Source organism: Bos indicus x Bos taurus, chromosome 13 (assembly GCF_003369695.1).
Source record: "Bos indicus x Bos taurus breed Angus x Brahman F1 hybrid chromosome 13, Bos_hybrid_MaternalHap_v2.0, whole genome shotgun sequence".
NCBI lineage: Eukaryota > Metazoa > Chordata > Mammalia > Artiodactyla > Bovidae > Bos > Bos indicus x Bos taurus.
Window position 1 is genome coordinate 72,286,584 of NC_040088.1, and position 144,179 is coordinate 72,430,762.

Below are 144,179 nucleotides of genomic sequence, written 5' to 3' on the forward strand. Positions count from 1 at the left end.
GGTACCTTTAAGATTCTTAGAAGTTTTCTTGTTTAGCTGAGAGGATCACTGAGATACTCTTTAAATCTTGTTCATGTTTTAACAGAGACGTTGACCCTGAGGTCATGCTTTACTAACAGCACTCTGGATTTCATCTTCAAACCAAGGCCATTTTTCACGTTGAGAAATTTTCCTTGGAGAGATGAAAGCAATTTTATTATCAAACCAGCAAGTTCTAGTGCCTTTTTAGTTCTTCTAAATTTGCTTGAAATCTAAACATTTCCTTCTTTAGCTCAAGTAGCTCCTCCTGGACTTTACCACAGGTGTCTAAACGGAGGCAGATGACACTTTCAACATCCTGTCCAGGAATCTCCTTAGCCAGACCCCAAGTTCATGAGGCACTTCTTCTAGTTCCATTTCCACCGGCAGAGTTCTGGTAACTGTTCTGTGGCTATAGAACTCAAGTTCTCTTTCCTGCAGCTTCCAGTAGGATAGCCTCCACTGCGTTTCAGCCTGCACCAAACAGTCTCTTCGTCATTCCTCCAGACTTCTCCACTCTTCCAGCAGACACAAAACCAGTGCCACCTGTGGTGGCAGGACTCCACACGGCTCTGTTTTAGCTATCGACTGCTGCAGAACACATCACCCCAAATCTAATGGCTTCTCACAATTTCTTATTCCTTCTTACAGCTCTGGGGGTTGACCACAAGGTTACTAGGCTTTAAGAATGTTGCTGGCTTTGAGTTGGATGTCTAGAAGGTCTAAAATGGACTCATACAGATGGATGGAAATCAGTACTGGCTGCAGGCTGGGAGCCCAGTTGGGAGTTGGCTTAAGGCCTCCATTCTCCTCCAACTGGGCTTCTCCACATGGCTGCTTATGCTTCTTCACAGCATGGCAGATGGATTCCAAGAAAACAGAGCCCAATGTGCAAGGACTTACCAGGCTTTCACTTGCATCACTCTTGCTAACGCTCCTCTGGTCAAGGCTCATCACATGGCCAAGTCCAGAATCAGGGTGTGGGGGGACGCCCGGGGTATAAGTTAAAAGCAAGCCAGAATACTGAAGTGGGTAGCCTTTTCCTTCTCCAGGGGATCTTCCCAACCCAGGGAGTGAAGCCAGGTCTCCCACTTTGCAGGCAGATTATTTACCACCTAAGCCACAAGGGAAGCCCACAGTGTATATGAACCCTCTACCACGGACTTTATCATTTAACCATTGCAGCACTACAAGGTAAATATTATTAGCCTCATCTATTGATAATGAACTAAAGCAATAATTTAGAGAGGTTTATATTAACTTGCTTAAGTTCTCAGGGTCGTACTGCTAGTAACTGCTGGAGCCAGCATTTAAACCTTCTATTCTATCTTCTCAATTAGTGGTGGAAATCAAGGTTAATATTCCTCTTAGGGAGATACCATGATTCTGCAGTGGAATGCTGACCACATTTTTTATCAGGACCCCCCTGGTTTACAAAGGCCAGGTCAACATAACACATGGGGTCTCAGCATCGGTAGTCAATGGAATATCTCAGAACAGAATTGGGGACACATGTGACCCAGACATCCGAACAACCTCACTGGGATTTCTAATTTATTTGTCAACGTTTTTCTAATTCACAGTTCCTAGAGCACTCCCAGATGACAGAGCAGTACCAAAATTTGAGGGATTTAGTGGATTATGCTACTTCACCCACCAAAAAAAAAGGGTATTGGAGCCAACTTGTGGGCTACTGCTGGTTTCTTAGACTACTACACAACTGGTCTGAGCTGGAGTCCTAGGAGGACAAACTGACGAAAAACACAAATACAGAAGTAAAGGGTACGATCTCTTTTTCTGACAATCAAATCTACCAAAACCAGGTTCCTGCCTCTTTATACATGAGGTTACTTCAGACGTTGCGCGACTATAAATGCCACAACGACAGGAAGCACGGTGTCTCCGTCCCTGCTGCATCGCTGCACCTGAAACGTGGTGGCCACACTGTCCGCGCTCAGCAGACAGTGAAGGGTCGTTGTGTGATCTAACCATGCATGGAATTTCCTGCTGATTTAGAGTAACCTGTTCTAAACAAGGGGTGTGGTGTGTGAGCAAGGATGAGAGTGGAGGCGTGTAAGCCTCTCCCCCGGCCTCCTGCTGTGGGCTCTGACACCACTGCCCCCACTGGGGATCCACTTCCAAGTCTCCAACTTCTGGAAATTTTTGTGACATGAGGAAAGCTGCTTTGATACTGCCTGAGGAACTAGTTTCATTCTGTACATTTGAGTTACAAACAGAAGAGACTGAAGGACATCTCTGTAACACGCAGCTCTGGGATTATTTCAGGATGCCCAAGTAGAGCGCCCCATGGCTCTCTCTGTTTCTGGGTGGCAATCTTGCATGCGGGGACTTCACTAGGTGGAAGTGGCCTCTGCAAGCTTCAGTGCTTTTTGCTCCTGTTTTGCTCCAGCATGTCTTACATTAATTTTCTACTAGCTTCCTGAAAGTCAGATAAAAGAAACTTGCACCTTTGGGCATGACACTATGATGGGTTTTATAGCACAGCAGCTAAACAATAGATATTAGGCACCAAAAAAAAAAGAGAGAGAGAGAGAGAAAGTAAACGAATACCACCAAAACTTAATGGATGGAGCAAAAGAAGTTCTCAGAGGAACATTTATAACAGTAAATGTGTATATTAAGAAAAAAGAACACTCTCAGATAAGCAACCTAATAAGGAACCAGAAAAATAAGAACATACCAAGCCCAAAATTAATATAAGGAAGGCAAAGAACAGAATGTAAATAAATGAAATAGAAACTAAAAAAATAACATAATATCAATGAAACTAATAAGCTCTGTTTTTTAAAAATATAAACAAATCTTTAGCTAGACTCATCAAGAAAAAGAAAAGACCGAAATAAAATTCTAAATGAAGGAGAAGACATACCAATAATAAGACACAAGAACAGAGGATCATTAGAGACTTCGATGAACAATTATATACCAAAAAATCTGATAACCTAGCAGATACAGACAAATTCCTATTTGTTCTCAAATATCTAAAAGTTCCTCAAATACCTAATACACTCTTTCTTACTGTAGGCTTCTTTGAGACACTATGTAAGGTTATTATTATGTGACTTAGGTCTCTTTTACATTTCTTTCACATTAGAACATTCCCCCTCCTTTCCCATGTCATTGAGTAGCTTGAAAAAACTGGGCTCAGAATCCTGAAGGACTTGCCACACTCTGAACATGTTGCAAAGCCATTTCTTAAACTGTGAACCACCCCCTGGCCAGCTATGATTTCCAGAGGCGTATCGTTTGATATTGAAGACAGTCTGCATTGTCTCAATGAAACTGGTGCATGTATCATCTGTGCCCACACCACCCTCCTCCTCCCCGGGATCCACTTAGAACCCCAAGCAATAGCTTTCCTCTCTAGGAGGTCCCTAACAGTTTTCCAAAGAGAGCTGAAAAGGAGAGCAGTGTTTCCACAGTCCAGAGAAACAGAAGCCTAGGGCTGTGTAGGCGCTCTGCTGGGAAAGAACAAAAGTTGATTGTCTCAGCAAAACAAACAGCCAACAGTATCTGTTCTGGAAGAGGAAGCTCCTATCACAAACACATGTAGAGGACTTGCCGAGGTTCAGCAGCAAAGCCGCCGCATCTCTTCTTGGAAGGCAGCAGCAGGCTGGGGCGCTCAGGAGGATTTGCATGGGAACCCAAGTCGCTCCTCTCCTTGTACTTACACGCAGCCTGCACTAGCAGGTTAGAAACAATAATACGAATAAAGCGCCCGCAGCTTGGAGCACCTGAGATCCAGCACCTTGCTCTGGATGCTAAGTCTCCTGGGAAGGAGGGATTTATGAGCTTCCCAGGGGCCTCTTCTACACACCAGCCCAGCAGCACTGGCAGCTCGTCCTGGCCACATCTTGCATGGCTGCTTCAAGCTTCTGAACTTCAAGGCAAGAACTCATGCCTTCTGAGTTCCCACTCACCTGGGCTACTTTCAGGGTCCAGTTTCCTCCTAATAATCCAGGGGAGCCTGATAGGAACCCCTGGAGGAACTAGAAATAAAAAACTCTAAGATACTCCTTGGATGAACTAAGAGAGCAGCTTACATGCAAACATGCACGTGCTTCAGTCTGGATGAACACACGCTGGCTGGTTGTCAGCTTTGAGCCAGGCTTGGTGCTCGGCACTGGGACGTATGGAGAATATTCCAGACTACTCCAGACTGGAATATCCCACTCCTCCCAAAGCTGTCATTCTGGGCACAGTAGTGTTCTATCCATCCCTGATCTTTTTTTTTTTTTTTTTCAAATATTTTCAGAATGGATTTGAATTTAAATTTTTCTTCTATAGTTTATATTCTGTTGCTACTGCCTTACACTATAAACAGATACCAAATCATACTAATAAAATACCATTAGCATCTTTGAAGCCTTTTCAGGTGGCAGAGTGGTAAAGAATCTGCCTGCCAATGCAGGAGATGCAGGAGAGCTTGGGATAATGCCCTAGAGGAGATAATGGCAACCCAATATTCCAGTATATTGCCTGGAAATTCGCATGGGCAGAGGAACCTGGTGGTCTACAGTCCATGGGGTCACAGAGAGTTGGACAAAGCTTAGCAACTGAGTACACACAAGTACCTTTTGCACAGGACATTACAACACTTCACAAACACTGGCCATGGGTAGTAAATTAATCTGTAAATTGATTCCAAATTCACAGATGGATAGTAGTAGGCAGGTGTGTAGAGTCGAGAGATATCAGAAAAAATTCTGACTTACCATTAATAACTTGCATTATGATCTCAGGCAAGCCCCTCCACCTCCCTGGAGCCCTGTGTCCTCTCTATATGCAGCACTGGCAGCTGAAAACAAAATGATCCTTGGTATTTGAAACTCTGGGAGAGGTGACTTTTATTCATCCTAATAGTAGCAGAAGCATTATTGATATGTAGACACCAGGGGTCTGGATGCTGTTTCTCCTGTACAGCTAAGTTTCACAGAAATAGATTTGCCTGCCCCAAATGCCAGGGGAGGTCATTTACACTGGTCTCTTTCACCCTTCCCTGCTGGCCAATCTACGCACATCGGTCACTGACAGTGAGCCTGACTAGTCAGCCAAGTTGAGCTATGCTCAGAAGGAAACCGGAGAAGGCAATGGCACCCCACTCCAGTACTCTTGCCTGAAAAATCCCATGGACAGAGGAGCCTGGTAGGCTGCAGTCCATGGGGTCGCTAGGAGTAGGACACGACTGAGCGACTTCACTTTCATTTTTCACTTTCATGTATTGGAGAGTGAAATGGCAACCCACTCCAGTATTCTTGCCCGGAGAGTCCCAGGGATGGGGGAGCCTGGTGGGCTGCCATCTATGGGGTCGCACAGAGTTGGACACGACTGAAGTGACTTAGCAGCAGCAGCAGCAGCAGAAGGAAACAGCTGGAGCCAATCCACAAGGACAGGTAGAATAAGTCCGGTTGCTGAACTCCTGGCCATCTGCACACTTGAACTTCCAGGTAGTCTTGGAGAGCAACCTTCAGCTGTTTATAATGCCACAGTCCTTTCTCTAGTAAATTATGTCCTGTGTGTGCTAAGTGAACTAAAATTATTCACTGTGTATCTGACTTTCAGACCGACTCCTTTAAGTTCTAAGGAATCACTCACTCTGTTGTTCAATTGTTGTTTAGTCCCTAAGTTGCGTCTGAAATTTTGTGACCCAAAATTCCAACTAAATTTACAACGTTCTTGAGGGCTGTCTCAAATGAAATACCGCACATTAAAGAATAAAATATAAAGCTCCAAAGTCAGAATTATTATTTTTTTAAACTGTATGTCTGAATGCACTTAAAAAAAAAGTATCCTCAAAAGTTTTCCAAAAAATAACATAAAAGCAGAGGTGAAGTCAACTTAGCCAGAAATAACTATAATTTGGGCACTTTGAGGTAAGTTGAAACAGGTTTAGTATTTCTCTTGGTTTCTAAAAGTCAGTGTCTTTAATTAAAAATAAAGCTGAAGTTAGATGACTGGTGTTTTGACATCTACCCAAGTTTTATTTCTGGTACAGCTATCCAGACTAAAACACCACTCATGGCAAAACTTGCCCACTTTTATGTGAATGTTTGTTTATACTCAGCTCTCTTAGCTCCACACCATCACGTCCTGTTCTGAGTTAAGTAATCTTGTCCAACGGTACGTGGAAGTACACTTATGTGTTCATTTCGCCTTGCTGCAAGTCCTTTCCAAATGTCTGGCAGAGAACCTGGATGAAGTGTGAAGGCCCCAGACAGTAGCCATCAGACAAGGACCACATGCTAACACCCACCACACTCTCCAGGGTTATATGATCAGTAAGGTTTCTAAGTGGGCCACCCCAGATTCAAAAGATTCCAGTTGGTTTTCTTTGACCTTGGACTTGCCTGTGATGTCGTGCATAAGGCAAAGAGTTTGAAGCCAGGTGCTGCTGCTGCTAAGTCGCTTCAGTCGTGTCCGACTCTGTGCGACCCCACAGACGGCAGCCCTCCAGGCTCCCCCATCCCTGCGATTCTCCAGGCAAGAACACTGGAGTGGGTTGCCATTTCCTTCTCCAATGCATGAAAGTGAAAAGTGAAAGTGAAGTCGCTCAGTCGTGTCCAATTCTTAGCGACCCCATGGACTGCAGCCCACCAGGCTCCTCCGTCCATGGGATTTTCCAGGCAAGAGTAAGACAGGTGACCTGCTTCTAAATACTAACTCCACCATTTCTTGCTGTGTCATTACAGGTAAACCATTTAAATCCTCTGAGCCCCAGTTTCTTCTTTCTACCTACCTACCTATCCATCCATCCATCTTCTACCTTCATCTATCACAGCAGGTTGTGGTAAAGAGGAAAAGAGGAAGTATAAAGAGGGAGGCACTTTGAAAACTGCAAATGCACAAATTAATAGCAATCGTTCAGATGATGATAGATGGACAAGGGCTTAGGGCCTGGCCTAAACTTGGGCTTTCTATTGTCTGAGGGTTTCTGCGATTTGAGGCAAGAGTGAGGCAGGGAGCGTGGGCCAGGGGACGATGACGGCCTGGATAGTTCCATGAGGTGGTCCCAGGGCCAAGTCAACATGATTGTCATTAAGTGTGAAAGAAATGAGTGCCGCACGTGGGAGGAGGAGAGCAGTGGTAACGTGGGACGTTAAGCTGGGAGCTGAGGACCTGTTAGCCCTGGATCCTGCACTAGAGGGAGGGCAGGGGGAGGAAGTGTGGAAAGAGCCTGAACCAGACCAAATGGAGCCATTTCTGGACCCCTGGTTTTTCATTCTCCTTATGTGCTGTTGGATATAGAGAACTTCAATTTCCTGCTTGGTTACCCCTTAAAATAATTCTTTAAACTGTATGTCTTTTCAAATTATTCATTTGTGCATATTTCAAAATGCATATTAATACTATCTTTTAACAACAAAAAAACCCACTATATGACATTTCACACCTGTTTAAGTTAACATCTAAAACATTTCTTCATCAATCTAAATAGTTGCAGAGGATATAATCTCCGGTGAAACAGAAGTAGGAAACATTTAAAAGTAAAATCCTAATATGACATCTTCACTGTTTCCAGGACAATCCAATGCCACAGCAATTTGAGATCCACCTTAATTCATTTTAATATACACCTACAAGCTCATCTTTAGTAGGCAAAAGATATTTCATTTACTCCTTAAAGTTGTATTTCCACTCTACTTTCTTCACATAATTTTATGTTAATGTGATACATTTTATGCCTAAAATCCTTTCATTGGTCATCCATAATTATCTGCAGCAAAAATATGTATATAACTTGAATTCAATTTTGTACATTTTAATTTGAAGGTAATGTTTAAATCCTGTAGCCAAATAGCTCTAGATATTAAAGAAATAATTCTAAACCGAATTATCACTATAGATACTATTAATATGTGATTTACACACAGGATTTTATTAATATTAAATATAAAAAGTAAAATTTTATTGGAGAAAACAGTTTGCATCAGACTTACTAAATTAAGATGCATCTATTTCCTAAAATAGATAGCAATCCTCACCAACATTAATCTCATTTTACAATTATTGTTGTTATGGTTGTTGTACACACTATGAAACATTTTTCATGAAAATGAACAAGAAAATGAAAGGAACTTTATCATAGCAATGTCCATTACCGAGCTCCCTCTGATAGGGTGATCTATCATCAAAATGATTTTTAATGACCTAATTTCTGATGGCTCAGTTAGGTCTTCCCTCAATTTTCATGAAAGCAAAGTATTAGAAATCATCTGAGTTGCAAAAAGATTTAATACTAAATCAACAGACTCTTTCACTTTCTCAAAAAAAACCATTTTATCTGGCACCCGAGAGATTTGTGGGCCCTGGAGAAACTCATCATAGTAAGCAGAGGGAGAGAGTCAGGTCTCACCTTTATGGAGAGGTCTTTGTAGAGAGCAAGACCCTCCACCCGCCTGGGACCACTCACTGCCACTCAGCTCTTGGCAGAGCAACCTTTGGAAAGGGTGCACAGGCAGGCTGTGGATCTTCAGGTTTTTTTAATCCATGCACTGATGTAACCTTAGTAAGCATTCACATACCACCAAGCATGTGGGGGTCCAATTGTGAAGGCCCCCCCACCACCAGACTGTCTGGGAGCTGATTCCCACTGACCTAGGAGCTGAGTCTCCGCAGAGCTGGCAACCCTGGACAGCGGGAGATTCCCTGACCTCTCCAGCTGGCATTCTCCAAACTGGGTTGCGGCGGGGGTGGGGAGGCATTTGTGTGCATTGAAATGTGAGTGATTCTCAGTGGAGACGGAATCCCAGTTGAAAAACTTTTGGGAAAAGCTTCCTTTTATTTCCTCCCTTAGAGATTTGCCACCAAACCAGAATATTAAAGGCTAAAGAAAGCTGTTTAACTTTCTTTAGTGCAGAATTCTGAAATCAGTTTGCTCCCCCACCCCAATCTTTTCTCCCAAAGAACACATAGTTATATAGAAAGAGACTTTAAATCATCTGCTCTGATCCCCAGAGCGCCAGACTGAGTCTCCTGTGAGTTCATACATCGTCTGACCTGTTCATGACAGCTACAGACCTCTCTAGTTTCCAGGGGACCTGAGATTGGTTGGTTTTCAAGGGCTGTTAACCTGCTAGGGCAGTGTTACCCTCTGCCCCAGCCTTCCTACTGATGTTACCCATTTTTAGATGGACGTTCTGGTACAACAGGAAGGTTTCTGTGCTACTGATGTGGGGGCAGCACCCACTGCAGCCATGAACTTGAAGCCTTATGATCAGCTCTCAAATAATGCCCAGTGGAGGGTCAGTTTGGTGCCTGCCTAGCTGTCTTTCTGGGCCCCACAGTCCATGACGATGTGGGACTAGCTAAGAAAGGACTATAATTAGATGCAGAGTACAATTAAAATCAAACATATATGAGTGGAATGTGTGCGTAAGAAATAGACTGTGTCTCATCATATGACTGTCTTTATTACATCCAGAGCCACGTGGATTATAATCATCTGGTTTGAATTGTCCATCTTTTCAGTGCCAAGCATGAAGAGTTTGCTACACTATCATGATGAAGATGAGAATACACAGCTCAAGTACCACCGCTGGGGAGAGACATCCCTGACGCTGTTCACTACATGGGAAGGAGGGCTGGGTCACCTGACTTGGGTCACATTTTGGGACTTCGCAGGCATTCGATCTAAGACACCACCACTGGCAATACACAAGAGCAAGTCCCTGCTGTCCTTTCCTCCAGGAAGACCCCAGGACTTCAAGTTAGAAATCAGTCAATATGCAATGCACCAGTGCTGAACATTTTGGTTAGCATGGAGATCCAATCAGACTCTCCACTCTGACAGCAGCTCAGAACTCAAACAAATCCGTCATACCTGCTGGGAACAAGGTTGAAGAGTGAGCTGGCGGAGCATCTCTGTTCTTGGAATACACGAACTGTGAAGCGTTTCTGCCTGTACCTTCACTCTGCACACCGTCTTCACTCTGCACAGAACAAGACAGCTGATGAGAACCAGAGGCCAACCACATGGATGACTGGTCCAGCCTCAAATGGAACTGGATTGGCCCTTGGGAAGCCTCTGCTCTCACCTGTGAAGCTGCAAAATAACCAATGCATTTTTATAAGCCTCTCATTGGAGAAGGAAATGGCACCCCACTCCAGTACTCTTGCCTAGAGAATCCCAAGGACAGAGGAGCCTGGTGGGCTGCCGTCTATGGGGTCACACAGAGTTGGACACGACTGAGAGACTTCACTTTCACTTTTCACTTTCATGCATTGGAGAAGGAAATGGTAAGCCACTCCAGTGTTCTTGCCTGGAGAATCCCAAGGATGGGGGAGCCTGGTGGGCTGACGTCTATGGGGTCGCACAGAGTCGGACATGACTGAAGTGACTTAGCAGCAGCAGCAGCAATCCAAAAACAGAACTCAAAACAGCTGGAAGAAACGAGATACGGCATCAAAACTAGTTTTTGATCTTAAAACCACTAGAAATTTCCTGGGAAATCACCCTCCCAAACTCCCTTTTATGGGAAGACAATGGGAGCAGAAATCAAACGGTTTACCTACAGGTGAAGGGGGAGAGCTCTCAGCACTTCAGGTCATGGGTTCTAGATGTTAAGGTTCAGAGAAACCTGCCAGAGAAGTGCCAGGGAATAAACACCACACAGCAAGTCTGTGAGCAGGATACTTTACATACTCAGTGAAACCTCCTGGACAAATTCGGCTTAAATATTTTCATTTTAATGCTTTGTACGAAGGCTGGTAAGAAGAGCTGGGTGAGGAAAACAAAGTAACGAGATTAAAATTTCTTCCATGTAATGAGATAGGCAAAATACAACCTCAAATAATAATATGTCTAAGCATAAGTCTTAAGGAATACAGCTTTCTTTATTAAACAAGAAGTAACTTTTAATTACACTAATCTTCCTCCTTTGGTTTCAAATTGTTCTGATCCTCTTCTTAAGATGATCATTGTCTATGCCCTTCACGTATCTTATGATCATAATTTTAACTCTTTAAAGCAGCTGGATGATATAAATATGGATCTGTGAAAAGCATACAATAAATATGTCATGTCAAGCTTTCCTACCATTTACCAACTTATTAAATTAAAAAAAAAATGGTACAATTGATGCAAGAACACTGAAAAAACAAGGACATGATGTTGCTGAATTAGGAACTTCTGGCTTCTCATCCTTTATAACTCCTCTGAAGGTTGTTAACAAGATTATTCTTTTAATCCCTTTGCCACTCTGCCATCTTTACTGTAGGTTTATGGATGTTCATAACATCCTTGCTTAACAACTATTCTAGGAAGCGAATTCTGTTCATTCATCTCAAATATCCTGTTCGTTCCCCATCAATCAGGGCCTAGGCCATGTCCCAGCCCTCCCGAGCTAGTCTTCTCTCCTGACCACACTAGCTTACTTCCACACAACTTGCTCCTAAATTCCTGCCACACTCTCTTTGGTATCACTGAAAATTCAAAACTTACCACCTGACATTGTCATTCATATATAAATATATATTTTATATATTAATATAAACATATAATATGTAAAATATAGTATGTAAGATATATGTAAAATATAGAGAAATTATAAAGAGTCCTTGAAATAAAGAATTCCACTGAATTGGTTCCAGATGACTTGGTGTGTTTTTTCTTGTCCTCTACTTGTATGACAGTCATCTGAAATTCAACTATTATTAGAACTGCAGGAAAGAGAGGACTAGGATCTTGCCTCCTGGAGCTCCCGTGTCAGTACTTTCATCCACCTTCCCTGGTCTCATGCCCCCTTGAGCTCTCCTTTCTCTCTTTCTCTCTCTTTCATGACGCACTTTTTTATTCTTTTTATAGGTTTTTCTCCAATATTTTCTCTTCACCTTTTTTTTTTTGAAGTATCTTTCATCACTTCCATTCTTTACTGTTTAATCTTTCTCAGAAGCATAAGTACATACACACACAGACACACACACAAGTTCCCATACAAGCTCTGTGTTCAGGTGCTGTTTGACGGGGCTGTCTCTGTGTTTGACTCACATTTCCATATTCCACAATGTTACCACATGCCAGGAGAGGCAACCCTTTTCCTGTCTGTTTCTCATTTTGATCCACGTCACGCTAAAATGAAGCAAAAGCAAGGGTCCCAGACAGACCACTGAATGCTTTAAGATGCTGGCCTTTTAGAATTACATTTCACGTTTTCCAAAGCATCAGAGCTCTGGCCAGTCATTTGGCGCCTTCTGCAGGACACAAAGAGCCATAGGCTGGGAAAATCAGATCTGATCTAATGAATCTGATTGAATCTGATTTAATTCAAGGCGGCCACCACATACCTAGAACCACTCTGAATAAACCATTTCCTGCTGTCAAAATAACTGTACTAACCAAAGCAATCTACTGATCCAGTGCAATTTGTATCAAATTACCAATGATGTTTTTCACAGAACTAGAACAAAAATTTTTACAGTGTGCATGGAAATAGAAAAGACACTGAATAGTCAAAGCAATCTTAAGAAAGAAGAGCACGAGCTGACAGTATCAGGCTCCCTGACTTCAGACTACACCACAAGCTACAGTAATCAAAACCCTGGTGCTGGCACAAAAAGAGAAATATACTGCACAGATCAACGGGACAGGATAGGAAGTCCAGAGAAACCCACGCACCTGTGGTCAATTAATCTAGGACAAAGGAGGCAAGACTAGCAATGGAGAAAAGACAGCCTCCTCAATAAGCAGTGCTGAGAAAACTGGACAGCTACATGTATAAGAATCATGTATCAGAACACTCCCTAACACCATCCACAAAAATAAACTCAAAATGGATTAAAGACCTAAACATAAGGACAGGCATTATACAACTCTTAGAGGAGAACACAGGCACAACACTCTGCCACAAATCACATTAATGTATCTTTTTTGACCCACCCCTTAGAGTAATGAAACTAAAATCAAAAGTAAGCAAATGGGACCTAATTAAACTTAAAAGCCTTTGCACAGCACAAGAGATCATAAACAAGACAGAAGAAAACCCACAGAATGGGGGACAATATTTGCAAAGGAGGCAACTGACAGATTAATCTCCAAAACATTCAAACAGCTCAAAGAGCTCAATATCAAAAAACAAACAACCCAATCAAAAAATTAGTGTAAGATCTAAATAGACATTTCTCTAAAGAACACTTACAGATGACTAAAAACACATGAAACGATGCTCAGAAAGGATGCTCAACATCCCTAATTATTAGAGAAGTGCAGAAATACTACAATGGGGTATCATTTCACACCGGTCAGAATAGGCGGCATAAAAAAATCTACAAACAATACATGCTGCAGAGGGTGTGGAGAAAAGGGAGCTCTCCTACAGTGTTCACAGGAATGTAACTAGGTACACCCACTGTGGAAAACAGTATGGAGGTTTCTTGAAAAACTAAATATAGAGTTGCCATATGAGTCAGCAATCCCACTCCTGGTCAATTATCCAGAGGAAACCATAATTTAAAAAGATGTATGCACCCCAATGTTCACTGCAGCAATATTTACAATAGCCAATACATGGAAGCAACCGAAATATCCATCAACAGATGAATGGATAAAGAAGATGTGGTACACACACACATACACACGATGGAGTATTACTCCGTGATAAAAAGAACGAAATAATGCCATTTGCAGCAACATGGATGCACCTAGAAATTTTCATACTAAATGAGGTAACTCAGAGAGAGAAAAACAAACACCATAAGATATCACTTAATGGTGGAATCTAATAAAAATAAGCTTATTTACAAAATAGGAACCAACTCCCAGATCTCAAAATCAAACTTACAGTTACCAAAGGGGAAACATGGGGGAGGGATAAATTAGGAGATTGGAATTAATATATATATACTACTATGCATAAAATAGAAATAGATAACTAATGAGGACCACCAATATATTACAGGGAATTTACTCAATAACCCATATGGGAAAAGAATCTGAAAAGAAGGGATATACATGTGTGGATCACATATATCAGTTACATATATATGATTATATATAATCATATATAATCAGTTATATATATATATGATTCACTTTGCTGTATACCTGAAACTAGCGCAACACTATAAGTCATACATACTCCAATAAAAATTTTTTAACAATTATTTCCTGCTGGGACAAGGCTTCATATCCCTTCAGAACAAATCTCTCCAACTCCCAATAAATATCTCAGAAGCTAAGGGGTCTTTCCAATGACTTCCTTCCATTTTCTTTGCAGTTTCATAAAGTACCTTTATTCAGTCCAAAGAGTCATGAGTGTTGAGGGGCCCAGTGGCAACCAGTAACAACCAACGTGAGAGAAGAAGCCACATTTTGTTTGTTTTTTTTTCCATCTCTAGCATCCAGCGCAGAGACTGGACTCTGGAATTGGTTGGTTTTGGGTGTGCGGCTTTTGAAGGGCATGATGTGTATTTAATATATGAGGTGGAGGAATATGACACACAGATTATTTTAAGAAGAGAGGTTTTTCTAGATGTTCCAGCCTAGGTGGGTTATGAATGCAAAACTCCTAACTCGGAACCCTCTCTCCGCCTCTTAAATCTATTAAAAATAAAGGAGGACACACTAAAAAGAAAAACCGATGGAAATGGAATAGGACCCTGTGAGGATCTGCCCACAGACCCTGCCTTTTGTTTGTAGAAAAGCTTTAGCCTCTGAGGCTTTGACCCAAGAGCAAATGAAATCAGAGAAGTGAGAAAATGTTGCAACAAAAACATTTGAGCAAGACAAAATAACTATAGTTAAAACTTCAAAGTCAAGGACCTTTAATTCCTCCTCAAGGGCTGTAGATAACATTCTGAGCCATATCCTTGAATTCTTCTGCAGATACTGAAACACCCCACCAGCTGGAAGAAGTTAACTGCATGTTGACTAAACCTATGTACACCCCAGACCAGTTGAAACCTGATGGTCGATGATACTGACTCCTAAAGTCACCCAGTTACCTCACCACCAATCAGCCCAAAAGGATGTACACAAGCTATCATGCATCTCACACTCTCACCCCTAACCTAAAGTCACCCAGTTACCTCACCACCAATCAGCCCAAAAGGATGTACACAAGCTATCATGCATCTCACACTCTCACCCCTAACTCTGCCATCAAAAGCCCTTCCCTGAATTTGGGGGAGAATGGATACACGTGTGTGTCTGGGCTGCACAGTCCATGGGGTCGCGAAGAGTCGGACACGACTGAGCAACTTCACTTTCACTTTTCACTTTCATTCATTGGAGAAGGAAATGGCAACCCACTCCAGTGTTCTTGCCTGGAGAATCCCAGGGACGGGGGAGCCTGGTGGGCTGCCGTCTATGGGGTTGCACAGAGTCGGACACGACTGAAGCGACTTAGTAGCAGCAGCAGCAGCCTGTGTGTGGCGGAGTCACTCGCTGTGCTCCTGAAACTGTCACCACATTGTTCGCTGGCTGTACTCCAATATAAAATAAGTATTTTTAAAAAATTGTTTTCATCCTTAGGAAACCTAAGCCACATATATTTCTTTATTCTAGTTTACCAAAAGGTGCGTTCATTTTTTCCCAAGTATTCTAACTATTGGGAAATGTTTAAAATTTTGTTAATTCTCTCATAAACTAGCCTGTCCTCCTTGTTTAATACAAATATATGTCCTCCAGTTTAATACAAAACTTGGAGACATATATTTCTATACCGCTATCTCTGTATCTACTCCTGTGTGTGTGTTTTTGTGTGTCTATATCTAGCTATTTCTCCCTACTGGAAATACGCTGTGTAGTATTTTGTAGCTTGCCTTGCTTAACAAAAAATCACTGACATTAAAAAAAACAAAAACAAAAAAACACCAACAACAATAAAACCCTTCCCTGGAAGCCATCAGAGACTTTGGGTCTTTTGAGAAGGAACCCTCTGTTCTCCTTGCCTGGCCCCACATTGGGCACCTTGCAAGAAACACCAGTTTCCTTCATCACGACCTGGTGTCAGAAGATTGGTTTGACTGTGTATTGGGCAAGTGGACCCAAGACTGGCTGGGTAACAAAATCAATAACCAACTCCTGCAGGAGGACAGGAAGGCATAAATAGATTGTGGTATAGGTTCTCCATAAAACCTAGCCTAGAATTGGAGAAATACTAGACAATTTCAATATTCTCCTTAAAATTGATAGCTTAAATATCTGCCCAGTGTGATGGTTAATTAATCTGTCGACTTGGCTAGAATATGATCCCAGCCGTTTGGTCAAACCTCAGTTTAGATGTTTCTGTGAAGGTATATTTTAGATGTGATTAGTATTTAAATCAATAACTTTGACCTTTTGAGATTTTTTTTTAAAGCTATGCAACATGATGAATAAATGAGGAAGAAGGATATTTTTCATAATGACTGCTCATGCGTTCACATTTTTCATTAGCTATGTATAAGAAAAATCATTTAACATAGCATCTGTTATCCAAACAATGGCAAAAGATGCCATTTACTGTTTTCAGTGTATTTCAGAAATCAATGAATAAATTTAATTCATAAGTTTTGGCAACATACCTTTTGTTAGTTCTCTAGTTATACTCCTGGCCAATTCCTGCTGCATCTGAAATAAGTCAAATATTATTTATGTTTAAGTTAAGCAAGAGATACTGTCATAGGAATGACACAGAACTAACTAAATGTGACATTTAAATAATACTTTTAGAGACTAGACCTAACTTGAAGATTACTTAAGTAGAAAAATAATCACATAAATAAAAGAAAATGAATTCCCACTTATTCTGCTTTTAGATAACAGAGAACATATATATGGAATGCTATTTAATCTGATAAAATGTACAATAAATACCAGTCTATCGAGAACACACAATTTCAAAGAATTAGGGAATCATGCATAGTCCTAGAAATGACCCACGAGATTACTATCTTCTCCCGTAAAAGCTCCTGCCCTAAATACATACTTCCGAGACCTTTATTTTGATTTCTATGTGAGGATCGAGTTCGAATGGAGGAAGTGGTTTGAAATCAAACTGTTAATAAGGAGAACGCATCTGTGATTTTCTTTAAACTTTTCCATTTAACGAAAACACAGAAAGGTGAGAAAATTATACACAAGAAAACAAGATACCAGCAAGTTTTAATTCTAAAGATGTTTAATGAGAAGGATTCTCTCGTAACTGTTAGTTTCCAAACTATGTCCCATAAAAGTGGAAGGCCCCACAGGGGTCACTGCAGAGTTGAAGAACAGAGAAATCACAGCTGCAGGCTCTCTGGTCGCTCCTTTAGCTAAAGGGCTCTATACTTGTCCCTATTTTATATAATATGGTTCCGTGGAAAAGTGTTTTGTTTTTTTTTGAAAGAAAGGTTGTTTTCTTTGGGGGAAAAAAAAACTTTTTGTAAGGTATGAGACTCATTGATTTAGTCAAATTTCCTAATTCTACAAAAGAAGTAACAAAGCCAATGGCCTTCTTACTGAGTCCTATGCCAGCTACTTCCTCAGATTAAGAAAAATACATAGATTTTTAACTATAACATAGAGAAAATGATATGTAAAACCTTGTTCGTAGTTCAATAACGCTTGTGGCATGACATGATGTAGTAGCTTTCTAACTAAATCATATGCTTTAAAGGCATGAATAAGAATAATTAATATCGAACTCCTATTTGGAGAAGATATATTTAATTTATAAAGCATTAATTTTTTTAAATACAGGAAAGGGAACTTGAAGGAGAAAATCTTTATTTGAATCAAGCAGGCCAAAACTGAAGAGATTCGTCCTTAAAAGGATGTTTGCTTCCTCCAGATAAAACCTGGTTTATTAAAATGAGTCAACAAATGAATTATCTACATTTTGGGTTGTTTAGGACAAAATTGAAAACACACAACAGATCTCTCTTTACTGTCTAGCATACTTCTATCCAAAGCTCTCATCATTAGCTGGTATATACAAAAAGCATGAGTGTAATCTCAATTATAATCTACATCTGGTCAGAAATTACAGTTGAACTTCATTTCCTCAGCCTGAAGTTTCAAGGGGAGGACTTATACTCCTACCCTCCTGTATGAGAAGAGAGGAGATTTATCTAACGGGTGAGTCTGGGAGAAGGAACGAAGAAGTGCTTGCTTGGTTCCAAATCTCTTCTTTGAAAAGATGGATGTGCCCCCAGCACCATGAACGTGGGTCTGCAGTAGGCAGCCTGCCCCTGGGACAGGGGTCAAGCATTTGCTTCCTCCCCTTAGGCCAGCGTGGGGAAGTGTCTGACTTGGGATGAAGTGTTCAGAGGCCCGCTGTGACCGCATAGCTAAAGCACGTCCTCCAGTTTCACGGCTCTCAAGTACTAAGACCCAACATAGCCACAGTGCTATCGAAGTAACCTTAGACTGCTCTTCTGTGATGGCAAGAGGTCAAATGAGAAAACTGGTTGAGACTGCATTTAACAAGGGCTACTTTTATCTGCGCCATAAACATCATGAAAACACTATCAAGACGATACACCTGTGTGCACTGACAGAAATGGATATTTTAATCACAATGACTACACAATGAAATCTAGTTAAAATTTAAAGACTCCCCATCATTGCTATCTCAGTCATCATTCATCCAGGTGATGTCAAGACAGAGACAAAAGTGAGCTTCATTTACAATTTTTAAATATTTGATTTATCTACAAATTTAGAAACATTCTACAACTGCTCAGCAAGATATTGTTTAGAAATTTAAATTAAAAAAAAAAGAGAGAAAGAAAACAAACACCACCAAAACTTAACGGATGGAGCAAAAGAAGTTCTCAGAGGAAAGTTTATAACAATAAATGTGTACATTAAGAAAAAAGAATGCTCTCAGATAAGCAACCTAATAAGGAACCAGAAGAATAAGAACATACCAAGCCCAAAGTTAATATAAGGAAGGCAAAGAACAGAATGTAAATAAATGAAATAGAAACTAAAAAAATAACAAAATCAATGAAAGTAATAAGCTCTGTTTTTTAAAAATATAAACAAATCTTTAGCTAGACTCATCAAGAAAAAGAAAGGACTGAAATAAAATTGTAAATGAAGGAGAAGACATTACAAATGATAAGATACAAGAACAGAAGATCATTAGAGACTTCAATGAACAATTATATACCAAAAAATCTGATTGCAGATATGGACAAATTATTATTTGTCCTCAAATATCCAAAAGTTCCTCAAATACCTAAAAAACTCTTTCGTATCATAGGCTTGAAACACTATGTAAGGTTATTATTATGTGACTTAGGTCTCTTTTACATTTCTTTCACATTAGAACATTTCTAACCCCTTTCCCATGTCATTGAGTAGCTAGAAAATACTGGGCACAGAGTCCTGAAGGACTTGCCACACTCTGAACATGTTGCAAAGCCATTTCTTAAACTGTGGAATCCCGTGGCCAGCTATGATTTCCAGAGGCGTATCGTTTGATATTGTGGACACTCTGCATTGTCTCATTTGGTGAAACTGGTGCATGTAACATCTGTGCCCACACTACCCTCCTCCTCTCCTGGATCCACTTAGAACCCCAAGCTATAGCTGTCCTCTCTAGGAGGTCCCTAACAGTTTTCCAAGGAGAGCTGAAAAGGAGACCAGTGTTTCCACAGTCCAGAGAAACAGAAGCCTAGGGCTGTGTAGGCGCTCTGCTGGGAATGAACAAAAGTTGATTGCCTCAGCAAAACAGCCAACAGTATCTGTGTTCTGGAAGAGGAAGCTCCTATCACAAACACATGTAGAGGACTTGCTGAGGTTCAGCTGCAGAGCTGCCGCATCTCTTCTTGGAAGGCAGCAGCAGGCTGGGGAGCTCAGGTGGATTTGCATGTGAACCCAACTCACTCCTCTCCTTGTACTTACACGCAGCCTGCATCAGCAGGTTAGAAACAATAATACGAATGAAGCTCCCGCAGCTCGGAGCACCTGGGAGCCAGCACCTTGCTCTGGATGCTAGAGCTCCTGGGCATGACGACTGATGAGCTGGCCAGGGGGCCTCTTCTACACACCAGCCCAGCAGCACTGGCAGCTCGTCCTGGCCACATCTTGCATGGCTGCTTCAAGCTTCTGAACTTCAAGGCAAGAACTCATGCCTTCTGAGTTCCCACTCACCTGGGCTACTTTCAGGGTCCAGTTTCCTCCCAATAATCCAGGGGAGCCTGATAGGAACCCCTGGAGGAATCAGAAATGAAAAACTCTAAGATACTCCTTTTGATGAGCTAAGAGAGCAGCTCAAATGCAAACATGCACGTGCTTCAGTCTGGATGAACACACGCTGGCTGGCTGTCAGCTTTGAGCCAGGCTTGGTGCTCGGCACTGGGGCACATGGAGAATATTCCAGACTACTCCAGACTGGAATATCCCACTCCTCCCAAAGCTGTCAGTCTGGGCACAGTTGTGTTCTAACCATCCCTGATCTTTTTTTTCTTTTTTTTTCAAGTACTTTCAGAACGGATTCCAACTTAAATTTTTCTTCTATAGCTTATATTCTGTTGCTACGGCCTTAGACTATAAACAGATATCAAATCATACTAATAAAATACCATTAGCATCTTTGAAGCCCTTTCAGGTGGCAGAGTGGTAAAGAATCTGCCTGCCAATGCAGGAGATGCAGGAGAGCCCATGAAGATGCCCTGGAGGAGGGAATGGCAACCCACTCCAGTATTATTGCCTGGTAAATCCCATGGACAGAGGAACCTGGCAGGCCAGTGTCCATGGGGTCGCAGAGAATGGGACAAACTTAGCAACTGAGCATGCACACAAGTATCTTTGGCATAGGACATTACAACACTTCACAACACTGGCACAAATAGTAAATTAATCTGTAAATTGATTCCAAATTCACAGGTGGATAGTAGTAGGCGGGTGTTTAGAGTCAAGAGATATCAGAAAAAATTCTGACTTACCATTAATAACTTGCATTATGATCTCAGGCAAGCCCCTCCACCTCCCTGGAGCCCTGTGTCCTCTCTGCATGCAGCACTGGCAGCTGAAAGTAAAATGATCCTCGATATTTGAAACTCTGGGAGAGGTGACTTTTATTCATCCTAATCGTAGCAGAAGCATTATTGATGTGTAGACACCAGGGGTCTGGATGCTGTTTCTCCTGTACAGCAAAGTTTCACAGGAATAGATTTGCCTGCCCCAAATGCCAGGGGAGGTCACTTACACTGGTGTCTTTCACCCTTCCCTGCTGGACAGTCTACGCATGTCGGTCACTGACAGTGAGCCTGACTACTCAGCAAGTTGGCTGTGCTCAGAAGGAAACAGCTGGGGCCCATCCACGAGGACAGGTAGGGTAAGTCCAGGTTGCTGAACTCCTGGCCATCTGCACACCTGAACTTCCAGGTGGTCTTGGAGAGAAACCTTCGGCTGGTTATAAAGCCATGGTCCTTTCTCTAGTAAACTATGCCCCGTGCGTGCTAAGTGAACTAAAATTATTCACTGTGTATCTGACTTACAGATCGACTCCTTTAAGTTCTAGGGAACCAATCACTCTGTCGTTCAGTTGCTGTTTAGTTGCTAAAGTTGTGTCGGAATTTTTTGTGACCCTGAATCCCAACTAACTTCTAAACGTTTTAAGGGCTCAGCCTCAGATGAAATACCTCACAATGAAGAATAAAAATATCAAGCTCCATAGTAGGAGTAATTATTTTTTAAACTATATGTCTGAATGCATTAAAAAAAAAAGTATCCTCAAAAGTTTTTCAAAAAATGACACAAAAGCATAGGTGAAGTCAGCTCAGCCAGAAATAACTATTAATTTGGGCACCTCTGAGGTAAGTTGAAACAGGGTTAGTATTCTCTTGGTTTCTAAAAGTCAGTGTCTTTAACTAAAAATAAAGCTGAAGTTAGATGACTGGTGTTTTGACATCTACCCAAGTTTTATTTCCGGTACAGCTATCCAGACTAAAACACCACTCATGGCAAAACTTGCCCATGTTTATGTGAATGTTTGCTTGTACTCAGCTCTCTTAGCTGCACACCATCATGTCCTGTTCTAAGGAATCTTGTCCCACGGTACGTGGAAGTACACAAATGTGTTCATTTCCCCGGCTGTAAGTCCTTTCCAAATGTCTGGCAGAGAACCTGGATGAAGTGTGAAGGCCCCAGACAGTAGCCATCGGACAAGGACCACATGCTAACACCCACCACTATCTCCAGGGTTACATGATCAGTAAGGTTTGAGTGGGCCACCCCAGGCTCGAAAGATTCCAATTGGTTTTCTTTGACCCTGGACTTGGGTTCAGTGATGTTGTGCATAAGGCGAAGAGTCTGAAAACAGGTGACCTGGTTCCAAATACTAACTCTATCATTTCTTGCTGTGTCATCACAGGCAAACCATTTAAATCCTCTGAGCCCCAGTTTCTTCTTTCTACCTACCTACCTATCCATCCATCCATCTTCTACCTTCCTCTATCACAGCAGGTTGTGGTATACAGGAAAAGAGGGAGGCACTTTGAGAACTGCAAATGCGCAAATTAATAGCAATCGTTCAGATGATGATAGATGGACAAGGGCTTAGGGCCTAGGCCTAAACTTGGGCTTTCTATTGTCTGAGGGTTTCTGCGATTTGAGGCAAGAGTGAGGCAGGGAGCATGGGCCAGGGGATGATGACTCCCTGGATAGTTCCATGAGGTGGTCCCGGGGCCAAGTCAACATGATTGTCATTAAGTGTGAAAGAAATGAGTGCCACACGTGGGAGGAGGAGAGCAGTGGTAACGTGGGACGTTAAGCTGGGAGCTGAGGACCTGTTAGCCCTGGATCCTGCACTAGAGGGAGGGCAGGGGGAGGAAGTGTGGAAAGAGCCTGAACCAGACCAAATGGAGCCATTTCTGGACCCCTGTTTTTTCATTTTTATTATGTGTTGTTGGATATAGAGACTTTCAATTTCCTGCTTGGTTACCCCTTAAAATAATTCTTTAAACTATATCTCTTTTCTAATTATTCATTTGTGCATATTTCAAAATGCATATTAATACTATCTTTTAACAACAAAAAACCCCACTATATGACATTTCATACCTGTTTAAGTTAACATCTAAAACATTTCTTCATCAATCTAAATAGTTGCAAAGGATATAATCTCCGGTGAAACAGAAATAGGAAACATTTAAAAGTAAAATCCTAATATGACTTCTTTACTGTTTCCAGGACAATCCAATGCCACAGCAATTTGAGATCCACCTTAATTCATTTTAATATACACCTACAAGCTCATCTTTGGTAGGCAAAAGTTATTTCATTTACTCCTTAGTTGTATTTCCACTCTACTTTTCTCACATAATTTTATATTAATGTGATACATTTTATGCCTAAAATCCTTTCATTGATCACTTATACTTATCCACAGCAAAAGTGTGTATATAACTTGAATTTAATTTTGTACATTTTAATTTGAAGGTAATGTTTAAATTCTGTGGACAAGTAGCTCTAGATATTAAAGAAATAATTCTAGACTGAACTATCATGATAGGTACTATTAATATGTGATTTATCACAACAGGATTTCATAAATAATTATTACATATAAAAAGTACAATGTTATTGGAAAAACCAGTTTGCATCAGACTTGCTAAATTAAGATGCATCTATTCCCTAAAATAGATAGCAATCCTCACCAACATTAATCTCACTTTACAATTATTGTTGTTACAGTTATTGTACAAACTATGCAACATTTTTCATGAAAATGAAAGGAACTTTATCATAGTAATGTCCATTACAGAGCTCCCTCTGATAGGGTGATCTATCATCAAAATGATTTTTAATGATCTAACTTTTGACAGAGCTCAACTCGGTCTTCTCTCAAATTTCATGAAAGCAAAGTATTAGAAATCATCTGAGTTGGAAAAAGATTTAATACTAAATCGACAGACTTTCACTTTCTCAAAAAACACTACTTTGTCTGGCACTCAAAAGATTTGTGGGTCCTGGAGAAACTCATCATAGTAAGCAGAGGGAGAGAGGCAGGTCTCACCTTTATGGAGAGATCTTTGTAGGAAGCAAGCCCCTCTGCCCACCTGGGACCGCTCACTGCTGCTCAGCTCTCGGCAGAGTAACCTTTGGAAAGGGTGCACAGGCAGGCTATGGATTGACAATTTTTTTTTAAATCCACGTATTGATGTAACTTTAGCAAGCATTCACATACCACCAAGCATGTGGGGGTCCAATTGTGAAGGCTACCCCTTTGGACTGCTAAAGCACCGACCTGGGAGCTGAGTCGCAGCAGAACTGGCAACCCTGGACAGCGGGAGATTCCCTGATCTCTCCAGCTGGCATTCTCCAAACTGGGTTGGGGTGGGGGTTGGGGGGGGGGCATTTGTGCATATTGAAATCTGAGTGATTCCCAGTGAAGATGGAATCACAGTTGAAAAACATTTGGGAAAAGCTCCCTTTTATTTCCCCCTCTTAGAGATTTGCAATCAAACCAGAATATTAAAGGCTAAAGAAAGCTGTTTAATTTTCTTTAGCGTAGAATTTTTGATCAGTTTGCTTCTCCACCCCAATCTTTTCTCTCAAAGAACACACAGATATATAGAGACTTTAAATCATCTGCTCTGATCCCCAGAACGCCAGACTGAGTCTCCTGTGAGTTCATACATGGTCTGACCTGTTCATGACAGCTACAGGCCTCTCTAGTTTCCAGGGGACCTGAGATTGGTTGGTTTTCAAGGGCTGTTAACCTGCTAGGGCAGTGTTACCCTCTGCCCCAGCCTTCCTACTGATGTTACCCATTTTTAGATGGACGTTCTGGTACAACAGGAAGGTTTCTGTGCTACTGATGTAGGGGCAGCACCCACTGCAGCCATGAACTTGAAGCCTTATGATCAGCTCTCAAATAACGCCCAGTGGAGGGTCAGTTTGGTGCCTGCCTAGCTGTCTTTCTGGGCCCCACGGTCCATGACGATGTGGGACTAGTCAAGAAAGGACTATAATTAGATGCAGAGTACAATTAAAATCAAACATATATGAGTGGAATGTGTGTGTAAGAAATAGACTGTGTCTCATCATATGACTGTTTTTTATTACATCCAGAGCCACGTGGATTATAATCATCTGGTTTGAATTGTCCATCTTTCATTGCCAAGCACAAAAAGTTCGCTACACTATCATGATGAAGATGAGAATACACAGTTCAAGTACCACCGCTGGGGAGAGACATCCCCGACGCTGTTCACTACATGGGAAGGAGGGCTGGGTCACCTGACTTGGGTCACATTTTGGAACTTTGCAGGCATTCGATCTAAGACACCACCACTGGCAATACACAAGAGCAAGTCCCTGCTGTCCTTTCCTCCAGGAAGACCCCAGGACTTCAAGTTAGAAATCAGTCAATATGCGATGCACCAGTGCTGAACATTTTGGTTAGCATGGAGATCCAATCAGACTCTCCACTCTGACAGCAGCTCAGAACTCAAACAAATCCGTCATACCTGCTGGGAACAAGGTTGAAGAGTGAGCTGGCGGAGCATCTCTGTTCTTGGAACACAGGAACTGTGAAGCATTCTGCCTGTACCTTCACTCTACACACCATCTTCACTTTACACAGAACAAGACAGCTGATGAGAACCAGAGGCCAACCACATGGATGACTGGTCCAGCCTCAAATGGAACTGGATTGGCCCTTGGGAAGCCTCTGCTGTCTTACCTGTGAAGCTGCAAAATAACCAATGCATTTTTATAAGCCTCTGTTAACCAAGGAGAACAGAACTCAAAACAGCTGGAAGGAATGAGACAAAGCATCAAAACCAGTCTTTGGTCTTAAAACCACTGGAGATTTCCTGGGAAATTATCATCCAAAACTCCCTTTTATGGGAAGACAAGGGGAGCAGAAATCAAATGTTTTGCCTACAGGGAAAGGAGTACGTTAAGGCTGTATACTGTCACCCTGATTATTTAACTTACATGAAGAGTACATCAGGAGAAATGTTGGGTTGGATGAAGCACAAGTGGGAATCAAGATTGCTGGGAGAAATATGAATAACCTCATTTACGCAGATGACACCACCCTTATGGCAGAAAGAGAAGAAGAACTAAAGAGCCTCTTGAGGAAACTGAAAAGAGGAGAGTAAAAAAGTTGGCTTAAACTCAACATTCAGAAAACTAAGATCATGGCATCCGGTCCCATCACTTCATGGCAAATAGATGGGGAAACATGGAAACAGTGGCTGACTTTATTTTTTGGGGCCCCATAATCACTGCAGATGGTGACTGCATCCATGAAATCAAAAGACACTTGCTCCTTGGAAGAAAAGTTATGACCAACCTAGAGAGCCTATTAAAAAGCAGAGACATTACTTTGCCAAAAAGGTCCGTCTAGTCAAAGCTATGTATTTCCAGTAGTCATGTGTGGATGTGAGAGTTGGACTATAAAGAAAGCTGAGCACTGAAGAATTGATGCTTTTGAACTGTGGTGTTGAAGACTCTTGAGAGTCCCTTGGACTGCAAGGAGATCAAACCAGTCTGTCCTAAGGGAAATCAGTCCTGAATATTCATTGGAAGGACTGATAGTGAAGCTGAAACTCCAATACTTTGGCCACCTGATGTGAAGTAGTGACTCATTGGAAAAGACCCTGATGCTGAGAAAGATTGAAGGAGAGAGGAGAAGGGGACGACAGAGGATGAGATGGTTGGATGGCATGACCGACTCAATGGACATGAGTTTGAGTAAACTCCAGGAGTTGGTGATGGACAGGGAGGCCTGGCGTGCTGCAGTCCATGGGGTCGCAAACAGCTGGACACAGCTGAGGAACTGAACTGAAGGGGGAGATCTCTCAGCACTTCAGGTCATGGGTTCTAGACGTTAAGGTTCAGAGAAACCTGCCAGTAAAGTACCAGGGAATAAACACCACACAGGGAGGCCACGAGCAGGATACTTTACATGCATGGTGAAAATTCCTGGACAAAATCAGCTTAAGTATTTTGCTTTTAATGCTTTGAAAGAGGGATGGGGAAGAAGAGCTGGGTAAAGAAAACAAAGTATCTAGATTAAAATTTCTTTCATGTAATGAGATAGGCAAAATATAGCTGCTGCTGCTGCTGCTGCTGCTAAGTCGCTTCAGTCGTGTCCGACTCTGTGCAACCCCATAGACGGCAGCCCACCAGCCTCCCCCATCCCTGGGATTCTCCAGGCAAGGACACTGGAGTGGGTTGCCATTTCCTTCTCCAATGCATGAAAGTGAAAAGTGAAAGTGAAGTCGCTCAGTCGTGTCCGACTCTTGGTGACTCCATGGAATGCAGCCTACCAGGCCCCTCCGTCCATGGGATTTTCCAGGCAGAAGTACTGGAGTGGGGTGCCATTGCCTTCTCCGAAAACATAGCTAAAAATAATCAATATGTCTAAGTGTAAGTCTTGAGGAATATAGCTCTCTTTATTAAATAAGAATTAACTTTTAATGAGGCTAATCTTCCTCCTCTGGTTTCAAATAGTCCTGATACTGGTCTTAAGATGCTAATTGTCTATACCCTTCATGTATCTTATGATCATAATTTTAACTTTTTAAAGCATCAAGCAGGATATATATACAATATGATACATATATTATATATATAATAAATGTCATGTCAAGCTTTCCCATCATTTGTTAACTTATTAAACTTTTTTTAAAAATGGTGCTATTGGCACCAGAACACTGAAAAAGCACTGAGATGATGTTGCTGAACCAGGAACTTGTGGCTTCTCGTCCACTATAACCCCTCTGAAGGTAGTTCGCAAGATTATTCTTTTAATCTCTGGCCATGTTTTTCCACTCTTTAGATTTATGGATGTTCATAATGCCCTTGCTTAACAACTGGCATAGGAAGCGAGTTCTGTTCATTCATCTCAAATATCCTGTTCACTTCCCATCAGTCAGGGCCCAGGCCATGTCCCAGCCCCTCCCAGAGCTGCTGTCCTTCTCTCCCGACCACAGAAGTGCATAGCCATGCAACTTCCTCCTAAATTCCTGCAACACTCTTTGGTATCACTGAAAATTTGAAACTTAGCACCTGACATTGTCATATATATATATAGAGAGAGAGAGACATAGATATATGGAGAAGGCGATGGCACCCCACTCCAGTACTCTTGCCTGGAAAATCCCTTGGATGGAGGAGCCTGGTAGGCTGCAGTCCATGGGGTCACCAAGAGTCGGACACGACTGAACGACTTCACTTTCACTCTTCACTTTCATGCTTTGGGGAAGGAAATGGCAACCCACTCCAGTGTTCTTGCCTGGAGAATCCCAGGGATGGGGGAGGCTGGTGGGCTGCCGTCTATGGGGTCGCACAGAGTCAGACACGACTGAAGCGACTTAGCAGCAGCAGCAGCAGATATATACACACACACACACACACACACACACACACACACAATGCAGTCTGTAAGATATATGTAAAATATATAAAAATTATATAGAGTCCCTTGAAATAAAGAATTCCATTGGTTTCAGATGACCTGGCGTATTTTCTCTTGTCCACTACTATGATATTCATCTGAAATTCACTTATTGTGATTATAACTGCAAGAAATAGAGGACTAGGATCTTGCCTCCGGGAGCTCCCATGTCAGTACTTTCATCTACCTTCCCTGGTCTCATGCTCCCTTGAGCTCTCCTCTCTCTTTCATCTACAAGTTTTTATTCTTTTTATAGGTTTTTTCTAAAATGTTTTCTCTTTACCTTGTTTCTGAAGCATGTTTCATCACTTCCATTCTTTACTGTATAATCTTTTCAGAAGACCAAGGACACACTCCCGTCCTCTGTGTTTAGGTGCTGTTTGACGGGGCTGTGTCTGTGTTTGACTCACATTTCCATATTCCACAATGTTACCACATGCCAGGAGAGGCAACCCTTTTCCTGTCTGCTTCTCATTTTGACCCACGCCACACTAAAATGAAGCAAAGGGAAGGGTCGCAGACAGATCACTGAATGCTTTAAGATGCTGGCCTTTTAAAATTACATTTCACGTTTTCCAAAGCATCAGAGCTCTGGCCAGTCATTTGGTGCCTTCTGCAGGACACAAAGAGCCATAGGCTGGGAAAATCAGATCTGATTTAATGAATCTGATTGAATCTGATTTAATTCAAGGCGGCCACCACATACCTAGAACCACTCTGAATAAACCGTTTCCTGCTGTCGAAATAACTATACTACCCAAAGCAATCTACTGACTCAATGCAATTTGTATCAAATTACCAATGGTGTTTCTCATAGAACTAGAACAAAACATTTTACAGTGTGTGTGGAAATACAAAACACCCTGAAGAGCCAAAACAATCTTGAGAAAGAAGAGCAGGAGCTGACAGGATCAGGCTCCCTGACTTCAGAGTATACTACAAGCTATAGCAATCAAAGGGAGCAGGACTATACAGTGGAGAAAAGACAGCCTCCTCAATAAGCAGTGCTGAGAAAACTGGACAGCTACACGTATAAGAATGAAATCAGAACACTCCCTAACACCATCCACAGAAACAAACTCAAAATGGATTAAAGACCAAAATGTAAGGATAGACATTATAAAACTCTTAAACGAGAACATAGGCAGAACACTCTCTGCCACAAATTATAGCAATATCTTTTTTGACCCACCTCTAAGAGTAATGAAAATAAAAACAAAAATAAGCACATGGGACCTCATTAAACTTACAAGCTTTTGTACAGCACAGGATATCGTAAACAAGAGAGAAGAAAACCCACAGAATGGGGGACAATATTTGCAAATGATGCAACTGACAGGAGATTTAATCTCCAAAAGATTCAAGCTTTCCAGGAGTCATGTACACATGTGTGAGTTGGACCATAAAGAAGGCTGAGCGCTGAAGAACTGATGCTTTCAAACTGTGGTGCTGGAGAAGACTCTTGAGAGTCCCTTAGACAACAAGGAAAACAAGCCAGTCAATCTTAAAAGAAATCAACCCTGAATATTCATTGGAAAGACTGATGCTGAAGCTCCAATACTTTGGCCACTTGATGCGAAGAATCAACTTATTGTAAAAGACCCTGATGCTGCGAAAGACTGAGAGCTGGAGAGAAGGGGGTGACAGAAGATGAGATGATTAGATGGCATGTTTGATTCGATGGACGTGAGTTTAAGCAAACTCTGGGAGATGGTGAAGGACAGGGAAGCAAGGCATGTTGCAGTCCATGGGGTCATAAAGAATTGGACACGACTGAGCAACAAAACAATAACATGCAGAGGTTCACAAAGAAATGTGACTGTAAGGGGTGACTACAACTGGGGGTTGGTAGCAGTCAGTTCAGTTCAGTAGCTCAGCCGTGTCTGACTCTTTGCGACCCCACGGACTGCGGCACGCCAGGCTTCGCTGTCCATCACCAACTCCCGGAACTTATTCAAACTCATGTGCATCGAGTCAGTGATGCCATCTAACCATCTCATCTCTCATCCCCTTTTCCTCCCACCTTCAATCTTTCCCAGCATCAGGATCTTTTCCAGTTAGTCAGTTCCTCAAATCAGATGGCCAAAGTATTGGAGTTTCAGCTTCACTATCAGTCCTTCCAATGAATATTCAGGACTGATTTCCTTTAGGACTGATTTGTTGGATCTCCTTGCAGTCCAAGGAACTCTCAAGAGTCTTCTCCAACACCACAGGTCAAAACATCAATACTTTGGTGCTCAGCTTTCTTTTCAGTCCAACTCTCACATACATACATCACCACTGGAAAAACCATAGCTTTGACCAGATGGACCTTTGTTGGCAAAGTAATGTCTCTGCTTTTTAATATGCTGTCGAGGTTGGTCATATATTTTCTTCCAAGGAGCAAGCATCTTTTAATTTCATGGCTGCAGTCACCATCTGCAGAGATTTTGGAGCCCAAAAAGATAAAGTCTTTTACTGTTTCCATTGTTTCTCCATCTATTTGCAGTGAAGTGACGGGACCAAATGCTATCTTAGTTTACTGAATGTTGAGTTTTTTGTGTTTTTTAGTTTTTATTTTATTTTTTTATTTGTAATTATTTTATTTTTAAACTTTAAAATATTGTATTAGTTTTGCCAAATATCGAAATGAATCCACCACAGGTATACATGTGTTCCCCATCCTGAACCCTCCTCCCTCCTCCCTCCCCATACCATCCCTCTGGGTCGTCCCAGTGCACCAGCCCCAAGCATCCAGTATCGTGCATCGAACCTGGACTGGCGACTCGTTTCCTACATGATATTATACATGTTTCAATGCCATTCTCCCAAATCTTCCCACCCTCTCCCTCTCCCACAGAGTGCATAAGACTGTTCTATACATCAGTGTCTCTTTTGCTGTCTCGTACACAGGGTTATTGTTACCATCTTTCTAAATTCCATATATATGCATTAGTATACTGTATTGGTGTTTTTATTTCTGGCTTACTTCACTCTGTATAATAGGCTCCAGTTTCATCCACCTCATTAGAACTGATTCAAATGTATTCTTTTTAATGGCTGAGTAATACTCCATTGTGTATATGTACCACAGCTTTCTTATCCATTCATCTGCTGATGGACATCTAGGTACACGTGTCTCTTTCCCCTCTGGTTTCCTCAGTGTGTATGCCCAGCAGTGGGATTGCTGGATCATACAGCAGTTCTATTTCCAGTTTTTTAAGGAATCTCCACACTGTATGGGACCTAATTAAACTTAAAAGCTTTTGCACAACAAAGGAAACTATAAGCAAGGTGAAAAGACAGCCTTCAGAATGGGAGAAAATAATAGCAAATGAAGCAACTGACGAACAACTAATCTCAAAAATATACAAGCAACTCCTACAGCTCAACTCCAGAAAAATAAATGACCCAATCAAAAAATGGGCCAAAGAACTAAATAGACATTTCTCCAAAGAAGACATACAGATGGCTAACAAACACATGAAAAGATGCTCAACATCACTCATTATCAGAGAAATGCAAATCAAAACCACTTTGAGGTACCATTTCATGCCAGTCAGAATGGCTGCTATCCAAAAGTCTACAAGCAATAAATGCTGGAGAGGGTGTGGAGAAAAGGGAACCCTCTTACACTGCTGGTGGGAATGCAAACTGAATGTTGAGTTTTAAGCCAACTTTTTCACTCTTCTCTTTCACTTTCATCAAGATGCTCTTTAGTTTTTCTTCACTTTCTGCCATAAGGGCAGTGTCATATGCATATCTGAGATTATTGATATTTTCCCAGCAATCTTGATTTCAGCTTGTGCTTCATCCAGCCCAGCATTTAGTATGATGTACTCTGCATATAAGTTAAATAAGCAGGGTGACAATAAACAGCCTTGACGTACTCCTTTCCTGATTTGGAACTAGTCTGTTGTTCCATGTCCAGTTATTGTTTCTTGACCTGCATACAGATTTCTTAGATGCAGGTCAGGTGATCGGGTATTCCCATCTCTTTAAGAATTTTCCAGAGTTTTTTTTTGATCTACACAGTCAAATGCTTTGGTGTAGTCAATAAAGCAGAAGTAGATGTTTTTTTGGAACTCTCTTGTTTTTTTGATGATCCACTGAATGTTGGCAATTTGATCTCTAGTTCCTCTGCTTTTTCTAAATCCAGCTTGAACATCTGGAAGTTCAAGGTTCACATACTGTTGAAACCTGGCCTGGAGAATTTTGAGGATTACTTTGCTAGCGCGTGAGATGAGTGCAATTGTGCGGTAGTTCGAACTTTGGGACTGGAATGAAAACGGACCTTTTTCCAGTCCTGTGGCCACTGCTGAGTTTTCCAAATTTGCTGACATATTGAGTGCAGCACTGTAATAGCATCATCTTTTAGGATTTGAAATAGCTCAACCGGAATTTCATCGCCTCCACTAGCTTTGTTCATAGTGATGCTTCCTAAGGCCATGACTTCACATTCCAGGATGTCCGGCTCTAGATGAGTGATCACACCTTTGTGGTTATCTGGGTCATGAAGATCTTTTTTTGTACAGTTCTTCTGTGCATTTTTGCCACCTCTTCTTAATACCTTCTGCTTCTGTTAGGTCCATACCATTTCTGTCCTTTATTGCACCCATCTTTGCATGAAATGTTTCTTTGGTATCTCTAATTTTCTTGAAGAAATCTCTAGTCTTTCCTATTCTATTGTTTTCCTCTATTTCTTTGCACTGATCACTGAGGAAGACTTTCCTATCTCTCCTTGCTATTCTTTGGAACTTGGTATTGAGGAGGGTATATCTTTCCTTTTTTCCTTTGCCTTTAGCTTCTCTTCTTTTCTCAGCTATTTGTAAGCCCTCCTCAGACAACCATTTTGCCTTTTGGCATTTCTTTCTCTTGGGGATGGTCTTGATCACTGCCTCCTGTACAATGTCATGAACCTCTGTCCATAGTTCTTCAGGCACTCTATCGGATCTAATCACTTAAATCTATTTGTCACTTCTACTGTATAATCATAAGGGATTTGATTTAGGTCATACCTGAATGGCTGCAAAGAATGTAATCAACCTGATTTCAGTATTGACCATCCGGTGATGTCCATGTGTAGAGTCTTGTCTTGTGTAGGTGGAAGAGGGTGTTTGCTATGACCAGTGCGCTCCCTTGGCAAAACTCTGTTAGCCTTTGCCTGGCTTCATTTTGGACTCCCAGGCCAAATTTGCTTATTACTCCAGGTATCTCGTGACTTCCTATTTTTTCATTCTAGTCCCCTACAATGAAAAGGACATATCTTTTGGGTGTTAGCTCCAGAAGGTCTTGTAGGTCTTCATAGAGCGTTCAATGTCAGCTTCTTCAGCATTAATGGAATTACTGGGAGTTGATATACTACTTCATAAATGATAGGGAGTAGGAGAAAAAGGCATCTTCTGAATAACAGGTGACTTGAGCGAGGCACTTATGGGAGAACAAATAACATTTAGGAAGGATAAATGGTACCTTAGGAGGATATATGGGAGTTAGGGGACTTTTGTGATAATGTCTGTTTGTCTGGTGCTTTCTCCAAAAAAAAGTCTTCTAAGACTTTTTCCAAAAAGCAAAGCAAAAATAGATAGATTGGTAGATAGGTAAAGATAAGGTGAAAAGTCTTAGGCAAATCTTATTTATCGAGAGGAACTTTCTCTAATTTTAACACTGTCTCCAAAAGTAAATCAAGTCAATTAAAACTGACTCAAAAGCATTCCTTTCTATAGTTGAATAATACACAGCTTCTTTCTCCATTCATCTGTTGATGGACATCTAGGTTACTTCCATGTCCTAGCTACTGTAAGTAGTGCTGCAATGAACACTGGGGTACATGTGTCTTTTTGGAATTTGCTGTATGATGCAGGGAACCCAAAGTTGGTGCTTTGTGACAACCTAGAGGGGTGGAATGGGGAGGGAGGTGGGAGGAAGGTTCAAGAGGCAGGGGCCATACGCATACCTATGCCAATTCAGGTCAATGTTTGGCAGGAACCATCACAATATTGTAAAGTAATTATCCTCTAATTAAAAACAAAAATTATAAAAAGTTAATTCATTTAAAAGGCAAAAACTCAGGCAAATCTTATTTCTCCATGAGAAAACGCCTATGAATCTGTGTTTAAAGTTATATATAGCAAGTTTTATGCCACTATTAACAACTGTAATACATCAAAAGATTGACGGAAGCCATACAGCAGTATCTAAATCTTTAGGTCTATATATAGTGATAAAAACTGGAAAATACAAAAAAGCTATCAATCAACACCACTAAAAATTAAAGACAAGTCTGGCTCTTTGGGTGCTGTTTAAACAGCTGGTATTAGGGCTCATTGTGAGTTTGTAAAGGGCATCCCTGGTGGCACAAATGGTAAAGAATCCACCTGCAATGCACGTGACCCAAGTTTGATCCCACGGTCTGGAAGATCTCCTGGAGAAGGGAATGGCTCCCCACTCCAGTATTCTAGCCTGGAGAATTCCATGGACAGAGGAACCTGGTGGGCTACAGTCCCTGGGGTCGCACAGAGTCAGACACGAATGAGTGACTAACACTATCACTTAGAATATGGAAAACTCAACAGTGCTGATGTTTAAATGCTAAAAACTAAGTTAGATGCAGAGAGACATCACTTAAAATGCTATATAAATTTTCATCATACACACATAATACAAAAATATCTTCCTTTAATAAAGATTTTCTCATCATGTTTAATGGGAAACAACGAAATAGCATGGAAATGGTTCAGTAGAGAAACTTTTACTATTTATCTTTCTGAATCATGTATTTTTCCTTCCAAATCTGTATATCTTGTTCTTCTGTTTACAAAAGTAGGTCATCACACACATTTGACCCATCTGTAGATCCTCGAGAAGACACTCTAAAGGCATCAGATGCAAACTGAGGATCAACTGAAAGAAAAGGAAAGAATTATATTCTTTACCTAAAACATTTGGGTTAACTAAGATTCGTAAACAAACAAAAAACCCTGAGACCTTTCCTAGTATTCTGAAAAATGAAATATATCTATAGATGACACAACACAAAATACTAATCAAGAGTACAATTTTCTAATCTGCTTATGGTCGCATGTGGGGCTCAGTATCAGAGCTCCTGGTTTTCTCATTCTTCATTCATGTACTTATGCAATTGAGTGAAATGATGAATACTCATGTATTCATGCAAAGGTTCTGTGACAAGCGCTGGAATTACAAGATGAAGGTGACCCAGTCCACCCCGAAAAATGATATGCCCTAAACTGGAAAAACAGACAAACAGGCAGTTTCCATACAGAGTCACAAATACTAAGATATAAAAGACGGCACAAGGAACACTCAGGAGGGGAAGCCAGCTTTGTGTCAATACTGCCAGCTTTCTGGTGGAGGTGATATTTATGTAGCTACCTGAAGGATGGGAAAAAGTGCAAGAGACGGAGGGGAGAAGCCCGTACAGAGACCGGAGGTGAGCAAGCAAATGTGTGGGATCCTACACAGTCTGGCTGGTTAGATGCAGAGCTAAGCGGCAGAGTAAGCTGGTAAAGAGATAAGGCCAACTACTTTGGCAGGACCCAAATTGACGTGGGTGTTTGGAGCATTTCCCGAGGGTAAAAGATAAACTGGTGACGTATCTAGTGGCAGAGAAATTTTAAAGTCACCACCAAGTGACAGCTACACAAACGTGACTGCTTGAGTCTGGGTTTCCTAGCCTTAACCACTACCAGACACTTGAGAAGCTGATGAGTGGCACGTTTTCTGAGAATCGTGTCAGGGTGTAGGAAGACAGCTCCACAGGGATGGAGGAAGTAGAAGAAGGATACAGCTAGAAATAAAAAGAAATACACAGACCTTCAGAGACTGTTTCTCAAGCTATGGTACATGATGAATAAATGAAGAAGGATATTTTTCACTATGACTGCTCATGCTTTCACATTTTTCATTAGCTATGTATATAAAACAATATTTAACACAGCATCTGTTATCCAAACAATGGAAAGAGACGCCATTTATTGTTTACAGTGTATTTCAGAAATCAATGTCTAAATTTAATTCATACATTTTGGCAACATACCTTCTCTTAGTGCTCTAGCTATACTCCTGTCCAACTCCCGCCGCATCTGAAATAAGTCAAATATTTATCTTTAAGATAAACAAGTTATATGTTGATAACTTATTAAATGTTACTTTTAAATAATAGTTTTAGAGACTAGACCTAACCTGAAGACTACCTCAGTAGGAAAAAAATCACACAAATAAAAGAAAATGAATTCCTACTTATTCTGCTTATAGATAACACAGAACATATATATGGAATGCTATTTAGATTAATCTGATAAAAAGTACAGTAAATATCAGTCTATCAAGTACACATAATTTCAAAGAATTAGGGAATGACCCATAATCCTCGGAATGACCCACAAGATTACTATCTTCTCCCCTAAAAGCTCCTGGCCTAAATATGTACTTCCGACACTTTATTTTGATTTCTAGGTGAGGATCCTGTTCAAATAGAGGAAGTAGTTTGAGTCGAATGTTAATAAGGAGAACACATCTGTGATTTTCTTTAAACTTTTCCATTTTACAAAAACAAAGAAAGGTGAGAAAATTATATACAAGAAAACAACGTGCCAGCAAGACTTAATTCTGAAGACGTTTAGCGAGAAGGATTCTCTCATCAGTGTTAGTTTCCGAACTACGTCCCACAGAAGGGGAAGGTCCCCCAGGGGTCGCTGCAGGGTTGAGGAACAGAGAAGTCCCAGCTGCAGGGGCTCTGCCCACTCTTGAGCTAAACGGTTCTATACTTGTCTCCACTTTATGTAACACGGTTCCACGCAGAAGTTTTTTTTAGAAGAAAGGTTGTTTTCTTTTTTTTTTTAATATATTTTATTTTATTTTTAACTTTACAATATTGTACTGGTTTTGCCATATATCAACATGCATCCGCCACAGGTATACACGTGTTCCCTATCCTGAACCCTCCTCCTTCCCCCCTCCACGTACCATCCCTCTGGGTCGTCCCAGTGCACCAGCCCCAAGCATCCAGTATCGTGCATCAAACCTGGACTGGCGACTCGTTTCATATATGATATTATTCATGTTTCAATGCCATTCTCCCAAATCATCTTTGCAGAAAAAAACTTTTGTAAGGTATGAGACTCACTGATTTACTCAAAGTTCCTAACTCTACAAAAGAAGTAACAAAGCCAATGGCATTCTTACTGAGTCCTGGGCCAGCTACTTTCTCAGGTAAAGAAAAAACACATAGATTTTTAACTATAACATAGACAAAATGAATATATAAATCCTTCCTATATAATTGAACAGTGCTTGTGGCATGACATGACTTTCTAACTAAATTATGCACTTTAAATGCATAAATAAGAATAAATCAATATCAAACTCCTATTTGTAGCAGTTGATATAGTTAATTTAGAAAGGAAAAATATTTTTTAAAAACAGGACAGAGAACTTGAAGGAAAAAATCTTTATTTGAATCAGCAGGCCAAAACTGAAGAGATTTGTCCTTAAAAGGATGTTCATTTTCTCCAGATAAAACCTGGTTAACTAAAATCAGTCAACAATGAATTATCCACATTTTGGGTTATTTAGAACAAAATTTAAAACACGCAACAGATCTCTCTTTACTGTCTGCTGCTGCTGCTGCTAAGTCACTTCAGTCATGTCCAACTCTATGCGACTCCATAGAGGGCAGCCCACCAGGCTCCCCACTCCCTGGCATTCTCCAGGCAAGAACACTGGAGTGGGTTGCCATTTCCTTCTCCAATGCATGAAAGTGAAAAGTGAAAGTGAAGTCGCTCAGTCGTGTCCAACTCTTCTCGACCCCATGGACTGCAGCCTACCAGGCTCCTCCGTCCATGGGATTTTCCAGGCAAGAGTACTGGAGTGGGGTGCCATCGCCTTATCCGTCTTTACTGTCTAGCATACTTCTATCCAAGCTGTCATCATTAGTTTACACAAAAAGCATGAGTGTAATCTCAATTATAATCTAAATCTGGTCAGAAATTACAGTTGAACTTCATTTCCTCAGCCTGAAGTTTCAAGGTGAAGACTTATACTCCTACCCTCCATATGAGAAGAGAGGAGATTTATCTAACAGGTGAGTTTGGGACAAGGAACTAAGAAGTGCTTGCTTGGTTCCAAATCTCTTCTTTGAAAAGATGTCGGTGCCCACAGTACTGTGAACTTGGGTGTGCAGTAGGCTGCCTATGTCTGGGACGGGGGTCAAGCATTTGCTTCCTCCCCTTAGGCCTGCATGGGGAAGTATCTGACTTGGGATGAAGTGTTTAGAGGCCCGCTGTGACTGCACAGCTAAAGCACATCCTCCAATTTCACGGCTCTCAAGTACTAAGACCCAACATAGCCACAGTGCTGTCGAAGAAACTTTAGGTTGCTCTTCTATGATGGCAAGAAGCCAAATGAGAAAAGAGGTTGAGATTGCATTTAACAAGGGCTACTTTTCTCTGCATCACCAACATCATGAAAACACCATCAAAACGATAAACCCGTGTGCGCTGACTGAAATGGATATTTTAACCACAATGATTACACAATGAAAACTGGTTGCAATTTAAAGACTCCCCATCATTGCTATCTTAGATACCATCCATCCAGATGATGTCAAGATTGAGATAAAGTGAGCTTCATTTATAATTTTTAAATGTTTGCATTAACTACAAATTTAGAATCATTCTACAACTGCTCAGCACGATAGTTTTTAGAAATTTAAATCAAAATTCTATAAGTAAAATAGCAATTAAAGACATACTCTTGTACAAGAAAATAACAAAAGATGTTAACCTAAAACCAGAAATTAATCTTTTGATTTAGTATTACAAGTTTGTTTAATTCATAAAAAGGATTTATCCAGGATTCTTTCAAATAAAAAAACATCCATATGTGGTTAGTGTTTAGATGCCAGTGATTCACTTATGTTTGCTGCTGCTAAGTCGCTTCAGTCGTGTCCGACTCTGTGCTACCCCATAGATGGCAGCCCACCAGGCTCCCCCATCCCTGGGATTCTCCAGGCAAGAACACTGGTGTGGGTTGCCATTTCCTTCTCCAATGCATGAAAGTGAAAAGTGAAAGGGAAGTCGCTCAGTCATGTCTGACTCTTCTCGACCCCATGGAGCCTACCAGGCTCCTCTGTCCATGGGATTTTCCAGGCAAGAGTACTGGAGTGGGGTGCCATTGCCTTTTCACTTATGCTTAGGGGTAGATAAACTGCGGTGGGTGCAGCAAAGCTCAGAAATGATTATGAACCACTGCCAAAGTGAAATCAATTAGAAAGTCAAACATTTTAAAGTATACTTTCAGTTACTAGGCAATAAGATTTCATTTCTAAAGTAGAATTTCAATGCAGCTTTTCAAGAAATTTAAAAAGTATCTCTTAAAAACGAGAGATCTAGGACCAAAAAAATCATTAAATGTCTCCTTGATTAGCACAGTTAATGATGGCTTTTACTTAGTGTGCATAAGTCAAATAAATAACTCAGAAGTTCACCAAATTACAAACAAGGATCATTAATATCAGAAATCTGAAACCCAGTGGAAAAAAGATAATAGAACTAACCTTGGTCAAGTAAGTCTCCATGCTATTATTCGAAGGGCGTGGAATTGAGGTAGAAAACCTTAAGTTTGCTCTTGGAGTAAGATTTCCGTTGAGCACTAAAGGATTATTGAAATTTCCAACACAAGGGGGCTCCAGGACTGGCCTCATGCTAACAGTGTTGAAGAAAGATCTGTTCTGCTGCTTCTCCACCTGAAGTTTGGCGCTGACCACTGCCAGCCTCTGATGAGTCCTGGGTAAGATGGAAAACACCAATTTCATTCATGTTTTCATAAATTATCTGCATATTTAAGTTGCCATATAGTAAATGGAATTCCCATTAAATTATTTGAACACTGAAAACACAGAGCAGACCTCCTGTAAACAATAACAGTTGTAATCTTGCTCTAAAGAAGTACACATGTGTCTGGGGCTCCTCAAGTAACAAGGCACAGTTGGGAGAGGAGAGAAAGGGCATCCGAGAGAAAGGGAGGTGGCCTCACACGGACACCTGCTGCCTCTGGGACAAACCTGCCTCCAGGAAACAGTTCAGGGATGAAGAAACACCCCATGCCACAAAGCCACGTTCAAGTGCTTCCTTTCACCACCCTTGTATACATGTTTCACTCATGACCTCAGAGAAATTCAGCTTTTGGCTCTGAGGAATCACCTAGAGCCACAATCTCAAGGGAGGACGAGAAAGTCAAAGGCTAAGGCTGAAAAGAGCTAAAACAGCCCCAGGAACAATTACAAGTATCCCCTGCTTTTCCAAAGTTCACTTTATGTTACTTCACTTCTCCGAAGGGCCTATGTCAGTACCTGTTTTTGATGATCAAAAAAATTAAAAAATCTGAAGACAATTTCTGGTCTCATTTAAAAAGCCAAAACTCTAAACAGTGTTCAGTGTACGTTTTACAGTGAGAGGCATCGTGCTCCCCAAGCAGGGAGACTGGCCCCACTGAGCTCCTTCCCGGGAAGCCACACCCCACATCTCAGCATCAAGTCGCCACAGCCCTAAGCCCCGTCTGGGAGCACCTGTGCTTCACTTGTGCATATTCATGTTATGTATCGACTAGCAGAATGTGTCCTCAGGTCCCTGCTTCTTTGCTTTATGCTGCTTTGGCTTTTGAAAGGCTTCCTAGGAGCGCTCTGCTTTCAGATAGTGGGGAAGCCTGGACTGGGCACTGCCGGTGGGATCTGCCCTTTCCATCCTCCACACCCCTCAGTCGGGTCACTACATTACTTTTAGCCACTTTGTGACTTACCCTGCCTCTAACCCATGTGTTCATTTCCCCTGTTTCATAAGCACGCCTGTGCACAGTGTGGGAAGCCTTGACACAGTGCTAACAGTCGGTCTTAGGGCGCCCCCTTAGCAGTGGCCATCTAGTTAGCTTTCCCTTCCTACGAATCTCATGCCCCACTCTATAAAAATTACGCTTTAGAGACAAATCAATGAACTAAATTTCGTTTCTGTGATTCTGTGTTTTGACTTACTTGTCTAGTTTATCTTCCAATAACTTTATAAGTTCACATTCTACTAGGTAGAGTTGCTTATATTTTTCCAACTCTGCTTTATTAGAATCTTCTTGCAAACTTTTCATTTTGGAGAGTTCAGATTCCAAGTCTTTAATTCTGACTTCCATCTGTTGAAATCCAGCTTGTGTCTAAGGCAAATTGAAAAAGATAACATTTTTAAAATAATCATTAACCTGGAAAATTACATTTATTCCCTTTAGTTTTGAGTCAGTGATTCAGAGAGCGATTTCAAGGGTGAAAAAAAAAGAGAGAGAGCGGAAGTTTAAAACAATTATTGTTAATGTGAAGTGAATTAAATCTGAATTATAAAATTAAAGTGGAATCACTGTTACAGTAGTACTTCTATAATCTGATAATTCAAAGAATAAGAGGATCAACTTAAAATTTTAAAAATTGAACAAGATAATAATTCAAGAGGATGGTACCAGTTCTAAACCACAATATTTTCTTTTCTTCCTAATGGTCTTGTTTTTTACCAATTGGTCTTATAAGTAAAAGGATTCTCTAGTGAGAATCATTCTGAAAGGTCAATTTAGTGATAACTGTGATGGAAATGGAAATATTTAAAGGGAAAACAAGCGCCTCCCTTCCTTCCAGAAATCTACAAAACTAACTGCTCTAAGGGAGGCAGAGGAAACACCTACGCGGTACACATCCAAAATGTACTGTGCAGGGAGAGTGAACTCAAGCACAGGACAGACCAACAAAGTAATCTGCAAAACATGGTGACTTCTCTTAATTTCTCTACGAGATCCTGTCTCGCTCTTTCTTCACTCTCCTGTTGACATTGCTCTACTTGACCGTGTTCTATCATATTCACTTCTATATGACTTCTGAGGGTCACTACTTCTTGCTCCAACTTCTTTCTCTTCTCTCTAGTTTTTTACATTTCATTTGCACTAGTTTCATAGATAATAACTCCTGTTGAAAAACTTGATTTTTTGCATCCAGGTACAGACCTTTTGAAGATGCAGTTTCCAGCTCTGCTGGAAAATCATCAGTCTTCAAGAATATAAAGATAGTGTTTGCTAGTGAAGAAAGTGGACTGAGCACAGCCTAACTCAAACCCAGGATGAAATAAATACGATGGTATCTGTATTGTAGAATGTAGGACCAGGGATTACTCAGAGAATCAAGAAAGATGTTCTCACCACCAAGAGTCACAAAATATGTTCTTCACTGTCATCTTTGTCACACAACAATTGCACTTGGTTTTACACTCTTTTATGGTCCTACAATAATATTTTTCTATCTTTCCTCCATAAAATGACTACAAGTCACCTCTTAGTAGAATGTCTCTTACTCCTCCCCCCATCTTAATGTCCCAGGATTTTAAAGAAGTTTGAGGGATACTGTACTGTCATGCATTGGAGAAGGAAATGGCAACCCACTCCAGTGTTCTTGCCTGGAGAATCCCAGGGACGGGGGAGCCTGGTGGGCTGCCATCTATGGGGTCGCACAGAGTCGGACACGACTGAAGTGACTTCGCAGGGCTAAGTTAATAAATCCCTTCCAAAAGAAGACTATGAGAATAAGACTCTAATTAATAAATCTTGTAAATATGGATTCTAATCCCATAAGCCTTTTTCTGAAGTACAAAGACGTTTTGCTAATTTGAATTGCATTCCAAACAGAATTATTTGCAAAGTTAAAGAAATCCCATTTCCTAACAGTTTACAGAGATGATCCACACATTCTTCTGAACAGCAACAACAAAAAATGCCTCATTCTTGTAATCCTTTGTTACTGTCCATTTATGCAAGACAAGTGCTATGCACATCAATAAATATTCCCTGTTACACCAATGTATACTTAGCCAAGATTCCCCCTCATGGAAGAAATGTCAATAGTGTAAAATCAGGGGCTAAACTGTTCCTCAGAGCCTAGGTAACAAGCGCTGATGTGAAAAGGCTCAAAGAGCTGGATAGTCAGGAAAGCTCCATGACGGAGGAGAGACGGCGCCAGGTCTGAAATAATGAAGGACTACCCAAGAGGAAAAGAAACTGTAAAGACAGAAAGGACAGTCTGAGCAAGGGCCAAGGAAAGGTGAAATCAGCCAGCTAACTCTGAGGATAAGATCCAACCACAGGGAAATAAAAACATGTGCACACAGAATCATGGAAATCAGTGTCCACAACAGCATTATTAATAGCCCCAAAGCGGAAACAACCCAAAGCTCCATCTAGTGATGATGGATACATGGCTTAGCTTACTGTGACAACCAACAGAAACGGAAGAACTGATACTTGTTATCACATGGATGAACTGTGAAAACATGACATCAAATGAGCAAAGCTAATCCCAAAGGAGCATACTGCATGATTCCATTTATATAAAATACCGAGGACAGGCTTGTCTAGAGAGACAGATATTAGACTGGGGGTTGCCTGGGGCTGAGGGAGATGGGAGGCCATGGGTGGCGGCTAAGGGATGCAGGGTTTCTTTTAGGGGGTGATGGAAATGCTCTAAAATTGACTGTAGTCACCGTTACACCTCTCTAAGAGATACTGAACTACACATGTTGAGTGGGTGAATTCTATGATACGTCAGTTATATCTCAATAGCTTTTAAAAAAATCCAGTCCAATGCAGGATCCAGATAATCTTCTTAATTCTCTAGTTTGGATGTACGTATTCTACACCATCTGAATACCTCCATGCTTTTACAATATACTTAAAATGAAAAGGAATGAAGGCAATGCCTAAACTTCACCTGGTTTGTATAATACCTTTTCTGCAGAAGTTATTCTGAAATCCATGAAATAAATATAGACAGAATTCTACAGCCATTCACAAAAGGAAAGATGAGAAATGATAATATTCTGAATGTTCCATTAAATTAATGACTTTAATCTGGCTTGCCTCATCATGGTAATACAGTTATCACTTTAAAAAGTATTGTTTCAAAGAAAAAAAAGGCTCTCAACTTGTGTGTATAATGAGGCACAATTCTCAACCTTCCTAAGGGTAAATAATATAAGAAAAAAACAACATAATGCAAATGGCAGGATGAAAGTCAGAGTTTAAGAAACGAGTGCATTATAAAGATAATAAGAAAATTGTAGTAAGTTACTTGTAACAAAATTACAGAAGAAAGCTGACCATGAAAATGAGTGTCCTAGACTTTTGGATCGCAGCCATTCTGACTGGTGTGAAATGGTATCTCATAGTGGTTTTGATTTGCATTTCTCTGATAATGAGTGATGTTGAGCATCTTTTCATGTGTTTGTTAGCCATCTGTATGTCTTTTTTGGAGAAATGTCTATTTAGTTCTTTGGCCCATTTTTTGATTGGGTCGTTTATTTTTCTGGAGTTGAGCTGTAGGAGTTGCTTGTATATTTTTGAGATTAGTTGTTTGTTGGTTGCTTCATTTGCTATTATTTTCTCCCATTCTGAAGGCTGTCTTTTCACCTTGCTAATAGTTTCCTTTGATGTGCAGAAGCTTTTAAGGTTAATTAGGTCCCATTTGTTTATTTTTGTTTTTATTTCCAATATTCTGGGAGGTGGGTCATAGAGGATCCTGCTGTGATGTATGTCGGAGAGTGTTTTGCCTATGTTCTCCTCTAGGAGTTTTACAGTTTCTGGTCTTACGTTGAGATCTTTAATCCATTTTGAGTTTATTTTTGTGTATGGTGTTAGAAAGTGGTCCAGTTTCATTCTTTTACAAGTGGTTGACCAGATTTCCCAGCACCACTTGTTAAAGAGATTGTCTTTAATCCATTGTATATTCTTGCCTCCTTTGTCGAAGATAAGGTGTCCATATGTGCGTGGATTTATCTCTGGGCTTTCTATTTTGTTCCATTGATCAATATTTCTGTCTTTGTGCCAGTACCATACTGTCTTGATAACTGTGGCTTTGTAGTAGAGCCTGAAGTCAGGTAGGTTGATTCCTCCAGTTCCATTCTTCTTTCTCAAGATCGCTTTGGCTATTCGAGGTTTTTTGTATTTCCATACAAATTGTGAAATTATTTGTTCTAGCTCTGTGAAGAATACTGTTGGTAGCTTGATAGGGATTGCGTTGAATCTATAAATTGCTTTGGGTAGTATACTCATTTTCACTATATTGATTCTTCCAATCCATGAACATGGTATATTTCTCCATCTATTAGTGTCCTCTTTGATTTCTTTCACCAGTGTTTTATAGTTTTCTATATATAGGTCTTTAGTTTCTTTAGGTAGATATATTCCTAAGTATTTTATTCTTTCTGTTGCAATGGTGAATGGAATTGTTTCCTTAATTTCTCTTTCTGTTTTCTCATTATTAGTGTATAGGAATGCAAGGGATTTCTGTGTGTTGATTTTATATCCTGCAACTTTACTGTAGTCATTGATTATTTCTAGTAATTTTCTGGTGGACTCTTTAGGGTTTTCTATGTAGAGGATCATGTCATCTGCAAATAGTCAGAGTTTTACTTCTTCTTTTCCAATTTGGATTCCTTTGATTTCTTTTTCTGCTCTGATTGCTGTGGCCAAAACTTCCAAAACTATGTTGAATAGTAATGGTGAAAGTGGGCACCCTTGTCTTGTTCCTGACTTTAGAGGAAATGCTTTCAATTTTTCACCATTGAGGATAATGTTTGCAGTGGGTTTGTCATATATAGCTTTTATTATGTTGAGGTATGTTCCTTCTATTCCTGCTTTCTGGAGAGTTTTTATCATAAATGGATGTTGAATTTTGTCAAAGGCTTTCTCTGCATCTATTGAGATAATCATATGGTTTTTATTTTTCAATTTGTTAATGTGGTGTATTACATTGACTGATTTGCGGATATTGAAGAATCCTTGCATCCCTGGGATAAAGCCCACTTGATCATGGTGTATGATCTTTTTAATGTGTTGTTGGATTCTGATTGCTAGAATTTTGTTAAGGATTTTTGCATCTATGTTCATCAGTGATATTGGCCTGTAGTTTTCTTTTTTTGTGGGATCTTTGTCAGGTTTTGGTATTAGGGTGATGGTGGCCTCATAGAATGAGTTTGGAAGTTTACCTTCCTCTGCAATTTTCTGGAAGAGTTTGAGCAGGATAGGTGTTAGCTCTTCTCTAAATTTTTGGTAGAATTCAGCTGTGAAGCCGTCTGGACCGGGGCTTTTGTTTGCTGGAAGATTTTTGATTACAGTTTCAATTTCCATGCTTGTGATGGGTCTGTTAAGATTTTCTATTTCTTCCTGGTCCAGTTTTGGAAAGTTGTACTTTTCTAAGAATTTGTCCATTTCTTCCACGTTGTCCATTTTATTGGCATATAATTGTTGATAGTAGTCTCTTATGATCCTTTGTATTTCTGTGTTGTCTGTTGTGATCTCTCCATTTTCGTTTCTAATTTTGTTGATTTGATTTTTCTCCCTTTGTTTCTTGATGAGTCTGGCTAATGGTTTGTCAATTTTATTTATCCTTTCAAAGAACCAGCTTTTGGTTTTGTTGATTTTTGCTATGGTCTCTTTTGTTTCTTTTGCATTTATTTCTGCTCTAATTTTTAAGATTTCTTTCCTTCTACTAACCCTGGGGTTCTTCATTTCTTCCTTTTCTAGTTGCTTTAGGTGTAGAGTTAGGTTATTTATTTGACTTTTTTCTTGTTTCTTGAGGTGTGCCTGTATTGCTATGAACTTTCCCCTTAGGACTGCTTTTACCGTGTCCCACAGGTTTTGGGTTGTTGTGTTTTCATTTTCATTCGTTTCTATGCAAATTTTGATTTCTTTTTTGATTTCTTCTGTGATTTGTTGGTTATTCAGCAGCGTGTTGTTCAGCCTCCATATGTTGGAATTTTTAATAGTTTTTCTCCTGTAATTGAGATCTAATCTTACTGCATTGTGGTCAGAAAAAATGCTTGGAATGATTTCTATCTTTTTGAATTTACCAAGGCTAGCTTTATGGCCCAGGATGTGATCTATCCTGGAGAAGGTTCCATGTGCGCTTGAGAAAAAGGTGAAATTCATTGTTTTGGGATGAAATGACCTATAGATATCAATTAGGTCTAACTGGTCTATTGTATCGTTTAAAGTTTGTGTTTCCTTGTTAATTTTCTGTTTAGTTGATCTATCCATAGGTGTAAGTGGGGTATTAAGGTCTCCCACTATTATTGTGTTATTGTTAATTTCTCCTTTCATACTTGTTAGCAGTTGTCTTACGTACTGTGGTGCTCCCGTGTTGGGTGCATATATATTTATAATTGTTATATCTTCTTCTTGGATTGATCCTTTGATCATTATGTAGTGACCTTCTTTGTCTCTTTTCACAGCCTTTGTTTTAAAGTCTATTTTATCTGATATGAGTATTGCTACTCCTGCTTTCTTTTGGTCCCTATTTGCATGGAAAATCTTTTTCCAGCCCTTCACTTTCAGTCTGTATGTGTCCCCTGTTTTGAGGTGGGTCTCTTGTAGACAACATATGTAGGGGTCTTGTTTTTGTATCCATTCAGCCAGTCTTTGTCTTTTGGTTGGGGCATTCAACCCATTTACGTTTAAGGTAATTACTGATAAGTATGTTCCCGTTGCCATTTACTTTATTGTTTTGGGTTCGAGTTTATACACCGTTTTTGTGTTTCCTGTCTAGAGAATATCCTTTAGTATTTGTTGGAGAGCTGGTTTGGTGGTGCAGAATTTTCTCAGCTTTTGCTTGTCTGAAAAGCTTTTGATTTCTCCTTCATACTTGAATGAGATCCTTGCTGGGTACAATAATCTGGGCTGTAGGTTATTTTCTTTCATCATTTTAAGTATGTCTTGCCATTCCCTCCTGGCTTGAAGAGTTTCTATTGAAAGATCAGCTGTTATCCTTATGGGAATTCCCTTGTGTGTTATTTGTTGTTTTTCCCTTGCTGCTTTTAATATTTGTTCTTTGTGTTTGATCTTTGTTAATTTGATTAATATGTGTCTTGGGGTGTTTCGTCTTGGGTTTATCCTGTTTGGTACTCTCTGGGTTTCTTGGACTTGGGTGATTATTTCCTTCCCCATTTTAGGGAAGTTTTCCACTATTATCTCCTCAAGTATTTTCTCATGGTCTTTCTTTTTGTCTTCTTCTTCTGGAGAGGGTGTGGAGAAAAGGGAACCCTCTTACACTGTTGGTGGGAATGCAAACTAGTACAGCCACTATGGAGAACAGTGTGGAGATTCCTTAAAAAACTGGAAATAGAACTGCCTTATGATCCAGCAACCCCACTGCTGGGCATACACACTGAGGAAACCAGAAGGGAAAGAGACACGTGTACCCCAATGTTCATCGCAGCACTGTTTATAATAGCCAAGACATGGAAGCAACCTAGATGTCCATCAGCAGATGAATGGATAAGAAAGCTGTGGTACATATACACAATGGAGTATTACTCAGCCATTAAAAAGAATACATTTGAATCAGTTCTAATGAGGTGGATGAAACTGGAGCCTATTATACAGAGTGAAGTAAGCCAGAAGGAAAAACATAAATACAGTATTCTAACGCATATATATGGAATTTAGAAAGATGGTAACAATAACCCTGTGTACGAGACAGCAAAAGAGACACTGATGTATAGAACAGTCTTATGGACTCTGTGGGAGAGGGAGAGGGTGGGAAGATTTGGGAGAATGACATTGTAACATGTAAAATATCATGTAAGAAACGAGTTGCCAGTCCAGGTTCGATCCACGATACTGGATGCTTGGGGCTAGTGCACTGGGACGACCCAGAGGGATGGTATGGGGAGGGAGGAGGGAGGAGGGTTCAGGATGGGGAACACATGTATACCTGTGGTGGATTCATTTTGATATTTGTCAAAACTAATACAATTATGTAAAGTTTAAAAATAAAATAAAATTTAAAAAAAAAAATAAAAAGAAAAAGAAAAAGAAAAAAAAAAAAAAAAGAAAATGAGTGTCCTAAAACACTTTATCCTACATATTAACTGTTAACACGTTCAATTTCAAACATACCTGACTTGTGACTTGACGTGGTTGTAGTAGTTTACAATTGTTCTTCAAATCCTGAGCCTCAGCTTCTAACTTAGGACAATAACGTGACGTGAGCCTCAGTGAAGCCTCCGACACAGACTGCTTTTTTACAGCGTCATCCAGTTCTTGTTGAAGTTGTCTCACCACTGCCTAATAAGATGCTCTGTCACTGAGTTTATCAAATCACTTTACTATTATGTTATGTTAATAACAGATAACTCCAACATATGGACTTTGAAAACTATCGCCACAGACAGCAACTCACCTTCTTTTTCCTCCTCACTGAATCTAGTTACAGACACAGAAGGGGCCACCCTCCAGCCTTCCTGACGTTAAGTTACTCAAAGGATGCGGCCCCACTGTCCACGCCCTGCCCCTCCCAATAAATCTGCAGAGCGTCACTACCTCACGTCCAGAAAGAAATGAGCGTGTAGGTGGGACAAGTGGTGGAAAATTCCACACTGTGGAAACATTTTCCTTTTTTACTAGAAGCTTTGATTAACTTAGAGATCTTCACAGATTCCAACCAGTGCTCAGATCTTTCCAATAGATTCCTACCTCAGCAGAAAAATGGGGCCATTCCCTTGTTGCTTATCTCTTTTATACCTAGTAGGGTGTCTATGTTAATCCCAAACTCCTAATTTATCCCTCCTCCCCACCTTTGCCCTTGGCTAACCGTAAGGACCTACTGGAGAGCACAGGGAACTCTACTCAGTATTCTGTAGTCACCTACCTGGGAAAAGGAACTGAAAAAGAATGGATATGTGTATAACTGAATCAGTTTCCTGTACATCTGAAACTAACACAAAATTGTAAATCAACCATATTCCAATATAAAAGAAAAATGAAATTAAAAAAATGAGGTTGCTCCCATGGCCTTCAAGGAGCCTCGACAACTTGGCCTCCACCTGCCTCCAGACCGCAGCTCCTACAACCCTCTCCCTGACTCACTCCATTCCTGCTGCTCACGAATCCTGCCGTCCTTCATTTTTAGAGGACAAGCTTGTATTCAAATGATAGTAATTGATACTTAAAATGAGAATTATGAGCAAATTGTTTGTAAAAATATTAAGTAAATCATAAACAGCAGTGGGAAGATTAAATCAAGAATAGTTTTGCTAAAGTTCACCACCTGAGTCCCAGATTATGATTTAATGATAAGTAGATGCATTTGAAGAGTTGAGAGGCTTTAAGAACAAATGATTCAAGGCTAAAATGTTTCCCGTATTAACTCAAACTGACATGAATAAAAAATAAAATTGTACCAACAAATATAACAAAAAGCTATGAGAAGCTACTGAAGCCAAAGTACGGTATACAAAATATAGCCTCTGGGAAACCTGGAATTGACTATCAAGATAATCCAGGTAACTGAAGCTTCATTTCAAAATATTCATTTCAGGTTTGAGCATTTCATTTATCTGCTTCATCATGATACTGAAATGTGGTAACATAAAGATTAAAATTATTACCTTAATAAAGAGTAGATTACTAGTACCTGTCTACGTTAACAATTTAGAACTAAATCTCTTAGCATTTCACAAATGACACAATGTCCCTATTCAAAGTAAAGGATTTCTTCGGTCTAATTTTTATTTGCTGGATACAAGGTGTGCTTTTAGGCTGGTTTAGAGACCATAGATTCACAGCCTGTGTATTTTTTATATTCAACTAGATTCAACATTTAGCCAGAATCAAGAATCACTTTGAACTTTCTTTCAGGAAGTCTGAGATACTTCTCCTTCTGGATACTCACTTCTCCTTCTGCTTTCTCATTTTCGTACTGACACATTCTCTCTTTTAAATGATTACATTCCTTGACTAACTCCTTGTTTCGTTCCTCCAGCATCAGACCTTGTTTCTCACGTTCGGCCTGAAGTTTTCTCACGATCTGCTGAAACTGGTCTTGGATGCTAATGATCATCTTCTCTCTACTGTCGGCTCTGTTTCCCGCATCGTTCAGTTGCTGTCGGAGCAACATGTTTTCACTCTGGAGTTGATATAATCTCTCCTCTAAGGATTCCTGCTTTCCAAGGTATGTATTCACTTTGCCTTGTTGGTTCCGATACACGTGTTCAATTTCCTGCTTTTGACCCTCTGCTTGGTGTAGGTCTCTCTGGACATGTTCTAACATCAAAGTCTTTTCTCTAAGATCGTCTCTCGTGTGATGCAGCTTGATTTTCAGCTTATTGAATTTACTTTCCACTGTAGATAGTTGCTGGGAAAGCATCTCGTTGTTATCTTTTAGATTAGCCACATCGGACTTCATTTTGTCCTGCAAGCATAACCACTCGTCTCTTGCTCTCCCAAAGGCAAGTTCCAGGTCTCTTTTTGATGTCTGACTTTGATCATGATCGTGTAAGGCAGCAGCCAGTCTGGAACGGTAGGATTCCACTTCCGTTTCCAGTCTTTGTTTGCTTTCTTTTTCCTTCTCCAGCTTAGAGTTTAGCATTGCATTCTCAGCTGTCAGAGCATTAAGCTGGCCTGTATAGTGGGATATAGTCTTTGTTAACATTTCCTCATCCAGTTTTATTGTCTTTTGAAGGTCATCATTCTTTACTTTGAGAATTTCAATGTCCTCAAAATAGTTCTCTTCCTTTTCCCGGTGCTGATTTTTCAGCGCGTCTCTCTCCAGTCTTAGCATGGCAATTTCCTCCTGCAGCATGTGGTTTTTGCGCAACAGGTCTTTTGCTTTTTCACAACTATCAGAAACCTAAGTGAAACAAAGGAGATGTTTAGCTAGTACTCAGTAAAGTGACATTCCATGATTTCCTCTGAAATGAAAGACTAACTTGTATGTTTACACAATGAAAAGACTGCACCAAGTGTGTCTCCAACAGGAACAAATAAGGTTCAATACAATCCTCAGACGTTACACCAGCATAAATTCCCAAAGGTTCAAAAATTTAATGGAAGACAACGAATCCACGAAAGTCAAAAAGAAATCCCAAGAGACTTTTCAAGAAGCTCAGAACTGGAAAGGCTTCTCTCTGAACTATAACAAACCCAGAAGCCTTCAAATAAAAGATTCATAGACCTGATTACACTTAAAAATTGCACCTGACGTGGAATATTTATATAATGGAAAACTAGTAAGCCATAAAAAAGAATGGAATAATGCTATTTGCAGCAACAGGCATGGACCTAGACTTTATCACCCTAAGTGATGTAAGTCAGACAAAGCCAAGTATTATATCACACTGCTTATATGTAGACTCTAAAATGAACTTATTCACACAACAGAAAGAGACTCATAGACACAGAAACCAAACGTATGGTGACCACAGGGGAAAGTGGGGTAGGGGAAGGGATAAATTAGGATGTTGGGATTAGCATATACACACTAGTAGATATAAAATAACCAACAGAGACCTACTGTACAACATAAGGAACTACACTTAATATTCTGCAAGAAGAATCTGAAACGGAATATGTGTGTACGTGTGAGCGTGTGTGTGAGTGAGTGTGTATGTGTATTAGTCACTGAGTCATGTCTGACTCTTTGCAACCCCATAGACTATATAGCCTGCCAGGCTCCTCTGTCCATGGAATTTCCCAGGCAAGAATACTGGAGTCGGTAGCCATTTCCTTCTCCAGGCTGCTGCTGCTGCTGCTAAGTTGCTTCAGTTGTGTCCCACTCTGTGCGACCCCATAGACGTCAGCCCACCAGCCTGCCCCGTCCCTGGGATTCTCCAGGCAAGAACACTGGAGTGGGTTGCCATTTCCTTCTCCAATGCATGAAAGTGAAAAGTGAATGTGAAGTCGCTCAGTCGTGTCCGACTCTTAGTGACCCCGTGGACTGCAGCCTACCAGGCTCCTCCACCCATGGGATTTTCCAGGCAAGAGTATTGAAGTGGGGTGCCATTGCCTTCTCCATCTTCTCCAGGGGATCTTCCCAACCCAAGGATTGAACCCAGGTCTCCTGCATTGTAGGCAGATTCTTTACAATCTGAGCCAGCAGGGAAGCCCCATTTATATAATATACACGCACACATGTACATATATATCTGAATCACTGTGCTGTATACCTGAAACTAACAGAATATTATTAATCAACTATAATTCAATAAACAGCACCACTTGCTAGGTTTATAAACACTGCATCTGATACCTCCTATACATCTACTTCACAGTAAGAGCCTTAACTCTGTATAAATAGACTACATTTTGTACAAAAAGTTTTTCCTTGAGAATATGCTACCTTCTAACATTTTAATAGGGAATTACAAGAATTACACCTATTGACAACTGTATTAAGCACTTCTACAAACATTAATTAACTCATTAGCTATAATGATTCTGGAAAGGAAAAAGTTAAAAATACGAGTAAGCTGCAGCCTTTTCGCCAGGTCTTTGGATTCTACTAGTCTTCTTACATCAAACCACATGTTTCTAGTACAAACATATCAATACAAAATAAGCTTCCTATTTCATTCATGGTACATACACTAATGGTAAATAAGGTAAAATTTAGAAAGCTCTTAGAAAACTATGAGATTATTTGCTGCAGCAATAACTTTCATTATCTTTCCATAACGTCTAAAATAGTAAGACGGGGAAAATACAATAAAAACACTTAATAACTATCGCTAAATATATATTATGGCATATCTATCACTGTTTTCAAAAGTTCTTTGTACTGAAACAGGACACTCACAGAACAGAGTGCTCATTTTCTCACAAGCAGAAGAATGACACACAAAATGTGGTCTCTGAACTGCCTATAGTTTCCTCCTTACCATCAGGGAAGTGAGAAACTAACCTAATGATCAATCGAGGAAGTGAAATCATTACCAAAACCCAGAATATCTATTATTAGTAGCAAGAGTTTCCCCCCCACCCCCGCCTTGGTGTGTGTGGGGGGTTAGGGGAGCACTTTTATAAGTTGTTCTGAAGAAACAACTTTTTTAAAGTGTTCAAAAGTGCTTTTACAACTGATGTCACAGTTTTTACAAAATGAAAACCAGTACATGATGTGAAAAGGTCGTTGACAGGATATTAAAGAAATGACAGTGGAGCCAAGAACGGACTCTGATTCAGACACTGAAGGTGACGACATGCGTGGAGTGACCGACACGCTCACTCCAGAGCAGAGGGACTTGGTTGGGTAGCACAGTCGATGGGGGAACACACACAGTCTTCCTTGCCTAAACCACAATCAGGGTCCTGGCTCCTCCGAGATAGTCACAAAGGATTTGAGATCAATTCCTATGGAAAATATTAAAGGCCTCTCCTTGGATAAGGCCATCCTATGTCACTACCTGACTGCTCTAGACAAATGGATTTGAATTACAAATACTACTTTCCCGAGCTCTTCCTGAGAGCTTTTCGTTGTGGGAGATCTGCTGCTAGGACCTCAGGGATGGGACCCAGTCCATGTTTGAGAGGGATATCAGGTGTGGGAGCAAATTCCTCTGCTCTGAGATGCCACTCGAGAACTCTGCAGAATGAAGGACAACCAACTTCAAGAGTGTCTGGTTTCTACCAACTGCTGGAAAAAAATTCCTGCACCTCTCGAGGCTGCCAGTTAACACCTGTCCTTGAGGACTCTGCTGTGAGGGAGAACCCAGCTGGGAAAGCTGGAGCCAGCTCTAAGCTGTTCACGGGGCAGGTGGCCTAGAGGGCTGACGGGCACAGAAGGAGGGGGTCCACGACCCTCAGCCACCTGCCAGATTGAAGGCCAGAGGCAACTTGATGTAAAATTAGGCACGATCGTCCCTAATGGTCCCTCAAGGCAGAAGGATCTGTTGCCCGAGGTGGGCTGAGAGCTTAACCTCCAGTTTCTACACCATTCTCAACCCTGTGGTTTCTCAGGATCTATTGTGTGAACTACTGACGTGACCTTTTCCTCCCTCTGCTCGAAAAAGTGCACCCAGCATGTCAGGATCATACAATTCTTATTTCTGGCCTTATTACTTTGGGAATTTTGAATTTCTTTTATTTTTAACAATTAACCTAAAATTTCCTATAACACTAAACAAAATGACACTAAATAAATGGTGCAACACTAAATGGTATTTTTTTTTTTTTAAAAGGGGATATTATAAATACTATTGATGAAATAGTGTTAGAAATTTGAAATTTTCACCAAAGATTACTCTACCTGATTCAGATTATTTCTCTCAGCCTTCAGTTTCACTTCTACTGCTCGGAAAGTGAGTTCTAGTTGCTGTTTCACTTCAACTTCTTTACTATATTCGTCTTCTTTTCTTCTTAAATGCTCCCTCATTTTTTCACATAACATATCGGCATTTCTTCTATTCTCTTCTTTTTGCTTTAAGGTGAATCTGCCAAATTTAAAGCTCTTCTTAGAAAATCATGAGATTATTCACTGCTGCAATAACTTTTGTTCCATCTTCACAATGTTTAAAATAGTAAATGTGGAGGGAATACAATGAAAAGCACTTAATAATGGTCACTGTTTTCAGACAGAGGGTTAAGAATAAAACTGCATACAACTGTTTTCATTTTCTCTTGAGAAAAATGGCTACTTTATACATCTGCAGGTGGGAATGTAAAGTAATATAAACTTTGCCAAGAATAGTTTATAAATATAGATCACAGACCTTTTTTAAGTTCTCATACTTTAACCAAATAATATGATATTATTAAAGATAATGTATTCAAAATAATTAGAAAGGTAGAAATGAATTTACAGAAAAGGTGTTCCTTGCAGTATTAAATAGAATACAGAACAGTGAAAAACAACTGAAAGTTAACTTGGTAAATATTTAATGGGGTTTCCTTATGGTGGACTTCTGTATGGTCATGAAAATGATGATTTGGAAAAACATACATTAAGTTATTAGAAGCATTCACTGTTAAGAACCTGCCATATTATTTCCAAGAATTTCACACTCCACAATACTAGTGACACTTTCTCCCCTGTAAAATCCTAGAGGATAAGTTAGTCCTTATAACACGTCTACGTCTCTGCAGTATTAAAGGAAACAACAGTTCACGTATTTCTTTAAAAGCGAGATGTACAGTACCTCAAGCTGCCGAGCTCTCGTTCCCACTCCACTTTCTGATGCTCTAACTGTGACTTTACTTCTTTGGTTTCTGACAGCTCTTTCTGTAGCCCACGAACCTTACTTTTCATTCTGTAAAATTCTCTAAGTAGTTCACAATGGCTTCTTTGAAAACCTACTAATCTTTCACGTGAAAGAATTGTATCTTGAATTTTCAACAAGCTAACAGAATCTGCATGATGAAGAAAACAAAGATAGAAACAAAAAAAAATTATGTGAGTAATTTTTGAGTATAAAGGACTGTGCCTTTCACGTTCACTCATCCACGCACTGAACAAGTATTAAGTGTCTATAATTGGAAGACATTATTCTAAGCTCTGCAGATAAAACAGATGTCCCTGGGTCTTGTTTAGCTTGAAGTCTAGTAGAAGAGAAAGACAAATAAAATAATTATGAACTCAGATAGATACTCTAAGAAAAGAGAGTTCTATGATCACATAACAGAACTTGAGATAGATTGGGTCCAGGAAAGATTTCCCTGGGGAAGAGCTGTCACACTGAGAAATGAAGGATGAGCAGGAAGTAGTAAGTAGAGTAGGAAGAACAACCCTGTAGACAGTCTCCAGCTGCCATATGTTTTTAACCAAGACAGAGTGAACAGCTACTGATTTACCTTCCTGAGTGGAGCGAGCAAAAACAACGCTGACAAAATACATTAAACAATGATTTCATGACAAAGGACTTCAGGGAGTGAAGGACAATGATCCCGGAAACACACCAGGTTAGCCTAAGGAACGCCCCAGCTCACTGCCTGGAGAGAATTTCCAGGGCCCAACATGGGGAGAAGGAACAGAAGCTGAGTCAGCCAGACTCCCTGACAGGAGGTGATGAAGCTGACAGTCTGGTGAAACCAAAGTGGGCAGAAATCACAGCTCAGAACCGCAGAGAGGAGAGAGTGGGACAGAGAGAAAAAGGACCCTGGAGATCTGAGGAGGAGCCCCTCGGGTATTCAGCAGAGAAACAAACAGCGCCCATCTGGGAGAACCACCTGAGACCAGGGAGAAACCACCTGAAAAGACCATAGGAACCTGTGACTGGTGCTCACTCAGTCCCAGGAATTCTATCTATTCTCATGAGCCAGGCTGGAAAAACTCCTAGGTACCAGCAGAATGAACAGGGTAGTCAGCAAGGTCTGGCCTCCAAGGCAGGAAATAATCAGCCCTAGCCTCAGGCCCCCTCTGGATGCACCTAACACATCCATGAGAAGCAAGAGCACAGAAGGAAAACTTTCAACATTTGGAAACTAAATCACACGGACCTAAATAACCCTTGGATCAAAGAGGTAATGAAAAGAAGAATTACAAAGTATTTTGAACTGAAGGAAAACGAAAACATTAAGACCAGCAGACATTTTAGGAAACTGACACGCTGATTCTAAAATTCATGTAGAAAGAAGGGTAAAAAATAAAACCACCGCCTTGCCGTGTGAGAAGGCACCAGTGAAGGCTGATGCAGTAAAAGCTATAGGAACTGAGGCCTGGAGTCACGACTGCTGTGAACTCTGGGGCATGGACTTCACTGGCTCTACGTGTAATGTCATGCCCGCCCCAACAGGAACGAGGGGGCCACGTGCCACCACGGCCACCGCAGAGACTGGTGTGGCTCAGAAAAAAAGGGGCAGAGTCACTTCTAGGAGAAATAACGCAAGAGTATTTATTTAGAGAGACGGAGCGTCCTCGTCACTTGGTCATGCTGGAGAGCCACCCGAGTTTGAACAGCGAGGGTGCGGCCGAGTCTTCCTCGTCAGCGACCAGCTGCCTGAACAGGGAGCCGGCCTGCCTGGGGTCATCTGCTCGGGAGAGCGCCGGCGGGGCCGCCTGCCGCTGTGTGGAGAGGAAAGTGCCTTAGCGTCCACCCAGACCCCCGGCCACTCGCCCCCCACTCTGCTCGGGGGTCCACGCGGCGTGCACACGGCGGGTCTGAGCAGCACGGCCAGCTCCCGGAGGGCACTGCTTAGTCCAGATGGAAGAGGACACGCGGCAGACTGAGGGGCTGTGGCGGGACAGCCGACACCAGGAGCGAGGACTGCAGGAAGAGGAGCGTGTGCCTCCTCCCCGTGGCGTGTTCCCCTCGGGGGCAGAGCTGAACGGTCAGCTACCGGAAGGAAAGTGGACACCTGTGGGGAAAGCTAAGAGCACAGGTCTCCGCTCAGGAGCGGGAGGCTTGTGCACAAACTTTCCCCCCCTCACACCTTACTCCCATCTCCCAAGTTTTAAAACCTGCTGTTGATTGAGGATTTTGGACCTGACTGGGTTTGATGGCAGGGAATGTGGAAAGGAGACATCGCAAGTACTTTTTTCCAACCAGAGAGCAAACAAGGACCACATGCTGGAAGGAAGGGAGCTCTGTGAGCTCTCAGACACACGTGTACACAACACACTTCAGAGACCCCCGGAGGACTCCCACAGCTATCCTAGCAGATGGCAGCTTACGAGACAAGGTCTATCAACAAGAACGGGTGAAACTCGAGGAAACAGACTCCCTACCCGCCTGAGAGAAACTAGAGACGAAACCATCGCTGAAACAGAGCAGTTTTTTTTTTTTCCCAAACAAGTACAGTCGTAGTGCTGGGTTAGCAGTTAACTCTTCTACCCTCTTAATCTTAAACACAAGCTGTATGTAATCTCGGTCTGTCCTGCACATTTTCTACAGCCTTGGCAGCCTGAGAGTCATTTCTACCCTGAGGCTACTTGATAGTGTCAGTGGGCATCTTTTAAAACCTCTCTTAGCTCAAACTAAAAAAAAAATAAAAAATAAAAATAAAACCAGATGAAACTAGACAGTTGTGGCCTTTAACTACGCAGCAAAGAGAAGCAACACTTGGGTTACATGATGAGATCTGAATTTTTAAAAATAGTTAATAATTAAAGTTGCTCTGCAGACCAAGGTTCCTCAAGGTGGAGTGGCAGGGAAAGAAGTTCTGAGATTATTTCAGTTATTCTAGGAGGAAAACGATGCTAACATGACCTTGGGTGAAGGCACAGGCAAGAAGAGTCAACAGAAGGTACAGTAAGTGAGAATGATCACAGGCCTGTGGCGCAGAGTATCCACTCACGTTCATGTTCTTTTAATACAGAACCTACTTCTGAGATGCACAGCACTGTAACACATCCCTGGCTCTAGAGCAGTACTGGATAAGATGCGCATACATCACTACTCTGTACACAAAGAGGCTTTCTGTTAATATTTACACTGCGGTCCTACCTTTATGCCCCAAGCCAAGTGGTTCTACTTGCAACATGGAATTTGTAGAGTAACGCACGTCGTCATCCTCAGAAACAGTCTCAGAAGACTGAGTTAAGTCATCCAAGTGGTTCACATAATTAATTTGTTCTCTGACCTACACATAAACAATATTGTCTCACAATGTCCTTAAAATATGTATAAAATATATTAAGTGTACAGAGGTGATAACTCTCTTTATCAAAGCAAAAACAGACACTTCTTAAAAGAACAGATTTTTATCAAAAGGATAACTTTATCAGTTTCTAAATGATGTGTTCAAAGTAAAGTTCTCTACAACAAAGGAAGATTTTCTATTTTGCCACTATTCCTTTTACAAAGTACTTTTTACTAGGATAATATTTTTTAAAGTTCATTTTTTTTTTTTCACTATACCTTCTTCTTGTCATATGGTGTTTTTCTCGCAGGCCTAAAAAAACAAATGATTCTTTTCAGGCTAATAGTAAATACTCAAAAATACAAACAATACCTAAACTTTTCTTTTTTAGATAAACTCTGCATTGGTAAGTAATTTTCTATAAAAGGATGCAACAATCAGTAAGAGGAGCATTAAAGGACAAAGAAAATATATCAGTAATATTAATAAAGCATTAAATTTAGATCCAAGGCAAAGGAAAAACATAACGTTACTTGTGTTATGTGATAGAAAGCAGCATACCAGGGTTTTTGCACCTGTCATTTTCAACAAGAACTAATTTTTATGGCACTAAAACCTATCTGGGAGATAGTCCTTAAGTCCTTCTAAGAAAGAAACCCATTTTGAATAACCATGATATTAGCTTTGCGAGGACTTCCTAGGCAACTGCTATGCATTATTATAAGCACTTGACATGTCTTAAAGGCATTTTCATCCTCACAGTCATTCTGGGAGATAGGTATAAGAAGAAATGGAGCACAGAAAGGCTGAGGAACTCGCCCAAGCCCACACAGCACATCACCACAGACCCAGAATTCAAACCCAGGACATCTGGCTTCAAAACTGCTCTTCCAAAATATGCTGAGAAAGTAATATTGAAAAGTCTTCTTAAGTAACATGATGGCGAATGAATCCATAGCATTATTCCATGTCTAGCTATAACTACAAATAATAATTTCTGAATCTTAAAATGTATTTCTCAAAAAATAAAAAAACCAGATGTAGGCAAGTCTGGAAATCTACTTTCAATAAAGATTTGTTTTTCATAAAGGAATTCATCAATAGGCATCCATTCAACCATTCTGCTGTTTCTTCATGCATCTGACATCCACTTATCGAGCACACAATATGTGTTAATGACACTCTTAATACAGGAAGCATGGTTTTTGTCATTTAGATCTTTGTCATCCAAAAGGAATCATCTGTGAAAGATTGTTAATATTTTTTTCTATTTTATATAAACAAAATCTTCCCCTTTTCTCTGCAATCTATAAACAACTATGAAGTTAATATGATGTGAAGTTTCAGAGTACCTTACAAAATCATAGCTACTCACAAAGCTACTATCAACTAGAATCATCAAGGAATTATCAAATCCTATTCAGGATAGCCTAAGTGTTTGTAAATTCACAATTATGGAATTTTTGAAAATCTACGTGTGATCGAATTAACTTAAGTAGTCATCTGCATATTCAATTATATAGGAATATTACACTTCAGAACCAATGAACAAGCCTTTACCATAAAACTATATATGAGCAGAAGTATTATGTGCCATTAGTTTATTGTAATAGCTTAAACGGAGAAGGCAATGGCACCCCATTCCAGTACTCTTGCCTGGAAAATCCCATGGACGGAGGGGCCTGGTGGGCTGCCGTCTATGGGGTCGCACAGAGTCGGACACGACTGAAGTGACTTAGCAGCAATAGTTTAAAGATAATGTCATGCAATCAATAAGCTTTCCAATATTGGAAATGCAAACAAGATTAAATAAACACATCCTTCGCTGGCTCATTTCCAACAGCATACACACTCTAAAAGCTCCCTTCTTAACCTAAAACAAGAAACACCTTTGAACTCCACATTCCTCTTCAATTACCATCCAGTTCTTCATGGCCTGTCCCAATAATATTCCCTACGGAGCTGTTTACTGTATTCACTGCAGTTCAGCTTCCAAGGGGACTCTTCACTGGAACAACTTCCAGCCAAAGTCACTGGTCCTCACTTTAACCTTTCAGCAACTTTCAACTATAGTTCATCCACTCGAGTTGAGGAATGCCTTGTCTTGGCCTGTGCAGTGTATTATGCTGCTCTATTTCCAGAAGAAGTACTCAGGGCTAATATTACTTATCCTACAAACAAAGAATTTGTAGAATGTACCTGTCATCATCCTGATTCACTTTGTTTTCATCATTCACGTGCAGCAGACCACCAGTCAGTGAATCGGGCTTTTCAAATATCGGTGCAATGACACAGCCTTCTGGTGTCCGTTTGGCGTTGTTCTTTTTCTTTACTTCCTTCCTGTGCACACCAGGGTAGCTACTTTTAAAAAATTCACAAAAAAAGCCAATGTTTTCTAATAATTCAATTGATAAAAAATAAAAAACAAATTCTTGTAAAATTCCAACTCTTGCCCATCTTAAGTCATTGATTAACTCTCAAAACAGTTATGAAGTACCAAACATATGCAAGAAAACAAATTCTTCCTTCAAACACAGATATACAGTTATGATACAATATGATATGTAAGAGTTGACATATGAAAGTCATAAGTGTAATAAGGAAAGATTTATAGGAGAAGTGAAGACAGGAGGTCATGAGAAAGAGAAAAGGGAGAAAACCATTCTACTTGGAGATTCGAATGTGAGCACAAACATCAGCACGTGGCATCTAGGTTGTTTCCTAGGAACCTGGAAGGAAAAGTACAAAATATATGGAAGAAAGTAGAGAGATGCATCTGGAAGAAGCTCAAGGGCTACACTGAAAACCTGGAGTCCACTGCCTAAACACAATGACTCTTAGATGTGGGAGTCATAATTAGATTTACACTATATTTTTTGTGTTGCTTCTAAATATAATCATGGTGACTTTAGGGATTTTCCTGGTGGTCTAGTGCTTCAGAGTCCACCTGCCAATACAGGGGGCACCGGTTCAATTCCTTGTCAGGGGAGATCCCACACACCACGGGGCAACGAAACCCGTGCTGCACGACTACTGAAGCCAGCACCCTAGAGCCCACGCTCAGCATCAAGAGAAGCCACCACACTGAGAAGCCCAAGCACTGCAGCAGCAAAGACCCAGCGCAGCCAAAAATAAACTAAAAAGAGAATTCACAGAAAAAAGCCATACTTAATTTAGATAATATTTTAAATGACATGAGGTACATGTACCATGAGAGAAGAAATCAAGGAAATATTTGGCCAGAGTGGGGGGAGTTTACTTTTAAACCACCCACATGATGGGGTGACAAGAGCATCATGGCTGAAAAACAGGTGCCTCATCGGCTCTCCCGCCACCAACAGCAATCTGGCTCCATCCATGGACATACTCAAAGTGCTAGGAGAACAAAACTGCCAACCAAGAGTACTCTATCCAGAAAAGGTGTCTTTCAGAAATGAAGGAGAAATAAAAACTGTCCCAGACAAAGCAAACCTGAGGGAGTTCATCACCACTAGTCCCGCCTCATGAGAAATGCTGAAGGAAGTCCTCAGACTGAAATGAAAGGATGCTCATTAGTGACATAAATTTAACTTTACAACACACTGGTTAAGGCAAGTATGCAGTCAACTCCAGAATACTCTAATACTGTAACACGGTGGTATGTTAACAAAGGAACTCTAGTATTGAGGCTAAAGGACAAGAGTATTCAAAATAACTATATCCCTAGTGAAATATAAAATGTGTAAATCACAAACATTAGTTCAAGTTAGAAATTATTTTATAGGAAAATAACAAATGATCTGATGTGAAATATTGATACAGGATTACCTATCAAAATCTTCATTCTCCGCAGCAGGAAACTCCTGGCTGCTGTTTCTTCCACTCTTTCTCTGCTGAATCAATCCACTCTCAGCAGCAGCATCACATTCGTTGTCTGATACTTCCACTTCACTACTTTTGTGCTTCTTTTCTTGAACCTTTAGTGAAAGTTTGACACTAAGAATAATTGCTACTTCTTTATTATAAAGATCTTTGTTTTCAATTTTATTATTTGCTTCAGCGTTTGCCCTGAATTTAAGTGATAAAAACATTTTTGTGCTTATTTTACCACTTACAAGTCACTGAAATTTTTGTAAAATCTGCTCCTTTCTGTTTGAGGAAAAGAAACAAAATTCCCCAAATTTCAAAAATGGCTTTCTTCATAAGATGCAATTATTCACATTCAGTCTTCCCCATCTGACTGGCAGAGACAGAGAAATAAAAAGACAAAGACACAAAATCTGTCCTCTTCAGTCTTTACCACCTGGATTTTCCATTAAACAGCCAGATGTAGAGGATGTGACACCTTAGTGCCTCAGAGACAGAAAGGAAACATTCTTCTTTCTGCACTAAAGCTATTCTTTTCCCTCTGCCTTTTACAATTCTTTTTTTCACCTGGATCCCGGAGATAGCAAAAAAGTGATGGTGTTCACTAAAATATATGAGAAAAAGTTTACCTAAGTTTACCAAAACACAAGGAGCAGAATGAAACTGAGGAGTTGTTAGTGTGGAATTCTGGAATGTAAGTAATGCTTCCCAATTCCACATGCAATAACTGTCAAACCTTACAGCTAGAGGGTATAGAAATAATTGCATACTGTTGCCCCACTATTTACCAAAAACAGCAATAAAATTCAAAAAAGTTCAAGGTTTTGTTTGAAGCCCCTAAAGTGGCTTTCCCTAGCATTTTATGGCACCAAAAGAAATGATACAATTCTGTAACCTTGAATGTGATAAATTACCAGATGAATTCATCAGATTAATCAGATAAGTTAAAAGTGTGACTTTGGTAGAGTATTTTTAAATGCCTTAGTTGGGGATATGGAGAAGGCAATGGCAACCCACTCCAGTACTCTTGCCTGGAAAATCACATGGGCAGAGGAGCCTGGTAGGCTGCAGTCCATGGGGTCGCAAAGAGTCAGACACGACCGAGCAACTTCACTTTCACTTTTCACTTTTGTGCTTTGGAGAAGGAAATGGCAACCCACTCCAGTGTTCTTGCCTGGAGAATCCCAGGGACGGCAGAGCCTGGTGGGCTGCCGTCTATGGGGTCACACAGAGTCGGACACGACTGAAGTGATGCAGCAGCAGTTGGGGATAGGGTTCATCTCCTTTTTTTTTTTTTTTACCGGAAAATACATAGAGGTTTTTATTTTTTTTCCCCTTGTCTATTGTTCAAATTCAGTTAAAGCACCTCTTACACAAAAGAGCAAACAAACAATTTTAAAAACCTATTACTGAAGAAAGAAAAATCTCTCAGCGTCTCAAAACTCAGTTTTCTCCTTTGGAGATAAAGACAATATTTTTTCTTTTTTGCTGTGGTTTTATACTACCTATGGTCTTCCCTGGTGGCTCAAATATGAAAGAATCCACCTTCAATGCGGGAGATGTGGGTTGGAAAGATCCCCTGGAGAAGGGAACAGCTACCCACTCTGGTATACCAAGGACAGAGGAACCTGGCAGGCTACAGTCCAAGGGCTCGCCAAGAGTCAGACACGACTGAGCAACTTTCACACACACACACACACACACACACCCTATGTGACAAAATCACACATGTCAAAACTTACTACATTTTAGTAAAAAACTTAATGGAAAGGTCTGTCCCAAAATAAACATCTGAGAGTGGTGATTAAAGCCTATGTGGGAGCACATGTATTTGTTATTGAAAAGATCCTGAAGCAGCCATGCTGGGAATCTAAGAGCCCAGTGACTGTGGAAAGCAGAGAAGATCACACACATTCAACCACAATGAAGAGATTAGAGGGAACACGTGTTTATGTCCCTTCTCTCAGTCACTGCTTTCTTCCCATTCTATGGAAATACAACATATTTAATCTGACAGAGTTAAAGGAAAAAAAAAACAAAACTGCAAAACCCTAGCTGATAATACTTCTTAAGCAATTTCCCTGGTGCTTATTCAGGCTCAGAAGATCATGTGGTACATAGCTAAATGAGTTTCCCAGTCCACATGAAAGACTGACAGAGACAGAATTAGATATTAGATTGATTGAAGGACAAAAGCCATGAAAATTGTTTCCTGCATTCCTATTATTGTGATGGCAGACAATCTATTTCTACACAATTACCTATTTAGATGACCCCACTTTATTCATAAGTGGAAAATCAAACAGACCAGATCATTGAGAAAGAGAAAAACCAAAGCAAGAGCAAAGGAACCTCTACCTCTTTTGAAAGTTGAATTTTCTTTTTCCAAAGCCAGCAACTCTACTTGTAACATGTCTATTTCATTCTTAAATCTCTGCATATCCTTCTGGAATTCTTCATTTACATACACTTTGGATGCTCTGTGACTTTTCGGTGAAGAATTCCCATTTTCTAAGTCGAGTTCCATGCTTTTATCCTTACTAGCACTACAATTATCCGCATGCAGTGGCTTCTGGAACCAGTCCTGTATTGGTTTGCTTTTCTGATCAGTATTTGTAACAACAGCGGGAGTACTGTGACTTTTTATTTGAATAATGTGTTTCATCTTCCCGGAGCAGACAAGCCACAGACTAGACTGATGTGTCTGTCGGATGTCTAATTTCCAATTAGTAGGATTTTGCCTCATATTTTGTGACATTTGCATATCAAACTCTTCTTCTTCTTTCACTTCAAATGTAACTACTGGGTCTGCTCCATTTTTATTTTCTGTATCATTATAAAAACTCTCCTCAATTTTGATAAACACGTGTTCAATGTCTAGTTGATCATTTTCAACGTCTATTTTATTTTCAGTGAAACAAAGCTTTGAAGATGACCGACAAGCATATCCCAGGGACCCAGAGTTTACAGACAATGCAAAAAGTTTTCAAGACTGGGTTCTTTTTGTTCAGGAAATGCTGGGAATACTAGAGACATAGATACTCCAAATGCATCTTTTCCCTCACAATCAAGTATATTATTTGTCATATTAGGAGATATTTCCTTTTTGTTTACTCCTTTTTTAGGGTTATCACGTAGTGAATCTTCCTCAGGACAAATGGTAATTTTGTATTTCACCAAACTTCTGCTTTAACTCATTTGTGATGGGTTTTAACTTATCTTTCCATTCTAATTTGCCTTGTTTGATACACATTTTCTCATACAGTATTAAACCAGAAATTGAAATTTACAGTTTTACATACCTGTGAATGGTTATTTTCATCTCCATCAGGTTTTTCCTGTGCTTCCTCTGATATCATTTCCAAGTCTAGTTCTGCTGACAAATCTGTATGTTTAGTTAAAATTACTTAGAATGTTTAGATAAAAGACATAATCTTCATTTAAAACGTAGATCTAAAACATTGTATCAAATGACAGATTAAGTCAATCTTAATCTTCAACTGAATATCTACTTCTTTAAGAAATACTTCCAACGATCTAAAAATTTTAACCAAATCCTTTGGGAAATGCCAGATGTCACCAGGTTACAGGCACACATACAGCTCAAAGATTCAGTCACAGATTCATCCAAACATCAGTGAACAAAACAATCAGAAACCAAACAAAAATTCAAAATACAGGACAGACATATAAAGTCACAATACATTCTCTTCTCTACTTCATAACAATACCTTTTTAACAACATGCCAAGCTTCGACTGCAACATTACTCATGGTTTACAAAATTCCTCTTACTTTTTATGCTTTTGTCAGTTTCTTAATCTGAAATGCTTCCCTGTACTCTTTTGACAAGTTACTTTTCCTCTTTTAAGACTCAACCTGCTTTGTGAAATTGTCTTTGATTACAGCTATCTTTCCCCAGATAAAAGGTATCTCTTTCCTTGTAGCTACCTTAGTACTTTAAAGATTTTTCTAGTGTATCTTTCTAGATTTTCCTAGTGATAGACACACATCTGAACTGTAAATTATTTCTTCACATGTCAATCCTCTTGGCTCCTAAACTGCAGAGGACAAGCTCTTAAAAATCACCTTGGTATATACAGCCAACGGGAATTTGCTGTACAGCTCAGGAAACTCAAACAGGGGCTCTTACCAATCTAGAGGGCTGGGATGGGGAGGGAGATGGGAGGGAGGTTCAAAATGGAGGGGATATATGTATACCTATGGCTGATTCATGATGATGTTTGACAGAAAACAACAAAATTCTGTAAAGCAATTATCCTCCAATAAGGAGGGAGAGGGTGGGATGATTTGGGAGAATGGCATTGCAACATGCATAATATCATATATGAAACGAGTCGCCAGTCCAGGTTCGATGCACGATGCTGGATGCTTGGGGCTGGTGCACTGGGATGACCCAGAAGGATGGTACGGGGAGGGAGGAGGGAAGAGGGGTCAGGATGGGGAACACGTGTATACCTGTGGCGGATTCATGTTGATATATGGCAAAACCAATGCAATATTTTAAAGTTAAAAAATAAAATTAAAAAAAAAGAAATAAAATTTTAAAAATCACCTTGGTATAAATAGTCTTTATTTCTTTTATTCAATAATTATTTCTCAGGTTTCTGCTCAGTACTAGATACCACAGTTTAAAGAAAAATGTAGATAAAAGGTGTCAGGGATGGCTCTTCTGGAGATAATGTCTGAGCAGAGACTTCAAGGGAACAGAGGGCAGGAAAGGGAGAGCACTTAAGGGTGCAGCAAGACGGGGACAGAAGCACACGCACGACAGGGTAGATATTGTCAAAGTACAGGGACAGGGACTACCGGAGATCGTGGCATCTGGCCCCACCACTTCATGGCAAAGAGATGGGGAAACAATGGGAATGGTGACAGACTTTATTTTTGGGGGGCTCGTAAATCAATGCAGATGGTGACTGCAGCCATAAAATTAAAAGACACTTTCTCCTTGGAAGAAAAGATATGACAAACATTGACAACATATTAAAAAGCAGACACATTACTTTGCTGACAAAGGTTTGTCTAGTCAAAGCTGTGGTTTTTCCAGTAGTCATGTATGAATGTGAGAGTTGGACCATAAAGAAGACTGAATGCCAAAGAACTGATGCTTTTCAACTGTGGTGTTGGAGAAGACCTTGAGAGTCCCTTGGACTGCAAGGAGATCCAACCAGTCAATCCTAAAGGAAATCAGTTCTGAATATTCATTGGAAGGACTGACGCTGACACTAAAGCTCCACTACTTTGGCCACCTGATGTGAAGAGCTGACTCACTGGAAAAGACCCTGATGCTGGGAAAGACTGAAGTCAAGAGGAGAAGGGGATGACAGAGGATGAGATGGTTGGATGGCATCACCGACTCCATAAACACGAGTTTGAGCAAGCTCCGGGAGATGGTGAAGGACAGGAAAGCCTGGTGTGCTGCAGTCCATGGGGTCACAGAGAGTCAGACATGACTGAGCAACTGTACAACAACAACAGGAACAGGTGAGGGGGACATCAACAGCAGTTCAGAATTCCAGGGCAAAGGACAGAAAGAGAGAGAGATGGAGAGTCAGGCAGAAGTCAGGTTATGAAAGCATCAGTGGCGCTTTCAGAGGTCTAGACATTAATGTGCTTTAGAGTGCTTCATGGTCACGTGTGCTTTTGAGATTGGTGACTAAACGCTGACGGAGGGATGAAACTGAAGAGCACGCAAATAAAACGAGGAAGATGAATCTGAAGGCATTAACGGTGGGGAAAAAAAGGTGATGCAGACCTGAACTGTGGGATGTTTCCAGAAATATTTAGGATATAAAACTTTCTGGGTCTAGTATAGAATCAATCTTTAAGAAACCAATAGATGTACAAATCCTGGGACTCTGAAGGAGGAGATTCTGCTTGATATTTTATAAAAGGTATCGACTGAGAAGAGAAACAATCAACATGAACTGACAGAAGCTGCTTCTATTTATTTTGTAGTTTTCCTATTTCACACCGTCCAGTGTTGGAGGGACTCGTGTAGCCGTTTTATCTGAATCTGTGTTTCCTGGACTTACCAAGCTCACGGAGAAACGAGCAAATGACTCAGTTGTATAGATTAAAAAAAAAAGAAAAGGACAAACACTTTGAGTTTAGAGCTTGTAGTCACTATTCTAGGAGATAACTGAGAATATTCTGTAAATGCAAAGGTGAGCATAGAAACGAAATAACTACAGGAGTGTAAAAAGAAACAGTGTATGATTTCTTACTATAGCCTTGACCACATGACTGATTAAAGGCACTAAATTAATTAGTATTTATGGACAACACATTATTAGACATGGTTACTCAATAGATTGGGCATCCTAGTAGAATCAGAATTGATTTTCTGTATACTGCTTTTAAATGATACAGCACTCCTTCAAACCAATATCCCTTGTGAACTCTTAATTCATTACAAATAACAAAACAAGTTGATATTATGTGGACAGAGCTGAGAAGGAGGTACTATGTAGCAAATTTCCCATGACTCCCATTACCACCAGGAAAGCCAATTCTAAAATATATGAAGTCATAGAAAACACAAGAAATATTTTAATATTTGGTTTCAGAGCTGCTTTTGCAATTATACTGAATCCTTACGAATTTAGAGCTATATAAAAATATTGCTACAAAGTCATGTTTTGAGAAAGCAATCTCTGTCTACTTAGGTCTCCCAACTAGTCCCAGAGTTCTAAATATAATCCTGCTACTCACTCTCAGGTGTATGCTAAATATTAGCCAAAATGAACTTTCGTTCTCCTAACTCTCTTTATTATTTATTGTATTACTATGGTTAGAGGGAGAATGCCAACATCTTGCTAAGAGGTATTTACTGGTATTGGCTGCAGGTTGTGTGAAAGGAGTCAACACAAGGTAGATTTTGCCACAAAACCTCTAATTTGGAAGCGTCAGCATGATGGTAAGGCCGTGCCCAGGTGGCGCACGGCTGAGTGCTCTGGGCTTCTGCATTACCTTGTTGGCTTTCTCTGTTTTCTGGCAGCTGAGACTGGCACGGGTCATGGAGCGTGGAATTCCCTACCAGAAACATCACTGCAATATTCCTCTTTACTTCATCTGTTACGGTCATCTGTCCCAATTCTGTGGATGCTGACTGATTTTTGGTCATTGACTGTGACATCGATGGACACTGATCACCAACTTTCAAACGCCCAGCTCTCTGACAAGTCTCGAGACTGAGGCTCAAAGCAGTAGAAGCCAAATCTGAAAAACGTGAAAACAAAGTCTCCATTTATTAGAATGTGAGTAAGAATACAACTCTGACTAACTGTACAAAGTCTTTCTTCAGAGAATTGGTTCCAAGTCCCCCGCTCCCCTCAGACTCACTAGTTCTTCCCAGCTTATTGTATCTTACGTGTCGCAGTCATGAAAAGACGTTAACTAGTGTATCTCATTTCTTCTGTTTTTTAATTTTCTAGTATGATTTACTTTGATTCACTCAACTTCTATTACATAGTCTGTATTCCATAAGAACTTTACTAATAATTATTTGTTTTCAACATACAAATATTTTATTGACAATATATAAATCTAATTTATTTTACATTTAATTATGCCTTACAAGGCTGTATGCTCTAGAGACCATGGTTTTTAAAAACACTTTTAATGAATGGTACTATTTTGCCAACAAGGTCCGTCTAGTCAAGGCCATGGTTTTTACAGTGGTCATGTATGGATGTGAGAGTCGGACTGTGAAGAAAGCTGAGTGCCGAAGAGTTGATGCGTTTGAACTGTGGTGTTGGAGAAGACTCTTGAGAGTCCCTTGGACTGTAAGGAGATCCAACCAGTCCATCCTAAAGGAAATCAGTCCTGGGATTTCTTTGGAGGGAATGATGCTGAAGCTGAAACTCCAGTACTTTAGCCACCTCATGCGAAGAGATGACTCATTAGAAAAGACTCTGATGCTGGGAGGGATTGGGAGGAGGAGGAGAAGGGGACGACAGAGGATGAGATGGCTGGATGGCATCACTGACTCCATGGACGTGAGTCTGAGTGAACTCCGGGAGTCGGTGATGGACAGGGAGGCCTGGCGTGCTGCGATTCATGGGGTCGCAAAGAGTCAGACATGACTGAGCGACTGAATTGAACTGAACTACTTTAATTAATGGTACAAACCTAGACAACATGCAAAGACATCACTTTGTCAACAAAGGTCCATACAGCCAAAGCCATATTTTTTTTAGTATCATGTACGGATGTGAGAATTGGACCATAAAGAAGGCTGAGCACCCAAGAGCTGATTCTTTCAAATTGTGGTGCTGGCGAAGACTCTTGAGAGTTCCTTGGGCAGCAAAGAGATCAAACCAGTCAATTCTAAGAGAAATCAACCCTGAATGCTCATTGGATGGACCGATGCTGAAACTGAAGCTCCAATGTCTTGGGCACCTGATGTGAAGAGCTGACTCACTGGAAAAGACCCTGATGCTGGAAAGATTGACAGCAGGAGGAGAAGGGGGAAGCAGAGGATGAGATGGTTGGATAGCATCGCTGATTCAATGGACGTGAACTTGGGCAAACTCTGGGAGATGGTGAGGCACAGGTAGGCCTAGTGTGCTGCAGTCAATGGGGTCACAAAGAGCTGGACATGATTAGCGACTGAACACCACCACCAACTGCTTTAATTACAACGAGACGGTCTTCCTCAAATTATCAGTATCTTCAGAACTGATTTTTTAAGCCTTGAATCAACATCATAAACTTATATAGGAAATGATAGCTTTGTGGGTCACTAATTGTTTCCACGTGAAAATAGGATGAGTCTAGGACCACACTGGATCCAAAGAGCACAGAGCACCATGGGACAAAAATGATTGCAACACAGAAATATTTGCTTTAAAAAAAGGAACTGTCGGGTCTTAATTTCTTAAGAGAAGTCAAAGAAACAAGCAAGAAGTGTAAAAGTGAAACTTTAAATCCTGTGTCAGCACAAGGGCCCCTTTATCATTTCACATCCAACCACGTCAATGGTTTCAAATGATGGTTCCCAAGCGTACCCTGAGAATCCTGAAGTCCAGAGACCCACTGGGTCAGGGGGTCTAAGAGGTCAAAACTATTTTCACAATAACACTAAACGTCACTTCCATTCTCATTCTGTTCTGAGTGCACAGTGGAGTTCTTCAGAGACAGCATATGTGATAGCAAAACTCTAATGACTAATGGAATCAGCCATTAGGATTGTGTGTGTCGTGCTTTATGTGTTTTAGTTTTATCTTCCAGGAGTGTCTGATGAAGGCGTGGGTCGGCAGTGGCCTGCTGCAGTGTTCACGGGGACACTGAGAGCAACAGTGCAAGCATGGGGCCTTTTGAAGGAGGTCACCATTATCTTCACTATCTCCACCATAGGTTGGCCTCTAGGTCAAAAAACAGGGAGGGAACACAGCCCCGCCCACCAACAGAAAATTGGGTGAAAGATTTACTGAGCATGGCCCCGCCCATCAGAACAAGACCCTCAGTCAGTCTTTCCCATCTGGGAGCATCCATAAGCCTCTTATCCTTCTCTATCAGAGGGCAGATAGAATGAAAACCATAATCACAGAAAACTAACCAAACTGATCACATGGACCACAGCCTTGTCTAACTCAATGAAACCATGAGCCAACCCATGTATGGCCACTCAAGATGGACGGGTCATGGTGGAGCGTTCTGACAAAATGTGGTCCACTGGAGAAGGGAATGGCAAGCCACTTCAGTATTCTTGCCTTGAGAGCCCCATGAACAGTATGAAAAGACACAAAGACAGGACACTGAAAGATGAACTCCCCAGGTCAGTAGGTGCCCAATATGCTACTGGAGATCAGTGGAGAAATAACTCCAGAAAGAATGAAGAGACGGAGCCAAAGCAAAAACAATACCCAGTTGTGGATGGGACTGGTGATGGAAGTAAAGTCTGATGCTGTAAAGAGCAATAATGCATAGGAACCTGGAAAGAGGTCCATGAATCAAGGCAAATGGGAAATGGTCAAACAGGAGATGGCAAGAGTGAACATCAACATTTTAGGAATCAGTGAATAAAATGGACTAGAATGGGTGAATTTAACTCAGATGACCATTATATCTACTACAGTGGGCAAGAATCCCTCAAAAGAAATGGAGTAGCCATCACACTCAACAAAAGAGTCTGAAATGCAGTACTTGGATACAATCTCAAAAACAACAGGATGATCTCTGTTCATTTCCAAGGCAAACCATTCAATATCACAGTAATCCAAGTCTATGCCCTGACTACTAATGCTGGAGAAGCTGAAGTGGAACAGTTCTATGAAGACCTACAAAACCTTCTAGAACTAACACCTAAAAATGATGTCCTTTTCATTGTAGGGCACTGGAACTCAAAAGTAGGAAGTCAAGAGATACCTGGAGTAACAGGCAAATTTGGCCTTGCAGTACAAAATGAAGCAGGTCAAAGGCTAACAGAGCTTTGCCAAGAGGAACCACTAGCCATAGCAAAGATCCTCTTCCAACAAGCACAAAAGAAGACTCTACACATGGACATCACCAGATGGTCAATATCTAAATCAGATTGATTATATTCTTTGCAGCCAAAGATGGAGAAGCTCTATATAGTCAGCAAAAAGAAGACAGGAGCTGATTGTGGCTCACATCATGAATTCCTTATTGCCAAATTCAGACTTAAATTGAAGAAACTAGAGAAAACCACTAGACCATTCAGGTATGACCTAAATCAAATCCCTTAGGATTATACAATAGAAGTGACAAATAGACTCCAAGGGATTAGATCTGATAGACAGAGTGCCTGAAGAACTATAGATGGAGGTTCGTGACATTGTACAGGAGGCAGTAACTAAGATGATCCCCAAGAAGAAATGCAAAAAGGCAAAATGGTTGCCTGAGGAGTCATTACAAATAGCTGAGAAAAGAAGATAAGCTAAAGGCAAAGGAGAAAAGGAAAGATATACCCATTTGAATGCAGAGTTCCAAAGAATATCAGGAGAGAAACGAAAGGCTTCCTCGGTGATCAATGCAAAGAAATAGAGGAAAACAATAGAATGGGAAAGACTAGAAATCTCTTCAAGAAAATTAGAGATACTAAGGAACCATTTCATGCAAAGATGAGCACAATAAAGGATAGAAATGGTATGGACCTAACACAAGCAGACAATATTAAGAAGAGGTGGCAAGAATACACAGAACTGTACAAAAAAAGATCTTCATGACCCAGATAAGCACCATGGTGTGATCACTCTCCTAGAGCAAGATATAATGGAATGCGAAGTCAAATGGGCCTTAGGAAGCATCACTACAAAAAAAGCTAGTGGAGGCGATGGAATTCCTGTTGAGCTATTTCAAATCCTGAAAGATGATGCTGTGAAAATTTGGAAAACTCAGCAGTGGCCACAGGACTGGAAAAGATCAGTTGTCATTCCAATCCCAAAGAAAGGCAATACCAAAGAATGTTCAAACTACTGTACAATTGCACTCATCTCACGCGCTAGGCAAAGTAATGCTCAAAATTCTCCAGGCCAGGCTTCAGCAATACGTGAACCGTGAACTTCCAAATGTTCACACTGGATTTAGAAAAGGCAGAGGAACCAGAGATCAAATTGCCAACATGCATTGGATCATCAAAAAAGCAAGAGAGTTCCAGAAAAACATCTTCTTCTGCTTTATTGACTATGCCAAAGGTTTTGACTGTGTGGATCACAACCAACTGGAAAATTCTTAAAGAGATGGAAACACCAGACTGCCTGACCTGCCTCCTGAGACATCTGTATACAGGTCAAGAAGCCACAATTAGAACTGGACATGGAACAGCAGAATGATTCCAAATAGGGAAAGGAGTACGTCAAGGCTGTACATTGTCTCCCTGCTTATTTAACTTGTATGCAGAGTAAATCATGAGAAATGCTGGGCTGGATGAAGCACAGGCTGGAATTAAGATTGCCGGGAGAAATATCAATCACCTCAGATATGCAGATGACACCACCCTTATGGTAGAAAGTGAAGAAGAACTAAAGGGCCTCTTGATGAAAGTGAAAGAGGAGAGTGAAAAAGTTGGCTTCAAACACAACATTCAGAAAACTAAGATCATGGCATCTGATCCCATCACTTCATGGCAAAAAGATGGGGAAACAATGGAGACAGTGACAGACTTTATTTTCTTGGGCTCCAAAATCACTGCAGATGGTGACTGCAGCCATGAAATTAAAAGATGCTTGCTCCTTGGAAGAAAAGTTAACACCAACCTAGACAGCATATTAAAAAGCAGAGACATTTTTTGGCCAATATCGGTCCATCTAGTTAAAGCTCTGGTTTTTCCAGTAGTCATGTATGGATGTGAGAGTTGGACTATAAAGAAAGCTGAGCACCAAAGAATTGATGCTTTTGAACTACGGTGTTGGAGAAGACTCTTGAGAGTCCCTTGGACTGCAAGATCAAACCAGTCAATTCTAAAGGAAATTAGTCCTGAATATTCATTGGAAAGGCTGATGCTAAAGCTGAAACTCCAATACTTTGGCCATCTGGTGTTAAGAACCAACTCATTTGAAAAGACCCTGATGCTGGTAAAGATTGAAGGATGGAGGAGAAGGGGACGACAGAGGATGAGATGGTTGGATGGCATCACCAACTCGACGGATATGAGTTTATGTAAGCTCCAGGTGTTGGTGATGGACGGGGAAGCCTGGTGTACTGCAGTCCACAGAGTCGCAAAGAGTCGGACATGACTGAGCGACTGAACTGAACTCCAATATAGTGAACATCAATAAACAAAAACAAAAGCTCCTTGGAATTCTCAATAATTTTTAAGTATTAAAAGTATAATAGGATCCTAAAGCCAAAAACTTTCAGAATCACTATTTTAAAATATTATGTCATCAAATAGTCATTGAAGTATGATTACTTCCCCTACTTTTAATAATCAAAGACACCATAAACTCACACACACACACACACACACACACACACACCATCTGCTAACCAAAACATCTGATAGGGCTACATTCATCTGTGTAACAACACTAAAATGAAATAATTATAAACCGAAATACAACTGACAATTTAGCAAGTGAAGCTTTACTCTAGGTAAAGGTCAGAGATCAAGTAAGCATTTTTGGGCACTGGAAAAATCTTCGATCTAATAATTAATCTCTGAGAATTCCTGAGAAGCACAGAGGTTCCAAACAGAGAACTTCAGGGTATCGAAACATACACGGAAACATACTGAGTTCCAGCTTACATTTTAAAAATTCCTTGTTTTTATGCTTGTACCTACCTGTTTTTCCAAAACACGGATACCAACAATAACATTTGGATTATGTATGTCAAATTCTTCAATTACATTTGCCAAAAGAAGTTAGGACTATGAAGACTTACATTTCAAATATTTCAGTGTCCCTCTTTCCAGAGTTATGGAGAAGGCAATGGCACCCCACTCCAGTACTCTTGCCTGGCAAATCCCATGGATGGAGGAGCCTGGTGGGCTGCAGTCCATGGGGTCGCTAAGAGTCGGACACGACTGAGCGACTTCCCTTTCCCTTTCTTTCCAGAGTTAAGTGTGTATTGCAAAATTTACCTGAACTGGATGTTTGTAAATCCTTCATTCCGACTGTTTTACTAGGAACAGAGTCTTTCACTAAGACTGCAGGCTGAATGGGTTTGGAAACAAGTTCATTAGTAAATAATGTACATATGATACAATCCACAGTTCATAATTCAAGATAAAAACATAAATGTTTTTACCTTCACATTAGGATATTTCCCAGGAGAATCTAAAAGGCAAAAGGGACACAGAGGTAATTTCATGTAAACATGAAAGCCAGCTGTACATCCAGGCAGAGTTAAGACTCAGCAGAATCCTGGCACTCAGCCTTGGCAGTGAATACATTCGGTTTTAGTGTCTTGATTTTAGGGGTACGTTAGGACACCAGCAAAACAGACATAGGAATCCACAATGGATAGTGAAGAAAAAATAGAAATACAGGTTTAACAAAACATAGTTAAGATTTCAAAAGTAACATTACGTTTTCAATGACTTTATAAAATATTAAAGTGCACACAGATCAATGTGAACATGTCGACTGATGAGGAGAAAAGTGATCTTAATCAGAGGAGCAAAGCATGACCCCAAGAAGATAAACATGAAAGCTGATGGCAAAATGCACCAGTACATCTTGAATGCAATATAGCAGCTATCATTTCCACCATTATACTACAAGTATTTATCATGTTCTTCAATCTGCCCAGTCATTTAAGAAGTGCACAGTGGGATGACAGTTCACCAGAATGTATAGCTCATTTCCCATCGGAGAAAGAGTAGTAAACTGATTAGCCTGGATATACACTTGTAGAAAAATGGCTCATAAAAATATTCATTCTTTTCCCATATCCATGTGGGCTACTGGTATGTCTGCATGTCTTGGCTCCTCTAGTTGGGCCATCTTAAAGTTTCTCGATCCACTCACGGAAGAAGGTATTTAAGACACATCTAGGAAATAATGTATACTAAATTCTCAATATTGAAATACAATGATCAAAAAGGAAATAATGCATTTAATTGCCACAGAATTATTAGATATTGCATGTTTTAAAATCAGTGTAGTATTTATTGAAAATATTTCTAGCATTTAGGGAATGAACCCTATTAACCTGTTTTGTTTCAAAACTTAGTTTGGTTTGATACAGCAAGTTAATGTTTCAAAGGATTTCTGTAAAACAACTTTCAAAAAATCAGCTATCTTAAAAAGAAAAAAGTCATGGAGAAGGAAATGGCAACCCACTCCAGTATTCTTGCCTGGAGAATCCCAGGGACAGAGGAGCCTAGTGGGCTGCCATCTATGGGGTCACACAGAGTTGGACACGACTGAAGTGACTTAGCAGCCGCAGACTATGTCATTATAGCAAATGTAACAACAATAGAACGGGAGAAATATCAATAACCTCAGATATGCAGATGACACCACCCTTACGGCAGAAAGTGAAGAGGAACTAAAAAACCCCTTGATGAAAGAAGAGAGTGAAAAAGTTGGCTTAAAGCCTAACATTCAGAAAACTATGGCATCTGGTCTCATCACTTCATGGAAAATAGATGGGGAAACAGTGGAAACAGTGTCAGACTTTATTTTTTGGGGCTCCAAAATCACTGCAGATGGTGATTGCAGCCATGAAATTAAAAGACACTTACTCCTTGGAAGGAAAGTTATGACCAACCTAGATAGCATATTCAAAAGCAGAGACATTACTTTCCCAACAAAGGTCCGTCTAGTCAAGGCTATGGTTTTTCCAGTGATCATGTATGAATGTGAGAGTTGGACTGTGAAGAAAGCTGAACGCAGAAGAATTGATGCTTTTGAAGTGTGGTGTTGGAGAAGACTCTTGAGAGTCCCTTGGACTGCAAGGAGATCCAACCAGTCCATTCTAAAGGAGATCAGTCCTGGGTGTTCATTGGAAAGACTGATGCTAAAGCTGAAACTCCAATACTATGGCCACCTGATGCGAAGAGTTGACTCATTGGAAAAGACCCTGATGCTGGGAGGGATTGGGAGCAGGAGGAGAAGGAGACGACAGAGGATGAGATGGCTGGATGGCATCACTGACTCTATGGACATGAGTTTGGGTGAACTCTGGGAGTTGGTGATGGACAGGGAGGCCTGGCGTGCTGCGATTCATGGGGTCACAAAGATTTGGACACGACTGAGGGACTGAACTGAACAACAATAGAAAGCCTTTTTGACTTTCTTATTGTATGGACAAATAGGTTTCAGCAGTCAAAAGTGAAAAATCATGAACTTAAATCATCTCCACCTAAAGATTGGGTTAAAATTTCAGTGAAGCCAAGTTTATTCTTCATTATTTTGTTAAATCCTGAAATCATCTTAACTTTCATCTCCGCCCCGCCCCCCCCCCCCCCATCTTAAACGTTTTTAAAATGGGGAAGTCATAGGGATTGAAATGGACATAGTTGTGTTGGGTATTTTTTCCTTGGGTTCAGACTCCTCAGAATCATCTCAGAGAATTTAGTCTGTGTATTATTAACATTTTTAAATCTGAGCTTTCTCATCTATATAAAACTTTATTATATATTTATAAAATACATAAAACTTGAAAAAAAAAAAAAAGAAAAGAAAAAAGTCAGTGTCTCCATATTCAAATTAATCTAATTTGAATAACAAATACCAATACTACACATGTCTTTGATGCCTGAGAGTTACTTAGAGGGGCTGTGGTTTCCCCCACTTCTAGCACCCCCTGCCACCTCCAGTATTCTCTGGAGCAACAATGATCTTATCTCTTTTCAGGGTAAATACTCTGAAGCCATTTAGGAGTTCTGTCAAGTTTCCTCTTCAACTCCAAACTCACCTCCCTAAGGCCCACTTTCCTCCCTTCATCCTTTCACTAGATTCTCTCCCATCCAAAGGGTAGTAATCTCTGGATCTGTGGTCTGAATTCTTCCCCCTTTACATTCTTTCTATGGATCATCCCCACCACTTCTTTTTCCCTCTTTGCTTAGCAGTGGTATCTTACACTATAATTGCGACTTCGACTTTTTGCTTCCCTCTGGCTATAGACACACTCAGAAAGAAAAAAATAATAATGCTTTTCCTTGATCCTGTTATGTCCTGCACTATCCAACGTTCTTCCAGATTTCTCTAAATGCAAGGCTACACCCTTGCTTCTCGGAGAGCTTGTCAGAAACACAGATTCTCAGACCTCCTGCTCAGCATGTGCACTTCACACAAGGTCCAAAGGCGACTAATTAAAATTTGAGAAACTCTGGTCTATACGGAGTCTGCTTCTACATTAAAAGTGAAAGTGAAAGTCCCTCAGTCATGTCCAATTCTCTAGGCTAGAATACTGGAGTGGGTAGCCTTTCCCTTTTCCAGGGGATCTTCCCAACCCAGGGATTGAACCCAGGTCTCCTCCATTGCAGGCGGATTCTTTACCAGCTGAGCCACAAGGGAAGCCAGAGAATACTGGAGTGGGTAGCCTATCCCTTTTCCAGGGGATCTTCCTGACCTAGGAATCAAACCGGGGTCTCCTGCATTGCAGGCGGATTCTTTACCAACTGAGCTAACAGGGACATCAACTTAATTTATTCTCCTGAAATCTTAGCCTCAACTTCCTCACTCTAACACTCCCCCTCAAAGTGAAACTGCATTACAAGTTGGAAACTTTCATTGGACTATCAGGCTGTAGGTTCCTTGATCTCCCTATCACGCCCCCTGCTCGCTCCTTCTTTCTAGTTCTCTTTTTTGGCCTACGTGACACCATCCTATCAAGCAGCAACATTTCTATGACACCAGTTTGCAAACATTTACAGCTGAGCACCTATGCCCGTGTCCTCCACAGAGGATAACACACAGCTCTGCACGCCCAGGGACCGCAATCCTGAATGCCTTCCTAACAATGAGGAAAACAGGAAGAGGGGGACATTTTTGCTGTTCTTCTCTGACAAGTTTTGGTACTGGAAGCTCACTTCTAATGCATCGTCCATATCAAATACTCTCCCTTTATCTAAAGACCTTCATTACTAATTGCCCCCTTCCCCCACAGACCTGTGCTTCCTTTCCTTCATTTCCTCCCTGTACCCTCTGCCTCTCTCATCCTTCATTCCCTCTTGCCTCTTATTTCTTGACCTTCCTTAGGATGTACAGTATCTTGAAACAGAACTAATACTTTTTGGGGGGGTCATGTGTCACATGGAATCTTAGTTCCCTTACCAGGGATCGAACCTGCACCCCCTGCATTGCAGAGTCTTAATCGGACAGAGTCTTAAACATTGCACTGTGAAGGAAGTTTAGGAACTAATAAGTGAGGTCCTTAAACTGGATTCTCAATGTAATCTGTGGCTGAAACCTGATAAGATACATAATTTCCCTTCTCATCTTTTTCCTCACTATGTCTCTGACGGTGATTTTCTTTGGCGATTAGAACGTATCAGCAACCCCATTTTAATCCAACGTTTTGTCAGATGACTTTTCTATAAAACACAGTTCTCACCTTCTACTTGTCCATTTAACGTCTTTTTTCCTCTTGGACCAGCAGCTCCAGACAAACAATCCACAGACTTCTCTGGAAGGCTCTCAGAGATACTCTGCTAAAATTAATGTTAATATTGAGTTGCATGAAGATTTCCTAATCCCTTTGGAAGAAAATACCCGACTTTTAAAAACTGCCTACTTTGAACCCAGTTAAGACAGGTTTTGCCAAGATCCCGTAGCTGCTAAGTAACAGAACTGGCTTCAGAATTCTGAGGAGAATGTATGGCTTGAAAAGAAATATTTAATGGAACACAAGATGGGGCTAAAAAGAAGGTCAACAACTTTTAATCTAAAATTCTCAGCTCACAATTGGAGGACACTGAAAAATACAGTGTCATCTTTTTCTTATCACATATTTCTTATTTATTTCCATGCTATGCAGGACCTCATTCCTCAGATAACTCAAGTCAACTTCTACATCCTAAATATGAAAAAGGGAATATAAAAGTAAGTCATCTTTTCAGAATTCAGATTTAACAGAGATATATTATGTATATTATATTACCTGTAACATTATATACAATTCCATTTGTCTCTTCACTAATTCACATTCAAAAACTATTAAAATGGCTCTTACATTCACGACCTATGCTACACACTCCAGGAGATGCACAACTGTTTCCTGAACTTCACTCATTTATACTGATACAGGGTCTATAAGATGAATATTTAAAGGAGAATAATACAAAATCTCTGAATTCTGAAGTTTCAGAATGTGACACAAGGACTTTGAGTAGGTTTTTTAAAAACTACAATAGAAAAATAAATCTGAGGTTGTACGTTTTATCTTACAGTTATTAAAAGTCTCTGCTCCTACAGCTGGTTATTATTTTAGGCAAAACATGTATTCTTCAATGAGATGAAGAGTTGGGAATATCCTCTTAATAGAATGCTTTAGAAAACACAGCGGAATCCCTTTATAATATGGATTTTGAGAAACAGAATTTTAATTTCTAAATCTCCATCATATCAACAATTATTTTAGTCTTAATGCAGAGCCAAAACAAAACAGAGAAAGAAAAAATTTAAAAAACCACCCTCTTAACAACTCTAAGAAACCAAAATAAAGTGTCCGGGGGGTTGGGGGCAGAAACTAGATGATATAGGCTATGTAGTTTTGGAACTGAAAGGCTCCAGGAAGATTCCATGATCATTACAATAAGGAATTACGTCCACTAAAGATATCATTATGAGTATTACATAAGTCATGTCCTTATGGTTTAAAATTCACAGAAAGACTCTTTATCCTTGACCAAATTTCGTATTTCCTGCACTGTGGGAAAGCTTTTTCCGATACAATTCTTCTGTCACTATGTATTTTTCAGCCCATTTTTTCCTTCACCCCCACCTTCCATATTTATCAAAGTAAAAAAAAAAAACCAACTAGTCATATGTTTATAAAATAGTTTGCTCTGACCAATTTTCCACTGCAAACAGAAAACAGTGAGAGGGACACCACTGCTGAATTTTAAGAGTAAATGCCACAGGAAACTAAATTCAGAGCACGAAAACTAATTTCACAACAGAACGCTTTACCTTGGTTTCAAAATCTAAGACTTCATCATTTGATGTAAGCCATAAATCATCACCAGGTTTGCTGGAAAACCTTTACAGCAAAAACAGACAACAACAATGAGTGAAAACATTTTTTTTAAACATATTTTGATGTGGACCATTTTTAAAGTCTTTATTGAATTGGTTGCCATGTTGCTTCTGTTTTATATTTTGGCTTTTTGGCCCTAAGGCATGTGGGATCTTAGCTCCCCCAACCAGGGATTGAACCCACACCACCTGCATTGGAAGGAGAAGTCTTACTAAGCATCTTAACCACTGGACCCCCAGGGAAGTCTCCAAAACAGTCTTTAGTTACACCTGTTTCTGCTTCTATCTTTCCCAATCTATGAAATATCTAGTTAAGGCTCATTCTTAGTTTCCATAACAAAGAGTGACAGCCGATATACTGGCAGAGCCTGAAAATAATTTGTTTTCACCAAGTCCTAATAGGTGAACTTAAAAATCCAATTGATCGACTGACATAACTTTTGTTTCCCCAAGCTGGAATAAACCTGATGACTTAAAACAAAGTGGAAGGATAAGCTGCTCCTTCTCCATTGTCTGTCCCTGGTTCAGAGACTAATCTGTGTCCATCAAAAATGGCAGTCTTGGTTCTTCAGCAGGGGAAACACTTATTGAGAAGGTCCCACTTCTCCCCTTTACTCTAAAGGGAGTGCAATGTCTAAAACTTAAAATGGACACAAGTCAAAGAACTACATTATATCTTTAGATTATATGCTACACGGGTACTTCTCAATCTCTGCTGAGGGACACAAGAGTGGGCATGGGAAACAGGCAGGCCAGCTGTCAAATCACAGGTCAACTCACTTTAACCATGGAATCATGGGTCAATTCATCAACCTCCTGAACCACAGTTGGCTAATTAAGTAAAAGTAGGACACAGCTACTTTACAAAGCTGCTGTGATGACTCTAGGAGGTCACAGATGTTAAGCACATAAAGCAGTGTCTGACCCAGAGTAGAACACTCAACAAACATTAGTTTCTCTTCCCCGTGTTCCCTTAAACATACAATTTTAAAACATCCATAAAATCCTACCTGCATAGACGGTCTTCTTCAGAACTCTCATCCACTATTAAAGAAAAAAGCAAGACATGTAAAATCAACAAAAGAAAAGTATAGAATATTAAAACCTCAAGACTGATGCTCTGCTTAAAAGTATTCCTTTGGGACCATACCTGGAGACCACACTAGAGGGAACAGTGATTGTACTATACTCGCAGGCCATTAATGCCTAAGAATCACTCCTCTCCTTTATAGTCATCAAATGCAAAACAAAAAAAAAGAAGAAAGAACTGCTGTTACAATGACAATAATCCCAACCAAACTGTAGAAGACTGACAGAAAATTATATTATACCATTAATAGAATCAGTACGATAAGCTGACAAGAGCACGCTTAAACAGCACAGTGTTCCTGGACTTCCATTGCCTGCATCAGTGAACAGAGGAACAGGTGTCTTGCTGGGACACAACACAAATTCTCTGGCTCTTCAGTTCAGGATGAAAATGCCCTCTCACAGGGAAGCTTAGTCTACAGGCACTGAACTTCAGAGCGTGGGAAAACATAGGAAACAAAGTTTTCCTGGCCCTCTTTCCAGATGCAAGAGAAGTATGAAAGATGTAGTGATTCCAGATTTAGAAAGAATAATCTCTTGAAAGGGAGGTGGGGGAGGGCAAATGGGTGAAGGGGGTCAGCTGGGTGGTGGGGATGAGGACTAGACTTGTGGTGAGCAGGCAGTAGGGTACACACAAGCTGAACTTTAAAAAAAGTTTTAAATATATATATGTGTATATATATACACACATACACTAATGTATTTAAAAAGAATCTCTTGAGACTATGTCCTTCCACTGCTCAAGAGTATCTGAATCACACAGAGCAGGATGGTCCAAACAGTCCTGTGTACTAGCGAGTGATATCATTATATCAATCCTCCCCATTATATGGCAAATGTTGACAGAAATCATGCTTCTTCAGGTTGGAAGGCATACATCATCAGATCCGAAGCTGATGAACAAGGGGAGGGATGGAAGGAAGGAGGGGGTGATGGACTCCGGTGCTCTTGGACAACATTTCACATGTGTCGTCATGATTTGATGCTGGAGGGATGACTCACATGCAGTGAATTCAGGGGGAGAGGAGTCCTGGTAGCTCGAGCCTGGAGGGCAGGGGCAGTGATTTTTAAATGTTTGCACCCTGTGACATCAGAACAATGCTTAGTACATAAAAGACATTTGACAGTTATCTGTTTAGTGAACAAATGAACAATAAGCATGTTTTCTTTGAAAATTTTGTTTAGAAAAATACAGAAAGTAACCAGGGACAACTCTATTCTATTCTGAGCATACTGAAAACCAAGATTCTAGGTCATCTCTGTATCTCCTCTGACATATTAAACCAACCTACAGTTCTGTATGGAACTGTATGTTTAGTCACCAAGTTGTGCCCAACTCTTGTGACCACCATGGACTACAGCTCACCAAGCTCTTCTGTCCATGGGATTTCCCAGGCAAGAATACTGCAGTGGGTTGTCATTTCCTTTTCCGGGGGATATTCCCGACCCAGGGATCGAATCCATAACTCCTGCATTGGCAGGCAGATTCTTTACTAACTACTGAGCCACCCTTTGATTAGACAGAGGTTTACTAAGTTAAAGGTGTCCTCAGACAGCTTGTACGATGTGCTAAATGCCACAATGAGGGGACCTAACACTGTTTTTGTTAATGTGAAGCATTTTTAGTGCTTTTATTAGAAACTGCAGAGTCTCAAGTTCATCTATTTGAATATCTATTATGATAATCTTTTAACTGATGGCAAGAGAACATCTTGTTCTTTCAAAACTATACTGTCATGACAATTATCCAATACAGAAGTAAACATTTGGTCCTAATGAAGTCAACCTATCTCACTCTTTTTGGATCTGTAAGGAATGAAGTTGGTAATAGAGACCTTGTTGGTACAATAGGCAAAATAACTGGTTCTCAACCAGGCATTGCTTTTCTGCCTTCTGTACTATTGGTAAGTATCTTTCAAAAATAATCTCTCACTGGTATGCTGCACACTGGCTCAGCTTTGCAGTTCTTATTGTTTATCATTTCTTAGCCTACCAGGAAGGGATTACTGAGGTTCCCAGTTTTAATGATGGTAACTTTTTTAGTGAGAGTAATCACTACACAGTAACTAATAACTATTCATTCATTAAATGTAAACCATTTGTAGAAGTTAAAGTTCACTTTCATAAGAAGTCCAATCTGCTATAATATGATGATAGATGAAATATATATCATACTAACTTAAATTTTTTTTCTTATTTACACAAAGATCTAATGTAGGGCCATATTAAATACATGAATTTCTTTTCAGACAATACTGTCTCTGATTTTAAATTACCTACAATTAACTTCTTCAACAATTCTGAATACTAGACTATTAAGAAATTAATTTAAAAAATAAAATACACATGCAATTTACACTAACTTTTTCATAGTTCTTTCATTATTGAAACTTCCTCACTCCTACTTTTTCTATGGTAGAATCACCAAGAGTAATTCTTTAGCAGATGACATACCTGGGTTGCTATTTTCAGGAGGAGTTTTAGGTCTCTCTTCTTTATATGCAGAAATCAGTTGGCGAATGCTATGCATTAAAAATGTAATAAATAATATTTTAACACTAATATGAAAAACAACATCAAATTCTTAGATCATATCATCAGACAAGGTCAGAGATAATATCAAAACTTCAATTGTCCCATACATTTCAAGTTTCTAAGTTCTATAAACTTTTATTTAGCATGTATTTAAAGGAGAAAGAAAAGGAAGATGAAGTAGTCATGAACTGAGGGCAGTATAGCTCCGTTAATTAACTAGACTTAGCCTGGCATATGAAAACGCTCTCGAACTTGGAAATCTTAGCTCTGTAACCAGCTGCTTTTTGTTCCTGGTTAAGTTGCTTCTTTTCACTTCAAAGTCTTCCTCTATACAACCGTGATCTTACTGCCTTATTTCACAAGGGGATTAAGGAGAATTTAATGAGCTAATATGCCCCCCAAATGCTTGGAGAAACAAAGACTGGAATAATTTGTTCTCAAACTTTATTGCTGGAACTACTTTGGAATTCCAAGTAAAACCCAATTTGTGTTTTTTCATACATTTAACATTCAAGGGTTGCACGAACTGTTATTAATTCTTTGTGGTTTGTAATTTAGGGAATCTCAGCTCTTATATAATGTGTACCTTAATTTATTTATAAAATATGAACTCACCACATTAGATAACATAATTAGCCCCCATCACTGCAGCTAATCACACCAAGAGCTAATCACAATCAAGACCCGGCCTGGACCACTACTCTTCCTTCTCTACCTGCTCAGACTCTGAACCAGCAGATCTTTCTGACAATGATGCTTAATCTCCATGATCATCTCCAATTTACTTGGAAGACATATTCCTACTCCTACAGTAGATACTGGCAAGTCCTAGACAGGGCTTACCTATCTGAATTCAACGATCTTACTTGAGATTTAGGGATTTCTAAATCTGGTGAATGGGTTCCTTATGAGGCAGACTCTGAAAACATTTAAGGTGGAGGCAGATACAAATCCTTTGGAAGATTTTTGTTATTACAGGAAACAGATCCCATGAGGGGCCAACCGTAATTTTGGAATCTCAGGCGAGCCAGCAGCCACTACCCTAGGAAGGATGACGGGGAACCTATGACCTAAGAAAAGGTGCCCCCACAGGACAGAAAGCTGCCTTGAGGTTCAGGTCTAGAAACCAAGGAGAAAAGGAAGTCTGTTCAATCCCTGCAGGAGGACTTGAACCTCTCTGACAGCCTAAAATGGTCCCCACTGATATCTGCTAGCAGAAAAGATAAATAAGACCCTCGACCGCACCTCATCGTGAAGATCTAGGCTTACACGTGGGCTCCACGTAAGGCTTCTGAGTGTGGGGGAGAAGCTAGGAGGCCCAGCTGCCAGAGCTGGTGCTTTGCGACAGTGACTTGAGCTACAAGCATACATATGAGAACAAAGAAGCTGTGACTCTGAAGTTGACGTGTGCATCACTATGAAGACTGGGGAACCTGGACCCGCAGGGGCAGCCTGGGAGTAAAGGTCAATTGTCAGCTGACTGCAGGACGAGTTTCTTTTTTTTTTTCTTCTTCTTTTAAAATGATTTTATTAAAGGTCTTTATAGAGCAACATCCAGACTCCAGATCCAGCTGCCAAGGAGACCCTGTCAAGACTAGTTGTAGTAGCAGTGCTGCAGCAATAGAATCAATACAAGCAACAGAATGATGAGAAGGAATTATTTTTTTCCCTCCAAATGACGTGTGGAAGAGGACTGTCTCGTTGATCTTAGGGAATCCGCGGGGTTCTTGGAAAATTCAAGCAGGAGCAGCATAGAGAGAGGCAAGTCCTCAAGGGAAAACACAGGATTTGCTGCTGAACTGAATATTTCACGACCCAAATAACTAGTTAGAAATATCACAACTGTGACACTATTTGTACTTCATACAGAGAGGTTACAATGGGAATGAAATGGCTAATGTTAGGCTCTCTAAGGATCAAGGTCTACATGTCCTGAGATAAAGAATCCCGAACCCACGACCACATGTAACTAATTGGCCTTTGCTTGGCTTTCAGCTGATGAGGGGGAACATCTCACCACCATTCCCAAACTGCCTGCACCAAACTGGAGCTCTCACTGGTCAGGTATCAGTAACAGTTAAAATTATTTTTGGCTGCAGTTTAGTGATAACTGGCGTTTTAATGGGAACACTTACATATTAAAGCCACTAATAATAGCATAGTCTTCTGCAGTCTGTCCAAAAACATCTTGAGAAAAGATGTCAACACCTTGCTGAAGAAGAAGACCAACTACATTTGTTGATCCATAATTGACAGCAAGCATGAGGGCTGTTCTAAAACAATAGAGAGATGACTTCAGCCTCAGGAAGTTGAGTTAACTTACTTAAACAACTAATTTGATATGCTTTATCAAGTTAACATCTTGCCTTTCCATGAAGAACTGACCATTTACAGGCTCGTGTTCATCTTTGTAAATTTCCTCCAAGGTTAAAATGAAGGGATGGAAAAGAAGCCTCCTGTCCACTGGGATGGCATGCAGCAGCAGCTACTATTTCAAAAGTCCCTGATGGGGACTTCCCTGGTGGTCCAGTGGCTAAGACTCCATGTTCCCAATGCAGGGGGCCCAGGTTCCATCTCTGGTCAGGGAACTTGATCCCACATGCTGCAACTAAGAGTCCCCACAACTAGGACCCCACGCAGCCAAATAAACAAATAAATGTTTATAAAAAAATAATAAAGTCCTTGATGGACAAAAAACAATGTTTAGGTCACTTATCTGAGGCAGGTGACTATTTAAGGGATGAATTCCCCATTTCCTCCTTAGTCTGATATATTAGGCTTCAAAGTCAGCTGGAGGTTGGGTTAAGGAAAGGCTACTTGCAGGTTTAAAACAAAAATATTAACAATAATGGGAATAAAAACAGTCATGGTGGCAGTTAATGATGTTGACAAGCATGTGCTAAGCACTAAATGAAAAAACTATATATAAAATCTTTCTTACACATAGCCAACTTTGAAAGATGCATTACTATTCGCCTTTTGTATCAGGAAACTTATTTGCTGATGATAAGTAATGTGCCCAATGATAAGTAATGTTAGGGTCATAACCCTAACAGGCAGGAAAGCTAGGAATTGAACCCAGTCTGAACCTAAAAGCCCATCATTTTCATCTGTACCATCCACCTCTGACTTGTCTTTGTTAAAGGAACTGTTTATTCAATTAAAGCTGTCTTTCTTCCTCCTACTTGCATTAAAAATGAAAACATCAAAATGTACTAGAAATGAAAAAGAATAAAAACTGATGAGCCCACAGGATCTGGTGACAGTGAGTAATAATGACTTTTTCGTTGCTGTTGTTGTTGTTGTTTAGTTGTATCTGACTCATTTGCAAACTAATAACATCAGCATTCTTCAGAGAAAGTAATTTAATGCAAAGAGTTATCCAAAAGGCAAAATCAAGTCCTTTATGTTTAGTATGCATCTTTTAAAAATATATATATATACAAAGTAGAGGTTAAAGAATTATTTTAAAGAATTAAGAAATTCAATACTGTCATAAGGTAAACTAAAAAGCAGAATCAATATTTTATAAAGCTAATAAAACTAATGTGAAATCCCTCAGCTACTATAAGATGGACCAAAAAACAAAAAAAGATAGGTTGCATATGACATCAGTCAATATTATAAAGGAATATGAATCCTGCTGTATATTCCTGCTATATATTGTTGTTCATAATTCCCAGTCAGAAAAATTGATTTTCTACCTAAGTGATGATGTGTTGATCACAAACAAATCCTCTTATTCATTTAATCTTGGTATTACCACCCTAGAACAACACTAAGGTTTTTAAAAAGAAAAAGAACAACTGTACCTTTTCAATTTATCAACTGCATGTATATTTGCTCCGTTCTTTACTAAAAACTCCACCATTTGCGCTCTCCTTTCAATTATAGCAAGTAACAGCGGTGTGAGGTTATCCTGTAAATGGAAAACCATTTCTAATGTACACAGTTAACCTATTTCTAAACTGAAATTAAAATCGTGCAATAGATTCTCTGAACTGAAACACATAACTCAGAAGGTAAATAAAAGGGAGCCCCCTCCTCATCCCCCTGTGCACCTTCTTTCTCTTTAATCTGCTCCTCCTCTGGGCCTTCCCTAGTGGTCCAGTGGCTAAGACCTGAGCTCCCAGTGCAGGGGGTCTGGGTTTCGTTTAGCTACTAAATCAACTGCCTATTTTAGGAACAATGCTGAGGCAGAAATATATATTATCTGTAGCATGCATAACCTATCCAAGGATGACCATGAGTAAACTCATAAGGTTTACAGACAGTCCAGTGGGAATATTATTCTCTATATGAACATGCAGACAGAAAACTTTTTTTTTTTTTTTTCAAAAAACCAAATGTGGGAACACATGTTTTACTGCTTTCTCAGAAATGTCTCCTGGAATTTAATCTTACTCATTCACTCCTCCTTGCTTGTTCTTCCCCAACTCACTCCCCCTTAAGACAGGTCAGCATTAGCCAGATGGTATTTGCATGCAAAATGACCCCTCCCCCACCTTATCTTCAAAGACTTTTCTTGATGACTCTCATATGATTACCTCCAGACCTCCAGGAGGAAACTTCCACAATCCCACAGTTCTGGTCTTTGTCTTGTTTTACTGCTCTTAGTTAAAGATTATAAGATAAGTTACCAATAAAAACATGCTCAGCATTTTCTTGGGCAGTTGCTCTTCTGCAAGCTCTCCCTGCGCTCTCTCTTATAATCTTATGTGTTTCTGAGAATTATTCAGTGCGAAACCACCACAATCAACTTAAAAATTCTAATTCGAAAAATTCAATCCCATTCTTAAGAGATCCTTTCAAAATATGACATTGATGATTACTTAGATTGTCTTTAAAACCTTGAAATATTTATCAAAATAAACTATAAAACAAAAATTGGAAACTCAAATGCTTATGGAGGAAAAGCTGGTGAACTGAGTAAGTGAAAAAGCCAGGTAAGGCCAGTAAACCCAAGAACACATGCCCCATATCGAAGGGGTGGCCTATGCATGCTGACCAAAGAGTAGGATGGGCTCAAGGGGGAGCAGATTTGGTTCCTGGAGAAGCCTGACCTGCAGACTTCTGCATGAGTCTCCTAAACTTTAAATGTTGGCTCAGTGTGTCGACTAAACGAAACATATCCAAGGGCCACGTCTGGTCTATGGCCCACTTGTGATTTTATGTTTACTTTTTCCAAACAGGTGGATATAAAGCAAATACTTGTATGTGAAACCTTTCCTTTCTTTAGTATCATATGTTTCACAAAAAACACGGGTCCCAATATGTAATAAATACAGCTATTAAGACTCATAACTCAATTAAAAATAAATTCTTTTAAAAAGACTCAGAACTCACACATCAAGAATGTTTCCACTGCCTGTTGAAACTACAATCTGTCTCCAGAATTCTTCTAGATTGTTAATCAAATGGATAATGAGGTCCTAAGACTGCTGAAACTAAATTATTAAAACAATTCCCATCTGTACTGTTACGAACTTCATGGGTTTTAAAGCTCTCATCTGCTTATGCCAGGGATCAGCAAACAGACACACTGCAAGAGTCTGTCCTGCAGATGACACCAAAAAAAGGCTCATGAGTTATTATTACTGCAGTCAGGAAAGCCCTGTTGCTAACAAACATCTGTTGACCTAATGACCTGGATCATAAGAGAAGGTGCAAAATCCTTAAAGGGTCAGATTCTACAGATGAAGTGACTTCGCCATGAGCAAATCTCTAAAGACTTCTGGAATGCCACTGAATGATTAGTGGTTGGAAGGAAAAGGAGTTATTGTTCAAGCCAATAGATATTTGCAATAATATTGTTTTAACTTCTCAATCACAGGGACAGAGAAAAAGTCAAGGCTAATATTGTTGGAAAGGAGGGAGCTGATGGAAGGACCTAGCATTTATCAAATTCCAACTCTTCTAGAGATTACTTTTCTTTCAGATAGGTGCATTTAGTTCGGAGAAGGCAATGGCACCCCACTCCAGTACTCTTGCCTGGAAAATCCCATGGACGGAGGGCCTGGTGGGCTGTAGTCCATGGGGTCGCTAAGAGTCAGACACGACTGAGCGACTTCACTTTCACTTTTCACTTTCATGCATTGGAGAAGGAAACGGCAACCCACTCCAGTGTTCTTGCCTGGAGAATCCCAGGGACGGGGGAGCCTGGTGGGCTGCCGTCTATGGGGTCGCACAGAGTCAGACATGACTGAAGCAACTTAGCAGCAGCAGGTGCATTTAGAAATTATATTTATTCACTCCATAGTTCTTCATCAAGGACTGTATCACAATCTCAAGGAAATAATTCTAAATACACGCGTCCAAGCCTTCCTTGATTTATTCAGCCAAAATCTTCAGAGAACAGCCTAGGTTTATAAATTTTTTAAATAAGTTTTCCCAAGTGATTGCAGTTCACCAGCACAATCTAGCAAGAATAAGTGCAGCAACCACTCCAGTCTCATCTCTTACCCACATGGCCAATTCCCTCTATTACTTGAGGATTTGAAAAAAAAGAAAAGTGTAAGAGGCAAGAGTCATCAAGACTGCAAATTCTTTAATTTTTCTCAGTAAACAGTGTTAGAACAGGGACTGGTAAACTCAAAAGGCAACCTGATCTCATTAGTTATAAACCCCTTACTTTCCATCAAGACATTCTAGATTGGAGAGCAGAGTCTAGACTCTTATCTAAGTGGCTGTTTCTGCCAGAATAGGATAAGATGTCAGTTAATTATTTGTTCTTCGCTCTTATTTCCCACTTAATCACCACCTGTTCACTGCCAGTCTGATTTCCTCCGAGTCTTCCTAAAGACTCTGGTATCTAGGCAAATTTACAATTCACTCATTCTCTTTCTTAAAATAACAACTATTATCCCTGAAAAGTGAAAAGCACCTTACAGAAATATATAAACTGAAGGGAATAAAAAGCAAAAACTAAAACCTCGGGATTCCGTGGTGGTGCAGTGGCTGGGTCTCAGTGCTCCCAGGAAAGGGGGCCTGGGTTCGAGCTTTGGTCAGGAAACTAGATCCTGCATGCTGAAACTAAGCCCAGCACAGCCAAATAAATAAATATTAAAATAAATAAATCCCCTTCTTGGTATTTCCCAATTGCCAAAATTCCAACTTCACTTGCATTTTTCATTTGCTTGCTCCTTTTCCTTTCTTTTTACCCTCTTAAGACTTGGGCTATGAGAGAGAAATCATGTTTATATAAACCATTTTTCATAAAATGGGAATTTGTGAACAGCAGCAAGATTTCTATTATGTTGTAAAATGCTTTTGTTATGTTTTAATTTTAAGACAAAGTCTACTTCAGAGGGAAATTTTGTTTCACTGTGTTATTTTAGACTAATTAGGAAAAAAAAAAAAAACTTGAGTGGGCGAATATATTTGGAAAAAGTTCTACCTTTAACAAGTTCAGTGTTACCACAAGTATCTGCCATAAACACATAAGAGAACACTCTACTCTCTAAGGCTTCTTTAGAAACATCACAATTTAAAGTGAAATCTTAGACAATTTGCTTCTTTCAAAATACTTTCACTCAGGGAAGGCTGCAGCTTCCAAAGATGGAAAACTGAGCTCATCTGTGAGAGTGGAGGGAGTTCCTGGCGGGGCTGCAGCTGCAGGACGTCACGTGTGTCCTGAAGAAAGAGCAGGAGGGGCAGCTTCGCCATCACCAGCTCCACACGCACAGCTGAAACCCCACCGAGCAGCAACCCGGGGCCGAGCACGGGAGACCCCGAGGTGTACATCGCAAACCAAGCGGTCACCAGCACAAGTGAACGCCCTCGCTGGGAGTCAAACATGACCTGACCCTCTTGGCCGGATCTCAGAACCAGGGTCATGGAGGGCTCAGGGCTCCAGGTCTGCTGCCTCCAGGCCCACTTGCACTCACCCGGCTCCCCTCATGGGCACTGGGTCTCTTTCCTCCTCCCACCCATCCCCAGGGGCACCCATTCCCTGAACCCCTGGAAGCAGCCACTCGTCACATCACTTCACTCTTCCCAGGCCTTCATCATTTGTGGGCTCTGAGCCTACCACCCACTCCCGGGCACGTCCTGATGGGAAATCTTCCTCTGGGGTAGACGGCTGGCTGGGAGACAGAGCTTTGCCCTCTCTGTGGGCTCCAACATTTTCCCCCACCCCCTGCATTGGTTTTGGAGTTGTTTCCATGGTAACAGGGCTTGATGGACACTATTCAGTTTACCTGTTTACATAGTTAGAAATAAAACACTTCTAGTTTAAAAAAATGCTTCGCAAATATTTTGTAAATATAGTTGAGATATACCTTGTTCCTGGCTTCTATATTGGCATCACAGGAAAGCAGCTTTGCTGCGAGTGATATATTCTGGCAAAAGACAGCATAGTGGAGAGCGGTGTTCCCACAGACGTCCATGACATTTGGGTCGGCACCACGCTCCAGCAGAAGAGTCGCACACTCCTCTTCTTGGCATTCTACGGCCTGTCAGTGTTGTGCCAAGAAACAGAGTGTAAATTCTAGGAATTCAAAGTAAACAGGCCACAGGCTTCACCGGTTTGCTATATCTAAATGAGATGAATTCACTTTGAGTCTCAGTAGTTAGATCATATCCACCTCGTGTGGACATGGTTCGCTGCCCCATACCTTCATCAGCGCGGTCCTGTTTTCATTGTCACAGAGGTTAAGCTGGCATTTTCTCTCCAGGAGGAGAGTGACCACCGCTGAATGGCCATTGGCACAGGCCAAGTGGAGCGCAGTCCTATGAAAGCAAGAGGAGTTTTCAGGAAACTGTAGTGTTACTGTTTCAAAACAAACAATTGTTCCTGTGATTGAAGATATTCAATAGCATGATATTCCTATTGCTCTAAAACAAATATTTCGTTTCCTTCTGGAGAAAGAACATTATATATTAGCATTAGCTCTGCTTAACACAGTAATGAAAGAACAATTTACTTGAATAGAATGACCATGACCTTGAGATTCAGCTCAACTTGGGTTTGAATTTGACTTTCACTCTGTCAGCTGTCGCTCAGCCTCTCTGTGCCTCAATTTCCTCATCAACAAAATGGAGAGAGAGAAGTAGTTCTCTCACAGGACAGCACTGCGATGCTTAAATGAGATTCATGCAAAGAGTTTAGAACCGTTCCTGGCACTGGTTAACAGCTCAGTAACTGTTAGGTAATATAATCATACTTATTACTATTACTACTATTTGACAAGGACAACATCTCAATGAAGTCAAAGGATATCACATCTCCTTTGCAGATACATTTTGAGGATTAGAGACAACACTGTACTTCAATGATTCTAATACGTTCATTTTCTCACATTTTAACGTCTCTGACATTCGAATGAAATTTATAATTCACAATGTCTGTACAACTGTAATTTGTAGCATTTTTGTTTGTTCATTTCTTATTTTTCCTGTTGATCTAATTACCATAAGGTCTTTTTGTCTAAGGTTGCTTCTTTTTAATTAAAGTATAGATGATGCATATTACATATCATTATACATTACAGTACACAACATAGTGATTCACAATTTTTATAGGTCATACTCCATTGAAAGTTATTTTACGATATTTGCTATATTCCCCATGTTGTACAATACATCCTGGTAGCTGGCAGGATTTTAGTTCCCCCACCAGGTATCGAACCCTGGGCCCACAGCAGTGAGTCTTAACCACTGGATGACCAAGGAACTCCCTAGATTCCCTTGACTTCTGAAAAGGCTGAAAGTTGTCAGAAAATATCAATCCTCAAAAAAAATTCTAAAAAAAATTGAAAGTGAGAAATCATTTTTATCTGTGCCACGTTTCTACTAGTGCCAAAAAGACAAGCCTGTCTGCTCAGCCGACTTGCCCAGAGACAGCTTGATCTACTGAGAGTTTTAAATTTCGTGTGTTGTTAAAATGTTAAATCAACATCCAGATTTCTTTTCTTTTCTTTTCTTTGTGCCGAAATCCATGAAACTCCAGAATTCTTACTTTGAAATCATTCTTAGAAAGGTCTTTGGGGTGGGAGGCTCACAAGGAAGGGGATATATGTATACTTACAATTGATTTATCACGTTATACAGTAGAAAACAACACAACATTGTAAAGCAATTATTCTCCAATTAAAAAAAAATTAAGGGTAAGAAACAGAAATAGAAAAAACAGAAGGTCTCTGTCAGCAGATTAAAAATGTATAAATAGGAATCTGAGTTTTATTCTGGTACTTTTCTCACTGTGCATGTTTGAAATGTTTGATCCATACTCTATCTGAAACTTTTTGGTGAGATAAAAATTGAGTTACTTTTCTCTTTTACCAGGTTATTTCTCCACCATCTACACACAGTTTATCATTTCTAAAAGAAAAGGTCATCATTATCAAGTTCTAAAGTTTTACATACATTTGGGTGTTTGGGCATTCTGTTCCATTCATTTATCCATCTTTTCAGTTGTCAGTAAATGAACACTTTGTGGGCACTTATAGCACATTTTGATATCTAGAAGGGCAAATCTTCCTCTACTATACAAAACTTTTAATTTCACCACAACAATTAAAGACAGCATATGTAACCCAAAATCTTTAAAACCATGAAATATTGATTTGGTTTAAATACAGAAAAGACCATACATCCTAAGAACATGTCTTCCTATTCAAGGACACAGCCAGCTTCCTACTTCAAAGCTGTCTTCTAAGGTCCTTCAGCAAAGAACACACATACCTAAGTGTACACTGATATAAAGTGGATCTTGAATTGTATCTGAAGAATTTTTAATCCAGAATTTGACTTGGCAGGGGAATTATTTTGCTCACTATGCAGTTTTCTGTAATATATAACCTTACGGTATAAAAACTGTGTATATTAAAAAATAAGATATTGACAACATCAGAAATCTGTCCACTGCCATGATCCACGATAGGCGATCCATGAAGTGCTTTCAGAAATCACATGAGAAAAAATGTGAGAGCCAGGAGGTTCAGAAGATTTCTTGAAGGCTATATAACTTGAGAGCTTTTACTCATGAGTACATCATGCTAACCCACGCAAATAAAAAGTAGGAGGAAGAAAGGAAAAACAGATGCTATTCATGTTTCATTTCATGTCTGTGATTACCAACATTCAGTTAAATGACTTCAAAACTATCAGTAAAGCTCTATAAGGGGAATTATAAGTGGGTCCAAAACCAGCTAAGGCTTTTTGCTGCCTATCAAGTCTGCGAGGCTGCTGGATCCCAGGAAGGTATCCAGGAGCCTTGGAGGGGAAACTCACAGGCGGGATCTCTGCCAGGCCCTTCCACCACGCTTACCTGTTTGTCTTGTCCCTGTCGTTCAGGCCATTTTTTCCAAACAACAGAACATGCTGCACTTTGGCTACGTTGCCCACGATGGCAGCTTTGTGGATCTTTCTGAGGTCTTTGTCTCGGATGCGGTACCCGGGCTGGAGGTTGATTCCATGACTGCTGTCTCTCACCGGGTTGATGGAGGAGCCTGAGGGCGACTTGCCTTTCTTACTCCTGAAGCCAAAAATCTTCTTCATTGCAGAGCCTATGGACTCCGAACACACCTCACCGCTCCGTCAGCTCTTCACAGTCCCCTAAACCCAACACGAGCACTACAGGTAAGCCAGAGCTGTCCCGCCACAACCTCCCAGTTGGGAAGCTCAACGGTTTGGAATCTTTCATCCCAGAATGATCGTTGCTAAGCGACACCTCTAAACACATTGCCCGTGCGCACAGAGGCCTGTTGTGCCAGACTGCCCAGTGCTCATATGCAAGAACTGTAAGTTCACTTCCTGAAAGAAACAAACAATATCAACAAACCCTTACCTAAACTAAGAAGGAAAGAGAGGAAACTGAAATAAATACAGAAATGAAAGTGACATTATAACTGTGTAACTGTCAAAATAACTATAGTATCCAAAGCAATCTACAGATTCAGTGCAATTTCTATCAAATTACCAATGGCATTTTTCACACAATTAGAACAAAAAATTTTACAGTGTGTATGGGAACAAAAGACCCCAAATAGACAAAGCAATCTTGAGAAAGTAAAGCAAGAGCTGACAGAATCAGGTACCCTGACTGCAGACTACTCTGCAAGCTTCAGTAATCAAAACACAGTACTAGCACAAAAACAGAAATACATTTAATCATCAATGGAACAAAACAGAAAGTCCAGAGAGAAACCTACGTACCTGGGGTCAATTAATCTAGGATAAAGGAGGCAAGACTATACAAAGGAGGAAAGACAGCCCCTTCAATAAGTGGTGCTGAGAAAACTCAACAGCTACATGTATAAGAAGGAAATTAGAACACTCCCTAACATCATACACAAAAATAAACTCAAAATGGACTAAACACCTAAATATAAGACAGGTCCTGTAAAACTCAGAGGAGAATATAGGCAGAACACACACTGACATAAACTACAGCAGGATCTTTTTTCATCCACCTCTTAGAGTAATGAAAATAAAAACAGAAATAAGCAAGCGGGATATAATTAAACTTAAAAGCTTTTGCACAGTGCAGGAAATCGTAAACAAGACAGACGACAACCCACAGAATGGGACACAATATTTGCAAATGATGCAATTGACAAGGGATTAATCTCCAACATATTCAAACAGCTCAAAGAGCTCAATATCAAAAAACAAACAACCTGATCAAAAAATGAGTATAAGATCTAAATACACATTTCTGTAAGGAACACCTACAGACGACCAAAAAGCACATGAGGGATGCTCAGAAGGGATGCTCCGCATCACTAATTATTATAGAAATGCAGAAATACTATAGTAAGGTATCATTTCACACCAGTCAGAATAGCTACCATCAAAAAATATACAAACAATAAATGCTGGAGAGTGTGGAGAAAAGGGAACCCTTCTACACTGCTTATGGAATGCAACTAGGCACACCCACTGTAGAAAACTCTATAAAGGCTTCTTTAAAAACTAAATACAGAGTTGCCATATGATTCAGCAATCTCAGTCTTGGGCATATATCTGGAGAAAACCATGATTCAAAAAGGTACATGCACCCCAATGTTCACTGCAGAAATATTTACAGTAGCCAAGACATTGAAGCAACCCAAGTGTCCATCAACAGAAGAATGGATAAAGAAGATGCGGTGTACACACACACACACACACACACACACACACACACACAACAAAAATGGAATATTACTTGGCCATAAAAAGAAATAATAATGCCATTTGCAGCAACACAGATGGATCTTGAAATTACAATACTAAGTGAAGTAACTCAGAGAAAAACAAGTATCACATCACTTACATGTGGAATTTAATAAAAATAAGCTTATTTATACAAACCAACTCAAAAAGATCTCAAAATCAAATTATGGTTATGAAAGGGGAAACATGAGGGGAAGGATAAATTAGGAGATTGGGATTAACATATATACACTATTTTCTAGTAGTCATGTGCGGATATGAGAGTTGTACAATAAAGAAGGCTGACTGCCAAAGAATTCATGCTTTTGAACTGTGGTGTTGGGAGTAGACACTTGAGAGTCCTCGAACTGCAAGGAGATTAAACCAGTCAATCCTAAAGGAAATCAATCCTGAATACTCACTGGAAGGACTGATGTTGAGGCTGAAGCTCCAATACTTCAGCCACTTGATGTGAAGAGCCGACTCATCGGAAAAGACCCTTATGCTGGGAAAGATGGAAGGCAGAAAGAGAAAGGGGACGACAGAGGACGAGAGGGTTGGATAGCATCACCAACTCAATGGGCATGAATTTGAGCTAACGCCACAAGATAGTGGAGGACAGAGGAGACTGGCAGGCTGCAGTCCATTGGTCACAGAGTCAGACACGACTGAGTGACTAACACTTTCACTTTGAATATGGAAAACTTAACAGTGCTGGTTTTTAAATCGCTTAAGTTAGCTGCAGAGAAAATACTTAGTACCAAAAGTACTTGGATACTACTGTTTAAAAGTAGTACTAATACTACTTAAAAGTAGTATTTTTAAAATACCATATAAATTTTCATCATACACACAAAAAAGATTTCCCTTTAATAAAGATTTTCTCATCATGTTTAATGAGAAACAACTAAAATGTCATGAAAACAGTCAAGAAGGGAAATTTTTACTATTTATCTTTCAGATCATATTTTTTTTTCTTCCAAATCTGTACATATTCTTGTGATGTTTTCAAAAGCAGGTCCTCAGACAGATTTGACCCATCTGTAGCTCCTAGAGGAGACAATCCATAGGACTCAGATTCAAATTCAGCAGCAGCTGGAAAAAAAAAAGGATTACATTCTTTATCTAAAATACTTGAGTTAACTCAGTATTAGTGGGGAAAAAAAAAACAAACCTGAGATATATCTAAGTGCTCTGCAAAATGAAACATATCTATAGATGACAGAAAACAAAATACAAGATTACAATTATATAATCAGCCTACAGTCCCACATGTGGCTGAGTATCAGAGCTTCTGGCTTTCTCATTCTTCATTCATTCACTCAATAACTATCTGCTAAGGTGCTGTGACAAACACTGGAATTACAAGATGAAGGTGACCCAGTCAACCTGAGAAATGATAATGCCATAAACTGTAAAAATAGATGAACAGACAATTTCCATACAGAGTCATAAATACTAAGACAGGTATACAAGATGGCACAAGGAACATTCAGAAGGGACAGCCGGCTTTGTGTCAATGCTGCCAGCTTTTTGGTGGAGGTGCTATGGAAGTAGCTACCTGAAGGACAGGAAGAAGTACAAGAGACAGAGGGGAGAAGCACATACAAAGACCAGAGGTGAGGAAACGAATCTGTGGGATCCTACACAGTCTGGCTGGTTAGATGCACAGCTAAGGGCCAGAGTAAGGTGGTAAAGAGATAAGGCCAACTACTTTGGAAGGACCCAAATTGATGCAGGTGTTTGGAGCTTTTCCTGAGGGCAAGAGAGAAACTAGTGACAAAGTCAATGACACAGAAATTACTAAGTCGCCCACCAAGTGACAGCTACGCAAACATGACTGCTTGAGTCTGGGTGTTCTAGCCTTGACCACTACCAGACACTCGAGACGCTGATGAACTCCATGCTTTCTGAAAATGGTGTCAGGGTGCAGATGGACAGTTCCACAGCGATGGCAGTAGTAGAGAAAGGATACAGCCAGAAATAAATAGAAATACATAGACCTTTTGACGTTTTTTTTAAACTATGGAACATGATGAATAAATGAGGAAGAAGAATATTTTTCACTATGACTGCTCATGCTTTCACATTTCTCATTAGCTATGTATAAGACAAAAATATTTAACATAGCATCTGTTATCCAAACAAACAATGGAAAGAGATGCCATTTATTGTTTACAGTGTATTTCAGAAATCAATGTCTAAATTTAATTCATACATTTTGGCAACATACCTTCTCTTAGTTCTCTAGTTATACTCCTGTCCAACTCCTGCCACATCTGAAATAAGTCAAATATTACTTATCTTTAAGTTAAGCAAGAGATTATCATAGGAATGTTATACAGCTTACTAAATGTGACATTTAAATAATACTTTTAGAGACTAGACCTAACTTGAAGATTACTTAAGTAGAAAAATAATCACATAAATAAAAGAAAATGCATTCCTACTTATTCTGCTTATATGGAATGTTATTTAATCTGATAAAAAGTACAATAAATATCAGTCTATCGAGTACACATAATTTCAAAGAATTAGAGAATGACCCATGATCCTAGGAATGACCCATAAGATTACTGTCTTCTCTCCCTAACAGCTCCTGCCTTAAATACATACTTCTGAGACCTTTACTTTGATTTCTAGGTGAGGATCCTGTTCAAATGGAGGAAGTAGTTTGAGTTGAATGTTATGAAGGAGAACACATCTGCAGTTTTCTTTAAACTTTTCCATTTAACAAAAACACAGAAAGGTGAGAAAATTATACACAAGAAAACAATGTACCAGCAAGTTTTTATTCTAAAGGTGTTTAGTGAGAAGGATTAACATATAACTGTTAGTTTCCGAACTATGTCCCAGAGAAGGGGAAGGTCCCACAGGGGTCCCTGCAGGGTTGAGGAACAGAGAAGTCACAAGTGCAGGACCTCTGGCCACTCCTTTGGTTAAAAGGCTTTATACTTGTCTCCGTTTTACATAATATGGTTCCACACAAAAGTTTGCTTTTTTTTTTTTAAAGAAAGGTTGTTTTCTTTGAAAAAAAAAAAACCAACTTTTTTTAAGGTATGAGAGTCATGATTTAGGCAAAGTTCGTAATTCTACAAAAGAAGTAACAAAGCCAATGACTTTCTTACTGAGTCCAGAGTCCTATGCCAGCTACTTCCTCAGATTAAGAAAAAACACATATATTTTTAACTATAATGCAGAGAAAATGAATATGTAAAACTTTCTTATATAATTCAATAATCCTTGTGGCATGACATGACATAGCTTTCTAACTAAATCATATTTTAAACAAGAATAAATTATTGTCAAACTCCTATATGTAGCAGTTGATAGTTAATTTATAAAGCATTAATTAAAAAAAAAAAAAAAACACTACAGGGAATTTGAAGGAGAAAAGTTTCAAGGTGAGGAGTTACACTTCTACCCTCCTTACGAGAGGTGAGGAGATTTACCTAACTGGTGAGTTTTGGAGAAGGAACTTCTCCCAAAGTGCTTGCTTGGTTCCAAATCTCTACTTTGAAAAGATGTATGTGCCCATAGCACTGTGAACTTGGGTGTGCAGTAGGCAGCCTGTGTCTGGGACGGGGGTCAAGCATTTGCTTCCTCCTCTTAGGCCTGCGTGGGGAAGTGTCTGACTTGGGATGAAGTGTTCGGAGGCCCACTATGACCACACAGCTAAAGCATGTCCTCCAGTTTCACAGCTCTGAAGTACTAAGACCTAACGTAGATGCAGTGCTGTGAAAGAAAGCTTAATTGCTCTCCTACAATGGCAAGAAGCCAAATGAGAAAACAGGTTGAGACTGCATTTAACAAGGGCTACTTTTCCGTGCATCACAAACATCAGGAAAACACCATTAAACCTATAAACCTGTGTGCACGGACTGAAATGGATATTTTAATTACAATGATTGAACAATGAAAACTGGTTGCAATTTAAAGACTCTCCATCATTGCTATCTTAGATACCATTCATCCAGGTGATGTCAAGATACAGATAAAGTGAGCTTCATTTATAATGTTTAAATGTTTGAAATAACTACAAATCTAGAAATATTCTACAAATGCTCAGCAAGATTGTTTTTTTTTTAATTTTAAATAAAAATGCTATAAGTAAAATAGCAATTAAAGAAAATAACAAAAATGTCATTTTTGTAAGAAATGACAAAATTTATGTAAGAAAATAACAAAAAAGGTTAAGCTAAAACTAGAAATTAGTGTTTTGGTTTAGTATTGTAAGTTTATTTAATTCATTGTAAGTTTATTTAATTCATAAAAAGGATTTATCTGGGATTCCTTTAAACAAAAAGCATCCATATGTGGTTAGTGTTTATTCCTAAGTATTTTATTCTTTCCATTGCAATGGTGAATGGAATTGTTTCCTTAATTTCTCTTTCTGTTTTCTCATTATTAGTGTATAGGAATGCAAGGGATTTCTGTGTGTTGATTTTATATCCTGCAACTTTACTATAGTCATTGATTAGTTCTAGTAATTTTCTGGTGGAGTCTTGAGGGTTTTCTATGTAGAGGATCATGTCATCTGCAAATAGTGAGAGTTTTACTTCTTCTTTTCCAATTTGGATTCCTTTTATTTCTTTTTCTGCTCTGATTGCTGTGGCCAAAACTTCCAAAACTATGTTGAATAGTAATGGTGAAAGTGGGCACCCTTGTCTTGTTCCTGACTTTAGAGGAAAGGCTTGCAATTTTTCACCATTGAGGATAATGTTTGCTGTGGGTTTGTCATATATAGCTTTTATTATGTTGAGGTATGTTCCTTCTATTCTTGCTTTCTGGAGAGTTTTTATCATAAATGGGTGTTGAATTTTGTCAAAGGCTTTCTCTGCATCTATTGAGATAATCATATGGTTTTTATTTTTCAATTTGTTAATGTGGTGTATTACATTGATTGATTTGCGGATATTGAAAAATCCTTGCATCCCTGGGATAAAGCCCACTTGGTCATGGGGTATGATCTTTTTAATGTGTTGTTGGATTCTGATTGCTAGAATTTTGTTAAGGATTTTTGCATCTATGTTAGTGTTTAGATGCCAGTGATTCACTTATGCTTAGAGGCAGAAAAACTTCGTTGGGTACAGCAGAGCGTGGAAATGATTATGAACCATTGCCAACTGAAATCAATTAGAAAGGAAGTGAAACATCTGAAAGAATACTTTTGGATACTAGGCAATAAGATGTCATTTCTAAAGTAGAATTTAAATGCAGCTTTTCAAGAAATTTAATAATTTAGTACATATCTCTTAAAATCAAGAACTCTGGGACAAAAAAAATCATAAAATTTGTCTCCTTTATTAGCACAGCTAATTATGACTTTTACTTAGTGTGCATTAAGTCACACAAACAACTCAGAAGTTCACCAAATTAAAAACAAGGATCATTCATATCAGAAATCTGAAACCCAGTGGAGAAAAGATAATAGAACTAACCTTGGTCAAGTAAGTCTCCATGCTGTTATTCGAAGGGTGTGGAATTGAGGTAGAAAAACGTACGTTTGCTCTTGGAGTAAGATTTCCATTGAGCACTAAAGGATTATTGAAATTTCCAACACAAGGGGGCTCCAGGACTGGCCTCGTGCTTACAGTGTTGAATAAAGATCTGTTCTGCTGCTTCTCTACCTCAAGTTTGGTGCTGATCACTGCCAGCCTCTCATGAGTCCTGCGGAAGATGGAAAACACCAACTTAATGATTTGCATTTTTAAAGTTGCCATATAGTATATGGAATTCCCAATAAACTGTTTGAACACTGAAAACACGGAGCAGACCTCCTGTAAACCTTGCTCTAAAGAAGTACACATGTGTCTAGGGCTCCTCAAGTAACAAGTCACAATTGGGAGAGGAGAGAAAGGGCATCAGAGAGAAAGGGAGGTGGTCTCACAGTGACACCAGCTGCCTATGGGACACACCTGCCACCGGGAAACAGTTCAGATCAGATCAGTCGCTCAGTCGTGTCCCACTCTTTGCGACCCCATGAATCGCAGTACGCCAGGCCTCCCTGTTCATCACCAACTCCCGGAGTTCACTCAGACTCACGTCCATCGAGTCAGTGATGCCATCCAGCCATCTCATCCTCTGTCGTCCCCATCTCCTCTTGCCCTCAATCCCTACCAGCATCAGTCGTTTCCAATGAGTCAACTCTTCGCATGAGGTGGCCAAAGTACTGGAGTCTCAGCTTTAGTATCATTCCTTCCAAAGAAATCCCAGGGCGGATCTGCTTGAGAATGGACTGGTTGGATCTCCTTGCAGTCCAAGGGACTCTCAAGAGTCTTCTCCAACACCACAGTTCAAAAGCTTCAATTCTTCGGCACTCAGCCTTCTTCACAGTCCAACTCTCAGATCCATACATGACCACAGGAAAAACCATAGCCTTAACTAGACGAACCTTTGTTGGCAAAGTAATGTCTCTGCTTTGGAATATGCTGTCTAGGTTGGTCATAACTTTCCTTCCAAGGAGTAAGCGTCTTTTAATTTCATGGCTGCAGTCATCATCTGTAGTGATTTGGGAGCCCAGAAAAATAAAGTCTGACACTGTTTCCACTGTTTCCCCATCTACATCCCATGAAGTGATGGGACCGGATGCCATGATCTTCATTTTCTGAATGTTGAGCTTTAAGCCAACTTTTTCACTCTCCACTTTCACTTTCATCAAGAGGCTTTTTAGTTCTTCTTCACTCTCTGCCATAAGGGTGGTGTCATCTGCATATCTGAGGTTATAGATATTTCTCCCGGCAATCTTGATTCCAGTTTGTGTTTCTTCCAGTCCAGCGTTTCTCATGATGTACTCTGCATATAAGTTAAATAAGCAGGGTGACAATATACAGCCTTGACATACTCCTTTTCCTATTTGGAACCAGTCTATTGTTCCATGTCCAGTTCTAACTGCTGCTTCCTGACCTGCATACAAATCTCAAGAGGCAGATCAGGTGGTCTGGTATTCCCATCTCTTTCAGAATTTTCCACAGTTTATTGTAATCCACACAGTCAAAGGCTTTGGCATAGTCAATAAAGCAGAAATAGATGCTTTTCTGGAACTCTCTCCGCTTTTTCCATGATCCAGCAGATGTTGGCAATTTGATCTCTGGTTCCTCTGCCTTTTCTAAAACCAGCTTGAACATCAGGAAGTTCACGGTTCACATATTGCTGAAGCCTGGCTTGGAAAATTTTGAGCATTACTTTATTAACGTGTGAGATGAGTGCAATTGTGCAGTAGTTTGAGCATTCTTTGGCATTGCCTTTCTGTGGGATTGGAATGAAAACTGACCTTTTCCAGTCCTGTGGCCACTGCTGAGTTTTCAAAATTTGCTAGCATACTGAGTGCAGCACTTTCACAGCATCATCTTTCAGGATTTGGAATAGCTCAACTGGAATTCCATCACCTCCACTACCTTTGTTCTTAGTGATGCTTTCTAAGGCCCACTTGACTTCACATTCCAGGATGTTTGGCTCTAGGTGAGTGATCACACCATCATGATTATCTTGGTCGTGAAGATTTTTTGTACAGTTCTTCTGTGTATTCTTGCCGCCTCTTCTTAATATCTTCTGCTTCTGTTAGTTGCATACCATTTCTGTCCTTTTTCGAGCCCATCTTTGCATGAAATGTTCCTTTGGTATCTCAGATTTTCTTGAAGAGATCTCTAGTCTTTCCCATTCTGTTGTTTTCCTCTATTTCTTTGCATTGATCGCTGAGGAAGGCTTTCTTATCTCTTCTTGCTATTCTTTGGAACTCTGCATTCAGAGGCTTATATCTTTCCTTTTCTCCTTTGCTTTTCGCTTCTCTTCTTTTCACAGCTATTTGTAAGGCCTTCCCAGATGGCCATTTTGTTTTTTGCATTTCTTTTCCATGGGGATGGTCTGGATCCCTGTCTCCTGTACAATGTCATGAACCTCCATCCATAGTTCATCAGGCACTGTATTATCAGATCTAGTCCCTTAAATCTATCTCTCACTTCCACTGTTTAATCATAAGGGATTTGATTTAGGTCATACCTGAATGGTCTAGTGGTTTTCCCTACTTTCCTCAATTTAAGTCTGAATTTGGCAATTAGGAGTTCATGGTCTGAGCCGAAGTCAGCTCCCTGTCTTGTTTTTGCTGACTCTATATAGCTTTTCCATCTTTGGCTGCAAAGAATATAATCAATCTGATTTTGGTGTTGACCATCTGGTGATGTCCATGTGTAGAGTCTTCTCTTGTGTTGTTGGAAGAGGGTGTTTGCTATGACCAGTGCGTTCTCCCATGACTCCCATTATCACTAGGAAAGCCAATTCTAAAATATATAAAGTCATAGAAAACACAAGAAATACTTTAGCATTGGCTTCAGAGGTGCTCTTGCAGTCATACTGAATATAATTTATAACGAATACTTATGAATTCAGAGCTATGTAAAAATATAGCTATTAAGCCACATTTTGAGAAGGCAATCTCTAGATGTCTACCTAGGTCTCCCAACTAGATGCAAAATTCTAAATATAAACCTGCTACCACTATCAGGTGTGCTACATACTAGCCTAAATGAATTTACTTTCTCCTAACTCTCTTTGTCAGGTATGATGGTCGTACTATGGTAAGAGGAAGAATGCAAACACCTTTCTAAGAAATACCGTTTGGTTGTAGGTGGCATAAAAGGAGTCAGCACACGGTAGATTTTGCCACAATATCTAATTTTGGAAACGTCAGTGCCCAAGTGGCCCAGGGCTGAAAGCTCTGGGCTTCTTCACTACCTTGTTTGCTTTCTCTGTTTTCTGGCAGCTCAGACCTGCACAGCTGATAGAGCGTGTAAGTCCCTGCCAGAAACACCACTCCAATATTCACCTTTTCTTTATCTATTAAGGTTGTCAGGGGAGTGTGTAATTTCCTCAGTTCTGTCTTGTCACAGCAAACATTTGAAGCGACGGACGTTAAAGCCCTCGGCGTCACAGCTCTCAGGTAGTGTTACAGCTCCATGTTACAGCTCAGTTTTATTTGGAAAATACATCCATGAGTTGTGAGGACATGCTGACCCAAAAGATGCAGAGAGAAGAGAGAAAGAGAGAGAGGGAGAGAGACAGAGCACACATGCATGGGAGAGAAACCCCCGGCCCTTTGGCCCCTCTTTTTATATGTTTTTTTCCTCCCCCTGGACTTGCCCCATGTAAACTGGGCTAGCCAGGAGTGCTGTTTTTTTCTACCTGAGGTCCTCACTCCGGTCCTCGGACCTTCTTTTGTTCTATCTTTGCGGGCTCTACCCTTCCTTGTCTTTTAGCCACTGCCATTCTGGACTCCTTTTTCCTATTCTAACCACCTAACAAGGTCATCTGTCCCAATTCTGTGGATGCTGACTGATTTTTGGTCATTGATTGTGAAATCAACAGACACTGATCATCAACTTGCAAATGCCTGGCTCTTTGACAAGTCTCACTACTGAGGCTCAAACCAGTAGAATCCCAACCTGAAAAATATGAAAACAAAGTCTCCATTTATTAGAACGTGAGGAAGAATACAACTCTGACAACCTTCTACAAACTCTTATTTCAGAGAATCACTTCCACGTTGTCCTCTCCCCTCAAACTCACTACTGCTTCACAGCTTATTGTATCTTACACGTCACTCACTGTAAGCGTCTCTTTATGAAGAGATACTAACTAGTTTGTCTCATTTTTTCTTTTTACTTTTCTAGTATTACTTACATTGATTCACTCAATCTGTTTGTTCCCTATTCTGTATTCCATAAGAACTTTGTGAATAATTTAATTGCCACAGAATTATTAGATATTAAAAATCTTGCATGTTTCAAAATCAGTGTAGTATTTATTGAAAATAACACTTTCAGCATTTAGGGGATGAACCCTATTAATCTGTTTTGTTTCAAAACTTAGTTTGGTTTGCAACATCATGCTAATGCTTCAGAGGATTTCTGTGAAACAACTGCCAAAAAATCAGCTATCTTAAAAAAAAAAAAAGTCAATGCCTTCCATATTCAAATTAGTCTACTTCAAATAATAAATACCAATACAACATATACGTCTGATGCCTGAGAGTTACTTAGAGGGGTGGGGTTTCCCCTACTTCTAGCACCACCACCCTTCTCCCCCACCCCCAGTATTCTCTGGAGCAACAATGACTTTTTCTCTTTTCAGTGGAAATACACTGGAGCCATGTAGAAGGAATTCTCTCAAGTGTCCTCATCAACTCCAAACTCACCTCCCTAAGGACTTACTTTCCTCCCTTCCTCCTGTCACTAGAATCTCTCCTCTCCAAAGGGTAATCTCTGGATCTGCGGTCTGAATTCTTCCCCCTTTACATTCCTTCTATGGATCATCTCCACCACTTCTTTTTCCCTCTCTGCTTAGCAATGGTATCTTACACCTGTAATTGCTACTGCAACTCTTTGCTTCCCTCTGGCTATAAACACGCTCAGAAAGAAAAACAAAATAATGCTTTTTCTCGATCCTGTTCTGTCCTGCACTATCCGATGCTCCTCTTCCAGATTTCTCTAAAGGCAAGGCTACACCCTTGCTACTCAGAAAGCCTGTTAGAAACACAGAATCTCAGACCTCCTGCTCAGCAAGTACACTTCCCACAAGGTCCCCAGGCAACTAATTCAAATGTGAGAAACTCTGGTCTACACTGAGTCTGCTTCTACATGACCTCAACTTAATTTATTCTTCTAAAATCTTAGCCTCAACTTACCCTCAGGAGAAGGCAATGGCAACCCACTCCAGTACTCTTGCCTGGGAAACCCCATGGATGGAGAAGCCTGGTGGGCTGCCGTTGATGGGGTCGCCCAGAGTCGGACATGACTGATGCGACTTAGCAGCAGCAGCAACATACCTTCACTCTACCCTCACTTTGGAGACACTTCCCTCCAAACTGAAACTGCATTAGAAGCTGGAAACTTCCAGTGGACACTGTAGCAGGCTGTCGGTTCCTTGATCTCCCCATCGTGGCCCCTGCTCTCTCCTTCCTTCCAGTTCTTTTGTTTTGGCCTAGCTGACACCATCCTATGAAGAGGCATCATCTCATATGACATCAATTTGCACACATTTACAGCTGAGCGCCTATGCTCATGTTCCTGCACAGAGGCTAACACACAGCTCTGCGTGCCCAGGGACCTCAATCCTGAATGCCTGCTCACAGCCAGAAAAACAATAAGACAAGGAAAACTCTGCTGTTCCTCTCGGACAAGCTCACTTCAAATTCATCGCCCATGTCAAATACTCTCCCTTTTTCTAAAGACCTAACATTTCTTGCCACCTTCCCCCATAGACCCTTGCTTTCTTTTCCTTCATTTCCTCCCTGAACCCTATGCCTCTCTCATCCTTCATTCCCTCTTTCCTCTTAGTTCTCAACCTTCCTGAGGTTGTAGAGTATCTTGAAACACAACTAGTAATTTTTTTCTTTCGGCCATGGATCACACTGACCAGGGATCGAAACTGCACCCCCTGCACCAGAGTCTTAACTGCATGGTCTTAACCATTGGACCAGACCTCCAAGGAAGTCCAGGAACTCATAATTTAGCTCCTTAAATGGCATTCTCAATTTAATCTGTGGCTGACACCTGATAAGATACACTATATCCCTCCTCGACTTTTTCCTCACTACGCATCCGACAGGTGATTTGCTTTGGCTATTAGAATACGTCAGCAGTCCCATTTTAATTCAACGTTCTGTCAAATGACCTTTCTATCAAATCTAGTTCTTACCTTCTACTTGTCCATTTAACGTCTTCTTTTCCTCTTTGACCAGCAGCTCCAGATAAATGATCCACATACTTCTGTGGAAGGCTCTCAGAGATACTCTGTTAAAATGAACACTGAGTTGCATGAAGATTTCCTAAACCCTTTCTAAGAAAATATCGTACTTTTACAAACTGCCCACGTGTAATCCAGGTAAGACAGGTTTTGCCAAGATCCCACAGCTGCTAAGTGTCAGAACCAGGATGCTGACTTCAGGCACGGTGCTGGATCACCAGGCAGCAGCCGCCTGCAACGAAGAGAGCAGGCCCTTCCTAGCTCCTTGCATTGGTGCCACCTTCAAACAGGGCACCCTTACTTTCTGTTACTTCAAGTATGGCTGCCATAAAGGTACTCCGCACATCCAAAATGCTTTGTATTATTAGCATAAAAGTGAAAGTCGCTCAGTTGTCTCTGACTCTTTGCCACCCCATTCCCTATACAGTCCATGGAACTCTCCAGGTCAGAATACTGGAGTGGGTAGCCTTTCCCTTCTCCAGATCTTCCCGACCCAGGAATCGAACTGGGGTCTCCTGCACTGCAGGCGGATGCTTTACCAACTGAGCGATCAGGGAAGCCCTTGTTAAAACATCACTAAAGCAAACTGCTGTTGTCATAAGCCCACAGATTTATCACTATCCCCCATACTTTGGCGTCTCTTGAAATGTTCCTTGCAGATCACGTTGACAATTCAAACGCAGTAATACTTTCAAGTTTCAAGAACTCTCTTTTCAAGGCCAAAGTGGTAAAAACAAACAAACAAACAATTCAGCCTGTTGCTCTCTGACGCTCTCTAGCAGTTTTACAGGTGCACATGTACCAAAGAAACACACGTTTGGTTGGGAGACTGGGACTGACACACACACACTACACACTATTGTGTAGGAAATAGATAACTAATGAGGACCAACCGTATAGCACAGGGAACTCAACACTCTGTAAGAGCCCATACGGAAAAAATGCTTTTAAAAAGAGTTGATATATACACGTAACTGATTCACTCTGCTGCACACCTGACACTAACACAATATTGTAAATCAACTGTACTCCAATAAAAATCGAGGGGAGAACGGAAGGAAGAGACACAAACATTTGGCTATAGACTGACCTGGAATAATGCAGCAATTTTTAGATAAACGTCACTTCAAACCCAAAGTGTAGGGTAAAAAATCAGGATATTGTCATTATCCTCCAATTAAAAACAATTAGGAGCCCGGTGGCGGCCGGACACAGGCACTGGCCAAGCCCACTGCTGGTGCCTCACAGCTTTCTCCGGGCGCCTCGCCCGCCCCACGCGGAGGGGGCCCGGTTTCAACTGCCAGCAGCTCGGCCCTCAGGCCAGAGGGTGACTACCCGCCCTCCCGGGTCACAGGGCCCCGGGGCGCCGGTGCGCGTTTCCCACTGACAGGGCCCGGGCGCCGGCGCGCCTTTCCCACCAAGGCCCGGTTTCCGGCTCACACGCCCCCTGCGGTGCCGGCCGGGCTCCCCGCTCGTACGCTCTCGGTTCATGCTTCCCGCTCACACGCACCCCTCTCCCCGCTCCCCAATGGCCCCGCTCGCCTCTCGCGCGCTGCCCTCACCCCAGTGAGGCGTGCGGCGCTCCCGCTCTCACAACCCCCGACGCCGGCCTGCGCTCCCCGGCCGCACGCCCCCCGCGCAGGCGCCCGCCCGGCTCGCCGCCCACACAACCCCGCCCCCAGGCACGGGCGTGGTGCTGGCCGCTCACACGCCCTCTGTGCGCCGCCAACCCTCGAAGAGGCCCGGCCTAAGCTCTCCGCCCGTCGCCCGCGCCGTGTTCTGCGAGAAGCCCGTGGAGCCGGCCCGGGAGCTGCCCCGCGCGGCCGAGGGAAGGCTGCCTGAGGCGGGGCGCCGTGAGGCCGGGGGCGGGCGGGCGTCTCCCGGGGCCGCTGCTCTGGAGCTGCACAACCGCGTGCGAGATGGCGGGTGTGCCTGTGGTTCCACTCCGTGGCTGTGGGCAGGTCGGTTTCGGCGGCTTCCCGCGCGCCGGGGACGCCGCCACTTCCTCAGCGACCCCCGCCGCCCCGCGTCCTCGAAGCCTCTGTGTGCGCGGGCTGCGCGGTGGGCCTCTCGCCCCGGTGGCGCGCGGAGAGACCGGGAGACGGGCTGCTGGAGCTCAGGTGCGAGTTACACCAGGGAGGTGGGGACCGGGTAGCCCGGGCATTAGAGCCGCGCCCTGAGGGCTCTGGTGAGTGTAGCCCCACCGGGGAGCCGGCCATGCAAACACCCTCACCTCCCCACCAGGGAAGGGCAGGCGGCAAGGGGGCTCTGGGGCGGGAGGCTCGCTCTTCACTCCCAAGGCATTTCAGAGGAGCCATGGGATTACTCTGTGTTTAGATAGCTGTTAGAGCATTTGGACACGGGGTAACTCCTCTGGTCGCCGCCCCTGACCTCGGACTCGGGGTAACTCCTCTGGTCGCCGCCCCTGACCTCGGACGCGGGCTAGCTCTTCTTGGCCGTTCCTGCGCCTTTGCAGTCTGGTACTCTCGGCCACTGCCCCTGACCTCGGTCGTGGGGTGGCTCCTCTAGGCCGCACTTTAGCGCGCCAGTCGCAGCCGCCTGCGCCTTAGCGATTGCACTATTCTCACAAGTTAGTAAAGTAATGCTCAAAATTCTCCAAGCCAGGCTTCAGCAATATGTGAACCATGAACTTCTGATGTTCAAGCTGGTTTTAGAAAAGGCAGAGGAACCAGAGATCAAATTGCCAGCATCCACTGGATGGCACCCCACTCCAGTACTCTTGCCTGGCAAATCCCATGGACAGAGGAGCCTGGTAGGCTGCAGTCCGTGGGGTCGCGAAGAGTCGGACACGACTTTCCCTTTCACTTTTCACTTTCATGCATTGGAGAAGGAAATGGCAACCCACTTAAGTGCTCTTGCCTGGAGAATCCCAAGGACGGGGATTCCGTCTATGGGGTCACACAGAGTTGGACACGACTGAAGTGACTTAGCAGCAGCAGCAGCAGCTGGATCATGTAAAAAGCAAGAGAGTTCCAGAAAAACATCTATTTCTGCTTTATTGACTATGCCAAAGCTTTTGACTGCGTGGATCACAATAAACTGTGGAAAATTCTGTAAGAGATGGGAATAACAGACCACCTGATCTGCCTGTTGAGAAATCTATATGCAGGTCAGGAAGCAACAGTTAGAACTGGACATGGAACAACAGACTGGTTCCAAATAGGAAAAGGAGTTCGTCAAGGCTGTATATTGTCACCCTGCTTATTTAACTTATATGCAGAGTACATCATGAGAAACGCTGGACTGGAAGAAACACAAGCTGGAATCAAGAGAAATATCAATAACCTCAGATGTGCAGATGACACCACCCTTATGGCAGAAAGTGAAGACAAACTCAAAAGCCTCTTGATGAAAGTGAAAGAGGAGAGTGAAAAAGTTGGCTTAAAGCTCAACATTCAGAAAACGAAGATCATGGCATCTGGTCCCATCACTTCATGGGAAATAGATGGGGAAACAGTGGAAACAGTGTCAGACTTTATTTTTCTGGGCTCCAAAATCACTACAGATGGTGACTGCAGCCATGAAATTAAAAGACGCTTACTCCTTGGAAGGAAAGTTATGACCAACTTAGCATATTCAAAAGCAGAGAAATTACTTTGCCAACAAAGGTTCGTCTAGTCAAGGCTATGGTTTTTCCTGTGGTCATGTATAAATGTGAGAGTTGGACTGTGAAGAAGGCTGAGCACCGAAAAATTGTTGCTTTTGAATTGTGGTGTTGGAGAAGACTCTTGAGAGTCCCTTGGACTGCAAGGAGATCCAACCAGTCCACTCTGAAGGAGATCTGCCCTGGGATTTCTTTGGAAGGAATAATGTTAAAGCTGAAACTCCAGTATTTTGGCCACCTCATGAGAAAAGGGATTTGATTTAGGTCATACCTGAATGGTCTAGAGGTTTTCCCTACTTTCTTCAATTTAAGTCTGAATTTGGTAATAAGAAGTTCATGATCTGAGCCACAGTCAGCTCCTGGTCTTGTTTTTGTTGACTATATGGAGCGTCTCCATTTTTGGCTGCAAAGAAATAATCAATCTGATTTCGGTGTTGACCATCTGGTGATGTCCATGTGTAGAGTCTTCTCTTGTGTTGTTGGAAGAGGGTGTTTGCTATGACCAGTGCATTTTCTTGGCAAAATTCTATTAGTCTTTGCCCTGCTTCATTCCATATTCCAAGGCCAAATTTGCCTGTTACTCCAGGTGTTTCTTGACTTCCTTCTTTTGCATTCCAGTCCCCTATAATGAAAAGGACATCTTTTTTGGGTGTTAGTTCTAAAAGGTCTTGTAGGTCTTCATAGAACTGTTCAGCTTCAGCTTCTTTAGCTTTACTGGTTGGGGCATAGACTTGGATTACTGTGATATTGAATGGTTTGCCTTGGAAATGAACAGAGATCATTCTGTCGTTTTGAGATTGCATCCAAGTACTGCATTACGGACTCTTTTGTTGACCATGATGGCTACTCCATTTCTTCTGAGGGATTCCTGTGCGCTGTAGTAGATATAATGGTCATCTGAATTAAATTCACATATTCCAGTCCATTTTAGTTCGCTGATTCCTAGAATGTAGACATTCACTCTTGCCATCTCTTGTTTAACCACTTCCAATTTGCCTTGATTCATGGACCTGACATTCCAGGTTCCTATGCAATATTGCTCTTTGTAGCATTGGACCTTGCTTCTATCACCAGTCACATCCACAGCTGCATATTGTTTTTGCTTTGGCTCCATCCCTTCATTCTTTCTGGAGTTATTTCTCCACCGATCTCCAGTAGCATATTGGGCACCTACTGACCTGGGGAGTTCCTCTTTCAGTATCGTATCATTTTGCCTTTTCATACTGTTCATGGAGTTCTCAAGGCAAGAATACTGAAGTGGTTTGCCATTCCCTTCTCCAATGGACCACATTCTGTCAGATCTCTCCACCATGACCCGCCCATCTTGGGTTGCCCCATGGGCATGGCTTAGTTTCATTGAATTAGACAAGGCTGTGGTCCTAGTGTGATTAGATTGACTACTTTCCTGTGAGTATGGTTTCAGTGTGTCTGCCCTCTGATGCCCTCTTGCAACACCTACCGTCTTACTTGGGTTTCTCTTACCTTGGGCATGGGGTATCTCTTCACAGCTGTTCCAGCAAAGTGCAGCCGCTGCTCCTTACCTTGGAGAGGGGTATCTCCTCACTGCTGCCCTTCCTGACCTTCAACGTGGGATAGCTCCTCTAGGCCCTCCTGCACGTGCAGCCACCACTCCTTGGACGTGGGGTTGGTCCTCCTGGCTGCCACCCCTGGCCTCGGGCATGGGGTTGCTCCTCCCGGCAGCAGCCCCTGGCCTCAGGTGTGGGATAGCTCCTCCTGGCTGCCACCTCTGGCCTCGGGTGTGGGGGTGTAGGGTAGTTCCTCTCGGCTGCCGCCCCTGACTCGGGCGTGGGGGCGTGGGGTAGCTCCTCTCGGCCGCCGCTCCTGACCTCGGACGCAGGGTAGCTCCTCTTGGCTGCTGCCCCTGACCTCGGATTTGGGTAGCTCTTCTCGGGCGTTCCTGCACTATCAGAGCCTGGCACTCTCGGCCGCTGCCCCTGACCTTAGATGTGGGGTAACTCCTCTTGGCTGCCGCCCTTTGGGCATGGGGTCCTCCCGGCTTCTTCCCCTGACCTCGGACGTGGGGTAGCTCCTCTCGGCCATGCTTAAGTGCGCCAGTCGCAGCCGCCCGCGCTTAAGTGCGCCAGTCGCAGCTGCCCACGACCCGGATAATCACGATGATGTGATCACTGACCTAGAGTCAGACATCCTGGAATATGAACTCAAGTGGGCCTTAGAAAGCATCACTACGAACAAAGCTAGTGGAGGTGATAGAATTCCAGTTGAGCTCTTTCAGATCCTGAAACATGATGCTGTGAAAGTGCTGCACTCAATATGCCAGCAAATTTGGAGAACTCAGCAGTGGCCACAGGACTGGAAAAGGTCCGTTTTCATTCCAATCCCAAAGAAAGGCAATGTCAAAAAATGCTCAAACTACCACACAATTGCACTCATCTCACACGCTAATAAAGTAATGCTCAAAATTCTCCAAGCCAGGCTTCAGCAATATGTGAACCGTGAACTTCCAGATGTTCAAGCTGGTTTTAGAAAAGGCAGAGGAACCAGAGATCAAGTTGCCAACATATGCTGGATCATGGAAAAAGCAAGAGAGTTCCAGAAAATCATCTATTTCTGCTTTATTGACTATGCCAAAGCCTTTGACTGTGTGGATCACAATAAACTGTGGAAAATTCTGAAAGAGATGGGAATACCAGACCACCTGACCTGCCTCTTGAGAAATCTATATGAAAGTCAGGAAGCAACAGTTAGAACTGGACTTGGAACAACAGACTGGTTCCAAATAGGAAAAGGAGTACATCAAGGCTGTATATTGTCACCCTGCTTATTTACCTCATATGCAGAGTACATCATGAGAAACGCTGGGCTGGAAGAAGCACAAGCTAGAATCAAGATTGCCAGGAGAAATATCAATAACCTCAGATATGCAGATGACACCACCTTTATGGCAGAAAGTGAAGAGGAACTAAAAAGCATCTTGATGAAAGAGAAAGAGAGAGTGAAAAAGTTGGCTTAAAGCTCAACATTCAGAAAACGAAGATCATGGCATCTGGTCCCCACTTCATGGGAAATAGATGCAGAAACAGTGGAAACAGTGTCAGACTTTATTTTGGGGGACTCCAAAATCACTGCAGATGGTGACTGCACCCATGAAATTAAAAGACACTTACTCCTTGGAAGGAAAGTTATGACCAACCTAGATAGCATATTCAAAAGCAGAGACATTACTTTGCCAACAAAGGTCCATATAGTCAAGGCTATGGTTTTTCCAGTGTTCATTTATGGATGTGAGAGTTGGACTGTGAAGAAAGCTGAGTGCTGAAGAATTGATGCTTTTGAACTGTGGTGTTGGAGAAGAGTCTTGAGAGTCCCTTGGAATGCAAGGAGATCCAACCAGTCCATTATGAAGCAGATCAGCCCTGGGATTTCTTTGGAAGGAATGATGCTAAAGTTGAAACCCCAGTACTTTGGCCAGCTCATGCGCAGAGTTGACTCATTGGAAAAGACTTTGATGCTGGGAGGGATTGGGGGCAGAAGGAGAAGGGGACTACAGGATGAGATGGCTGGATGGCATCACTGCCTCTATGGACGTGAGTCTGAGTGAACTTCGGGAGTTGGTGATAGGCAGGGAGGCCTGGCGTGCTATGATTCATGGGGTCGCAAAGAGTCAGACACGACTGAGTGACTGAACTGAACTGAAAGCATTAGACTTGCGGAATACAACTCTCTTTATTAATCTAACTTTTAATTAGACTAATCTTCCTCCTTTGGTTTCAAATTGACCTGATCCTCTTCTGAAGATAACTCTCTACGCCCTTCATGTGTAGACAATTTTAACTTTTAAAAGCAGCTGGACGAAATAAATATGGATCTGTGGAGAACAGGTTATATACATAATAAATATGTCATGCCAAGCTTTCCTACCAATTACCAACTTGTTAATTTTCTTTTTAAAAAATGGCACAATTGGCACCAGAACACTGAAAAAACAAGATGACATTGCTGAGTCTGGAACTTCAGGCTTCTCATCCTTTATAACTCCTCTGAAGGTTATTAACAAGATTATTCTTTTAATTGCCGGCCATGCTTGGCACTCTGCATCTTTACTGTAGGTTTATGGATGTTCATAATTTCCTTGCTTAACAACTATCATAGGAAGCAAATTCTGTTCACCTCAAATATCCTGTTCACTCCCCATCAGTCAGGGCCCAGGCCATGTCCCAGCCCCTCCCAGAGCTGTCCTTTTCTCCCAACCACACTAGCTCACATTTATGCAACTTCTCCTAAATTCCTGCAACTCTCTCTTTGGTATCACTGAAAATTCAAAACTTAGCACTTGACATTGTCATTTATATATACATATTAAAAATAAACATATATAAAATACAGTAGGTAAGTGATATGTAAAATATATATAACGTAAATAGAGTCCCATGCAATAAAGAATTCCATTGAATTGATTCCAGATGACTTGGTGTATTTTTTCTTGTCCTCTACTTGTATGATACTCATCTGAAATTCAATTAGTATTATTAGAACTACAAGAAATAGATGAATAGGATCTTATCTCCTGGAGTTCCCTGTCAGTACTTTAATCCATGTTCCCTGGTCTCTTGCTCCCTTGAGCTCTCCTTTCTCTTTTGTCTCCAAATTTTTATTCTTTTATAGGTTTGTCTACAATATTTTCACTTTAACTTTTTTTCTGAACTATGTTTCATTACTTCCATTCCTTACTTGTATAATGTTTCTCAGAAGCACAAGTACACACCCACAAGTGCCCACATCAGCTCTGTGTTTAGGTGATGTTTGACTGGGCTGTCTCTGTGTTTGACTCACATTTTCATATTCCACAATGTTACCACATGCCAGGAGAGGCAACTATTTTCCTGTGTGCTTCTCATTTTGACCCACATCACACAAAAATGTAGCAAAAGGAAGGGTCGCAGGCAGACCATCTGAATGCTTTAAGATGCTGGCCTTTCCTAGAACCACCTTGAACAAATTTGCTGTCAAAATAACTATACTACCCAAAGCAATCTGCAGATTGAATGCCTCACCTTTCCAATGGTGTTTTTCACAGAACTAGAACAAAAAATTTTACAGTGTGAATGGGGAAAAAAAGACCCCAAATAGCCAAGCGATCTTGAGAAAGAAAAGCAAGAGCTGACAGAATCAGGTTCCCTGACTTCAGACTACCAGTCAGTTCAGTTCAGTCACTCAGTCGTGTCCAACTCTTTGCGATCCCATGAATCACAGCACGCCAGGCCTCCCTGGCCATCACCAACTTCTGGAGTTTACCCAAACTCGTGTCCGTCGAGTCGGTAATGCCATCCAGCCATCTCATCCTCTGTCGACCCCACATGGCATGGCTTAGTTTCATTGAGTTAGACAAGGCTGTGTTAGTTACAAGCTAAAGTAATCAAGACACTGGTTCTGGCACAGAAACAGAGATATATTGAATAGAGCAATGGAACAAAATACAAAGTCCAGAGAGAAACCAATGCACCTACGGTCAAGTGATCTACGACAAAGGAGGCAAGACTATACAATGGAGAAAAGACAGCCTCTTGAATAAGTAGTGCTGATAAAAATGAACAGCTACAAGCATAAGAATGAAATTACCATACTCCCTAACATACACAAAAATAATCTCAAAAGAAATTAAAGACCTTAGAAAAGGCAGAGGAACCAGAGATCAAATTGCCAACATCCACTGGATCATCAAAAAAGCAAGAGAGTTCCAGAAAAACATCTATTTCTGCTTTATTGACTATGCCAAAGCCTTTGACTGTGTGGATCACAATAAACTGTGGAAAATTCTGAAAGAGATGGGAATACCAGACCACCTGACCTGCCTCTTGAGAAACCTATATGCAGGTCAGGAAACAACAGTTAGAACTGGACATGGAACAACAAACTGGTTCCAAATAGGAAATGGAGTACGTCAAGGCTGTATATTGTCACCCTGCTTATTTGCCTTATATGCAGAGTACATCATGAGAAACGCTGGGCTGGAAGAAACACAAGCTGGAATCAAGATTGCCAAGAGAAATATCAATAACTTCAGATATGCAGATGACACCACCCTTATGGCAGAAAGTGAAGAAGAACTAAAAAGCCTCTTGATGAAAGTGAAAGAGGAGAGTGAAAAAGTTGGCTTAAAGCTCAACATTCAGAAAACGAAGATCATGGCATCTGGTCCCATCACTTCACGGCAAATAGATGGGGAAACAGTGGAAACAGTGCCAGACTTTATTTTTTTGGGCTCCAAAATCACTGCAGATGGTGACTGCAGCCATGAAATTAAAAGATGCTTACTTCTTGGAAGAAAAGTTATGACCAACCTAGATAGCATATTCAAAAGCAGAGACACTACTTTGCCAACAAAGGTCCATATAGTCAAGGCTATGGTTTTCCCAGTGGTCATGTATGGATGTGAGAGTTGGACTGTGAAGAAAGCTGAGTGCCGAAGAATTGATGCTTTTGAACTGTGGTGTTAGAGAAGACTCTTGAGAGTCCCTTGGACTGCAAGGAGATCCAGCCAGTCCATTCTAAAGGAGATCAGCCCTGGGATTTCTTTGGAAGGAATGATGCTGAAGCTGAAACTCCAGTACTTTGGCCACCTCATGCGAAGTGTTGACTCATTGGCTAAGACTCTGATGCTGAGACGGATTGGGGGCAGGAGGAGAAGGGGACGACAGAGGATGAGATGGCTGGATGGCATCATGGACTCGATGGACATGAGTTTGAGTGAACTCCGGGAGTTGGGGATGGACAGGGAGGCCTGGCGTGCTGGGATTCATGGGGTCGCAAAGAGTCAGACACGACTGAGCGACTGAACAGAACTGAACTGAACTGAAATATAAGAACAGACCCCACAAAACTCTTAGAGGAGAACATAGGCAGAGTACTCTCTGACATAAATCACAGCAGTATGTTTTTTCACCCACCTCTTAGAATAATGAAAATAAAAACAAAAATAAACCAATGGGATCTAATTAAACTTTGCTTCTGCACAGCACAGGTAATCATAAACAAGACAGAAGAAAACCCACAGAAGGGGGGACAATATTCTGAAATGATGCAAATGACAAAGGATTAATCTCCAAAATATTCAAACAGCTCAAGGAGCTAAATATCAAAATACAAACAACCCAATCAATAAATGAATGTAAGATCTAGGTAGACTTTTCTCTATAGAATACTGACAGATGATCAAAAAGCACATGAAAGGATGCTCATAAAGGATGCTCCACATCACTAATAATTAGAGAAATGCAGAAATACTACAATGAGGTATCATTTCACACCAATCAGAATAGCCACCATCAAAAAACCTACAAATAATAAATGCTGGAGAGAGTGTGGAGAAAAGGGAACCCTCCTACACAGCTTATGGAATGTAACTAGGGTACACCCACTGTGGAGAACTCTATGGAAATTTCTTTAAAAACTAAATATAGACTTGCCATATGATTCAGCAATCCCATTCCTAGGCATATATCCAGAGAAAACCAGACTTCAAAAAGATGCAAGCACCTCAATGTTCCAAATTGGGAAAGGAGTCCATCAAGGCTGTATATTGTCACCCTACTTATTGAACTTATATGCAGAGTACGTCATGCAAAATGCCAGACTGGAGGAAGCACACGTTGGAATCCGGATCGCAGTGAGAAATATCAGTAACCTCAGATACGCAGATGACACCACCCTTATGGCAGAAAGTGAAGAACTAACGAGCCTCTTGATGAAAGAGGAGAGTGAAAAAGTTGACTTAAAGTTCAGCATTCAAAAAACTAAGATCATGGCCCAGTGACAAGCAGTAACAACCAACAAGAAAGGAGAAGCCACATTTTGTTTGTTTTTGCATCTCTAAGATCCAGCACAGAGACTAGACTCTGAAATTGGTTGGTTTTGGTTGTGCGACTTTTGAAGGACATGATACGCATTGAATATCTGAGATGGGGGAATATGACACACAGATTATTTCAAGAAAAGACATTTTTTTCAATATGTAAATTATGTTTTTTCTTAAGTTTTAAAATTGAACTATAGTTGGTTTAAAATATTGTGTTAGTGTCAGTTCTCCAGCATAGTGATTCAGTATTTTTGCAGATTTTACTCCAATACAGTGTATTACAAGATATGGCTATAATTCCCTGTACTATACAGTATAGCCTCATTGCTTATCATTTTATACCTAGTAGTTTGAATCTGTTAATGCCATACTCCTAATTTGTCCCTCCCCCTTTAGAAGAGAGATTTTTGTAGACTTCTCAGCCTAGGTGAGTTACAAAAGAAAAGCTCCTAACTAGGAATCTTCCCTCCGCCTCTTGAATCTATTAAAAATAAAGGGGGACACACTAAAAAGAAGAACTAATGAGAATGGAGTTGGACCCTGTGGGGACCTCCCCATATACCCTCCCCCTAGTTTGTAGAAAAGCTTTAGCCTCCAAGGCTTTGCCAGAGTCCCAAAGAGCAAATGTAATTAGAGAAGTGAGAAGATGCTGAGACAAATGAAAACAGTTGAGCAAGACAAAATAACAATAGTTAAACCTTCAAACAAACTCAAGGACCTTTAACTCTTCCTCAAGAGTTGCAGAGAACTTTCGGACCCATATCCATGAGTTCTTCTGCAGATACTGACACTGGCCCCAGGTGGAAGAAGTTAACTGCATGCTGTCTACACCTATGCTTACCCCAGACCAGTTGAAACTCGGTCATGGCTGATGATACTGATTCCTGAAACCACCCAGTTAGCTACCACCAACCAATCCAGAAAGAGGTACACCAGCTATCAGCACCTCACATCCAGACCCCAAACGTTGCATTTCAGAACCCTTCCCTGAATTTGGGGGAGAATAGATACATGTATATATATGGTGGAGTCACTGTCTGTGCCCCTGAAACTATCACCCTTTTCTTCATCGGCTCTGCTCCAATATAAAATAAGTTTTTTGAAAAAATGGGTTTTGTCCTTAGCAAACCTAAGTCACATATTTTTCTTCATTCTACTTTACCAAGAAGTGCATTTATTTTTTTGAAAATATTCTAACTATCGGGAAAGGTTTAAGATTTTGTTAATTCTCTCATAAACCAGCCTACCCTCCTTGGAAAGAAAACATTAACGGTTTAATATAAAACGTGGGGACATATATTTCTACACTGCTATCTGTATACCTACTCCTGTGTGTGAGTTTATGTGTGTCTATATCTAGCTATTTCTCCCTACTGGAAATACGCTGTGCAACATTTTGAAGCTTGCTTTGCTTTAACAATAAACTCCTGACGTTAAAAACAACATCAACAGCAACAATAAAACCCTTCCCTGGAAGCCATCAGAGAGTTTGTGTCTTTGGAGAAGGAGCCCTCTGTTCTTGCCTGGCCTCGCAATGGGCACCTTGGAATAAACACCACAATTTCCTTCATCACATCTGGTGTCAGCAGATTGGTCTGACTGTGCATTGCGCAAATGGACTCAGGTTTGGTTGGGTAACAAAATCTATCCAACTCCTGCAGGAGGACAGGAGGCAACGTATAGGTTGTGTTCTAGGTTCTCCATAAAACCTAGCCAGGAACTGGAGAAATACTAGACGATTTCAATACTCTCCTTAAAACTGATAGTTAAAGCAACTGTCTAGTGTGAGGGTTCATTTATGTGTCGATTTGGTTAGCTTATGATCCCAGCTGTTTGGTCAAATATCAGTTTAGATGTTTTTGTGAAGATATATTTCAGATATGATATTTAAATCTGTAACTGAAAGGGAAATAAGTACAATTCAAGAAAGGGTGATTCAGGTTAAACTGAAAGTCTTCTGAGAAAGAGAGGCGAGGGCTTATGAAGACAAAAAGCCACAGGTTGTCAAAAACTGCCTGATAAGAACTGTGACTGACCCTCATGCGAGTCAGGAAATATTTGGCCTCCCAGAAGCACAAGGTATACAGGGCAGGCGTGGTCCAAGAAGTAGCTTGAATTTCTGGCAGATGTTCTGGAGGACTTCCAAAATGGAAAAGAAATGATCTGAAGCTCAGATTGCCTCTAGGCTGAAACGTGCATATGCCACACTCCTTAATGGCCTCCCAGCTCTGTTTCAGAGAGCTCTTTAGGGAGCATTGTTGTCATTCAGTTACTAAGTCATGTCCACCTCTTTGCAACCCCATGGACTGTAGCACACCAGGCTTTCCTGTCCATCACTATCTCATGGAGTTTGCTCAAATTAGGGAGAATTACTGACTTATCATTTTTATTCAACAAATGGCACTATGAAATCTGTCTCTGACTTCTGCTGAAGTGAACAACCGTAATAGGGAAGACCCTTTTGTATTCTATTACAAGTGCAGCACTAAAAGGATGTTGTCCGTAAGCTTAAATTATACATAGTGGCTCAGCACTGGGAGCCCTGCTTCCCACATAATGAGCATTAAGATAAAATACCTGTATTTAGCTCCAAGGAAACATCCTGCCCAAGCCCAGCTGTCAATGACTGCAGGAAGGGAATTAACACAACCCCTTCAGAGGCTGATGGGAACCAGGAAGGGTTTGGCTTTACTCTTTCTCCTTTTAGTGTAAAACAAGCCTGAATTCTAACTCAGCCAAGATGGTTCTCGGGGACATGAGTCCACCATTTTACCTTGATCTACCAGCTTTCCAAACAAAGTTGCTATTGCTTGCCCCAACAACTCATCTCCTGATTTATCAGCATATCCTGCAGGAAGCGATGCAGCTGGGTAACACAATGACCCTACCTATGTCTAAGGCCTTCAGGTGAGCATCAGCTCACTGGCTGGTGCTGCTGTATGGATCACAGTTTGCCAGAGATCTCTTCCTTGCAGACGAGGCAAAGCCTATGCCAGTTGTAAATTAGCATAGCTCCCTGTACTCAGGTGTGTGCTGTGGGGGAGGACAAAAACTATCCTTCTAGGTTCATCTGGCTGGTTAAGAAGCGACTTAACATGAGACAGATTAACAGGAGAAAAGCAAACAAAAGGTTAACAACGTGTATACTTCTGTATACATGGGTGAGAACCAGAAAACATGAGTAACTCACCAGAATGGTTGAAACCCTCACCTTAAATGCCATCTTCAGCTAGAGACAGAGGAGGATGTTGTGGGTAGTGGTTTGGGACTAGAATGTGGAGGAAGGTGATTCACATGGAGATGGAAAAGCAAGTGTTTGGAACTCTCTGTAAATATTTGGAGTTCCCCTGACCACACCTGGCCCACATTTTTTCTCAGTATCTCTCATAGTAGCTGTCTTCCTGGGCTAGCCCCTTTATCTAAACTATTCAACATTTAAGGAGGCTGTCAAAAGAAAGGCTTTGAGTCTTTTGTTTCTTAAAAATATTCTGCCTAAAATCATTCTCTTGCCAAAGAGACACATTTTGGGGTGACAAATTTTGCTTCCCTACAACCCTGGATCAGGTAGAAAAGGTTAATACGGAAACCCAAGGAGGAAGCCACCTTGCTTCCCAAAATAGTCCCTAAAATGTTGGGGGACTTGCTTAGATTCCTGAATCTAAGACTTGGGGGACTTCGGCTGAGACCAATTTCTTTTGCTCAGTAAGGGTCTTGCTGATTAAATGTTGCCCAAGACAAGCCAAAAGGATTTGGTGCCCATCAACTTCAAGTTTCCTTGGACTGGTTACAGTGGCTGAATTGTGGCCTAAAACTCTTCTAGGAACAAGGAGGGAAATTGTGGAGAAATAAACTTCCCTGGATTTCTCAGCGGTTTTTTAAAAAGCCCAGATCTTCTGAGACTCTTCAGCGCAGACATCTGCAACTGATCATCTAGTTAATAGCTCCGATCTGAAAGAATTCATAGTCTCATCTCCCCAAGGAGCAGGAGAGACCTACAGCCCAGAGTAGGTCCCCCGAAGGTGCTCCATCTCCCTATGAATTTATATTTCAAGAAGGGTTGAGGCCCAGAACCTTGGAGACTCCAGGTCAGGCTCCTGGAGAGATTTTGCTACAAGCAAAGCCCATAAACACTTACCAGGTTAAACAAACAAACAAAAACAATATTAGGAATAAAAATACTAACCTCCTTTCCCTTGTGCGTAGTCTGGCTTCTCTTGCTTGCTGGGTGTTTCCTACAGAGGCCTTGCTCCCGGCTCTTCAAACCCCAGTTCCTGGTGTGAACCAGCTTGGCCGATGCTCTTGCTTGGGCTGGGGGTGCCGTGTGCAGAGACGGTGCACCCACCTTAATGCAAGATGGCAATGAGCCTTGTGAGCCCCATTACTGGGAGCAGCTGCGCCTGTCTCTGCTCCCCAGAACTCCGCCAGCTCCACCCACTCCCCCGCTGATGAGAGCCCTATGGGGCAGCCCCGCCCATGGCCTGTTGGAGAGTGTGGACTGTACAGTGGGTGCTCCCACTTCTCAGTTCCTTTGCTTCTCAACACAAGTCATTTCATTGGCAGAGAAACACTGGGCAGAAGGACCCTTTTTGGGGTGGGTGACACCTTTACTTACGTACCAAAGGCCATAGTAAGGAGGACATACTTCCCAGGAGAGGAGAAGGCCCTTCTCAGCAGGAGGGACAAGGTTTTCTTCTGTTCTGCACTTGCTGGTGTGGAACAATTGACCTGCTCTCAACACACGGCCCCAGGGGCAGTCCTGGGCGAGGGGCAACGCCTGTATGTTTACTGTGAGATACTTAATAAGAACTGTGTCTCTGATCACAATGACCTGTCCGTGCCTTCAGGATAAAAGGAAAGAATACTGAAAGCCTAGCCAAAAGGAGGGAGTGTCTCCAAAAGGTCAGTTAGAGTGAAGGCCAAGAGGTAGGAGGAATTCAGATAGACAAGGGCAGGAAAGGTGTGGCTTTGATTCAGCGATGTGGTAGTCATCAGTGACTTGGGAGTAGTTTTGAGGAAAGAAAGGGAAGACAGTCTAGAACTGCTAGGGATACAGGTGAACCTTTCAAGAAGTTTGTTGTGGGACCTAAGACTGTCTGGTACAAGTGAGAGGGGAGAAGCATGGTGAGAAGTTCATAGAGAAGAGATCTGAAATCCATATCAGAAGATACAAATTAAATAAAAGTAGCAGGATTACTGGGCAGTGCAGCACTGAGACCCTTGGAGAGGGTGATGGGGGAGAAGGATCATCAGTCTCATATGAAACTGGAGCTCTGCCAAGTCAGATCACTGAGAGGACAGAAAGACAAGGGGATGAAGGATTAAGTGAGCATTACTAACATGTCAGCTCTTGGAACTGTTGGTGAGGAAAACACTTCCTCCACCCTCTTAGGTTCAGTTATTGGGAATCTGCCAATTAAATTGACAAAAGCAGAAAACCATGAGAAAAAAAAACATTTAAATAGCTTTCCAGGAATGATGTACACATGTGAGAGTTGGACCGTAAAGGCTGAGTGTTGAAGAACTGATGCTTTCAAACTGTGGTGCTGGAGAAGACTCTTGAGAGTCCCTTGGACAGCAAGGGGAACAAACCAGTCAATCCTAAAGGAGATCAACCCTGAATATTCATTGGAAGGACTGATGCTGAAGCTCCAATACTTTGGCCACTTGATGGGAAGAGCCGACTTATTGGAAAAGGCCCTGATGCTGTGAAAGATTGTGGCCGGAGGAGAAGGGGGTGACAGAGGATGAGCTAGTTAGGTGGCATCTTCGACTAAATGGACATTGAGTTTGAGCAAACTCCGGGAGATGGTGAAGGACAGGGAAGCCTGGCACGTTGCAGTCCATGGGGTCGCAAAGAGATGGGTGTGACTGAGCGACAACAATAACAACCACGTGCAGAGGTTCACAAAGAAATGTGACTTGAGGGGGTGACTACAACCGGGAGTTGATATACTACTTAGTAAATGCCAGGGAGTAGGAGATAAAGGCATCTTCTGAAAAACAGGTGACTTGGGGAAGGAGGGGCACTTATAACAAAAAACATTTAAGAAATATAAATGGTACCTTAGGAGGAGATAGGGGAGTTTTGTGAAAATGTCTGTCTGGCGCTTGGAACTTTTCTCTCATTTTAACACGGTTTCCAAAAGTAAATCAAAAGTCAATTAAAACCAATTCAAATGCATTTCTTTTTATAGCTGAATAATATACAGCTTCTTTATTCATTCATCTATTGATGTACATCTAGGTTACTTCCATGTCCTAGCTATTTTAAGTAGTGCTGCAGTGAACACTGGGGTACATGTGTCTTTTTGGAATTTGCTCTATGATGCAGGGAACCCAAAGTTGGTGCTTTGTGACAAACTAGAAGGGTGGAATGGGGAGGAAGGTGAGAGGGAGGTTCAAGAAGGGGGGGACATATGCATACCTATGGCCGATTCAAGTCAATGTATGGCAGAAACCATCACAATATTGTAAAGTAATTATCCTCTAATTAAAAATAAATTTTTAAAAAAAGTTAAGTCATTGCAAAGGCAAAAACTCAGGCAAATCTTATTTCTCCATGAGGAAAGACCCATGAATCCATGTTTACAGTTACATATAGTAAGTTTTATGCCACTATTAACAGTTGTAATACATCAAAACATTGATGGTAGCCATAACAGCAGTATCTAAATCTTTAGGTCTATATAGTGATATAAACTGGAAAATACAAAAAAGCTATCAATCAACACCACTAAATATTAATGACAAGTCTGGTTGTTTGGGTGCTGTTTAAACAGCTGATATTAGGGTTTGAGTTCATACAGGGCTGCTCAAATGGTAAAGAATCCACCTGCAATTCAGGTGACCTGGGTTTGATCCCTGGTTCTGGAAGATCCCCTGGAGAAGGGAATGGCTCCCTGCTCCAGTATTCTTGCCTGGAGAATTCCATGGACAGAGGAGCCTGGCGGGCTCGTCCATGGGATCACAAAGAGTCGACATGGCTGAGTGACTAACAGTATCACTTTGAATATGGAAAACTCAACAGTGCTGGCTTTTAAGTCTGCTAAGTTAGATGCAGAGAAACATCGCTTAAAATACCATATACATTGTTATCATACACACATAATATGAAAATATTTTCCTTTAATAAAGAATTTCTCATCAGGTTTAATGGGAAACAATGAAAACTTCATGTAAACAGTCCCGTAGGGAAACTTTTACTATTCATCATTCAAATCATCTTTTTTCTTCAAAGTCTGTACATATTCTTGTGATGTTTTCCATAGTAGGTCCTCATATACATTTGACCCATCTGTAGATCCTCAAGGAGACACTCTAAAGGAATTAGATGCAAATTCAGCATCAACTGGAAAGAAAAGGAAAGAATTATATTCTTTACCTAAAATACTTGAGTTAACTAAGTATTAGTTAAGAAAAAAATAAACAAAAAACTGAGACCTTTCCAAGTGTTCCGAAGAATGAAATATATCTATAGATGACACAACACAAAAAACAAGATTACAATTATATAATCCGCTCATGGTCGCACGTGTGGCTGAGTATCAGGGCTTCTGGTTTTCTCATTCTTCATTCATTTACTCGATAACTACGTGCAGAGGTGCTGTGACAAGCACTGGAATTACAAGATGAAGGTGCCCCAGTCCACCCTGAAAAATGATATGCCCTAAACTGGAAAAATACATGAACAGCAGATTTCCATACAAAGTCATAAATACTAAGACAGATATAAAAGATGGCACAAGGAGCACTCAAAAGGGACAGCCAGCCTTGTGTCAGTACTGCCAGCTTTTTGGTGGAGGTGATATGTAAGTAGCTATCTGAAGGACAGGAGAAAGTACAAGAGGTAGAGGGGAGAAACATGTACAAAGACCGGAGGTGAGGAAGCACACCTGTGGGATCCTACACAGTCTGGCTGGTTAGATGCAGAGTTGAGGGGCAGAGGAGGGTGGTAGAGAGATAAGGGCAACTACTTTGGCAGGACCCAAATTGAGGTGGGTGTTTGGAGCTTTTCCTGAGCGTGAAAGATAAACTGGTGACAAAGTCAGCGACAGAGGAGTTTTAAAGTCACCACCAAGTGACAGCTACACAAACATGACTGCTTCAGCCTGGGTTCCTAACCATAACCACTGTCAGACACTTGAGACGCTGATGAACTCCACGTATTCTGAGAATAGTGTCAGGGTGTAGGCGGATAGTTCCACAGGGATGGAGGCAGCAGAAGAAGGAAATAGCAGAAATAAAAGAAATACCTAGACCTTTTGGGCTTGTTTTTCAAGCAATGGAACATGGTGAATAAATGAGGAAGAAGGAATTTTTCACTATGACTGCTCATGCTCACATTTTTCATTAGCTATATGTAAGAAAAAATATTTAAGATAGCAACTGTTATCCAAACAATGGAAAGAGACGCCACTGACTGTTTACCATGTATTTCAGAAATCAATGTCTAAGTTTAACTCATACGTTTTGGCAACATACCTTCTTCTAGTTCTCTAGTTATACTCCTGCCAACTCCTGCTGCATCTGAAATAAGTCAAATATTATGTTTAAGTTAAACAAGAGATATTATCATAGGAATGACATATAATTTCCTACATGTGACATTTAAATAATACATTGAGACTAGACCTAACTTGAAGATTACTTAGGTAGAAAAATAATCCCATAAATAAAAGAAAATGAATTCCTACTTATTCTGCTTTTAGATAACAGAGAACATATATATGGAATGCTATTTAGATTAATCTGATAAAAAGTATAATAAATACCAGTTTATTGAGTACACATAATTTCAGAGAATTAGGGAATGACTCATAATCCTGGTAAAGATGCACAAGATCACCATCTTCTCCCTTAACAGCTCCTGCCCTAAATATGTACTTCCGAGACCTTTATTTTGATTTCTAGGTGAGGATCATGTTCAAATGAAGGAGTTTGAAGTCAAATATTAATAAGAAGAACACATCTGCAGTTTTCTTTAAACTTTTCCATTTAGCGAAACATAGAAAGGTGAGAAAACTATACACAAGAAAACAATGTACCGGCAAGTTTTAATTCTAAAGGTGTTTAGCGAGAAGGATTCTCTCACAAGTGTTAGTTTCTGAACTATGTCCCATAAAAGGGGAAGGTCCCATGGGGGTCACTGAAGGGTTGAGGAACAGAGAAGTCACAGCTGCACGGTCTCTGGCCACTCCTTTAGCTAAATGACTCTATACTTGTCTCTTTTATATAATATGGTTCTGTGAAGAAGGTTTTTTTTAAAAGAAATGTTGTTTTTAAGGTACGAGAGTCATTGATGTAGTCAAAGTTACAATTCTACAAAAGAGTCTAGAGTCCTATGCCAGCTACTTCCTCAGATTAAGAAAACACATATAGATTTTTAACTATAACATAGAGAAAATGAATATGTAAAACCTTGTTACATAGTTCAGTAATGCTTGTGGCATTTAATAAATGTTTTAAATTATATGTCTTAAATGTGTGAACAAAAATAAATCAATATCAAACTCCTATTTGTAGCAGTCGATATAGTTAATTTATAAAGCATAGATATTTTTTAAACACAGGACAGGAAACTTGAAAATCTTTAGTTGAATCAAGCAGGCCAAAACTGGAGAGATTAGTTTTAAAAGGATGTTCGTTTCTTCCTGATAAAACCTGGTTTATTAAAATGAGTCAGCACAATGAATTATCCACATTTTGAGTTATTTAGGACAAAATTTAAAACACATCCGAGCTCTCATCGTTAATTGCTATATACAAAAAGTATGAGTGTAATCTCAACTATAAATCTGGTCAGAAATTACAGTTGAACTTCATTTCCTCAGCCTGAAGTTTCAAGGGGAGGACTTATACTCCTACCCTCCTCATGAGAAGCAAGGAGATTTACAAGAAATATTTTTCTGAGCAATTGTAGAATGTTTCTAAATTTGTAGTTAAAGCAAACATGAAAAAATTTTAAATGAAGCTCACTTTTGTCTCTATCTCAACAATATACAGCCTTGACGTACTCCTTTTCCTATTTGGAACCAGTCTGTTTTTTCATGTCCAGTTCTAACTGTTGCTTCCTGACCTGCATACAGGTTTCTCAAGAGGCAGGTCAGGTGGTCTGGTATTCCCATCCTATTCTAAATCCTTTCAGAATTTTCCACAGTTTATTGTGATCCACACAGTCAAAGGCTTTGGCATAGTCAATAAAGCAGATATTTTTTTGGAACTCTCTTCCTTTTTCCATGATCCAGCATATGTTGGTAATTTGACCTCTGGTTCCTCTGCCTTTTCTAAAACCAGCTTGAACATCTGGAAGTTCACAGTTCACATATTGCTGAAGCCTGGCTTGGAGAATTTTGAGCATTACTTTACTAGCGTGTGAGATGAGTGCAATTGTGCGGTAGTTTGAGCATTCCTTGCATTGCCTTTCTTTGGGATTGGAATGAAAACTGATCTTTTCAGCCCTGTGGCCACTACTGAGTTTTCCAAATTTGCTGGCACATTGAGTGCAGCACTTTCACAGCATCATCTTTCAGGATTTGCAATAGCTCAATTGGAATTCCATCACCTCCACTAGCTTTGTTCGTAGTGACGCTTTCTAAGGCCCACTTGACTTCACATTCCAGGAGGTCTGGCTCTAGGTGAGTGATCACACTATCGTGATTATCTGGGTCGTGAAGATCTTTTTTGTACAGTTCTTCCCTGTATTCTTACCACCTCTTCTTAATATCTTCTGCTTCTGTTAGGTCCATATGTGTCTGTCCTTTGTTGTGACCATCTTTGCATGAAATGTTCCCTTGGTATCTCTAATTTTCTTGAAGAGATCTCTAGTCTTTCCCATTCTGTTGTTTTCCTCTATTTCTTTGCATTGATCGCTGAGGAAGGCTTTCTTATCTCTTCTTGCTATTCTTTGGAACTCTGCATTCAGATGCTTATATCTTTCCTTTTCTCCTTTGCTTTTCACTTCTCTTCTTTTCACAGCTATTTGTAAGGCCTCCCCAGACAGCTATTTTGCTTTTTTCCATTTCTTTTCGATGGGGATGGTCTTGATCCCTGTCTCCTGTACAGTGTCACGAACCTCCGTGCATAGTTCATCAGGCACTCTGTCCATCAGATCTAGTCCCTTAAATCTATTTCTCACTTCCACTGTATAATCATAAGGGATTTGATTTAGGTCATACTTGAATGGTCAGGTGGTTTTCCCTACTTTCTTCAATTTAAGTCTGAATTTGGCAATAAGGAGTTCATGGTCTGAGCTACAGTCAGCTCCTGGTCTTGTTTTTGCTGACTGTACAGAGCTTCTCCGTCTTTGGCTGCAAAGAATATAATCAATCTGATTTCGGTGTTGACCATCTGGTGATGTCCATGTGTAGAGTCTTCTCTTGTATTGTTGGAAGAGGGTGTTATGACCAGTGCGTTCTCTTGGAAAAACTCTTGTTAGTCTTTGCCCTGCTTCGTTCCGTATTCCAAGGCCAAATTTGCCTGTTACTCCAGGTGTTTCTTGACTTCCTTCTTTTTGCATCCCCTAAAATGAAAAGGACATCTTTTTTGGGTGTTAGTTCTAAAAGGTCTTGTAGGTCTTCATAGAACTGTTCAGCTTCTTCAGCATTACTGGTTGGGGCACAGATTTGGGTTACTGTGATATTGAATGGTTTGCCTTGGAAACGAACAGAGATCATTCTGTTGTTTTTGAGATTGCATCCAAGTACTGCATTTCGGACTCTTTAGTTGACCATGATGGCTACTCCATTTCTTCTAAGGGATTCCTGCCCACAGTAGTGGATATAGTGGTCATCTGAGTTAAATTCACCCATTCCAGTCCATTTCAGTTCTCTGATTCCTAGAATGTCGATGTTCACTCTTGCCATCTCCTGTTTGACCACTTCCAATTTGCCTTGATTCATGGACCTAACATTCCAGGTTCCTGTGCAATATTGCTCTTTACAGCACGATTCCCTAAATGATTTGCATTTTTTAAGTTGCCATATAGTAAATGGAATGTCCCACTAAACTGAACACTGAAAGCACAGAGCAGACCTCCTGTAAACAATGATAGTTGTAAACATGTTTTAAAGAAGTACACGTGTGTCTGGGGCTCCTCAACTAACAAGTCACAGTTGGGAGAGGAGAGAAAGGGCGTCAGAGAGAAAGGGAGGTGGCCTCACAGTGATATCTGCTGCCCTCTGGGACACACCTGCCTCCAGGAAAGAGTCCAGGGATGAAGAAACACCCCATCCCTCAAAGCCACGTTCAAGTATTTTCTTTCACCACCCTAGTATAAATGTTTCACTCATGACCTCAGAAATATTAAGCATTTGGCTCTGAGGAATCACCTAGAGCCACAATCTCAAGGGCAGGATGAGAAAGTCATTGGGAGAGACTGAAAAGGGCTAAAACAGCCCCAGAAACAATTTCAAGCATCCCCTGCTTTTCCAAAGTTCATTTTATGTTACTTCACTTCTACGAAGGGCCTACATAGGCACCTGTTTTTCATAATAATAAAAAAAATCTGAAGAGGATTTTTGGTTTCATTTAAAAAGGCAAAAAGCTGAAACGATGTTCAGTGCATGTTTTTACAGTGAGAGGCATCCTGTTCCACAAGCAGGGAGACCGGCCCCACCGAGCTCCTTCCCCGGGAGTGACACCCCACCTCTCAGCGTCAAGTCGCCACACCCCTGAACCTTGTGTGGGAGCACCTGTGCTTTACTCGTGCATATTCATTTTATGCATCTACGAGCAGAACGTGTCCTCGGGTCCCTGCTTCTTTGGTTTATGATGTTTTGGCTTATGAAAGGCTTCCTAGGAATGCTCTGCTTTCAGATAGTAGGGAAACCTGGACTAGGCACTGGAGGTGCTGCGATCTGCCCTTTGCATCTTCCACACCCGCCCTGAGTCAGGTCACCATGTTATTTTTAGGCACTCTGTGAATTATCCTGCCAGTCACCCCCATGTTCATTTCCCCCGATTTCACAACCATGATTTTACATAGTGTAGGAAAACTTACAAGGATATAGTATCACTAGTTTGACTTAGGGCCCCTTTGGCAGTGACTATCTAGTTAGCTTTCACTTCCTACTCATCTCAGAAACCTGGCTCCAGAAAATTAGGCTTTAGAGACAAATTAACGAACTAAATTTATTTTGTGATTCTGTGTTTTGACTTACATGCCTAGCTTATTTTCCAATGACTTTCTAACTTTTAGTTCTTCTACGTAGAGTTTCTTATATTTTTCCAACTCTGCTTGAGAAGTTTTCCTAAAATGTCAATGTTCACTCTTGCCATCTCCTGTTTGACAACTTCCAATGTACCCTGGTTCATAGACGTAACATTCCAGGTTCCCATGCAGAAATGTTCTTTACAGCTTCGGACTCTACTTCCATCACCAGTCACATCCAAAACTGGGCGTTGTTTTCGTTTTGGCTCCCTCTCTTCATTCTTTCTGGAGTTATTTCTCCACTGATCTCTAGTAGCATATTGAGCACCTATCAACCTGGGGAGTTCATCTTTCAGTATCCTATTTTTTTGCCTTTTCATACTGTTCATGGGGTTCTCAAGGCAATAATACTCAAGTGGTTTGCAATGCCCTTCTCCAGCAGACCACGTTGTGTCAGAGTGCTCCAGAACGACCCTTCCACCTTGGGTGGCCCGACATGGCATGGCTCGTTGTTTCATTGAGTTAGACAAGGTTGTGATCCATGTGGTCAGTTTGGTTAGTATTCTGTGATTGTGGTTCTCATTCTGTCTGCCCTCTGAGGGATAAGGATAGAGGCCTATAGAAGTTTCCTGATGGGAGAGACTGACTGTGGGGTCTTATTCTGATGGGCAGGGCCATGCTCAGGAAATCTTTCATCCAAGTTTTTGTTGATGAGTGGGCCTGTGTTTCTCTCCCTGTTGTTTGGCCTGAGGTCAAACTATGGTAGGGGTAATGACAGTAATGGCCACCTCTTTCAAAAGGACTTGTTCATGCACTGCTGTATTCAGTGCCCCTGACCCCCAGCAGGCCACTGTCAACCCACCCCTCTGCAGGAGACACCTGGACACTCACAGGCAAGTCTGGCTCAGTCTCTTGTGGGGACACTGCTCCTTTCTCCTGGCTCCTGGTGCACACAAGGCTTTCTTTGTGCCCTCCAAGAGTCTGCACTGGTCATACCAAAACACCCTCTTCCAACAACACAAGAGACGACTCTACACATGGACATCACCAAGTGGTCAATACCAAAGTCTGACTGATTATATTCTTTGCAGCCAAAGATGGAGAAGCTCTATACAATCAGCAAAAAAAAAAAAAAAAAAAAAAAAAAAGACCAGGAGCTGACTGGCTCAGATCATGAGCTCCTTATTGCCAAATTCAGACTTAAATTGAACAAAGTACAGAAAATCACTAGGACCACTCAGGTATGACCTTAATCAAATCCCTTAGATGATATATAGTGGAAGTGACAAACAGATTCAAGGGATTAGATCTGATAGACAGTGCCTGAAGAACTGTGGATGGAGGTTTGTGACATTGTACAGGAGGCAGTGATCAAGACCATCCCCAAGAAAAAGAAATGCAAGAAAGGCAAAATGGTTGTCTGAGGAGGACTTACACATAGCTAAGAAAAGAAGAGAAGCTAAAGGCAAAGGAGAAAAGAAAAGATACAATCATCTGAATGCAGAGTTCCAAAGAATAGCAAGGAGAGATAAGAAAGCCTTCCTCAGTGATCAAGGCAAAGAAATAAAGAGAAACAATAGAATGGGAAAGACTAGAGATCTATTCAAGAGAATTGAGATACCAAGGAACATTTCACGCAAAGATGAGCACATTAAAGGGACAGCAATTGTTGGACCTAACGGAAGCAGAAGATATTAAGAAGAGGTGGCAAGAATACACAGAAGGACTATACAAAAAGATCTCCATGACTCAGATACCGTAACAGTGTGATCACTTACCTAGAGCCAGACATCCTGGATTGCAAAGTCAAGTGGGCCTTAGGAAGTGTCACTACAAATAAAGCTAGTGGAGGTGATGGAATTCCAATTGAGTTATTTCAATCCTATAGATGATGCTTTGAAAGTGGTGCACTCAATACGCCAGCAAATGTGGAAAATTCAGCCGTGGACACAGGACTGGAAAAGGTCAGTTTTCATTCCAGTCTCAAAAGCAATGCCAAAGAATGTTCAACCAATTGCACACCTGCACTCATCTCACATGCTAGTAAAGTAATGCTCAAAATTCTTCCAGTGAGGCTTCAACAGTACGTGAATGAGAACTTCCAGATGCACAAGTTGGATTTAGAAAGGCAGAGGAACTAGAGACCAAATTGCCAACATCCATCTGTTGAATCATAGACAAAGCAAGAGAATTACAGAAAAACATCTACTTCTGATTTATTGACTGTCAAAGCCTTTGACTTTGTGGATCATAACAAACTGTGGAAATTCTTCAAGAGATGGGAATGCCAGACCACCTTACCTGCTTCCTCAGAAACCTGTATGTAGCTCAAGAAGCAACAGTTTAGAATCAAACATGGGACAATGGACTGGTTCCAAATTGGGAAAAAAATGCATCAAGGCTGTAATATTGTCACCTGCTTATTTAACTTCTATGCAGAGTACATCATGCGAAATGCCAGGCTGGAGGAAGTACAAGCTGGAATCAAGATATCTGGGGAGTAATATAAATAACCTCAGATATGCAGATGACACCACCCTTATGGCAGAAAGCAAAGAGGACCTAAAGAGCTTCTTGATGAAAGGCAAAGAGGAAAGTGAAAATCTGGCTTAAAACTCAGCATTCAAAAAACGAAGATCATGGCATCCAATCCCATCACTTCATGGCATAGAGATGGGGAAACAAATGAAAACAGTGACAGATTTTATTTTCTTGGCCCAAAATCACTTGCAGATGGTGACTGCTGTCATGAAACTAAAAGACCCTCACTCCTGGGAGAAAAGCTATGATCAACCTAGACAGCATGTTAAAAAGACATTACTTTGCCGACAAAAGGTCTGTCTAGTCAAAGCTATGGTTTTTCCAGTAGTCACGGATGCACGTGAAATTTGGACCATCAAGAAGCTGAGCACCAAAGCATTCATTCTTTTCAATTGTGGTGTTGGAGAAGACTCTTGAGAGGCCCTTGGACTGCAAGGAGATCAACCCAGTCAATCGTAAAGGAAATCAGTCCTGAATATTCACTGGAAGGACTGATGGCTGAAGCTGTAGCTCCAATGTGAAGAATTGAGACATTGCGCAAGACCCTGATGCTGGGCGTGATTGAGGCAGGAAGAGAAGCGGACGACAGGTTAAATGGTTTGGATGGCATCACCAACTCGATGTACATGAGTTTGAGCAAGCTCTGGGAGTTGGTGATGGACAGAGAAGCCTGGTGTGCTGCAGTCCATGGGGTCACAGAGTCGGACACGACTGAGCAACCTGAACTGACACATAAAAATACTAAATGCTAGTGAAATTTTTTTAAAGTGTGGCTATATTTACATTTTACTTTCTAAAGATGCTCTAAAATAATTTTCATCAGTGGTTCAAGATATTCCAGGGTAAATATCATCTTACTAAAGTAATCTTTGAAAAATCCCCATGCATACCCCAGCTCTTTAAAAAAAAAATCCAACAAAGGAAAAATGCATTCTTTCAGAAATACTGTCTATACAGACATAGTATTCATTCCTGGTGAAGAGAATAGGTTACAATATTAAAAATGATTCATTCTCAAAAATCTCACAGAGGGTTAGGATTACAAGAGATACTCAGAATTCTCAATCAAATCATTACTCAAATTTCTAGACTCTAACAGATGTTTGTGTACCAATGTTCCAGGCAGCATTATAATAATAGCCAGAAAGTGGAAAAACCCTGATTTCATTGACAGAGAATGAACACACCAAAATATTTTCTATAGAAAAATATTGCTTTTGGACTGGACTGTCACAATCTTTTAAATTAAAAATTCTTACTACAAAAGTCATTAATTTTATGAATTCAGTCCATTTCTTCTCTAAAGAGTAATTATGCGATTAGTAGCAAGTAGTATCAGTAAAAATACCATAAACTTTTAATCAATGAGACTTTTCACATTGTCCAAAATATTCTTATGTATTACTATTAAAACGTTAAAACCTCTTCCTCATCAGTATGACAGAGATAAGAGGTTGACTTACCGATCTTATGCCTAACAGGTTTTCCTGAAGCTGTTTGATTCTGTCCGCTGCTTTTGACTGTAGTTTGTAACTCGGTATTTTCCATTTCAAGCCTAAAATGCAGATTTTAAAACAATGATTCTCACACATAAGGTTTTTTGTTAAAGATTTTTTTGAATGTGGACCATTTTTAAAGTCTTTATTGATTTACTGCCATATTGCTTCTGTTTTATGTTTTGGTTTTTTGGCTGGGAGGCACATGGATCTTAGCTCCCCAAAACAGGGATCAAACCCTCTGCAATGGAAGGCATAGTTTTAACCAGTGGACTGTCACGGCAGTCCTTCACGGGGACTTTTAAAAGGTATTTTTAAAATACCACACTGTTTCTGAACAAACATCTGCAGGTTCCATTACATAGGTTGTTAGAATTTGAAAAGTAAATGATCTGCAACCGCATGTTTTTCTAGTTTGTGTTTTGTGGATAATTGGCTTCCCTGGTGGCTCAGACGGTAAAGAAGCTGCCGACAATGCAGGAGCCCCAGGTTCGATCCCCGAGTTCAGGAAGATCCCTTGGACAAGGAAATGGCAACCCACTCCAGGATTCTTGCCTGGAGAACTCCATGGACAGAGGAGCCTGGTGGGCTATATCCATGGAGTTTGTAAAAGAGTCGGACACGACTCAGTGACTAACACTTTCAACCTTTCACTTGTGATAATGTGTCAAAATATGAAAATAATGGGGAAAATTATGCATCTCAAAACACCCAAAGCTGAAATGTTACCCAGCTTCACAATGATGTTTTTATTATCATTACTGATCTAATTATCATAATTATACTGTTATCTGCTTTATATTTAAGTTTATTTTCTGTGCTGCTTAAATCATACTTTTGGATGTGATCCTGCTTGTTTTTTCAGCACATTTCACGACCTTTGTACATATATCCTGTGTTTCTTGCACCTAAAAAGAAAGAAAAAAAAAAAAAAAAGGGGAAAAAACAACTGTTTTAATTACTAATGACCTAGTGAATCTGCCAAATGTCAGTTTCTGTCTCCTTTCATCTGCATATTGTTTACAGCTGCTTTCCTGCCATACAGCAGAGTTGAGTTGTTACCATAGATACCTTACAGTCCAAAAAATGAAAAATATTTACTGTCTGCCTTTGTACATTACTGACCTCCCCTTAGCACTCAGACACAAAATCATTCATGCTTTAAATTAGATTTTCTCAAATAAGTACACAAATTTATAAACTGGCCAAATGGGGAAAGACAGAAATTACCTGATGATAAACATATATATATATATATATATATATTTTTTTTTATTCTAAGCGCCACATCAGCCATCACTTTAAACATCCACATTTGTGAATGACCACAGCTCTTCCAGTGATTCTGAGAGCTAGCGCTACTGTTGGTGACAACCAGATGCTTCAGGGACTAGTGTGAGAGGCAGTAGGTACATAGAGCCAGAATCCATGGGCCTGTGTTCGAATTCCATCAGTTCTGAGCTGTGAGTCCTGGGGCAAATTACTTAACCTTACTGTATCTCAGTTTCTCCATCCATAAAATGGGGATAATGGTAGCATCAACCTCAGTGGGATGCTGGGAAGATTCAATTGGGGACTATACATAATGTCAGAGAAGGCAATGGCATCCCACTCCAGTACTCTTGTCTGGAAAATCCCATGGACGGAGGAGCCTGGTAGGCTCCAGTCCATGGGGTTGCTAAGAGTCAGGCACGACTGAGTGACTTCACTTTCACTTTTCACTTTCATGCATTGGAGAAGGAAATGGCAACCCACTCCAGTATTCTTGCCTGGAGAATCCCAGGGACAGAGGAGCCTAGTGGGCTGCTGTCTATGGGGTCGCACAGAGTCGGACAGGACTGAAGCGACTTAGCAGCAGCAGCATACATAATGTATTTAGAAGAGGACGTGGCAGATACTAAGAGCTCTTTGTAATTGGCGTTATTACGGTTGCTGTATTTTATCTGCAAAACAATCTGATACTTCAGACAGAGGCATGCCAACGAAAATGGTCTTCTACACAATCACAGTGAACTCACTCTCCATACCGTTGCAAGGGGCAGTAAGGGGGAGCATGAGGCCCAGAACACACACGTTCAGACTTCAAAAATGTTCACTGACTCCACTAACAAACTAGTACTCTAGTACTTTTCTCCACTTACAGTAATTTGCAACTTCCTTCCTCTCTGTACTACTCAGTGGACAATGACCACCGGTTAATATGCAAATAGCACCTCCTGGATGGAGTGGTACAGAACATTACACGACCTCAGAGGAAGGATGAAGTCACTGCCATGGAAATATAACTCTACTGCTAAATCAAAGTTCTGAGTCAATTCATTCTCACAACTGTTAATGTCTAGCCAGTACTCCGGTGAGACAAGGTTACGAGGTACGATATCAGAGAAGCTATTCCCAGAACTTTACAGTTGGTGAAAGGCTAGAAATCTGTAAATCCCACTTCTGCCTACATAATGAAGGAAGGCAAATTTACACTTTTCTCCCAGAGTCAGAGAGAAAGATGAGCATTTAATTGAACAATTCTCCTCTATTAGATTAAGCGCTTTTCAATTTTACATTGAGTTGCTTAAATACATTTTAATAAAAGTTTTACTATACAAACATCTTCAAGAAAAAATAACTGGCATGGGATGAAGTACTTAATTGTGTCCTAACAGTTGTTAAACTAAACTGTTTTCCATTTATGCAAGACAAGTGCTGTGCATATCCATAAATATTCCCTGTTAGAACAAGGTATACCTAGATAAGATTCTCCCTCATGAAAAAAATGACAACAATGCAAAATTAAGGGCTAAATTGTTCTTCACAGACTACATAACAGGGCTGAAGAGAAAAGGCTCGATGAGAGTCAGGAAAGCTCCATGGAGGAGGAGAGACTGGAGCCAGGTCTGAATAAATGGAGGACTACCCAAGAGAAAACAAACTGTAAAGACAGAAAGCACAGTCTGAGCAAAGGCCAAGAAGAGGTGAAATCAGCCAGTTAACTCAGGATAAAATCCAACCACAGGAAAATAAAAACATGTCCATCCAGAAATGTATAAACCAATGTTCACAGCAGCATTATTAAGAGTTGCAAAGTGGAAACAACCCAAATCTCCATCAACTTATGAATGGATAAATATAGCCACATACTGTTTATTGTTTGACAGTCAACAGAAATGGAAGAACTGATACGTGCTATACCATGGATGAACCGCAAAAACATGAGGTCAAATGAGAAAAGCTAATCCCAAAGGAGCATACTGCATGATTCCATTTATGTAAAACACCCAGAAGAGGCATGTCTCCCGAGACGGATATTAGACTGGGGTTGCCTGGGGCTGAGGGAGATGGAGGGGCCTTGGGAGGTAGCTAAGGGATGCAGGGTTTCTTTGGGGGGCTGATGGAAATGCTCTAAAATTGACTGTGGTCACAGGTGACACCTCTCTAGACTAAGAGATACTGATCTACACACTTGGAATGGGTGAATTATATGATATGTGAATTATATTCAATAGCTTTTTAAAACTCCAAAGGCACTATCTAGATAATGTGCTTAATTCTCTATTTTCGATGTACGTGTTATACTCCATCTGAGTGACTCCATGCTTTTACAATGTATCTTAAATGAAAAGAAAAGAAGGCAGTGCCTAACTTCATCTGGTTTGTATAATACACTTTCTGCACAAGTTATTCTGAAATGCACAAATAAATATATACAGAACTCCATAGCCATTCACAAAAGTGAAGATGAGAAATGATAATTTTCTGGAACATTCCATTAAACACTATCCTCTGATTTATCTGGCTTGCCTCATCATGGTAATACAGGGATCAAGAAATAAAATATTG

At 40.8% G+C, this 144,179-nt stretch overlaps 2 protein-coding genes and 2 long non-coding RNA genes across 19 annotated transcripts in view; all 4 read right to left on the minus strand.

Annotated features, from left to right (window-relative positions):
- Positions 1 to 2,861: 2,861 nt before the first annotated feature.
- LOC113903684 (ankyrin repeat domain-containing protein 26-like) lies at positions 2,862 to 100,429 on the minus strand. Of its 16 annotated transcripts, none has more exons than XR_003514247.1 (32): positions 100,389 to 100,429; positions 98,099 to 98,583; positions 95,445 to 95,559; positions 95,109 to 95,282; positions 90,642 to 90,748; positions 88,965 to 89,102; positions 86,749 to 86,816; positions 84,216 to 84,249; positions 83,140 to 83,209; positions 81,563 to 81,659; positions 77,306 to 77,334; positions 77,139 to 77,211; positions 70,562 to 70,810; positions 66,869 to 66,951; positions 63,528 to 63,676; positions 63,192 to 63,251; positions 61,920 to 62,081; positions 59,999 to 60,032; positions 59,585 to 59,720; positions 56,342 to 56,552; positions 55,453 to 55,636; positions 51,106 to 52,062; positions 49,332 to 49,499; positions 41,392 to 41,561; positions 39,922 to 40,150; positions 36,403 to 36,448; positions 25,423 to 25,645; positions 20,893 to 20,975; positions 20,099 to 20,158; positions 16,540 to 16,585; positions 10,552 to 10,616; positions 10,323 to 10,419 (listed from the first exon to the last, which is right to left on the minus strand). XR_003514247.1 is itself a non-coding variant. In XM_027560238.1 (28 exons), exons 2-27 carry the CDS (start codon positions 98,326 to 98,328, stop codon positions 4,770 to 4,772), a joined length of 4,104 nt encoding a protein of 1,367 aa, XP_027416039.1. In that variant the 5' UTR covers positions 98,329 to 98,583; positions 100,389 to 100,429; the 3' UTR covers positions 2,862 to 4,019; positions 4,755 to 4,769. The 16 variants fall into 16 exon arrangements, 8 of the variants coding, with proteins under 8 accessions (XP_027416039.1, XP_027416040.1, XP_027416038.1 ...); XR_003514246.1 differs by having other exon boundaries at positions 10,548 to 10,616; XR_003514244.1 differs by having other exon boundaries at positions 10,552 to 10,756.
- A 384-nt stretch (positions 100,430 to 100,813) lies between these two features.
- On the minus strand, positions 100,814 to 113,711 carry LOC113903692 (translation initiation factor IF-2-like; the record flags this gene model as incomplete). The annotated part of the gene is made up of 5 exons (XM_027560252.1): positions 100,814 to 101,061; positions 102,200 to 102,245; positions 105,408 to 105,636; positions 111,658 to 111,752; positions 113,268 to 113,711. Coding segments are annotated over 5 exons (963 nt in total), but the record flags the coding sequence as incomplete, so codon positions are not given.
- Positions 113,712 to 130,269: 16,558 nt separating this feature from the next.
- Positions 130,270 to 140,384, minus strand: LOC113903697. The gene is made up of 3 exons (XR_003514270.1): positions 140,316 to 140,384; positions 131,646 to 131,690; positions 130,270 to 130,512 (listed from the first exon to the last, which is right to left on the minus strand). It is a non-coding gene; the product is annotated as an uncharacterized LOC113903697 (long non-coding RNA).
- An 827-nt stretch (positions 140,385 to 141,211) lies between these two features.
- Positions 141,212 to 144,179, minus strand: part of LOC113903698 — a 3,358-nt gene continuing 390 nt past the window's right edge. The window contains exon 2 of the long non-coding RNA XR_003514271.1: positions 141,212 to 141,256. This is a non-coding gene — a long non-coding RNA (uncharacterized LOC113903698). The remainder of the gene's footprint in view (positions 141,257 to 144,179) is intronic.

Bases quoted from the DNA above. Each gene is read 5' to 3' on its own strand.
- LOC113903684 (XM_027560234.1), bottom strand. From the start codon at position 98,328: ATGAAGAAGATTTTTGGCTTCAGGAGTAAGAAAGGCAAGTCGCCCTCA. The intron at 56,553-59,584 runs GTAGGACCGCAG...TTCATCATGCAG, and splicing joins ACTTGGCTTGGGGCATAAAG to ATTCTGTTAGCTTGTTGAAA. The intron at 52,063-55,452 runs GTAGAGTAATCT...TGTTTCACTTAG, and splicing joins AGAGAAATAATCTGAATCAG to GTTTCTGATAGTTGTGAAAA.